This window comes from Heterocephalus glaber, unplaced genomic scaffold (genome assembly GCF_053883595.1).
Source record: "Heterocephalus glaber isolate CG9 unplaced genomic scaffold, H.glaber_assembly_v1.0 deba00001497, whole genome shotgun sequence".
NCBI classification, from domain to species: Eukaryota; Metazoa; Chordata; class Mammalia; order Rodentia; family Bathyergidae; genus Heterocephalus; species Heterocephalus glaber.
Genome location: NW_028258320.1, coordinates 43,267,530 through 43,397,335, shown reverse-complemented (window position 1 = coordinate 43,397,335; position 129,806 = coordinate 43,267,530). Strand labels below are relative to the sequence as shown.

The window sequence follows — 129,806 nt, the reverse complement described above, 5'->3', positions numbered from 1 at the left end:
TTTTCCTGATTTTAGTGTGGAGGATTTCAGCTTTTGACCATTTAGTATGATATTGGCTGTTGGTTTTTCATAGATGGCTTCTATCAGTTTGAGGTAGAGACCATCTATTCCAATTTTTTGTAGGGTTTTTATCATAAATGTATGTTGGATTTTGTCAAATGGTTTTTCTGCATCTATGGAGATAATCATATGGTTTTTGTCCTTCGCTCCATTGATATAGTGTATTACATTGATTGATTTTCATGTATTGAACCATCCCTGCATCCCTGGGATGAATCCCACTTGATCAGGGTGTATGATCTTCTTCATGATCTTCTGCATTCTGCTTGCCATTATCTTATTAAGGATTTTTGCATCTATGTTCATTAGTGAGATTGGCCTCTAGTTCTCTTTTTCAGTTGGGTCTTTCTCTGCTTTGGGGATCAAGGTGATGCTTGCTTCCAGGAATGAATTTGGGAGTGTTGCTTCCCTTTCAATTTCACTGAAGAGTTTAAACAGGAGTGGCAGTAGTTCCTCTCTAAATGTCTTGTAGAATTCAGCAGTGAAGCCATCAGGGCCCGGGATTTTCTTAGTTGATAAGTTTTTAATTACATTTTCAATTTCATTGGTTGATATTGGGTTGTTCAGAATTTTTAGGTCTTCTTCGTTCAACTTTGGTAATTCATCTGTATCTAGGAATCTGTCCATTTCTTCTGTGTTGTCCATCTTATTGGCATATAGGTTCTGGAAGTAGGTATTGATGATCCTCTGGATTTCTGCTGGGTCTGTTGTCATTTCACCCTTTTCATTCCTAATTGCATGGATTTGGGCCTTTTCTTTCCTTTTTCTGACAAGGTTGGCTAAGGGTTTGTCAATTTTGTTGATTCTTTCAAAGAACCAACTCTTGGCTTCATTGATTTTTTGTATCATTCTCTTAGTCTCCATTGCATTGATTTCTCCTCTGATCTTTATAATTTCCTCCCTTGTATGAGCTTTGGGGTTGTCCTGCTCTTCTTTTTCTAGAAGCTTGAGGTTCAGCATCAGGTTGTTTAATTGGGCTCGTTCTGTTTTCCTAATATGCATATTCACTGCTATGAATTTCCCTCGTAAGACTGCTTTCATTGTGTCCCATAGATTCCGATATGTGTCTCATCATTGTCATTTAATTGAAAGAACTGTCTGATTTCTTGCTTAATTTCCTCTGTGACCCATTGGTTATTCAGAAGTGTGTTGTTCAATTTCCACATGTTTATGAAATTTTTTGAGTTTCTTTTGCTATGGATCTCCAATTTCATCGCACTATGGTCTGATAATGTACAGGGGACAACTTCAATTCCTTTGTACTTACTTAAACATGTCCTATGTGTGAGTATGTGGTCCATTTTGGAGAATGACCGATGTGCAGCTGAGAAGAATGTGTATTCTGATTTTGTGGGGTGGAAGACTCTATAAACATCTGTTAAGTTCATTTGTTCAAGAGTTCGATTGAGTTCTAGTATTTCATTACTTATTTTTTGTCTAGTGATCGATCTATTTGTGACAGTGGGGTGTTGAGGTCCCCCACTACAATTGTATTAGTGCATATATGACTTTTCATGTCCATTAGTATTTGTTTTATATAGTTGGGTGCACTAGTGTTTGGTGCATAGATATTTATGATTGTCATCTCTTCCTCTTGGATTCTTCCCTTTACAAGGATGTAGTGTCCTTCTTTGTCTCTCTTAATCAGTGTTGGTTTGAAATCCACTTGATCTCCAAAGAGGATAGCTACTCCTACTTTTTTTCAGTTTCCTGTCGCATGGAGTATTGTTTTCCACCCTTTAACTTTCAGTCTATGATTTTCCTTTTGAATTAAGTGTGTTTCTTGTATGCAGCATATTGTTGGATTTTGCTTCTTGACCCATTCTGCCTGTCTATTTCTTTTCATTGGTGAATTGAGACCATTAACATTGATGGTTATAAGTGAAACGTATTGACTTGTCATTGACATGACTTTTTCTTTTTGTTGGGTTCTCCCCCTTTCCATTTAATTTCTTGTCATGCCAGATGGGTTCATTCTGCTTTGCTTCCTGGGGTTGTGATCCTCAATGTCTGTTCCTAGGATATTGTGTAAAATTCTTTGGAGTGCTGGTTTGGTATTCACGAAGTTCCTAAGGTGCTCTTTGTCATGAAAGTATCTTATTTCTCCATCCATTTTGAAAGATAGTTTTGCAGTGTACATCAATCTGGGTTGGAGGCTGTTTTCTTTCAGGGCTTGGAATATGTCACTCCAAGCTCTTCTTGCCTTGATGGTTTGTGTTGAGAAGTCTGCTGTGTTTCTGATGGGCTTTCCTTTGTATTTGATTTGTTTCTTTTCTCTGACTGCTTGGAGAACTTTGTTCTTCTGTTGTGTTTCTGGAATCTTAACAATTGTATGCCTATGTGCAGATTTTTTTTGATCAAGGCTATTTGGAGTCCTATATGCCTCACTTATCTGTATGTCAAGGTCTTTTCCCCTGCTTGGGAAGTTTTCTGCCATTATTTCTGTGAAGAGATTTTTTATGTCATCTGCACTCTCTCCTGTTTCTTCATTGAGCCCAATCAGTCTTATGTTATTCTTCTTTGCATCATCTAGCAGCTGCTGGATTGATTTCTCATGTTCCCTTATAATTTTGAAGTAATTTTTCTTTTCCTGGTCACTAATTGCAGTCTTATCTTGTATATCTGAAATTCTGTCCTCACACTGGCTCATTCTGCTGTGTAGACTTTCAATGGAGTTTTTAATGTCCTGGAACTCTATTTGCATCTGTTTTATGGATTCCATTTGTTTCTTATGTTGGAATTCCATCATGTTCCTCAGCTCCTCTCTAGATTTATTAATCATGTCTTGCACTAGGGGCACAATTTCTCCTGTTACCTGAGAAATTATTTCTGATTTCATTTTTTCCAGATCCCCTTTTGTTGGCAGTTCAGTGGGTCCAGGTGGTTGAGTATCAGAGAGTTCCATTTCATTTCCCTTTGGGGTTGCTGTAGGTGATCTGGAAGTTTGGTTTTGAGACTTATTTATGTATTTTCTCATTTCGACTGGGCCAGGGGGCTGTTAGTGCCTGCACAGATTACCTCCTCTGAGCTGGGAGAGGTGGGACAGGGGATGCAAGCAGCGGTAGGGATGGAGACCCAAAAGCCCTTTCCTTTGGGCTGGGAGCAGAGGGAGGGATGGTGGCCGGGATGCCCCTTCCTCTGGACCAGGAGCAGTGGGATGGTGGCTCAGAAGCCCCTCCCTCTGGGCCGGGAGAGCTGGGAGGGATGGTGGCCTGGAAGCCCCTTCCTCTGGGCCAGGAGCAGCAGGACAGAAGGTGACCCAAAAGCCCTTTCCTCTGGGTTGGGAGCAGCAGGAGGGATGGTGACTGGGAAGCCCCTTCCTCTGGACCAGGAGCAGTGGGACGACGGCTCAGAAGCCCCTACCTCTGGGCCAGGAACAGTGGTACTCAGTACCTTGGTCTGGTGGTCTGGTGTGCTCTGTGTCTTTGTAGTGTGGAACCAGGTGGCTACCTGTCTGCAGTGGGGTGATTCGATGTCTTTCACCTGACTCAGGACCTTGGTCGGGCGTGCACAGACCTGCCTGTCTGCAGTGGGCTGATTTGGTGTGTTCTGTGCGACTCAGGTCTCAGTAGGGTGTGCACAGATCTGCCTGTCTGCAGAGGGTTGATTTGGCGTGTTCTCTGCAACTCAGGACCTTGGTAGGGCATGGGCAGACCTGCCTGTCTACAGCTGGCTGATTACACTTCTTTTTAGCATTTGTTTGAGACAGGGGTCTCCCTACGTAGTTCAGGCTGACTTTGAACTCACTATGTAGCCCAGGCTGGCCTTGAAGTCATGACAATCCTCCTGCCTCAGCCTCCTGAATACTGGGATTACAGGTGTGTGCCACCACTCCCAGCTCCACAGTGTGATATTTTATAGACATCACATTTTATACCCCTACAGGCTAGAAAACAGAATTCTAGAGCCTAGAAAATAGATTCATAGGGAAGCCCATAGAGATTTAAGGAGTAGAGCTGATGAAAAGCTAGGATCACTGGCACACCATGGGGTAATGAATACTCTGGCTCCTATTATAGAGTATGACCAGGATAGTTTACCTAACACTGTCTCAGGATTACCCCGTCTCCACTTCTCCACTTATTTATTCAGCCAACAAATAGTAATTGATGGAGGCCATAGAAATACACGCTCTTATTCTCCACAGAGTAGGATTTCTGAGGACTTTCTGTTGCACAGTTTTAGTGAAGGTGGACAAGTTGTTCTTGTCACTTTATGGTTTAGATTTTTTCACTTGTTCATATCTTGTAATGCCTCATTTGCTTTTCCTTGAGACAGGCATCACAACCTCTTTCCTTTACATCAATAATTTATTAAAAAGCCACTGGTTCCCATAGCAACTTCAAAGTTTAATGGCTCATCTATGCCAGAGGGATCTTCACAAACTGTTTATCACAGAATCACCAGGTTTCCTAATGAAACAAAAGCTGCTTAAAACATTTAAAAGCTAAACACTGTGGGAGAGTTCACACACACACACACACACACACATGCACACAAACACACATGACCTGCTGATGTAATGTATTCTCTGCATTCTACAGCCTTATTATAGTATAGGAATGAAGCAGAAATCCTGAGAGATGTGGGTAGAACACCACTCTAGGGGATGCAAAACTAGAGAAAAGGAGTGGGCCTTAACCATAATGAGAAATATACGTATAATATATATATATATATATATATATATATATATATATATATATATATATATTGCAGTGAAGGTTGGGGAGGCACTTTGGACACTAGGTTAAGGTTTTTCATTTTTGTCTTTTGCTGGAGCAGGGCTTAAGATTCAATTATTGTATCTCTGACTTAGTGAGAAATAGACTTAGTGAAAAACGATATTCAGGAGAGCAAAGGCTAGAACCGACAGTAAAAGGTGGGATTACCATTAACATCTACCTTCAGATTGCTTACCATGAAGACCAAAACTCTTGCCTGGATCAAGTTTTGGGCCCTCTGAATCCACTGCCATCCTTGTACTGCAGCCCACCTACCATGGGCTGCCCCCTTCAGTGCTTGGGCATCGCAGAATTACCAGGGCAAACCTATTTCATCATGAGGAATGTGGCTTTGGCTTGAGGTCTGCACATCTGGTTGACCTGCATTCCAAGATTCTCCTCAGTCCTTCTTCCCCTTCACTTTCCTTCTCCAGATGCCAGGCCTGCATCTTAGTCTGAAACTTTGCTAGCCTTCTTCTCCCTCTTCTGGTGTTTTTCTTATGTGTCTGTTTCCTTTTACCATCTGCTTCTAATGGGGCCAATTAAAGTAGATGGAGTTTGAAATGGACCCAAAGCAAGGAAGAGTTAAGATACATCTGGAATATGTTTACCAAAATCATCTTGTTGTTCAAAGGAGTGAAGACTGAAGTCAGTCTAATTAATGCTCAGAACCTTGGGCAGGCAATGTTGAAGTACATGTGCTCATGATCAAAATGAAAAACTGCTTCATAAATTCAATGATTGTTTTTGTCAGTCTGACACATATACTATTAGAGAGTTTTATGGAGAAGAAGTAAAGCAGAATGCCAACTTTCTTAAAAATAATTTGAGTCTGTAATTCCTTTCTCTGGTCTCTGAATAATGTTACAGATTATATAATATATAATTATATTATGAAGCTGTGTTTTCTTCCCAGAAATGTCCCAACATATCTTACTCCACCTCTTCGCTTTCATCCTCATTATCACTAATCACCTTAGCTCTTGTCATCTCTCATTGGAGTCACTTCAATAGCCTCCTGCTGGTCTTCTAGTCTCTTTCATACAAAGCTTGTAGGACTGAGGAGTTTATTTTTCTCAAACATAGATTTGACTATGTCAATCTTATTTTTATTTATTTTTTTTGGTACTGGGGATCGAACTTGGGTCCTTGAGCTTGGAGGCAGGCAGCGGAACTAAATCCCCAGCCCTTATCCTATTTTTAAAACTCTGCACAGCATGGTCATATCTTTCAAGATAAAACTAAATTCTTATTTTGGCTTATCAGACTGAGGCTGGAGATCTTTTGGGAATTCTTCCCTTTGCTCCCCAGCTGGATGAAAGGGCTTTTGGGTTCTTGTGCACACTTCCTGTGAGGAGCCTGATGGACCCCGAGTAAGTCTACAGAAAGCATCATGCCTCGGAGAGGGCTATGGGTGCTGCTTTTGGCATACGAAGCACATTAGAGTCACATATATAGAAACAACGGTATTTTCGAATGCACTATACCGATTTGCCAAGTACTCTAGCATCCCTTTCTGTTGGTAAATTCAGACCTTTTTCCTGGAAAATATTTTATATATTTAAAAATCAATTTCCTGAAATGTAATTTACAACTATAGAGTGAATCAATTTTAAAATACAAATTTTAACAAATGTATGCACTCATATTACCATCATCACATACAAGATACAGATTTTGTCATCTAAAAAAATCTGTCTCCATTCCTCCTCTCCAAACAATCCTTATAAACTTCTGGCCACCTTACATTAGATTTACCTTTTGTAGAATTTCATACAAATGAGATCAAACAGTGTATATTTGTGTCTGGCATCTCTGCCTCAGAATAAGATTTGTGAAGTTCATCCTTGCTGTAACTACAGGTCAGTTGTTCATTCAGCGTATACCTCAATTTGTTTATCCATTCACTTTTGACAGATATTGGGTTGTTTCTAGCTGTTTTTTTTACTACCATGAGTAAACTGCTATAAGCAGATACATATAGGTGTTTATGTGGACATGTTTTCATTTTTCTTGGATAAAACATAAGAGTTTAAGTGCTGCCTTGTACAGTAACTATGTGTTCAACTTTCTAAGACAAAATATTCCAAAGTGCAAATTTCCATACAGCAATGTATGAGAGTTTCAATCCTTGTCAATCACTAGTAATATCAGTTTTTCAAATTTTTGCCATTCTAAGTGAGTACATAAAAGTATTCAATTGTGATTTTACTTCACATCTTTTTAATGGCTAATACTGTTAAGCATTTTTCATGTGCCTGTTGGATATTTATTATCTTCTTTTGTAAAATGTTGCAGTATATTACCAATTTTTAACATTGGGTAATCTTATCTTCTTATTTATTGAGTTATAAGAGTTCTCTCTATATTGTGGATACAAATCTTTGGTCCTATCCACATACTGTGACTATATGCTCCTGTTATATGGCTTGACTATTCCTTTTTCAATGGTGTATTTGAAAAAATGGTTTATAATTTTGAAATCCAATTTGCCAATTTTTAATCAATGTTTTTATTTTGTGCTTCTTGTGCCCAATTTAAGAAATCTTTGCCTATCTCAGGGATCATAAATACTTGTTGCTAAGGCTTTCTACAAGTTTTATATCTTTAACAGTTTAGGCTTTTTATTTGTTCTAAATAAAATTTGTATATTATGTAAAGTAAGAGTTGGGGTTTAATTCTTTTCATATGAACATTTAGTTGTTCTGGCACCTTTCATTGTAAAAACTTCAACTGCCTTGGTAACTTTAAAAAAAACTTGACCAAGTATGTGTGGGTCTGTTCTACCTTGTTTCATTCATTGATCCTTATCATTCTTTACACCCATAACAACCTTTCTTGGTTACTGTTGATTTTTTTTGGGGGGGGGGTACCGGGGATCGAACTCGGGACCTTGAGCTTGCGAGGCAGGTGGTAGAACACTGAGCTAAATCCCCAGCCCCTTACTGTTTATTTTATAGTAACTCTTGAATAAGTGGTGCAAGTCTTCCTACAGTATTCTCTTTTATATTCTTTCAGTACTTGAGATTGAACCCAAAGCCTTGCACATGCTAGGCAATTTATTCAGTGCTGGGCTACATCCCCACCCCTTTAAAAAGTTTTAAATTTTGAGGGAAGGTCTCTTTAAATTACCCAGTTTAGATTCAAACTCATCATCCTCCTGCCCCAGCCTCCTCAGGTAACTGGGATAATAAACATGTGCCACCACACCCAGTTTCTAATGTCATACTTTTCTTCAAACTTAAATTGGTTCTTCTAGGTTCTTTGTATTTCTATGTAGTTTTTAGGAACAGCTTATCAATTTCTACATAAAGTTAGTTGTCAGGCTTTTGATTTGAATGAGTCAAATTCACAGTTCTATCTAGACAGAATTGACATCTTAAAAATACTGAATTTTCCAGTACTTAAAGATAGTATATCTCTTCACTTTGGTTAATAAGTTTAAATATGAGTTTTATTCCATTATTTCATATGTCTCCTTTAGGGATTCTGGTGATTGGCATCTTTAATTTTCTTTGGTTGTCTTTCATTTAACCATTTTCTCTCAGAACTTGTTACTTCTTCAGTTCATTTTTATTTTCCTGTTTTTATTTGAGTGTATTCTCCATTGGGTACTTGCCATGCAGCCTTCATTCCTAAAATGATTTTATCTTGTTTCCCCCGCCCCCGCCCGGAGTTCAACTAGCTAATCAATCATCAATCAATCAATCAGGTTATTTATCTGTTTCTTTGTCCATTTCTGTTCTTGGTTTTCAAATTTCTGTCTCAAAGTAGTTTTTCATATTTCTAAATGTTTGTTTAAAAATATTATTCCTTTTGGAATTTTGGGTTTTGTGGTTGCCTTTCTGGGAAGAGTGTTAGCAGCTGAAATGCTTTTAGACCCCCACCCTGCCACCTCTCCCTTCTTCCCTCCCAACTTCCTCTTCCTTAGAGAAGCTTTGTATGGCTTTAGGTTGCTTTACAAATAGCATTTCAATTCATGGATTTAGAATAGTTTACTATTCCCAGTTCAAGATCACCCTCTTCTGTCGGTGTAGTGAAGTACGGTTCCTTAAAGGACGGCTTTCTTCAAAAACAAATTGTAGGTGATAGTTTTTTGATGTCCTTTTTATTATTTACCTGGTCTAGTTTCATAATATTCTATTCTGGTGTTATTAAACTTATCTTCCATTATTTCCTTGAAGATTTTAAACTGATTCATCTTAATGTTTTCAGATTCTTCTGTTCCCTCAGGATATAGATCTCTCATTTGTGACTACCTCTCATTGTGCTGTACTTTTTTAAACTTTTGCTGGAGAGTTTATATTGTGTGGGACCCCTCCCCATTTTTCCCTAGCCTATGAGGAGTTTCTTGGTTGTGGTTTCTTAGCCCTGGTCTCATAGTTAACTGGACTCAACCTAAGCCTATATTCACATTCCAACTCAGAGCTCTCATTTTCAGTGTTGACAGTTCTCCAAAATCCACATGGTACAGGTCAGTGTGAGGACTCCCTTGGGACCCTAGAGTTGATATAAAGATCATCATAAACTTTCTTATTTCCACTTTGTTCTCTAAAAGCCTATTTGTCTTTCCTAAGGAAAGCTGTTTGTTCTCTGAACAGGATCATCCTCTCCCTCTTCCTCTCTCTTACTGTGTTAGGTATATAAGCCCTAAGTTCTAACCACCCCTCTAAGGGAGCACATCCTTGAGCCTTCCTGGGCAAGCACATTGCAAGCTTAAGTAAACTTTTCTCTTGCCAATCTGTCTTCTGTCAGTTTAAATTCACAGGCTCCCAGTCACTGAAACTAAGAGGGTGAAGGAAAAGTTTTTCTTTCCCAGCACCAAGATAGGACCCAGCTCTGGTCACTGGCCAAAGCAGAGTGTATTTCTGCCACAATTTTAGGTGTGTGTGGAGTGTTAAGGTCTATTGTTCTGGGAGAAAAGTTCCCGTTACTAGAAGTGCATTCAGGTTTTCCCCTGGGGATACTGAGCTCCAGCCTGGTCTGCCTGGTTCCAGTTTCACCATTTGTCCCTGTGGATTTTATACTTTGCTTAAATCTTTCTGTCTGTTTTGAGCCACTGAGAATTTATACTTCTCTTTGAGAGAAGTACATAAATGTATTTAATATCTTACCTCCCATTCCTCTGAATTTAGATCACAGGAAAGAGGATTATGAATACATTTACTCTGCGACTTTTATCCTGAGGTCTTCAGTCATTTTAAGAAGCAAGAATGACAATATTTATCTGAACTCAAATCATGTCCTTTGATTCAGTAATTCTACTTCTGGAAATCTTACTTGAGAAAGCAATCCAAAAAGTGGAGAAAAAAGGATTCATGATCAAAGATGTTCATGGCAGTATTACTTTTGATTATAATGATCTGGATATATTATAAATATTTCCCAGCAGTAGAAAAATATTCAAAAATATGTCCACTCAATGTAATATTATACAGCTACTAAAAATAATATTTTACAAAGAATGTATAATATTAAAAAGTCTTGTTATAATGCAAGGGAGAAATTTTTTTTCTTCTTTTGAGACAGGGTCTCACTGTGTAGTTCAGGCTGGCCTTGGACTCACTATGTAGCCTAAAGCTGGCCTCGAACTCACAGCAATCCTCCTGCCTCAGCCTCCCTAGTGCTGAGATTATAAGCATGCACCACCATGGCCCAGCTGCAAGGGAGAAAATTGTTTTAGCCTTTTTGTTTGTTTGTTTTGTTTTTGCAGTGCTGAAATTTGAATCCAGATCCTCCTTGTGCATGCTAAGCAAGTGCTCTGACATTGAGCCACATTCCCAGGATTTGGAGCCTTTTTTTTTGGTACCAGGGATCGAACTCAGGACCTTGTGCTTATGAGGCAGGTGGCCAAACCACTGTCCTTTTTTTTTTTTTTTAAACATCAATGTGCTTTAAAGCAAAAGCATAGAAAGGAGAATAGAAAGCACACCAAAATGCTAAAAATGATTGTCTCTGTGATTTTTCTACTTTTTAAAAAAATTTTTTAATTTTAAAATTTATTTTATTTTATTTTTTTTAATTTTTCTACTTTTTGAAAAGTAAATGTTTTACATTTTCAAGATTTTATTCATGAATCACTTGTAAGAAGAGATCTGAGTAAACATGTTGACTAAAAGCTGAATGGTAAAAAAAAAAAAGAAGCTGAATAGTAGAAAAAATGAATTATAAACTAGGCCTACTCTCAATGATTATAGAGAATGAACTGGCATCCCAAGAAGTGAGTGATTCTAAAGCACGGATATGACAGACCACAAATGCCACAGGAAGCTTTTGTGTTATAAGGCTATTGGCCAGATAGGTTTTCACTCTCAGGGCCTACATGGAATCAGTTTGGAGATATAGAGCAAGGCAGCAGGGCTAAAGGTGATTGCAGAGGGTAATGACCTAGTCTGCAGGCAAAAGGCTGGGAATTCAGATCAGAGGGAGTGGATGGATGGGAGTAGGGGTGAAGGCAAATCAGGAGGCTGCTCCACCGGGTCCTTGGCAGAGGACATCACAGAAGCCAGCATCTAGGGGAGGGGCTGCTGCGTTCATGCGAGCACTTCCTGGAACTTTGAAAATACAGGTGAAAAGTGACACAGGTCTTGCCTTCAAGAAACTTACAAACCAAGGCAGAGGTCTCAAGCTTTTTAAATAGGGGAAGCTTTGTTCTTTTGTTCTGATTTGATTTTTTTGGAAAACATTGTAGGGAACGGAGAAGGAGGGGGGCGGGGAGAGGGAGGGAGGGAGGGAGAAATGGAATGTGGGTGGATAAACGATTTGGAGTTCGGACTGTCCTTCCTCTCTTCCATCCTCTTTGTCCCTCTTTCTTTTTAAAATATTGGGGGGGGGGCTGAGAGTGCAAGAAGAAATATAATCAATGTGGACCACCTTATTAGGGTTAGGATGGAACAAACACATCCCAAAATAGTATTCATTGTTTATCTACCAATCAAATTTAACTGGCCGCCCTGCATTTTTATTTGCTAAATCTGGGGACACCACACCTATGGCTTTGGTTTTGCCACTTCGGTGTCAGCGAGCGAAATCACCTCGTGCTAACTGGAGACAACCGCCACCAGGGGGCAGCCGGGCGCCGTGGTCAACGAGATGAGGGCGGCCTCAGGGATTCTGGGCAGCTCTGGCTACCTGCCTCCTTCAACCCTGGGGACACCACTCCACTTCTAGCCACGACTTCCATTTCTCTGATCTTGTTTTATTAAAGTAGCTAAGCTCTAGAGAAACATTTAAACCTCTTTTTAAATGTGAAAGGCATCCATAATAGAACAAGCAGACTTCCTTCCTAATTAATTGCAGTTATAAATGAATTCTTCTTCCTTTGAAGACCTACGTTTCTTTTCAGCTACTCACAGCTCCTGTCCCTCACCCCTTGACTGGTCCCCCTGTCCTTCCCTGTTTGCTCCCAAATTTCTAATCTGCATTGTTCTTTGCTTCTCTCTCCACCCCCACGTTCTTCAGCTTGTCACTATGGTTACAGGGGGACCTGTTTTTGTGGTGTCCTTTTCCATAGCCTGCTTCTGAGGTAAATTCCCCAGTAAATTCCAACTCTTTTCTCCTCTCAGTTATCTCTGCCCTTATTCTCCTTCAATGGAGAAAAAGCTAGAGAAAAACAGAGAGATGAGGAGAGAGGAGAGAGGAGAGAGGATATTTCCTAGCAACTTAGATATCAATATTCTTACCAGACTTTCTCCAGATAATTTTCTTCTTTTTGTTTTCACACTTATGAGGAAAAGCTGCTTCTCACCCTATGCCTCTTACTCTGGTGTAAACCCAACCCACTTATTAACACCTCTTGTCTTTCTTTCTGTAATAACAAGAAGTAACCCTTTTTCCTCTGTAAATGCTTTAACTTCTGGAAGTTAAAAGTGTGCCTTTAGGACTGAAAAATGAACTACACTGAGAGCAGGTCCTGTTGTTTGGAGGTGACATCAATGTAGAAAATTTTGACCAAGCTAGTCAGGGCACAAAGACATCCCCGAGTAGTGGAATGAAACGTTAAAGCCAAGGCCTCCAGAATAAGAAACTTCTTCAGAGAGATGGAGAGGAAATATCTTCAATAATTTTCAAGGATCAAAGATGGCTCTGAAAAACTTCCGGGGCAACAGTATAGATGTGAAGATCAGAAGTAGCAGTGTTTTGATATATTTGTATTTTGATTGATTTCTGGTAGCTTGAGAGTCTATAAGTTAGGTAATTTTTCTAGTTTCTCTTTAGATACAAGATAACCTGCTCAACTTATGCAAATGTTCATTCAAAGAAAGCAGCAGAATTGTGTTAGATCCTTCTGTAATTCTGTTGAAACTATGAGTCATAAGGTCCATTCTTAAGACTTGCATCAAATGAACACAGTCCAGCAACAGTTTTTAATGTTATAAAGCAAGATGGTCATTAAATATTTTTCTCAGGTTCATACTCTTCCTTTGACCTCTACTGCCTTCCTTATCACCTGGTGGAGAACCAACCTTCTCAAACCTTATTTAGCAAAACTAATTATAATTCTGGTTCTTGAGTCTTGTAGCCCTGGACTCTATTTTGAAATTGCAAGAGCAACACCATAGGCCACTCTCTGGGAAGGACATCTCTTCCCTAAACCTCCTTGCCCATATTAGACAAGTCTTTTCTGGAGCCATTCTTTGTGGTCCCAGTTTTCTAGAACATGGATGTTCAAGCACAATCAGTTGGCCACCTGTAGGGACAGGATGGTTCTGTTGCTCTCCTCTGGACACAGGGAACTTGTTCTACTTGTTAGCCATTGAGTCATGTCCCCATCCCCAAAAAGCTACAGTTCCTGCTCTCTAATTCTCTTTCCTCAGGATTCCTTAATAGGTACCAAACCCTCCTACTATTAAGAAGCATGGCATGAAGCCATATTGCAGCTTCTAGGTAGAGCTTATCTCACATGCTGAGTGAGTGACTCTGGCATTTATCATAATGGACAATGGCTTGTTTCTGGGAAGGGCTCTGAAATATGGTCAGAAAATGTCTCAGCTCATCAACTATGTCCTGATTCCTGTTTGACTTGTTGTCAGACAGGGATATCCCTTGACCTTTTCCTCACATATTGTGGTAATTCCAATTTAGGGGCCTCTAAACACAAAGTCATTTGCTGTAGTGCAATGGTAACTGTTCACCTATCAGAGTGTCTTTGAAGTTATACCTGGGAATTGCAGAATTCTTAACCATCAATGTTAAATTGACACTTTTAGCTGAAATGAAAGGAAAAAGATTTTGAAAGATGGAGGAGGGTTTGTGTAATCAGGTATTCTGGAGATAAAGGAGACAGGTTTTAGATACCTCAATGTGCTGGGTCATTAGGGATCAGTAATACATGCCAGTTTTTACTTTTTAATGAATACCTCTCAGAGTCTAATGCAGGCTGGAAATGTGAGTGATGGAGTGTATTTTTGGGAGGATGCATTTCTTTGCTGTGAAAGAGCCTTTTAGCAGATGGACATAAGTAGTTCTGTACTTATGTAATGGTAGTTGCCTCAAAGAGTGTAAATACTATAAATGTGAACATCTGGCTCATATCACTGATGACTGTTGGGCATATGGGCCTGTGTTTAAGAGAGTGAGACAGCAAAAACTCATCAAACTAACAGTGGTATCTCCAAGAGATAGCTGGAATGGGATTGGGGTGGGGGGAACTGGTCTCTTTTAATCTCTATTGTGGGAGAAATTTCCCTTTAAAAACTTATCCAAATAATATATGAAAATCATTTTAAAAAACCAAACACAGGAATTCCAGTAATAACAGTTGTCTCCCACCCCACCCCTCTCTAGTCTTGTTCTCCAGGAACAAACACTTTCAGCTGCTTTACTATTTCTCATGATACGTACTTCTGTATTCTGAATGGAATAATATTATGGGGTAAAATTTCTCACTTCATCAGTTCTAGATATGCATCTGTTAATTTATTAGTAGAGTAGATGAGGATTTAACTTTCTTTCACCCCCCCCCCCCCATTTCTCCTCTCTTTCCACATGGCTAGAGCTTGAGGTAACATAATACTGTGAACAGCAGGCACTCTAGATCCAGAGTGCTTAGATCCAGATTCTGCTTAGGCTTGAATTTCAGTTATGTGACCTTGAGGAAGGTACTTAAACTCTGTGCTTCAGTTTCTTTATCTTTAAAATAGGACTTGATGATAGCAGCACATAGATTGGTAGGATGTTTGAATGAGTCAAGCCATGAGAGGCAGTTAAATTGGCACATAGTGTCCCATAAATATTGGCTTCAATTAAAAACTTTTGGTTAAATCAAGATTTCATGTTTAGATTACCATAAATATTAGTTTTTACTGATAATTGCTTGCCTTTCCTACTTGTACAAATTTAATTTTCTTTAAATTAACAATTGTATTGTTTTCCTATTTGCTTAGTTTTCTATATACCTTATTTCTCAAATCTTCCAAAAGCCTCTTAATGAAAAAAAAAAATCAAATAGTCTGTCAGCTCCATTTTTTCCCCTGTGGACTCTTTTCCAGAGACTGATTGTCCCTCATGTGCTTTCCCATTCTCTTGCTTTGTCAGGAGCTTAAAAATCATTTTAGAACTATCAGTCACCATTAACCTTATAATTCATCTTCTCATCTGTGTTGAATCCCATTTTATTAATCCTCTGTCTTCCTTTTTCTTGCTGTATTCCCTCATTTTGATAGGGTATGTCCTGTGGAGAAAGGTTCATGGAAGGTAAAATTTAGAAAACCCTGTGGGCCTAAAGATATCTATTTTCTACCCAGCAGTAGGGTCAGAGAAGAGGACTTAGGATTCCACTATTTGGTGTGCAAGATTTTAAATAACTCTCTTGTTTTAAGATTTGTGCTTTGTTCTGGTTTCTTAAACCTGGAATTTTCTTTAGTTCTTTCTCTGGAAATAGGGATAATGTAGCATTGTTGGAAGAATTAAATGACTAAATGCAAGCAAAATATTTGGTACATGTCCTGCATATAGTAAATGCTCAGAAAATTGGAACTATTATACTTTCTTTCATTATTAACATTTTTAGCCTATTGAATATAGGTACCCAGGCCATCTAGAGACAAGAGGAATGTGTGTGAGCCAGTAGTTTATTGCATTAGATGGAATACTGCCTTTTAGGAGATACATAAAAAGGATAAGTTATTCAAGCTTTGTGATGAAAATAAGTACACATATGATTATCTTATGACATGGAAGGAAAAAGGATCTTTATATTCAGTCTTTTAATATATCTCTGCTTGTTCACACTCTATTCAGAATACCAGTCTTTTTTTCCTTAACCTTGGTGAATTATGTGCTAAAAATACTGTCTTCCCATTTGGTGCAGTGAAATGTCATCCCCATTGAACACCAACATACCAAATGCTGCTTGCAGAGTCTCTACCAAGCACACCCAAGTCAACATGAAATTGTGATCTTCCTCAGCTTCACACTGCACATCTCGACAGACTATTCTACAGCATTGTCTAAGTCTTAAGTGTTATATTTGTTTCTTAGAATTATGAGAACAAAAAACTCATCTATTATAAAGAAAGTAGCATTGGGTCAATATCTCCAGCCTTCTAAATTGATGTTTTTCTCCATTACAATAAAGAGTTACAGAATTTTCTTATCCAGGGTAATACTGGGCATTAGTATTCTAGAGCTATTCTAACCACAGGCTTGGTGCTCTTAACAAGCTGCTGGCCAGTCCAGTGTGATTATTCACACTTGAGACAAAATAACAAATCTCAGTTAGTGGACTGATGATAAGCTTCCTGTACTAGGTGAGCACAGGTACCATGGCTTACCTGGCCCTATGTGTCTCATACTCACTCTTCGTGGCCTTATGGCTCTGGGGTGTGGGTAATGAGGCAGGGGTCAGGCTGGGGCTCAGTGAATGGGTAGTAGTTGTCACAGGTGGTACTGATGGAATTAGAAAATCATATGCACACTGGGCTGGGGATTTAGCTCAGTGGTTCCTGCGCCTGCCTCGAAAGCACAAGGTCCCAAGTTCGATCCCCGGCACCAAAAAAAAAAAAAAAAAAAAAAAAAAAAAAAATCATATGCACAGCAGTTAGCAAAGCGTGGAATGAAGATTGTCCTGGTCAGCAGATCACAGGATAAACTGAATCAAGTTTCCAGTGAGATAAGAGAAAAATTCAAAGTTGAGACAAGGACCATTGTTGTTGACTTTACATCAGAAGATATATATGATAAAATTAAAACAGGCCTGGCAGATCTTGAAGTTGATGTTTTAGTGAACAATGTGGGAATGTCCTGTAAGTGTCCCAAATACTTTTTGGAAATTCCTGATTTGGACAATGTCATCAAGAGACTGATAAATATTAATATTCTTTCTGTTTGTAAGGTGATATGATTGGTGCTGCCTGGCATGGTAGAAAGATCTAAAGAGATAATTCTGAGCATCTTTGACAGTGACATGTCCCCAGCTCTGCTTTTGACCATCTATTCTGCAACCAAGGCTTTTGCAGATTTTTCCTCTTGGTGCCTTCATGAGGAGTACAAGAGCAAGGGCATCTTTGTGCAGAGTGTCCTGCCATACTATGTTGCTACAAAAATGGCTAAAATCTGAAAGCCAACTCTGAATAAACCCTCTCCAGACACATTTGTGAAGTTTGCACTTAATATAGTAGGCCTGAAGTCTCACACCTGTGGATACCTGGTCAGTTCTCTTATGACCTCACTCACCTCAGCCCTGCCTTCTTTACATTAAAATAGCCATGGTTATTAACAAGGCTGTGCGGGCCCGGGGATTTAGCTCAGTAGTTCTGCCGCCTGCCTTGAAAGTGCAAGGACCTGAGTTCTAACCCTGGTACCAAAACAAATAAACAAACAAACAAGGCTGTGCAAGCTCACTTTCTGAAGAAAAACAAGAAGAACTAAGCATTGATACCTGCACTGAGTAACTTGGCCAGATGCTTCAGCCCTGCAAGGTGTCCCACCACTAGCCAGAATGTGGTTGTCATTTCAATAGCGAACTGACATGGCTCAGCACTGTCATCATTGGGAAGAAAACAAAAATTGATCTTAGGAATTCCTGACATAGTTTGATACCACCTGGAAAAATTTTGAAGAGTAATATAAATGCTCATATCAAATGGATATAGAACTAGTATTACCAAGAACAACTTCATAGGAAGAAACACAATTATAACAAATCATGGAATGATGAGAGACAGGCATAAAATTCAGCAGTTTTCATCTGATCCAAGATGATAAAGATCATTATATTTACATTTTCTCAGAAATATATTAAAAAATGTAATGGCTAGGCACTCTTTTTTTTAACACTTTGAGGGGATGGGGATTCCTTGATTCACTTATGGGCAGAGAAGCTGCAATTTACGTAGAACTGTGAAGTTTTCTAAATATATGATCAGTTTGTACAGTTAAATGAAATTCTTCTTTCTCAAAAGTAGCTGACATAAAAATATTTCTGAAAGAAAAATTACTTCTCCATGTGAAGCCTACTAAAATATATGCTTTCTTGGTCGGGGTTTTGTAAGTAGCAGAGCAGCTCCCTCGCTGCGATCCACTGAACGTCAGCACTTGACACAATTTTTTTTAAAAAGAAAAAAATATATGCTTTCTTGTAATATGTATTATTTCTCCTCAGTTTAAATATATGGTATGATTGAATTACAAAGGTAAATGGGCCAAAATGTACATTGAAACTAGCAGCTTCCTTTGGTGCCACTGAAACCCTGAACCAGGAGATGAACCCCCATCCTTTTTTGTTTCTGCTGCACCATTGCTGCTCACGTATATAACATAGACTGCTTCTGTAATAGTAAGAGTACCATGGAAATGACATCGTACTTTTTAAGTTGGTGATCTATAACTACTGATAGGTCTGGTTCTAATAAAAATGATATAACAACAACAAAAAAGAGATGTTCTACTCTTTACAGAGACTGGCCTATGATAATTTCCAACTAAAGAATAGATAACTGCAGGAAAGCTAAGTCAGGAGAACTGCAGGAAAGCTAAGTCCTGGGCCACCTAAGAGCTTTTAATCTGCAAACCAACGTCAGCGTGATGAGAGTAAGGAGTGATGGCCACTGATGGCATCCCTCCCAGGTGGAGATTGATTTGAAATGAAAGCACATCCAGCAAGAGAACAGGAAGTGATTTAGGAACACTAGATCTCATCTCCCAAGGATGAGCAGCCACTAAATAAGAATTGGCAATTTCACCTCACTTGAGAAAACATCATTTAAAAATAAAATATATCATTTTAAATATTTAAAAAAGAATATTTAAGAAAACACAATTTTAAAATGTACATAGAAAATGTAACAGAATCATCATAAATAATAGACAAATATGGGAGAGTGCATTTTGTTATGTTTTGCAAAACGAGAGTTGGAAGGGATCATTGAAACATTTTACTGAAGGGATTTTAGACACATCTGGGGATATGACCTTCCCTGAATAACTTCAGTTCTCTGATAAAGGCTCTCTACAGATACAGTAAGCCCCCAACTTATGAATATTCAAGTTGCAAACTTTAATGGATACAAACAGATCTCACATCATAAACATTTGTAGATTTGAGTAAATGATAGAAGTAGCTCATATGTCTTCCAGATGTCACAGTTGTGCTGCTGTGTGGTTACTGTACAGTGGGATATGTACAGTAGTACGGTGCAGTTTGGACTTTATTTTTGTGTGTGTGTTTGGCTTTTTTTATGCTTTACATTGTATATTTGTATAAAAGGTGTATAAGACTTACTTTGTGAGACTCCAATGGAATCTGACTTATGAATGTTCTCCTGGAATGGAACTCATTCATAAGTTGGGGACTTACTGTGCCAGAGCTGTTACTGATTACATCTGTTGTTTTGGCTGTCCAGAATTCTTTCTTTTTAAAAATAACACTCTAATTTTACTTTAGGGAATCACTCTTACCTCACATTCTATCTACATTCATGGGTTCCAGGTGTGGACACATTGTTCATATTTGGTCAGTCAGAGCTTTCTATCCTTAGCCACAATAATTATGTCAGAGATAGGCACCAGGTCAATGAGCATCAGCCCTGAACTTTTGCTAGAACTAGTGGGAAAGAGTAGTTCCCAGTCTTTCTGCTGGGCCTGGGTAAACTGGAAAGATTTACATTGGAGCTGCTGGTAGTTAGTTTTCAAGGATGAAAGGAGGAAGGATTTAGGAAGGAATCAACACAAAAGAAAATAGAGCCACGAGTCAGAGAAAGATGGGTTTATGAAAATGTTGTCTAGGATTTCCCCAAAGATGACAGAGTGGTGAATAGCAGGGAAACAGTCTCTCTGAGATTTGGTGTCTAGATCCTGGAATATAGCAATGTGTGGAAGGGAAGGAGGGAAGTGGGTCACTGGGACCTAGCAAGGATCTGAAACAAGAATTGAAGTCCACTGGGGAGAGTGAAGAGAGATACTTCAATGAAGAACAAAGAGAAGGCAAGTGGCACTTTCTCCCTGAGACCTGACTCACTGTGTGGGAAAGGCAACTCAAACATGCAGATGGACTGTGACTATTGGTGACCCCAGCGGCCTCCACAGAGAAATGCATCAGTGGAACAGAGCAGTGGACATAGTGGACTGCAGTGACTGTCATTTTCTAGCCTGTATTCATTGTCACTGGCTGTATTACCTTAGCCAAGGTAACATAGTTCTTCTAATTGGTTGTTCTTCCTGGTATGCCAAGACTGAGATTGCCTAAGAGTAATAAACAGTACTATAGGCAAGTGCCAAAGAACAAGGGGCTAGACCAAATAGGTAGCAACTTCTCATTCCCACTAAATTGAAGAGGTAGGATATTGCAACAGACTCTAAACCCAAAGCCAGCTACACCTAGAAGACATCTATGAGAAGTTGTAATTTCCTAAGGATTCCAAATACTAACAATAAAGCTACTTAGCGTAAGCAATTTATAAGCATCAACCCGGGAATTCAACTAAAAAAAAAGAAAAGAAAATGGTAACACATTTAAGGAAGATGCAACCCCAACCTTCCAGCTCACCAAAGGCAAGCCCAGGGGGCAATGAAGTGGAACAATTTGAAACCTACCCACCTGGACTCTCTGAAGTAACAGCAGATGTAACAAAGCAGATGAATGAGGTGCTAGAAAAAATCAAAACCAAAATAGTTTCTCAGATAACTACAGAGATGGTGACCACAATGAAAGACATCCATAGTGACTCTAGGGCAGGTACAGATGAAAAAAAAAAAGGGGGAGCTTAGGAAAATGATGGAAACCATGACTGCCCAACATAGGAAATAAATGAAATCCATGAAACAGATTCAAACATATATCCAGGATATTAAAAAATCCATTGGAAGTATATGCAGCAGAATGAGGAAATGTGAGGACAGAATATCATATACAGAATACAGGATTGCAATTAATGCCCATGAAAAGAAAGATTTCTTAAAAATAGCAAGGGACCATGAAAAATCAATCCAATAGCTGCTAGATGATGCAAAAAAGAATAACATAAGATTGACTGGAGTCAATGAAAAACCAGGCAATAACACAAACAACATAAAAAAACCTATTCACAGAAGTAATGGCAGAAAACTTCCCAAGCAGGACAAAAAGAATATGACATACAGATAAGTGAGGTATATAAAACTCCAATTAGCCATGATTTAAAAAACATCTACACAAAATACTGAATAGTTTCTCTAGTGTGAGAAATTCATAGTATAAACAAGGGTTAAAATGATTAAAATGAATAATTGATAATTTGAAATAGGAAAAAATGTTCAAAGATGAAGGAGTGAAGGGAAGGGAAGGGAAGGGGAAAGGAAAAGAGGGAAAGGAAAAACTATGAAAAAAGAAAAAAAAAAGGAAATGAAATCTATGTAAATAGGGAAGGGTGTAGGGGGTGAAGGGCACACAGGTAATGGGGGAAAAAAAATAAGAACCAAGATATATCACATACAGGTACAAATACCCAATGATAAATGTAAATGAATTGTATACCTAAAATGTACCAATAAAAGAACTAAAATAAATAAATAAATAAATAAATAAATAAAATCTACACAAAGGCATATGACAATCAAGATTCCAGAAATTCAGCAGAAGAATAGAATATTAAAAGCTGTTAAAGTGGGCCGGGGATTTAGCTCAGTGGTTTTACCACCTGCCTTGCAAGTGCAAGGACCTGAGTTTGATCCCTGGTACCCCCTCCCCCACAAAAGAAGCTGTTAAAGAAAAGAAACAAATCACCTATAAAGAAAAGCCCATCAGATTCACAGCAGACTTCTCAACACAAACTCTCAAGTCAAGGAAAGCTTGGGTTGGAGTATTTCAAGCCCTAAAAGAAAACAATCTCCAGCCCACATTAATGTACCCCACAAAACTATATTTCAAAGTTGATAGAGAAATAAGATACTTCCATGACAAAGAACACCTGAAGAAATTCATGATCACAAACCCAGCACTCGAAAGTGTTCTGAAGGACATTTTAGAAAGAGATAACAAGGACTACAACTCCATGAACCCCAACAGAAAGAATCCACCAGGTAAGACAAGCAATTAAAAACAGGGGGGAAAAGGGAAACTAACAACAGGAAAATAATGTGACAAGTCAATATATGTCAGTTATAACCATCAGTGTAAATGGTCTCAATTCACCAATCAAAGAAACATACTGGCAGAATGGATCAAGAGGTAAGATCCAACAATATGCTGCATATAAGAAACACATTTAATTAAAAAAGAAATTCATAGACTGAATGTCAGAGGATGGAAAACAATACTCCATGTGACAGGAAAGGTGAAAAAAGCAGAGGTAGCTATTCTATCTTCAGACAAAGTAAATTTCAAGTTAAGACTGATTAAGAGACAAAGAAGGTCACTATATCCTTTTAAAGGCAATAATCCAAGAGGAAGAGGAAACAATCATAAATATATATGCACCTAACTATATAAAACAAATATTAATGGACAAGAAAAATCAAATAACCACTAATGCAATTGTAACGGGGGAATCTCGATACCCCACTGTCACAAATAGCCTGATCAACTAGACAAAAATCAACAAAGAAATATCAGAACCGAACCAAACTTTTCAACAAATGGATTAGTAGATGTCTATAGAGTGTTCCACCCCACAACATCAGAATACACATTCTTCTCTGCTGCACATGGGACATACTCCAAATTAGACCATGTACTATCTCATAGAACATGCTTAAGTAAATGCAAAGGAATTGAAATTATTCCATGCATATTATCAGATTATAGTGCAATGAAATTGGAAATCATTGGCAAAAGAAACCATAACAACTGTATAAACACATGGACATTAAATAATTCCCTCCTGAACTAATGGGTCATAGATGAAATTAAAGAAGAAATTAGACAGTTTCTACAATTAAATGATAATGCCAATACAACATACCAGAACTTATGGGACACAATGAAAGGAGTCCTACAAGGGAAATTTATAGTGGTGAATTCCCATATTGGAAAAACAGAGCAAGCTCAAATAAATAACCTAATGCTGCACCTCCAGCTTCTAGAAAAAAAAGAGCAAGTGAATCCCAAATCTCATAATGAGGTAGGAAATTATAAAGATCAGAGCAGAAATTAATGCAATGGAGAATAAGAAAACAATACAAAGACTCAATTAATCAAAGAGTTGGTTCTTTGAAAGATTAAATAAAATTAACAAACCTTTAGCCAACCTTATCAAAAAAAAGGAAAGACTCAAATCTATGCAATTTGGAATGAAAAGGGTGAAATCACAACAGATTCTGCAGAAGTCCAGAAGATTATCAATACCTACTTTGAGAACTTGCATTCTAATAAGATGGAAAACACAGAAGAAATTGACAGATTCCTAGATACATATGAATTATCAAACTGAATCAAGAAGATATAAAAATTTTAAATAAATCAATATCAGTCAATGAAATTGAAGATGCAATTAAAAGCCTACCAACAAAGAAAAGCCTAGGCCCTGACAGATTCACTGCTGAATTATACAAGAAATTTATGTTTTTTTTCTTAAATTCTTTTATTGGTATATTTTAGGTATGCAATACATTTACATTTCTCATTGGGAACTTGTACCTTTACATGATGTATCTTGGTTCTTATTTTTTCCCCACTCCCAGCCCTCCCTTCACCCCCTCCACCCTTCCCTATTTACAAAGACTTTGCTCCCATTTTATCCATTTCTCATAATTCTTCCTTTCCCTTCTTTCCTTTTCCCTACCCCTCCCACTTCCCCTACCCCTTTGGATCTTTTCCTCCTATTTCACATTATCAATTATTCATTTTAATCATTGGTACATTTTAAGAATGCAATATAATGACATTGATCATTAGAAATTTGCACCTTTACGTAATCACTCTTGGTTCTGATTTTTCCCCCTTCCTCTGCCCTCCCTTCAACCCCTCCATCCCTCCCTATTTATAAAGTCTTTGTTTCCATTTTTCCATTTTCTCATATTAATTCCATTCCCTTCTTTCCTTTCCCCTACCCCTCCCACTTCCCCTTCCCCTTTGCCCCTTTTCTTCCTATTTCACATTACCTATTATACATTTAGTCCTTATATACACTTTCAGTTTCTCACACCAGAGAAACTATCTGGTATTTACACATGTGTGTCCTATTTATTTCACTTAAGAGTATCGCCTCAATGTGCATCCATTTAGCTATAAATGTCTCTAACTTTCTATGGCTGAGTAGTACTCCATTTTATTAAAAAACAAATTTTCTTTATCCAGTCTCCATTTGATGGCATTTGAGCTGCTTCCAAGTTTTAGCTATTACAAATTGTGCTGCTATGAACATGGGTGCATATATATCACTGTGGTATGATTCTTTTAATTCTTTGGGGAAGATCCCCAGCAGGGGAATAGCTGGGTCCAATGGGACTTCCAGTCCTAGTTCCTTGAGGTATCTCCAAACTGATTTCCATAGTGGTTGGACCAGTCTACATTCCCACCAGCAGTGGAAGAGGGTTCCTTTCTCACCACAGCACCACCAGCATTTGTTATTGGTTGATTTCATGATAGCAGCCATTCTTTCTGGGGTGAGCTGGAATCTCAGCATTGTTTTCATTTGCATCTCTCGAATGACCAGTGATGTTGAACATTTTTTCATATGTTTATTTGCTATTTCTACTTCTTTGTGTGAGAAATTTCTGTTCATTTCAGATGCCCATTTTTGGATTGGGTCTTTAAATTTGGGAGGTCTGATCTTTTTAAGTTCTTCATAAATTCTAGATAGTAGACCTTTTTCTGAGGAACACCAGGTGAAGGTTTTTTCCCACATTGTGGGTTGTCTCTTCACACTGCTCGTGGTTTCTTGTGCTGTGGAGAAGCTTTTTAATAAGAAGAGATCCCACTTGTTGATTGTTTATGCTAGTTCATGGGCAACTGAGGTTTTGTTCATAAAATCTTTTCCTACATCAATGTTTTCAAGAGTTCTACCTAACCTGTGTTCCAGCCGGTTCAGTGTTTCTGTTTTAATATTTAGATCTTTAATCCATTTTGATTTTAGTTTAGTGCATGGTGAGAGATAGAGGTCTAGTTTTAATCTTTGGCAAGTTGAAGCCCAATTTTTCCAGCATCATTTATTAAAGAGGCTATCTTAACTCTTAACTCCAGTGAGGCTGTTTGGCTCCTTTATTGAACATGAGATGGCTGAGTGTGTCTGGAATTGTTTCTGCATCTTCTAATCTGTTCCACTGGTCCTCAGGTCTGTTTCTTTGCCAGTACCATGCTGTTTTTATCACAATACCTTTGTAGTACAGTTACAAGGATTGTGATACCTCCTGCCCTGTCTCTATTAACTAGAATTGCTTTTGCTATTCGGGGGCTTGTCTTGTTCCAAATGAATTTTTGGATTGTTTTCTCAAGGTCCATGAAGTATGCTGCTGGGATTTCAATTGGGATTGCATTGAATCTATGTAGCAGTTTTGGAAGTATGGCCATTTTCACTATATTGATCCTTTCTACCCAGGAGCAAGGGATGTCTTTCCATTTTCTGATATCATCTTCAATCTCCCTTTTCAGAGTGCTATAGTTTTCAGAGAAGAGGTCTTTGATTTTTTTCCTTAGGTTGATTCCTAGGTATTTCTTTTTTTTTTTTTGGTACTGGGGATCGAACTCAGGACCTTGCGCTTTCGAGGCAGGCGCCAGAATCACTGAGCTAAATCCCCGGCCCAAATAACTTTTTTTTTTTTTTTGGTACTGGGGATTGAACTCCGGTCCTTGCACTTGCGAGGTAGGTGGCAAAACCACTGAGCTAAATTTCCAGCCCGATTCCTAGGTATTCCATTTTTTTGGATGCTATTGTGAAAGGAATTGTTTACCCTATTTCTCTCTCAGTGAGTCTCTTCTAATTGGAGAGGAAAGCTACCGATTTTTATGTGTTGACTTTGTATCCAGGTACTTTTCTGAATTTGGTTATTAAGTCTAGAAGACTTTTGGTGGTGTTCTTGGGGTCTTCTATATAGAGTATCATGTCATCGGCAAATAATGACAATTTGACTTCTTCATTACGTATCTTTCTTCCTTTTATTTCTTTCTCTTGTCTAATTGCCATGGCTAATGTTTCCAAAACTATATTGAACAAGAGTGATGATAGTGGACATCCTTGTCTTGTTCCTGATTTTAGTGTGAAGGATTTCAGTTTTTGACCATTTAGTATGATATTGGCTGTTAGTTTTTCATAGATGGCTTTTATCAGTTTGAGGTGAAGACCCTCTATTCCAATTTTTTTGTAGGGTTTTTATCATAAATGCATGTTGGATTTTGTCAAATGCTTTTTCTGCATCTATTGAGATGATCATATGGTTTTTGTCCTTGGCTCTATTGATATAGTGTATTACAGTGATTGATTTTCATATATTGAACCATCCCTGGATCCCAGGGATGAATCCCACTTGATCAGGGTGTATGATCTTCTTGATGATCTTCTGCATTCTATTTGCCAGTATCTTAGTAAGGATTTTTGCATCTATGTTCATTAATGAGATTGGCCTATAGGTCTCTTTTTCGGTTGAGTCTTCCTCTGCTTTGGGGATCAAGGTGATGGTTGCCTCCAGGAATGAATTTGGGAGTATTGGTTCCCTTTCAATTTCATTGAAGAGTTTAAATAATAGTGGCAGTAGCTCCTCTCTAAATATCTTGTAGAATTCAGCAGTGAAGCCATCAGGACCCGGGATTTTCTTAGTTGGTAAGTTTTTAATTACGTTTTCAACTTCATTGATTGATATTGGGTCATTTAGAATTTTTAGGTCTTCTTTGTTCAACTTTGTTAGTTCATATGTATCTAGGAATCTGTCCATTTCTTCTGTGTTTTCTATCTTATTGGCATATAGGTTCTTGAAGTCGGTATTGGTGATCCTCTGGATTTCTGCTGGGTCTGTTATAATTTCACCCTTTTCATTCCTAATTGCATGGATTTGGGCCTTTTCTTTCCTTTTTCTGATAAAGTTGGCTAAGATTTTGTCAATTCTGTTTATTCTTTTGAAGAACCAACTCTTGGCTTCATTAATTTTTTGTATTGTTCTCTTAGTCTCTATTGCATTGATTTCTGCCCTGATCTTTATAATTTCCTTCCTTTTATGGGCTTTGGGTTTGTCTTGCTCTTCTTTTTCTAGAAGCTTGAGGTTCAGCACCAGGTTGTTTAATTGGGCTCGCTCTCTTTTTCTAATATGTGTATTCACTGCTATGAATTTCCCTCCTAAGACTGCCTTCATTGTGTCCCATAGATTCTGATATATTGTCTCATCATTGTCATTTAATTGAAGGAATTGTCTGATTTCTTCTTTAATTTCCTCTGTGACCCCTTGGTTATTCAGAAGTGTGTTGTTCAATTTCCACATGTTTATGAAATTTTTGCGGGTTTTTTTGCTGTTGATTTCCACTTTCATCGCACTATGATCTGATAATATACAGGGGATAACTTCAATTCCTTTGCACTTATTTAAACATGTTCTATGAGCACATATGTGGTCCATTTTGGAGAATGACCTGGTGTGCAGCTGAGAAGAATGTGTATTCTGATTTTGTGGGGTGGAACACTCTGTAAACATCTGTTAAGTTCATTTCTTCAAGTTCATTCATTCGATTGAGTTCTAGTATTTCATTACTTATTTTTTGTCTAGTTGATCTATCTATTTGTGACAGTAGGGTATTGAGGTCCCTCACTACTATTGTATTAGTGCATATATGACTTTTCATGTCTGTTAGTATTTGTTTTATATAGTTGGGTGCACTAGTGTTTGGTGCATAGATGTTTATGATTGTCATCTCTTCCTGTTGGATTGTTCCCTTCACAAGGATGTAGTGGTCTTTTTTGTCTCTTTTAATCAGTGTTGGTTTGAAATGTACTTGATCTGCAAAGAGGATAGCTACTCCTGCTTTTTTTTGGGTTCCCATCGCATGGAGTATTGTTTTCCACCCTTTCACTTTCAGTCTATGAGTTTCCTTTTGAATTAAGTGTGTTTCTTTTATGCAGCATATTGTTGGATTTTGCTTCTTGACCCATTCTGCCAGTCTATTTCTTTTGATTGGTGAATTGAGACCATTAACATTGATGGCTATAGGTGGTATGTATTGACTTATCATTGTCCTGACATTTTCTTTTTGTTGGATTCTTCCCCTTTGCTTTTAATTTCTTGTTGTGCCCAATGAGTTCATTCTCCTGTGCTTCCTGAGGTTTTGATCCTCATTGTCTGATCCTAGGATATTGTCTAAAATTTTTCGGAGTGCTAGTTTGGTATTCACGAAGTTCCTAAGGTGCTCTTTGTCATGAAAGTATCTTATTTCTCCATCAATTTTGAAAAATGGTTTTGCAGGGTACACCAATCTGGGTTGGAAGCTGTTTTCCTTTAGGGCTTGGAATACATCTCTCCAAGCTGTTCTTGCCTTGATGGTTTGTGTTGAGAAGTCTGCTGTGATTCTGATGGGCTTTCCTTTGTATGTGATTTGTTTCTTTTCTCTAACTGCTTGTAGAACTTTGTTCTTCTGTTGGGTTTCTGGGATCTTAACAATTATATGCCTATGTGTAGATTTTTTTTGATCAAGACTAGTTGGAGTCCTTTATGCCTCACTTATCTGTATGTCAAGTTCTTTTGCCCTGCTTGGGAAGTTTTCTGCCATCACTTCTGTGAACAGTTTTTTTATGTCATCTGCACTCTCTCCTGTTTCTTCGTTGACTCCAATCAGTCTTATTTTATTCTTCTTTGCATCGTCTAGCAGCTGCTGGATTGATTTCTTGTGGTCTCTTACAATTTTGAAGAAATTGTTCTTTTCCTGGTCACTAATTCCAGTCTTATCTTCTGTATCTGAAATTCTGTCCTCACATTTTCTCATTCTGCTGTGTAGACTTTCAATGGAGTTTTTGATCTCCTTGAAATCTGTTTGCACCTGTTTTATGGATTCCATTTGTTTCCTATGTTGGGATTCCATTATGTTCCTCAGTTTCTCTCTAGATTTATTAATCATATCTTGCACTACTAGCACAATCTCTGCTGTTATCTGAGAAATTATTTCTGATTTCATTTTTTCCAGATCCTCTTTTGTTGCCAGTTCAGGGAGTCCAGGTGATTGAGTATCAGAGTGTTTCATCTCATTTCCCTTTAGGGTTGCTGTAGGTGATCTGGAAGTTTGGTTTTGAGACTTGTAAGCCCCTTACAAGAAATTTATGGGTGATTTAATGCCACTACTTCTCAAATTCTTTAATGAAATTAAAAGGGAAGCAATACTCTCAGACTCATTCCTGGAAGCAAGCATTATCCTGATACCAAAACCATAAAAGGATCCATCTAAAAGAGAGAACTATAGGTCAGTCTCTCTAATGAATACAGATGCAAAAATCCTCAATAAGTTACTGGCAAACAGAATGCAGCAAATCATGAAAAAAGTTGTACACTATGACAACAAGTGGGATTCATCCCAGGATGCAGGAATGGTTCAACATACGCAAATCAATAAATGTAATACACCATATTAACAGATCTAAGGACAAAACCATATGATCATCTCAGTAGATGCAGAAAAAGTGTTTGACAAAGTCCAACACCCATTCATGATAAAAACGCTAAAGAAAATTGGAATAGGTAGTCTTTATCTCAATTTGATAAAATCCATCTATGACAAACCAACAGTCAATATCATACTAAATGGACATAAACTGAAAGGTTCCACTCTAAAATCAGGAACAAGACAAAGATGACACCACTCTTATTCAGTATAGTTCTGGAAACATTATCCAGAGTAATTAGACAAGAGAAATAAATAAATGGAATAAGGTTAGAAAAGGAAGAAGTTAAACTATGATTATTTGCAGATGACATAGTACTCTACATAGAAGACCCCAAAAACTCCACCAAACAACTTCTAGATTTAGTAACTAAATTCAGTAATGCAGCTGGATACAAAGTCAACACTCAGAAATCAATAACATTCCTGTATACAAATAACAAACTCACCGAGAGAGAAATTAGGAAAACAACACCTTTCACAATAGGATCCAAAAAAATGAAATACCTAGTAATTGATTTAATAAAGGAAGTAAAAGACCTTTACATAGAAAACTACAGTACACTAAAAAAAGAAGTCAAAGAGGACATCAGAAAATGGAAACATATTCCTTGTTCTTGGGTAGGAAGAACAAATATAGTGAAAATGAGCATATTTCCAAAATTGTTATACAGATTTAATTCAATCTTGATAAAAATTTCAATAGCATATCTTACAAAATTAGAGAAAACAATCCTAAAATTCATTTGGTACCAGAAGAGACCTGAAATAGCAAAAGTAATCATGGCCAACAAAGCCAAGGCAGGAGGCATCACAATCCCTGACTTGAAATTATGCTATGAAGCTACAGTGATACAAACAGCATGATACTGGCAAACAAACAAATGAACAAATAAAAACAAACAACAACAAAAACCAGATACTAGGATCAATGGAACACATTAGAAGATACAGAAACGACTCCAAACATACTCAGCCACCTTATCTTTGACAAAGGAGCCAAACACCTTCAGTGGAAAACAGATAGCCTCTTTAATAAACAGTGCTGGAAAAACTGGCTTTGCACATTCTGAAGACTAAAACTAGACCCCATATCTTTTGCCATGCACTAAACTCAAATCAAAATGGATCAAAGATCTAAATATTAAAACATAAACACTAAATCTGCTGGAAGACCCAATCCAAAAATGGGAATCTGAAGTGAATCGACATTTCTCAGATGAAGAACTAGAAACAGAAATAAATATATGAAAAAAATGCTCAACATCACTGCTCATTTAAGGGATGTAAATTAAAACAAGGCTGTGATTCCATCTCACTCCAGAAAGAATGGCTATTATTAAGAAATTAGCCAGTAACAAATGCTGACGAGGCTGTGGGGAAAAAGCAACTCTTCTCCACTGTTGGTGGGAGCATAGACTGGTGCAACCACTGTAGAAATCAGTGTGGGGATTCCTCAAAAAGCTAAAGCTAGAGGTTCCATTTGAACCAACTATTCCCTTTCTTGGCATCTTCCCAAAAGAATTAAAAGCATCATACACCAGTGTTATATGTACACCCATGTTTATAGTGGCACATTTTGTAGCAGCTAAATCTTGGAAATAGCCCAAATGCCTATCAACTGAAGAATGGATAAAGAAAATGTGGGTTTTTTATACAGTGGAGTATTACTCTTCCATAAAGAAGGATAGGTTTGAGACATTTATAGCTAAATGGATCCACCTTGAGACCATACTCTTAAGTGAAATAAATCAGAAACATATGTTTAAATTCCACATTTTTTCTCTGGTGTGAGAAACTGGAAGTGGAAATAAGGACAAAAATGTATAATAGATATTGGAAAATGAAAAAATAATGTTCAAATCAGAAGGAGAGCAAGGCAGGGAGGATGAGAAAAACAAAGAAGGGACAAGGAAAAAAGAGAATAGAAGGAAAAGTGGGAACAAAGCTTCTGTAAATAAGGAGAGGAAGAAAGGTTGAATGAGGGGATGGGAAATGCTGAAGATACTAGGCTTCAGCTCTTAGATTTCTTCTAGTTCTGTGGATCCTCTATAAAGTAGGACTGCTCTAGTAGCTTAAGGGTGGGGTGGTATGAAAAAGTCACTGATGCCCAGGATACAGTCCTGATCCTGGGATAATCTGGTGGAAGAGATGGATATGTCAACAACTAACCACAATACAACATAGAAAGAATTATGAGCTGCCATGGCCCAAGTGGCTGAAGGGTTCACAGAGCGAGAAATGATGGTGGGCGATTAAGAAGGACAGACAAAAAGAATGACAAAGAGATAAAGCTGATAAAGCTGGGGCCAGGTGGAAACCCCTTTTCCTGATGGGATAAAAGGGCTGGCTGGCATCCTCAGTGCCTTTATTTATAGTGTAGAGATAAGAGAAGTACAGGGGGAGGTCAAAGGGGATGCCTGTGATAGAAACAGGGAGAGTGGCTAGGATCCGCAGGACACCATGCTTGATAGTTCTCTGGTGAATGGGCGAGAAGGAAGATAGTCGTCTTCTCAGCCAGGCCTTTCTCCACCATGCCCTCTTGTCTCCTGTTCTCCCGCGGGGCCCTACCTCACCAGTGGGAGGAAGCGAACAAGATGCATGTTCCTTGTTTCAAGTGGGCCCTACCTCATCCTTGGAAGGAGGAGAGTTAGGCCTGGCCATAGTGATCTATGGTGCAGCGCTCCTAGCAATGAACTGTGTTCACCGTAAAAGCAATGGGCTAGGAAAGCCAGAGGAAGAAGAAATCACATTTAACTGGTTGGATGAGAACTAAAATTTCTAAAAGCAGAAAAGTTGGGGGAAAGGGGCTTATAGGTAGTGGAACAACCTGGGCATAGAAACATGTAGGTACTTAGATAATCAAGGATTGGCAAATTGTGTGGATATGAGAGGACAAAATAGAGAATGATGGAATAGAAGGAGAAAGGCCACTTTAGGTCTTCAATATGTGACCTCTCTGGAGGTTCTCCTGACCTTGGCACCTTCCAGACTTCCTATCACTGTCCCTCCATGTCCACCTGTTATGGTGTACATCTAGAATGTCCACCAAAAGTCTGTTCAGAGATGGGGCTTTTCGACTGTGATTGGATCATGGAGTGCTAGACTTATCAGGATTAATCCACTCATGTATTTATGTGCTGTTCAGAAGTGGGGGCTGGTTGGAGGGATGAGTCACACATACCTAGAAGGGTATATACTTGTCCCTGGGTCCATCCTTCATTCCCTACGTGGCCCTTCTGTTATGATGCTTTTGTCTTGGAGCCAACCAACCATAGACTGAAATTATGAGCCAAAGTAAACCTCTTCTCCTTTAAGTCGTGGGCATTGTATATATTGTTCTGCAATGGAAAAGTGTCTAATACACCTCCTCTTTTTCTTATCCTTTCTCTTTTTTACTTCTCTCTCTCTTGTTTCCTTCAGACTGTGTAGCTTCTCACTTCTGCTTTTTTCTGAGTTTCTACTTCAGACTCCTCTCACTTTTCTGACCAGCTTTTCACTTTTGTGGTACAGGGGCCACTTGGCTGCTTCAAAATAGTGTCTTAGCTACCCAGTCATCACTGTGGCACCATATGCTCTTGTTACCCTACCCAGACATCCTCTTCTGGGTTGATACACTCACCTTGCACCTGCTGTCGGTATTGGTCAATGATAGCTTGTGTATACTCTTCTCTGGAGGCTCGTCCTTACCCAGCTGGAACTTTCTCTTGTGATGATCAGGTGAAGAGCTAACTGGTCCATCCTTCATGCCTCAAGGCAGGACACATCTGTGCTGTAATTCACTCTATAGGATCAGGTTGTAGCCACTCTTCTCTTGTCTTTGCGCAGCATCCTCTTCTCCCCAGTACTGCTCTTCTCACTTCTTTATAGCTATGTTTCAAGAACACTTCCTCAGCAAATCTCTCTGTTTTTAGTGAGCCTGATTTAAGATCATTCCCTTGCAAATCTGGTGCCTGTGGCTAATTGGGCCAGGAGAGAGAACTTCTTCATTGAACACCTGGACTTGGAATTACTTCAGGTCCAATCATCAGTGGCTGGAGAGGAGATAGTTTATATAAGACAGGGAAGATGTCTCCCTCCTCAATATTTCTTAGATTTATTTTCTCTACCTTCTTCCTCACTTATTTCTCTCCCTATCTACAATCCCAGGTTGGGTTTGCAGAGTAAGTTTTTGAATGGAGAGAGGACTGTCTTGAGTATTAGAAGGCTTGAATGATAGTCCAAAATCAGCCAGCTCATGTTGCAGCTCTGGACCTCAGGCTTTTAGGTAAACTAGAGAGTTAGTTTGTTGACTTCAATAGTTGATTGTTCTCTGAGAACTAACAGGGCAGAATCTAGGCCTTTAATCTCTGCCTCCTTGAATGTAGCACAATGCCTGGTATAGGGAAAGATCATGGATCTCATACTGATAAAAAATGAAACAAAAAGTGAAATGAATGATTAATTTATAGAGTAAGTTATGATTGAAAAGTGTACAGTATTTGGGCTGTGGAGTCAATTAGCAACACCCATTACTTGGTGAGTGTTCACATGCAGAAGTTCCATGATAAGCACTTTGTGTTTTCCAATGACTATTGTTGCATAACAAATCACTCTGAAATGCAGCCATTTAAAACAACCATTTTATTATGTTCTTAGAGTCTATAGGTCAGGAAGTTGGACAAGGGCACCATGGGGATGGCTTTTCTCTGCTCCCTAATGTCTGTGGCCTCAGTCGGGAAGGTCTGATGTCTGGTTGTAACTTGACAGCAGGAGCTGGAACCACTGGAGACATCCTCATTCACAGGAGTGGTGGTCGATGATGGCTGTTGGTGACACATCAGCTGGAGCACTTGGTCAAAGCACCGACATGTAGTTTCTCTATGGAGCCTGGGCTTCAGCACAGAATGGTGGCCCCAGGCTAGCATGACTTCATACATAGCTGATCAGGGGTCCATGAACAGTGTCCCAATTTATAAGGCAGAAGCATCACCATTTTTACAACAGCCTCAGAATTCAAACTGCATGATTTCCATTACATTCTATGGGTTACAAGCAAGTAACAAACCCACCTGGTTAGGACAGGTGAGTTAGGCACCACCTCTTGATGGAGTGGGGCAAGGGTTTCACAGATCACAGGGGATGGGAGAAATAGTGGTGACCACATTTGGAAAATACAAACTGCTGCTCTTGCACTTTCTCATTCAATCCTTCCCTTGTTCTTGAATGTAGGTACTATTGTCCCTCTTTACAAATAAACAGGCTCAAGTCAATTAAGAAACTTGCCTATGGACAAAGCCAGTGTACGGCACAGCTAGATTTAAACCCAGTCTGTATAAAACAGGTGTTCTCTAACAGCATATGATTCTGCTTATAGGAAGAGAACTGAGCAAAGTAAGAGATATTTCAAGGCTAGTTCTCCCTAGCTGTAGGGTCAGGAGTGGGTATGTGTTCTTTTCCTCTATAAGCCTGATGTCAGACTAATATCTTTTCTGTATGGATAAAGAAATCTGGTACTTGTGCATAATTTCTCAGGATGTTGCTGCCAGGAGGCTGTGTAAATATTGTTGGTGCAGATTGTTTGATGATTTGGTCTGCCAGATCTGTGCTGGGCAGAGAGGCTGCTGTCTGCCTGCTTCTACCCAGTGGTATGGCAAAAGAGTCTGGGGGACATTTAGTAGGAGCAAACCCTGATTCCCTCCATAAAAGCAGCACACACAACTAGTTTCTGGCAGGAATATCTTTTGTCATGATCCCCTTTTGAAATAATACTTTCCCTTTAAATTTAAACAAGGATGACAATGTCCCAGAAGTTAGTTATACTTAATACTCCCAGATATTTATAATCTGGAATGTATACATGATTCCTGACACTCATTGCTTACTCTGTAAGGTTTTGTATTATTACCCAATTCATCTTTTAAGACCCCAGAGGGCAAGGATCAGGTCCTGCTCTTCCTTAATACTGCTCCCCAGTCATTCTTTATTCTTAGTAAGTATCCAGTAAATACTGACCGATTAGACCTCATAATGTTTAGTATAAGAGAAGGGCCTATATGTTTCTTCTGAAGCACTTTTTGAGAGCCTGCTATATCACAGTCATTGTGGTAGGTGCCAAGGACTCATATGATCTAGAAGTAAGAATTCAGAAAAATCAAAGATAAGCCTTCTGGTCACTGTGCAGCTGGTCAATAACATAAAATTTGGTTCCTAAAAGTGCAGTATCCTTGATCAGATTAGGGGCCTTCATAGCAGCTACATTTGGGGCAAGTGCTATAAAGTTACAATTTCTATATGCTGTTAGATGATTCTAGAATCAAACATTTAGAAAGTCCCTGATAAAGAATTTTTAAATCCTAAAGTTTGATTTTTAATTTCTTCTATAAATTGTCTGAATGACATTTTTTAGCTGGGGCTATAAAAGAAGTCTTCCTCTTTATTTCAAATTAGTCTTTCTGTAATAGGCAAAATTTCCCTACTCTTGTTTTAATTTGTCAAAATTTCACTTCAGATGTCCCTAAAATCCATTATCTCTGGAAAGACCTTTGTACATTCCAAATCAGCTGATACAGACATAGATATATCTGTTTGTAAATCATGGGGTAATCAATCTCAGTGTTTTATCTTCACTCATTATTCACATCATAAAGCCTTGATCCAAAAGTAATCCTATTATATAAACTATTTCCTCAGTATACCATCAAGAAGAATAATCAATTCCCATAAATAATTACCTTTGGGATATGAAAGAAAATGTAAACATTTTATTTGGCAGTTGTTTCTGAACACATGAATAAATAAATGGAAAAGTACATATTAATATTTCTTTTTGGAGAAACAGATACCATTAAACACTTATTTACACATCTTCACTGCAAAGAGCAGTCACACAATTAAATTTTGCCCTATAAAAGGTAACTTCCCACACCACTGGACTGGACAGTTAAGGATGAAGTACTGGTAGTGCTTGGTTCTAGCAGTCTCAATGTTTAAAAGGCATTCATTTGCAAATGTGATAAGAAGAGTCATCATGCATTGAGTTCATCCAGGTCATGTACTGTAGAAAGTTTCTGATGGCAGCCACAGGATTTGGTGTCTCATGCGCTTAAATCAACTATCACATGTTTGTAAATCTGTGTGTTTCCCTTAAAACTGGAAGCAAAAAGAAAATTACGCTTATTAATGGACACATGTGTGAATGATCTTGGTGCCTGAACATTTAATTCCTGAAATTTCACAAATTTGGCTTTCTCTGCATCCCAGTTATACACTTGAGTAAAGGAGTAATCACTTCCAAGAATTGCATATTGGTAATTATTTATCTGAAGAGGCTGGAACACCATAGATCCTCTCGATGGCATCCTCTGAATATCCTGGAATGAGGAGCCTCCCCATTTCATGACTTTGGAATCACCAATGAATCTTGTCAAGCAAATGTATACGTCACCTTTCACTGAGAAGTGCTTTACTGCATAGACATCTTCCATGTTAGGAATATCAGTTTGGTTAGTGAATAATTGTGTTGCTTTGTTCCACTGATAAATTACAGGACGCTGGGAACTACTGGACAGAATTAAATGAGGTGTTCTAAGTGTCAGAGGTGTTTTGGCTATTTCTAAATATTCCACATCAGTGTCCCTGTACCAGGCATGTAAAGATTGATGGGAGTAGAATCCATTTCCGTTCCATTTATAAATGGTAGTAAAACCAGCTTTTGAACTATCAGCAACAATAAAGTACCAGTTGTTTTCAATCTTGAATGTTTCTATGTCGTTGGGTTTTCGGATTTTGAGAATTTCAATATCCTGAATTTTTATGAATTTGTTTGCAAAACCATCTCGCTTATAGATATGAGAGCCACCAAACAGCTGAGCCACAATAACATAGAGCTGAGTTTCAATGACTATAGGCTTGCACACTACAGTGGACGTGCCTGGGAAGAGACAAATGAGAGATTAGTTGTGTGGGTATCCTCTTTGGAATAAGTAAACATGCTGGCTGAGGCCATATAGCTGCTACCAAAAATCAGCCTGAAACAGTAGAGTTTCTTGGTTGATTAGGCAAGGCCAGTCTCCAAGGCCAATAGCAATAATATCTTGCAGTTTTGTGCCTTTTCACCTCACAAGGCCTTGTTATGAATAATAAATTTGTCACGTCACACACAAACTGCTCTAGGTGCTCAGGACACAGGTACAGCCCGAATTTTCTCCTCTTAAACTTCTTGCAGAAAAAAAAGTATTGCTTTCCTGACACATAAATTAACCATAGTAATTCTAATTAAAAGCCACCATTTATTGAGTTTACTGTGTGTTTTATCAAGTCATTTCATTAAATGTTCCCAACAACTGTAAGAGGTAAATATTACATCTTCTCTTTTCCAGATGAACAAACTGAAGCTCAGAGGGGACTAAGTTCTGCTGCCTGATGCCGATGGGAGAGTTGGCATTCAAACCCAGGCCTACCTACCAGCATCTTTAAGCTTTTAACCCAAGCAGAGGCAAGGTTAACTATGCCAGGGCTTGCAGTCTGGGCCAGGAACCTACAAAGTTCTAGAAGTCTAGAGTGATGGTTTGGGCAGCTCCTAGCTCTACTTACAATTGGGTTGTTCTAAGTTTGAACTATTCCTGGTCCTAGAAAAACTGCTTCTTGCTGTAGGATTCCCTGACAAAGGCAGTAGATACTACTTGTCACATTTCTAGCACTTTAGGTCACTTGTTGCAGGAGAGAAGAGAAGGAAGAGGAATCCTGGAGAAAAGTGAAAAGAGGTACAGCAATGGGTGATGCTCCTGAAACTTATTTTGGGAAATCTCAGATAATGATAAGGGATCTGTCGGTGGCCTCGGTTAGTATCCTTTTTTCTAAGAGTTTGACATTTATCAATAGTCTATGATCTCTTAGAGGGAGGTTAGTTATAGAAAATTCAGACAGGCAGAGCAAGTTTGGGCCCCAAGCTTTACTGACTACAGCACTGGGGATTCTGAGGCAAAAAGTTCTACATTAGCTCTTTCTGCTAATTGGCTCCATCCACAGCCAAAATTATTTTTCTTTGTGACTTTTTTCAGAACCAAACTGATTATTTGCTCTTGGAAAAATCACTTAACTTCTCTGGGGTTCAGTTTTCTTGATCCTGTACAATGAGGGCTTAGAATAGATGAGGGATAGGGCCAGGGATTTAGCTCATTGGTTTTGCTGCCTGCTGCACAAGCGCAAGGACCCGAGTTCGATCCCTGGTACCAAAAAAAAAAAAAAAAAGAATAGTTCAGGGGTAGACAGTTTCACTGTATGTATCAATAATCATTGACTTACTGGTTATGACTACACAGAGAACTTGTGTTGAGAAAGATTCTGTGGCTGTGTCTGCACTATGGAAGAAAGCACCATGACTAAGTAGCAATGTCTGTCTGCAGTGAGAAAACAATCACCTCATATCTTACATAAATTTGTCATCTGATGTGGGCTTGAACGTTTATGTACCTCCAAAATTCATGCAGAAATTTAACCCAATGGAACACTATAAAAATTTGAAGTTTTTAGGGGGTAATTAAGGCATGGGGATAGAGTCCTTATGAATAGGATTAGCGTCCTTATAAAAGAGCTTGAGGAAATCACTTTTGTCCTTCTTTGTCCTCTTTGTCTGCCATGCGAGGACAAAGAGATGATGTTGTCTTTGAAGAAGAGAGTAAGTCCCTGTAAAACACTGACTCTGCTGGAACCTTAATCTTGGACTTCCCAGCCTCCAGAACTGTGAGAAATAAATTTCTGTTTATAGATTACTCAATTTAAGATATTTTTATTATAGCAGTAGGAACAAAGACAGCACCTTAGATGGGATAAACTCTGAGGTGCCCTCTGAAATTTTGCAAATGTGTGCTTCATTTGTCTTTCAAGTGCTCCTCTGAAGAGTCATCTACAGCAACTGATGTGCTGTACACAGGTCAGAAGAACCTGGTTTAGCTTGCATGAAACTCTGCTGCAGTCTATTGGAAAACTTAGGGGAGAAATGGAAGCACATCTTCTTTGAAAAAGAAGGATTCTAAAAGGGTCTCAGTTTGGAGAGGTCCCTTTATCTGGGTAACCTTAGTCTCAAGCAAGCCCCAGACTGTTTTGGTGATGATTGGGGATGGTGGTCACCAGTAAAATCTAATTATAACCTTTTATACCTTATCTGATGAGTGACATTTTATGGGGAGATTAGAGAGCAGGTTTGAAGGTGTTACAAGCTAAAGCTGATGTAAACATTTCAGAATTGTTCTAATATTTATGACATAATTTTTAAAACTGTTGCGATGATAAAGAAACTTATGAGATCACCTAAGTAATTTTCATGGAAGAAACTGGATTCTATAACCAAGTTATATGTAAGAATAATGACAATAGGTTTCTTCACTGCAAGATCCCTCAAAACCTATAATGTATATGACATAAATCTCTAAGTGGGACATATGATTTATAGATTTATTGGAATATAAAACTTATTTACAGGGTATACATTAATATTTTGCAAAAGAAATGTTAGTGTGAAAGAGCTTGAGACATGTTTATCTGCAAAAACCTTATTTCATAGGTAAGAAAAAATTGGAAGTCCAGTGAGAATGAGTAGCTTGCACAGCTAGATTAGAAATCAATACCTTTTGGAAAATAATTTACCTTTTATTATGTATTTAGTATGATGGGTCCTATGCTGAGTTTCTAGTACCCATGATAGCATCTTATTAACAACCTCATGAGTCAGGTATTATTCCCATTTTACAAGTGAAGAGATGAGAGCTCAGAGGACAATCCCAACTTACTTAGTAAAAGGTGGAGCTTTGATTCAGGAGACTGTAAGCTTGCTCACAGCACTCCCTCATACCACTTATCTTCTCCTACTGCCACTGACAAAAATTGTTTAGTTTCCCATTCAGAATTTTACCAGGCTTTTCATACCTGTAATGTTGTCATAATTCCGGAAAGTCTTTTCTACATGGTCCCATTCAAGGAAAATGCATTTTCCAGTAAAAGGCTGAGCAATGACAACATACTCATCATTCATATAAGAAAAAGTGTCTATGGACAGTGATTGATAAGGCAGGTCTTGAGATTTTGCAAATTCTGCAAAAATAGGAAATGATGATGAGTAACTGTGAGCTAATCTCAATACCTTTTTCTTTGGCTAGATCTCAACTACCTGTAAGAAGTATATTTATTTTCAAGAAATAGTAAAATGGCAATTTTATTTTGCTTTTAAACATATGAAGTTTTAGTGGTTCACAATTTTTTAAATTAAAGTGCTCAGTCTGTTTTTAAGATATTAAAAAAATGAGTTCCTATACATACAAAAAAAAAGTAGTCCTTATTTTAATTTTATGCTATAAATTGATTTTGAGTACATTACCTGTAATGATGCAGTCAAAATCCTTGGATGAAAGGCTATTGATTTTGCGCTTCTTGTATTCTGGGGGGCCTTCACAGTAGATGTCTTCAACAGTTGCATTGGTGTGGCTAAGCCATTCCACCAGCCACTTCAATTTACAATCACAATTAAATGAATTCCCTCTAAGGTCCCTGAAAGACAAATTTCTGCTGCTTTTGCAGTACAAGGGCCCTGGTATGTCAGAAGCATGACTTCTTCAGCAATTAACATCAGCAAAATTACCATGCCTGGCTTTACATTGTGTCCTATGATCTGCCTTGGACTTGACTGACCACTTAGTTTGGGCTCAGAGAGTGACCACAGAGCACTTTTAAAGGCTACCCTAGTCCATGGAGCCTCACAACTTCCTCTCTTTTGGATTCAAAGGCAGTTTATCCCAGAGCAGTGCTATCAAATGAATAGTGTGTAAACCACATGTATAATTTAAATTTTTCTAGAGCTGCACTAAAAAAGTTCAAAAAAAGTGGAATTAATAATATGTTTTATTTTTTGGATGTAGTCAATGTAAACATTTTTGAGATATTTTACATCCTTTTTTAACTAAGTCTTTGAAGTCTACTGTGTATTTTATACTGACATTATATCTCAACTCATCCTAAATTCTCATCAGAAATGAGTTTTGATTTAATAAAATCTGTAGCTAAAGAAACATACAACTGGTTGTTTCAGACATATTTAAAAGTTTTTCAATAATTGACTGAAGAGCAATTTTCTTTTTTTTGGTACCGGGGATCGAACTTGGGTCCTTGCGCTTGCCCAGCAGGCAATGAAGCCACTGAGCTAAATCCCCGGCCCTGAAGAGCAATTTTTAAATATAAACTTAAAGTTTGAAAAGTTAAGGGGCAAGGATGTGGCTCAGTGATAGAGCATACATGAGCATATCTGAGTCCTTGGGTTCAACCCTGTGCACCCCCTCCCCCACCAAAGTAAAGTTTACAATTCAGCTCCTCAGTTGCTCTAGTAGCACATTGTAAGGGCTAAGTGACTATAAGTGTCATGCAGCACTATACTGGACAGCACAGGACTAGAGGACAGAATGTAGTGATTATTGTATCATATTTAATTAAATCAAATGAGTTCTTTGCTTTTCTTCTTTCTCACAGATATAATTAATTCTGATCCTATTCCATGGTCTACAAATTCAGTTTTAATAGGAAGTGACTTTGCCATAGTTAATGTATGCGTACAATAGCTCATGCTCGTACCAAATTATATAGCATAGTTCAAATTTTCCACAACTGATCCCAACTCACCAAGTTCTTTGTTTTTTTTTGGTTTTTCTTTGCCATTGTTTCTGTTCAGGAATTCCATTTCCTTTTCTGATCACACAAAATTCTTAAGACAGGTGCTGCCTAGTCTTCATGCATCACATAGCATTTAACAACATTTTTTAGGGGATACTTTCAAGAAAACCAAGAAATTCACTAAAAGGCAAGTTGGCTTGTATCCTTGTACATCTAAGATAATTCTTGATTTGGTCATAGTAGAGTAAGCCAAGAAGCCAAACCCATTATGGGATTCCCTAGACAGACTGAGACAATTTCAAGTGTTGGACTGACACAAGGATGGGATAGAAGGTCCTCCAAGAGCTATATCCCATATAGCTCCAAAATGGACCACCAGCCAAATTCCAAAACATTCCTGAACTGGCTTCATCTCTTAAGAGTCCTCTGATCAAGAATAATGAATGCCAACCCTTCTGGGCTATTGTAAACCACAGCAGATAGCTGATTCATGCAGAACTCTTTTACAAGTGTCTTGATTCTTGCACTCTCTTGGAAATGAACTGTTATTTAGGAATTGGGGTAATAGGCATGAAGGAGGGGCTGGGGTACTACTGAAGAGAACAAAGGAAGTTTTTCATTAGCTTCCTTATTTGAAGTTAAATACTGGGCTTAAAAGAAAATACTTGACTCAGATTTTGTTTGTTATTGGAGAAAAGTTGTTTTCAATATATGCTCTACAGCAATGATGGTGAACCTATGGCCTGTGTGTTGTTTTTCTTTCAAGACAAAAGATATTAATGTATGTGGTGTTTTTTCTAAACTAAAACCTCAGTATTCAGGTTTAATTGCAATGTTGGCACTTTGTGATAAATAAGGGTTGGGTTAAAGTTTTGGCACTCGTCTCTGAAAGGGTCACCATCACTGTTCTATAGCAAAGTACATAGAGTGAAAAAAATCTTTGTTTTCATTTACTCTTTTATTTGTTCCTATGTTCTACTTTAAGACATAAAATACCCTGCTAATGTTTTGGATGGCCATTAAAAGAACCTAAATTGCTTTTGAGAGGGTTAGGCATATAGTACTTGTTCTGCTTACAGCAAAATATATAAATTCCTTGCAAAGATCTTTCATTATGAGGCTTAAAAGTCAAAGTTTGAAAGCTCTTTTGTTTGAAAAAGGGTCAAAAATAATTAAGTTCATTCCCTTCCTGGGGCTTAAGCCAAATTCCTCAGGATTAAGCCTAGAGTTGTTGTTCAGTGTAATGAGAGAAAAGGCAAATTTCTTCCCTTCCCCCACTTCCTGCTCCATTTCTCTGTTGACCAACCGACCCAAGGGTGTAACCTTTCATCTTGTTCTGTCAGTTTCCCAGACTTCTTTATGTTATTTCTTTAGAGCCTGATTTCCTGGACCTCATGAGAAAAAAAGGGATCTTGATATTTCTGCCAGGGTCTCCTCTTCCTAGCCCTCAGAAACCCTATGGTCACCCTGTGCAGGCAGACACACACTTTGTCAAAGTAATGCCTGGTTACTGTATATTCAGAATTCCCAACAGTAAATACTGTGAAAGACTCGTATGCTAGTCTGTGTAAATTTAAAATTTAGGCTGATGTAAAATAAAAATTTAAAAATTTGGGTCTAATTTTAAAGCCAATTAAAAATTCTAGTCATCAACACCAGCTTTTCTTGTTAATTACTACAAATTAATTAGTAATGTCTTAAATCCTCTTACACATTTGTTAAAGAATCCAGGCCTTTGAAAATATCTTTTGGGAGTGTCTGGAGATTGTTGTTTGCGAGGCTCCTGGAAAAGAAAAGAGAGATACAAACTGTAGTGATAAATTAAATAAATGCACTCAATAACAAAGCTTAGCTATGAGTTTCTTTTATTGTTTCTACTTTACTAAATTCCTCATACTATAGCACTTTTAAATCTTCTAAGATGCCACTCAGATTCCTATTGTTATGTTTTCAATTTCTGACCTCTTTGTTTCAATATTCATTTAATGTTTACATAGCACTTTATATTGGTTAAAGGCAACAACAACAACAACAATAGCAACCAAGCAAGATGCTTAGATGCTTCTGTTTTCATTTAGAATAGAATGAGAGATTCACATCCTCAGATGTTTGGTCTATGCTGCCTCCAGTGATAACTCACTAACCTGGTGATAAGAGTCATCTCCAAATGCCCCCAGGCCTATGTCTTCTCCTGCCTTTCTCTCCCTCCCTTGCTTCAGAGCACTGCTAAACTTCCAAACAATAACCAATAGTACAATAGCTTTATGCCTTCTCCAACACACTTTCTTCTCTCTAAAACACATACATGATCCCCTTTTCTGATTTTTAAAAAAGCTTTTAACTCTACTCATTCTACCTCAGAAAAAAGCTTTCTCACAAATACTATCCAATGCATCCCCTTGATCTTTTTTCCCTTCTTCCGATTAGCTCTTGCTCGTCACAGGAATTATTTTTCCTTTCTCTTTCTATTTGTTCTTCCACAAATCTCTAGAATGATACTAATCAAAGTTAACAAATAGGAAACAATCTTATATGCATATTAGAAAAATGCAGAATAATAAAGTGCAGATGCTGTATAATCAAGAAAAAGCACTATGGGGCTGGGGATCTAGCTCAGTGGTGCTGCTGCCTGCTTTGCAAGTGGAAGGACCGGAGTTCAATCCCTGGTACCAAAAAAAAAAAAAAAAAAAAAAAGCAGTATGTACTAGAATTTTCTGGTTTTAGCAGCATATGTTACATATTTTTTCATAGTTTTTTTTTCAACAAAACAAATAAAAACTAAACAGCTTTGTTGGCCTCCAAAGCTCTTGTAAATCCTCTTAAAAGTCCTTTAAAACACTCTCAAAAGTCTATGTCATCATGTCCTCTAATTAAATGTGAGATTTCTCAAGTACAAATATTCAAGACTTGGAACTTATTATTTTTAGCTTATTATTTCATTGGGGGAAGTTAGAAATTACTACTAAGTGGTCATGTAATGTAAGAATGGGCATAGACTCAGAAAGTTCTAATCTCAATGATGGCCAATTTTGTGATGAAAGGCACAGCTTTGGAATCATTCCGTGCTAGGTTTAAATCCTGACTCAACCACTAACTGGTTATGTGACTTTGGTTATACAACTTTTCTGAGAGAATACTGGAGATAGTTTTAGAGATAATAGTGCCTTTAAAAAAATATAGATTATTGGAAAAAGAAAATGAGATAATGAAGAATAGTGCCTGGTACCTGAACTACTCTCAATAAAGACTAACTGGAAGTGGGCTGGGGATGTAGCTCAGTGGCACTGCACCTGCCTGGCAAGAACAAGCTTCTGAGTTCAATCGCTGGTACAAAAAAAAAAGATTAACTGGAAGAAGAGAAAGGAGAAGAGCTCCTGTGTACACTTGTCCAAGAAACAACATTTAGAAAACTGACCATATGAATGAATAGTATTAATAAAACACAGATAAGATTATTCAATAGAGTATCTCCACAATTCATCTGACTACTGTTTTTTAAAAAAACTTTTCTATGATGCTACAGCTCAGATCAAGTGTCTTGTGCATGCTAGGCAGGTGCTCTATCACTGAGCTATACTCCTCATCCATGACTGGTGTTTGAATGAAGAGATTTTTTCATGCTTTGGACCAGTTCAGAGTCACTATATGCGTCTCAATTGAGTTTCTGGCACAATGTCTTAAAATTCTCAAGCTAAGTGCTAAGTGGATCTCTCTCTCTCTCTCTCTCTCTCTCTCTCTCTTTCTCTCTCACCTTTCCTCCCTCCAGAACAAACTGCAACTGGCTGGAGGTTGGATTATAGGACAATGGAGATAAAATGTAGCAGTCAGATTCTGAATTATTATTGCCCATGGTATTACATAGGAAGAGGAACCATGTTTGCTTTCCTATCTGAGGGGAATATTTTATTTTATTTTGAGTGGGGGATATTTTAAATAATGCCAAATTTGGAAGTTTCATTTTCTGCCCAAAGCAGTAGAGCTCTAGGTCTCACATATCTAAAGTTGACTAACCTCAGAAACATCTGTCAAGATAGGGGTAGAGACTTAGAGCTTTGTGGCTTCTGGCAGAGATGGGGTTATTGTATGATAAGATGGAGGACTTTTAATCACAAGAATTAGGAGACGGGAGAGAAGGGCCAGCCAGCCTGGCTGTGGAGTGAGGCATTATGCTTCTTGCTGACTTCTTGTTACAAAGGGCTCTCACCTCTGAACCAGAGGCTTTTGGGGGTGGAGTAAGACAGCACGAGCAGTGCCAGAGAGAGAAATGGCTTGATGGATTTACTGCATTCAATGCCCACACTTTGCTGATCTACTGCACAAAACTCAGTGAAATACTGATTCACAATTTGCTGCTCATAAAGGCGATAAGGTAGAGTTTCATGTCTAGGTTTAGTGGGCAATAGTCCTGTGAAGGATGCTTAGACTTATAAAAGAAGCAAGAAGAAGAGGAAGTAAGACCCAGAAACAAGAGGAAGGCTTTTAGATGACAAAGGCCTAGGAAATGAAGTTCAGATAGGTTCCGTAAGTCTCTGAAGGACCCAGTGAGGAGAGGAGGTCACATATGGATGAACAGAAAGCAAGCAGAGGGGCTTGGGCAGAGAATGATTTAGGGAAGCAATACTGATAGAGCCTGGAAATTATTCTGCAAAAACTGCAACAGGGTCCCAATATAAAGCCACCTTCTAGTCCAGGCTGGTGGTAGGGACTGAATGATGCCTTAGATATGGAAGGGGCTCAGCAGAACCTGCAAGGTAAGGTGAAACATATGAAATGGACCTACAAGGAAGGAGCTGTGTCCTAGCTGTGGCCAAGTAAGAGAATTTGCCAGTTCACAAGTGAAGGAAGAGAAACTGGAAATATTTTCAGCCCAACTAATAAGTTAGGAAAGTTACTTGATTAAGCATTGTCAGTATCAGCAAGGAATTGGAAACAATCTTCATGTCCATTAATAAGGAATTGTGTAAATAAATGATGATTTATACTTAATGTGAAATATTTTGTGAATTAAAAAATAAAGTAGTTCTTTATTATTTAACATGAAGTGATGCTCAAGCGAATTAAAACACAGAGAATAGTATGTAGAGTGTAATAGCATTTAGAGTGTAGGAGAAAAGATACATGTCTGTAAGTGCATAATGAAACCCCTATAAAGTTATATAAAAATGGTTGAGGTTACATCTTGGATTGGGTTTACTGGAATCATTCATTTTGCTATGGAAGTGTCTGGATTGTAAGGTTTTTTTTTTATTAGTAAGCATGTATGATTATTTTATAGTCAGAAGAAATGAAAAATGGCATTAACTTTTCAAAAAGACCCTGTTGCTTAGTAAATATATGGTTCTGTCTATTGAGGATGAGTCATTCTAAATCAATCACTTGGCTGCATTCATCAGACTCCAAAGCCATACAAGTAGTGTGGGAATCATGGTCAGCACTCAGATGTCTGAGTGGTCAGGTCAGGCAAACATTTTTCACAAGACCTTCTGCAGGATGGAACTACCTGTTTCCTCCAAAATTCCCACATGGTTTCAAGCCTTCATTCTCTGGGGAGTTTGGGGACCATAGTCAGCCTGGCATGGAGCCTATGCTATGAGTTCTCTGCTTGGTGAAAGCGAGCAATGAGGAAGAACTGGAACCTCCAGAAAGCTTCATGGTTTTGAGGCTTTCAGGAAGATTCTCCAGAGCAGAATGATGCCAAGGGTACCAGGCCAGGGTCACTAGGAAGGAAAAGGCTGTGTCATAGTGGCTTACCATTTGGTTGTTACACATAAAGGGTGAAGAAAATGAAATTTGGTCTCTGTTACGTTGATCAAACATCTAAAGATACTGAGACAGCACTTTTTGGATTAAGATTAGAGTTATTTGGGGGTTGATTGTTAGGGTCATTTGATACTTTAGATTCTACTTTTCCCTTGGGTTTTGCCATCAGAAAGAAAAATATTTTGGTTAAGTTTTGTCCTTCCTGTACCCCTCTTTCAGCTTCACAGTGCAATGACTTAATATTACTCCTTTTCATAATAGAAGGTCTGTTTGAAATATGTTTTTTTTGTTGTTTTTTGTTTTTGTTTTTTGGTTTTTTTTTTTTGGTACCGGAGATCGAACTTGGGTCCTTACGCTTGCGTAGCAGGTGAAATATGTGATATATCCTTTGTAAAACTGGTTGTAGCTGAACTTCCTGACATCACTTAGTTCATTAGTACCTCTCTGGGTTTCTGTTTTGATATCTTCAAATCTGAGTTTCATTGATTTGATAATTAACACCTGAAGACCAAGAGCAATGAGAGATTTGAGAAAACATTTCATCACTGTTAATTTTTTCAAGGATGATTCAGCTATGAGTATGGCATGAATATTTCTCTTTCCACGGTATCCCCGAGGCCTAGCATTGTGACTGGCCCAGAGTTGGCCCTTGTAGATACTTTTAAATGAATAAATGAATGAGGCAGTCTGGAGTGGATGAGAGGAAGGGAACTGATAAAGGAAAAAGCAGTGGTTGTTTCCCTTAGGCTCCTGTGCCAGGATATTGACTTGGGGAGAGAGTGCAAAGCCCTGTGAATTACCCTTGCCAGCCACCACCATGTAATGTAGGCCTGCTCTCACAGCATACCCTCTCCTCCCTCAGCTCACTGTGGTGATTATTGCAAGGTGACATGGTGGCTCTTGAAAGTGTGACTTCAATTCAGAGTCTACTTGAGAAATATCCTTTAAAACACCTAGGGTATTGCTCAACTGAAACTAGTTGAATAGGAGCAAGCATTCTCAAGGGCAGACTGCCATCCTTTTCTGACAGAAATGATGACCATTTCCTCCACTTTGGTGTTCTGATGGTTTACCCAAGAAAACCTCTGATTATGGCTATGGAACCTACTGGAAAGTCTTATCTCTAAGGCAGACCAGACTGGCTCAACCAACATGTTTGTTTCAGTGCCATGAAGCTGTGCTGCTAAGAAAGCAGCACCCACAGCCATCTGGGGTGCTCCCAGCATCCCTGCAATGCAGATTCTCAGCTTAGGTTTGTGTCTTACTGAACTTCCAGCATTGAAGTGCAGTTATTTTGATTTCATATGAAATGTTTGAAGGGAATGAGTACATGGCAGCATTAGGAGTCCTGACCCAGGTTAGGCAGTGAGTTCTAGTTTCTTCCTCCACAAGGGTGTTTACTGCATACTAGGCTGTGTTCTAATAATTTTTCAGATATTGACTCATTGAACCTCAAATCAACCTTAGGAGACAGGTACTTCTGAGTACCTTGCTATCCCTCACTCTCATTTTCACAGGTTATCACCCCCATTTTACACATGAGCAGTCTGGGTCACAGTAAGGCTAAAGAAACTGACCAAGGTCCCCTAGGCTTTGAACCTAGGTATCTGGTAGCAGACGATCTCCCCTCAGCCTCTACATCATGTTACCTCTTTACATATATGTCAATGTGAAAGCTAAAACAAAGACATCTTGCCTGACTGATTGGGGCCACATAGGCATCCTGAGTTTGAAGACTGTTATATATATTCTTTGTACCGCTACAGGGCTGATCAGCCAGTAGCTCCTTCACAACATGTACAGATTGATGACAATTTCCCCTAAATATCTTTATACACTCATACAAATAACCCTGGCTCTAGCAGGCCACAACTACAGTGACATTTATGTGGCACCCAAGGGAAAAAAGCTCAATGAGTATTAACAGAAATCAATAGTAATGTTTAGAGATTTTGTTATCATTGTCTATAAAGTAATTTAAATTCACTTTATGACTACAAAAATAATATATCATGACAGAAAAACTCAGATCTTGTGAAGTATACAAACCATTCGATGACTTATGTTAAACATGAATGTGATCTGTCCCTTTGAACTCATGCAGAAATTTAACCCCCAGCATCATATATTAGAGACACTAAGAGGGTGAAAACTTAATCTGTCTATGGAGTTTAGAAGTGGAGCCTTTAGAAAATGACAAGGTTTAGATAAGGTCATTAGTGTTGACTGCATCCTGTTGGCTTTATAAGAGGTGAGATAGAGATAAGACACAGAGACAGAAGTGTGTGCTTCCAGCATCTTTCCACATGACGCTAGATGCCATCTCAGGACTGTGCCAGCAAGAGGGCCATTGCCAGAACTAAGCCAGTGCTAGTGCCATGCCCTTGAAATTTCCAAAGCAGCATGGTAAATAAATCTCTTTTTCTCATAAAGTTAGCTTGGTGCAGGTATTTCATTATAGTAAGAAAAATCTAACTAATATGGATGCATAATATTAGAACAGTGATTCAGAAAAAAATAATTGAGATTTAGCCCCAGGAATTGACAGATTTTCTAGGGATTTACCTATAAGGAGCTCACTCACTCTTCCTTTTCTGAGGGCTAATTTGGAAGGAAAAGGATTTTGCCATCTCTATCTCTTCTCTATCTCTATCTCTATCTCTATCTCTATCTCTAACTCCATCTCTATCTCTATCTTTATCTCTTTCTCTAGCTCTAGCTCTAGCTCTAGCTCTATCTAATCTATCTATAATGCTGGGGAACCTATGGTACATGTGCTACAGTGGGCACTCAGAGCCCTCTCTATCCGCAAGAGAGCCGCTTCACCCCAGAATTGCCCCAGCAGCCAAGCATTCAGGTTTAATTACAGTGTTGGCACTTTGGGATAAATAAGTGGATTTTGGGTTGCAGTTTGGACATTCAGTCTCCAAAAGTTTCTCCATCACTGATATATAGTATCTTTCAATTGTCTGTAAAGACAGCTCTTGTCTCTTTAGAAAATAAGTCTACTGAAAAATAAGTTTACTGTATTAGAAAATGAAAAAGTTCATTATTTCTTTAGCAAAGGACTAAGCTTAGGTTGTCTTCTTGGAGTAGCTTTAATATTAGGTCACAGTGGGAACCATTTCAATCTAACAATGTGCATCTAATCACAACTATCTGCATTTGGAGACTGAGAGCAACAATGGTAGGGCTCTTGTCTTCAGGATCTCTTTCTTCTCTAGTCAGGTTTGTTCAAGTCATGCCCCAAGGAAGGATCCAGTCAACTCAATAAGAGCTTCCTGGTCCTGCTCTAACAGACATGGTAGGGACATCACTAGGAAAGTGAAAACCTAGGGAAACTCTGGTGACTGCTGACTAACTGGTGAGCCACTTCAACTCAAGGTAGACCTCAATGTTCTCATTCATCACCAAGGTGATGCTATTGCTCTTTTCTTCCACAGACTTCTAGGAGACTATAATGAGGTCAAGAACATGAAATAGCTTTGTAAACTCCAATCAGCATGTACAGGTTAGAGGGTGAGATGTTTGCCTTTCTATTGGGAAGAACTAGCCAGAGGTGGGGAAAAGTGACTTTCAAGCCAAAAATCTTAAAGAGGAAATCAATGGTTTAAACAAATTCTGGGTTTATTTGTAAGCAGTAAAATAGTAAAAAATGAACTGAATGTACTGAGCAGGCAAAAGGACATTTGGCTTTCAAATACTGCCCACTCTCTCTTTAAAAGGAAGAAAGGAAGGAAGGAAATATACCTTGAAAAATAGCTTAATTAGGAAGGAGAATAAAATGTGGAGACAAAGGCTCTCATTGAGAAAGTATTTGTTTAATTTCTTCTGCTAGAACAATGATGGTGAAGCTTTTAGAAATGAGTGCCCAAACTGCAACCCTAAACCTACTTATCTATTGCAAAGTGCCAACACTGCAATTAAACTTGAATATGAGGTTTTAATTTAGGGGAATAAACAACAACTCATACATTAACATCTTTTGTCTTAAAAACAACATGCATGCCATAGGTTTACCACCCTTAAGCTAGAATGAGATCCCCTTGGGGGGCCTAGAGCTTACCATCTTTATGGATCCTATTCTTTATAAAGTATAAGTCACATTTCTAGAAACTATTTAGAACAAACCATATAGCACTACCATTTTTGTAGATCAAAAGAGTCTAATATGAGTCAAACTAATGAGTGTTAGACCAAAATGCAGAAAATCTAAGGATCATATTTATTCAGTCAACATTTCCCCAACACAATTCCTTTCCACTTCCACCACTGGTTTAGACAGTCAGGACTTCTTTTTCCCTTTAGAATCATGCCTTTCTTCATGCCTCTGTTTTCCCTTGAGCTTGGAAATTTCTAAATAGCACATGCCAAACCATTTTTCTCTACTTATAGATTCTGTACCACTAAAGAAGAGGCTTCATTTTTCACCCAAATTTCAATTCCATTTCATTTGATGGACACAATGGGCTCTTGTCAAGCAAACTGTGTGTTCTTCCCTATGGTGTTATACAGATTTTTTCTTTCTCCCTCTCCTGTCCTCACCATGCCCCATTCTTCCTTCCTTTCTACTGAGATAGGGAGAACATTTTCTCCCATTCTGTGCAGGAGGGTAGAGCGCTTCTGTCCACTTTATTCTTTGATGCATCCTGGTGCCTGGAAATGAGTATGTTGATAGAGCAGATTAAGGTTGATGGGATGACAATGACCCCTTGCATCTTTATTTAGCAATAATGAGACATATATTCAACACTTGAGAAATAGTCATAAGATGGGTAATTAGCCAGGGCAATTCAACTATTGAGTCAGTATTTTTGCAATTCCATAACTCAGCAGTTCACTACTTATATATTCCCTTCAAGATTCTGTTTTTACATCTCTAACATAGGAATTGTTGTGTCTACTTAACAGGATTATCGAGAAGATTAAATGAAAATTGATGTAAAGCCTAACGGCTAACATAATATGTGTTACTGTCATTTCTTCCCATGCTTTTCTAGTTTCCTTAAAAATATATCTGTGTGTGTACGTGTATGTGTATGCCTATGACTATGTCTCTGTCTGTATCTATGTGTGTCCACAGGAGGGAGAAGGATCTAAAAGAAACAGTACAGTCCACACTGTTCAGAGTTTCTCAACCTTCCCCTTATGCCATTTTAGACTAGACAATTCTTGGCTGTGAGAGATTGTCCTGTGCACTGTAGATTACTTAGGAGCAACTCTGCCCTCCACTCACTAGATGCCAGTTACATCCCCAAGTTGTGACAGGCAAGCATGTCCTTAGATACTACCAAATGTTCCCTGGGAGACAAAATTGCCCCCTGTTAAGAATAACTACTGTAGCTCTGCTCATACACTGAATAATTAAATATTTCACTTATAAATAATTTGTTCAGGTACTAGGTAGACATTGCTCATGGCTATTTTAGGTTTAAAAGTATATAAAGTCAAGGTTTATCCAGAAAAAAAGCTAATCTTAAACTAAAGTATATAGCCAACCCATAATCATCCATGAAGTGAGCAATGTTGTAGATAATAAAAAAGTTATTTCAGTCACACAATTTCTATGTGTTGGATTGCTTTTCTAATCATGGATGGTTTGGGCTAAAAATAGTAGTAGTAATCAATTTCCTGAACACATGCTGACAGACGGCAGAGAGAAAAGGCAAGTGTGTGTGAAGAGAAATCACTTGGGTTCTTAAATTCTCATGGGTGCTCATAAAATAGGAACTTTAACCACAGGTGATCAACTTGCATTATCTGTTGGCAAACTTAAAAAGTAATAGCAACCTTCATACTTACAGGTGAATTAAAGACTTTAGTCCCCGGAAAGTATGTCTTGAAATGGACTTGATGTTGTTGTTTTCTATGAATCTGCAATAGGTCATAATACTTTGATCAGACAGCTGCCTGGAACCTGAGAGTACTTGTCCTGATTCATCATGTGAAAAAAAAAATGTCATTTTACTTACAGATACTCTAGATGTGGAAGACCAATAAAGGCATCATCACTGATCACATCAAAGGAGTTTGATGTGAATAACCTGCCCAGAAAAAGTATACAATGAAAATTGTCAAACTGACAGATTGTCAATTTTTGCTACTGTTATCTTTCAGAGAATTGAGTGGGGGTTGTACACAGAAAAATACCTGGAAGTCTGTCTTCTACAGTGCTATTTATTGCAGACACTCTTTGTAGCTTTTCTTAGTCCTAATCACTTTCTCATCAAATACTCATTAAAGGTGCTTGTGCTCCATTCTTTACAACCATGGCTACCATCTGCCCCAGGTAACATTTTGAGATACAAGCAAAGCAGGTATGACAGCAGATGCAGACAAACCAGCTTTTGGATGTTTCCACAACAGAGACACTAACAACCTTTTCCACTTGCCCTGGAAACCTCTGGAACATTCTGGTGGATGAATTAATGGTGCTTTGGGATTTTAATCTTAGGAAACCTACAAATATTCAGCTGCATGCCCAGTTGTGTTTTATCTCAGACAGGTCACTGAGACTAGCTTGATGAATATCGACTGACCTTGAAAGTAAGACAAAATGAGGATAGGAAACAATGAGGTTTAGAATCTTAGACCATTTATTTCTAACTAGTTGAAAGAAACACTTTTACTTGGACAAATTTATTCACAATTTCAAAATCCAAAGGGATCTGGTTTCAAAATTTCTGGTGAAAAAGGACATCAATTAGCTGTCCCCACACCCTGTTAAACTCTTTGGGGAACTTGCCACTTTTCTGAATGAAAGGCTTGAAAGAAGTACTGCTAGATCAAATGATAGAATTGTGTATTCTATAATAATAACATAACAATACTAATTCTGTTACTAAAAGCTTGTAATTTTTACTTTTAGCATTTAAAGATTAAAAATAATTGTCACTAACTTGCTAAGTGACTTCATCTCTGAGCTTGCTAACTAAGAGGATTAAAACTAGGAGATCTCACTTTCTAACATTTAAGAGTAATTTTTTTGACATCTGGGGTTGCTTCGGGATAATCAGAGGAGGAGAACAACAGGGCATTAGAGAAGAATTAGGCATGAATTGATAATTTTTGATACTGAAATATGGGTACATGGCAGTGAATTTTACTATTATCTTAACTTTTATATATACTTGGAATTTTCCAATGAAAATGGAAGTGGGAGGATGAACCAAACAAGCAAAATGAGATGCTCTCTTGGATTACTTTCTAAACTACCATTCCTGGAGTGGTGTGGGATTCTCTTCTTATCCCTTTTCCCTCTAATATCACAGCTTTTTACTCAAGCAATTCACTAGGCTCTGAAAAACCAACACTAATGAATTGGAGGCATATCAAAGCCTATAGTAATTAAAACAAATTTAAAGGTTTATGAATTTTGCTACCACTTTGGTAATGGTTTCTTCTCACTTTATGGTTCTGGAAAACAATAGAATATTCAGCCTTACTCCAAGGTAAGCTGACTCCAAAGGCTTCTATAGGCTCCAGGTTTTCGTTTCATTCTGCATAGCCAGCATCATAGCCAGACTTCAGCAAGGCAGAAATACATATAGAGAAGTACTTCCCATGCTCAAAGATTTGTAAATTGCCCTATAGTTGACTGGAGATTTCATCATTACACTCTAAGTAACCAGAAGAAATAGCTTTCATTGCTAGTTCTCTTTATGGTAAGTTGGATGAAAGATGAAGAGGGAAATGGACGTTAGTGGACATAATCTGCACAGGCATGTCACAGAAGTGAAAAGAAGGATTTCCACTAGAATTCTGTCTGCTTGTTCACTGCTTATCCCTAGCATAGTGCCTGTCCCAGAGGGGATATTGAATAAATATTTGCTGAACAAAGAAGGATTCACTTTACATTAAATTCCCATTGTTACTAGGTTACTAGATTGAATGTTCCTTACAGCAGGGCCTTTTCATTATTTGTTTTTGTAACCCTAGCTCTGATTACAGTTCTTAAATGAAAAAATGTTTATTGAACTAGATTTAAGGACTGAAACATCTGGCTAAAATTATGTGCAAAAATAAGAATGAATATTTGAAGGAATGAAGCTAGAACACAATAAACTACATACCATAAGATTGCACTTATATAAAGAACAAAAACAAGTAAAACTAATCTGTGCTGATAGAACTCAAGATAGTGGTTATTCTTGGAGGCCAGTTCTAACTAGAAGGGGAGACAAGGAATGTCTTCGGGTGGTGATAATGCCTTCTTTCTTTCTTCCTCTCTGCCTCTCATTCTTTTTTTCTCTTCTTCTTTCTTATGTATCTTTCTTTCCGGTACTCGGAATTGAACATAGGCCCTTGCACTGAACTACATTTCCACCCCTTTTTTATTTTGAGACAAAGTCTTGCTAAGTTACTAAATTTCCAAAGCTGGGCTTGAACTTTTGATCTTTCTGCCTCAGCCTCCCAGAGTGCTGGCATTCCAGGTGTGTACCATGCCTGGCTAATGTTTGGCTGGTTGACCTGGGCAGTGATTACAAAGGTATTCAGTTTTTTAAAAGCCATTAAGAAGTTTACCTATCATATGTGTTCTTTTCTTTATGTAGATTATACTTTAATAAAAAATTTCTTATGAAAACTAAAAAACTTTTCTGGCTAAGATAATAATGAATATCATAGTCCTTTAGTTTTCATTTCAGTTGTAGTTTCTATGGACAAGGATGTGTAAAATTATACATGCATTCTAAATCTAGTTAAGTGGGCTTTCCATTTTATTAACATATATATATATATATATTTGAAAAGACTCATACATCATGTTGTATAGAGAGGGTAAAACCTTCGTCTTTAATTTTTTATGGATTCCTGGAAATGTTTAATTTCAATATTATGATTTATGACTGAACCAAGTATGTTCAAGTATCCTACAGTTCTGTAGAGGGAAATGGTGCTCACATACAATAGATTTTGGGCAGGCCAGGGTAGCTGTGTTTTATACTGTAAAATGTGTGTCCCTTCTCATGAATTATTAGGGAACAAAAGACTCAGCTGTTTCCCCAGAGTAGCCAGTCTTTAGGTCAGGCAGCATCCTATGGCCCAAGTAGCCTGATTCAAAACAGTGTGTTGGGCTAAGATGATACTCATTGTTGTGTAGGAAAATGGAGCCAGGCTGCAGAGGAGCTGAGGGCTGAGTGGGGTCCATGGCAAGTAAGAAGTGTGTGCAGGGAATATGTAGGAGAGAGCTGAATGTGGAGGAGCCTCACTAAGGGAAGTGTGTTGAAGGCAGGCATAGAGGGTGATGCCTACATTTGTGTTAGATCCTATCCCAGTACTTCTCAATCTTGGTTGCACATGGGATCACCTGGGGAGCTTAAAAAATACTGACCACCTAAGTCCCACCCTCAAGAATTCTTGTTAAATTCTATACCTGGAGCGTGGTCCAGGCTATTTCAAAGCTCCCCGTAAGATGCATCTGCAGCCACTGTGAATGTAGTAAGCTTTCTAGGTCAGTCAAAATATCCTCCTTTACTTGTGATGGCCTCTGCTCCTTTCCACAATCTGACTGCTGTGGGACATGGAGGAACTGTGGATTTCCTGCCCTCCATAACTACATATAGCAAGAGTCTGCAATAATTACTAGTCGAATGTTACAGCTGTCCTCACAACAATAGTGTTATGGAGAGGTTCATGAGGGCCAATGTGCAGTCTCAATGATCTTGTCACACTGATTGGAGATGTAGGCTTAACAAACTTGCTAAGAGACATCCTATATTTGTAGAGAAGTCATGTAGAATTTGTCCTCTTCCCTGGTCCTATGAGAACATCTGAGGGCACTGCCATTTCCTCTCAAGGATAGAAAAAGCCAGGTAATTTCCCCCTAAAATTTAAAGATAGACAAAGGTACGTTCCCTGACCTATTTGTACCCCCATCCCGGCAAGGGCTGTGCACTTTTGAATTCAGTAAGAAAGGGGCCTGTAAAGAAGTAAGGAGGGCTTTTCTCTTTTGCAACTGAGGGAGTATATATTCCCTTACCAGGAAGGAGATTTAGAAAGACCGTATATATAAACTATCAGGCTGGCACAATTCATTTTCAAATGACAGTTATTGTCTTCATAATAACGTACATTTCAAAACATCCTGCCTGGATTATCTCATTTGGTCTTTGGGAGAACTCTGTGAAAGTAGTAGAGGAAGAGTTGCTATCTGTTTGGTAGGAAAAAACTAAGATCCCAAAGACTACTAAAGGCTTTGTTCTAGGTCATGAGACCAAGACCCTGAGTCCTGCACCCTTTTCACATGCTGGGTGACTCTTATCATAGGCCCCCAGGTCACATAATGTCATAATGTGCACATTCTGGTGAATAGCCATAATAACCTTACTCAGTTCATATGGTCTTAAGAGATAATTAAATAATAATCCTTTTTTGAAAACAATTAACCAGTGTAAGTAGTCTCAAAGCCACGTCAAGATCATATCAATTTTTAAAAGAAAAATGTTTAAAAATTTTGAATATAATTTGGTGTATTCTGTTTATGAATAATACATGATCACTATAGAAATTTTGGAAAATTTAGAAAAGCTTAAAAATAAATAAATAAATAACATCATTATACTACCTACAGACACTGATATGCATATACATAATACATATAAGATACCTACACATGTATATTTGTAAAGTTGAGATAATTTTTATATTGTTTTATATACTTTTCATTTGCTTATTTAATTATGAACAATTTTTCATGATAATTTTTGGTTAATATAGTTTTTGTTTGCTTATTTTTGAGACAAAGGTCTCGCTATGTAGTTCAGACTGGCCTTGAATTCACTATGTATCCCAGGCTGGCCTGGAACTCATGGCAAGTGCTGGGATTACTGCCTCAGCCTCTCACATGGAATTACAGGCATGTGCCACCACATCCAACAATAATACAGTTTTAACAGATATAGCTTTAACAGTTTTGGATAATGGGTATACAATGATTTGAATTTTTTATTATTGATTCCAATGTTTAGTATCATAAACACTATCATAACTATCCTTATATATAAATATTTTCCTATCTATAATCTTTATGATAGACAAGACAGATTTCTAAAGGCATCACATTGGATTAGAGATTTTTTTTTTCAAGTGGTAACTTTGCCAAATACTATAGCCAACTCTGAGTATGGAAATGTCTGTCTGATCACATTTTCACCTACATGCAATATTATAATTTTTTTTCTTTTTCTATGAAATCATGACTTCTTTAGTCCTAAGACTTGGGGCTTGTTTTTATGTATAATGTGAAGTGAGACATTGTTTTGGTTTTTTTTTCCCTGAGGGTCAGATCCTGGATTTATTTGTTATTATTACTGCTTCTTAATCCAGTTTTCTATGTTTCCATTATTGTTGATTTTCTCCTGATTCTCAAGGATATTTATTGAATTTAGTACTTAATCATTTGTTTTTATTCTGATTAAAAATGAAAGCAGGTAGAATGTAACTTTACTTCTGTGTGAAGCATCCAGTTAGTTTGGGTATGTAATAATTTTTAAAAGTGCATATTTGATTTTTGGCAGTTGTTTCAAATAATGTTCTTAAAATCCTCCATTGATAATAGGTCTTTTGTTTTCTGGTACCTGGGATCAAACTCAGGACCTTACACTTGCTAGACAGGCCGGCCACAACTGAGCTACATCCCCAGCCTGATGATAGGTCTTTTTAAAAAAAAGATATTATAACTTTAGCATTAATATTGTTTTGTGAGTACAGGATATGAGCTGTAAAATGTCTGCTAACCCCAAGTTGCTCCTTCCAGCTGCCAACATCTAGCTGCCTATAGAAGGGGTAGGTCACATCTCTGCATCAGTAGCAGCACTTTAGCCCCAAAGCCCAAATAATTAGAAGCTTGTAAGTGACAGAGCTGGAATTCCAGGCTTAGGCATAGTCTTTCCCCTGACTGGTTAATGGCTATGAGTGAAGCCAGCTTCCTCATTTTAGTCCCGTCAGCTCTGCCCAATATCTGCTGCAAACCCAGAACTATGTTGTCCAATATTTCCCAGAATATATTGCCTAGAATATAAGACCTTCAAGGGGTTGAGAGATTCACATGCAGAAAAAAATGGCAGAGTTCTTAACTACACAAATTTTTTCTGTTCTTAAATAAACCAAGACTCTTCAAAAGGGAATTAAATATGCAGGCTCCCAGCCTTATTGGTAGTGGAATGATTTAATTATTGAGTTCTACACAAAATGAATGTTCAATGGCACAAAACCAGGCAAATGCTTGTTTAGACACTTAGAAAATAGCTGTGAGGAAACTTGCTTCAGATAAAAATAGTGAGCGTGTACACTGAAGCTTAGGAGACTTTTGATGAATGAACTGCAAGTAGTCATCTATTTCTTCTAAAAGATGTAGCATCTAGTATCTAGTGAGAGGTCCCTAAAGAAGAGTGAGTGCCAAGCTGACTGATCAGGTCGATAGCCTGGTTGTGAGGCCTGACTCCTACCCAGATACCAACCACATCAATGAATGCACACTAACAAAAACTGTTTCAAGTTGTTCCTTATATGGCAATAGATAGTTAATGCCTCCGCTAGGATAGGGTTCCTTCAGTCTACCTATGCTTTATCCAGCTTCTCTAGAACAAAGTTAAGTGCAAATAATTAAGCTAATAAATAAAACAAATACCACATGCATACATTTCCAAAGTATGTTCCATAGAACCAATATTCTTTAGGAGATTAAAAAAATAAACAACTTTAAATAATTTCAGAGATTTTTTTCATGCCAAAGTACATTGTGAATAGCCAAGCAGGAATAGAACGTGTACTTTCCCTAATGTTTTTGAGCACAGAACTCTATTCTTTTGGGACAACTGTTCTCCTGGACACAAGTTCAGAGAACACTGGTCTAAGGTGTATCTTTTAAGTAAATAAGGCCTTTTTCTCCTTTCTTTTCCTTTCCTGTCTCTTTTTGAAGCAAGGAGACCAGAATTTACACATACAAATGAGTTGAAACCTAGGGAAACTAAATGTCCTTGCCAGCAATGCTACCACTCTCAAAGGGTTTTTGAAACTCCTTTTCAGTCATTGTTTCCAGGAATCAGGACACATTCCCATGAATAGCCTTGTTAACGGCAAAGGTTGACCCCTTAAGAGGGGATTTGATTTTGGTAGCAAAACTATGCAAAGTCAAGCCAGACGATCCACATTCAGGAGGAAGTAAAATAGAAGTGGTGAAAACTGAGGATAAGGGTTTTACTTCCATCTCTGCTCTTATTAGGGATATGATATTGAGGACGTTCCTAACTCCTCCAGAACTCAGTGTTTCATCTGTAAAATGGAAATAATCATAAGTATCTAAAAAGTATCATGATGGTGAAATTTAAAATGTCATATATAAAGTGATTAGCCTCAGGTCACAAAAGTGACCAATGCCCCTAACCAAACCTTGCCTGTTTTTTTTTTTTTTTTTTTTTTTTTTCCCGGTACCAGGGATTGAACTTGGGACCTTGCACTTGTGAGGCAGGCAGCGGAACCACTGAGCTAGATCCCCAGCCCAACCTTGCCTGTTTTTACCACATAGCTCATAAACCAGCAGTGAAGGTAATTCTCAAAGAAGGTCCAGAAATCTAGCCATAGAAGCATATCTAGAAGAATCTATGGCTCTTCACAGAGAATTTTCTGTTAATTCAAGAGTTATTTATATGTATGCAGTTTAGGTTGTATTTCTAAGAGATGCATTGCTTGTTAATCTCATTTTACATAGACAAACACTTGCTGTGTAAACAATTCCTTTCCAATCCTTGCCCCATGGGAGAAATATTGAAACATTCTTTTATCATCAGCCACAATAGGAAGGGCCTGGTAAATTCCTTTTGGACCATTTGGAAAATTGGAAATTACATTATTATTTTAATAACTTATTTATAACAGCTAATTTTGTATTATGAGGCTTTTTAGATTAATATTCTAATTTATTGGTTTGTTAATATTGATATAATTTGTCCATATCTTTAACAAGATAATTTTCTATATGACAATGAAGTAACGCTGTAGAGCAGAATATAATATAATAGAACTGTAAGATAGGGAGAGCCTTTAGATATAATTGAATGTGATGTCCCAAGATGACAATTAACTTTTTTTTGGTCTGTATCTTGTTTAAAAATCTGCTTTCAAATTTCTCCCTCTCATTGAAAACTGGGAAGATAAGGCCCTATGTCCATGGATTACATTCTCATCTGCAGTGATCAGCTAGAGCTGAGGGTATAATTTTTAGGTAAGACATATCTTCTCTGGTTTGCCTCAGTCACAACCACTCTCTCTTGTCTTAAACCCAAATGCTTCCTTTATTTTTTGTTTTATTTTACTTTTTCATGGTAATGTGGATCAAACTCAGGGCCTAATGCATGCTGAGCAACACTGTACTATTAAGCCACATTCCCAGCCCTTTTTATTTTGAGATAGAGTCTAAGTTGCTGAGGCTTTCCTTAAACTTTCAATCCTCCTGTCTCAGCTTGCTAGTGGGATTACAGGTGTATGCTATTGTCCCTGGAATGCTTCCTTTATTATCTTAATACTTCATTATTCTTTATCATTTGGATTTGAAAACCACAGTTTGTTCCATTTCTGGTATTTCATGCACATAAAAATTGAGGCCAGTGATATTTTGTGACCTAACCAAGGTCACACAGCCCATTAATGGACAATTTCCACCCCTGCCTCCTGATTTCTAGTTCAGGCCTCTTTCTATTTTACCATAGGGTCACTCATCTGAAATCTGGCCAGTGTTAGTTATTTTAAACAAAATCTAACATGTTTCACAAAATGTGGTGTCAGTTTACTCATAAAGATGAAGCTAGATTTTATACATATACATATTTTAGATTTTATACATATATATATAAAATGTTATATATATATATACACATATATATACAGTTTTTGTTTTTTTGAGACAGGGTCTTGCTTTGTAGTGCAGACTGGCCTTGAACTCACTGTGTAGCCCAGGCCTTGAACTTGAAGTAATCATCTGCCTCAGTTTCCCAGGTGCTGTGATTACATGTGTGCACCACTAAGTCTGGCTTATTTTTTGTTTTATTTTGTTTTTTAAAGGTAAATAGCCCATGTTTCCTGTGAGAATATTTGAAGGGAATATTTTCTCAGCAGGATCTGATAGAGACTTCTGTGAAGAACCACAAAACTTAAAGCTGGGATTGTTGGCAAACCCATATTTTACAACCAGATACTAATCTGATGTTTTGTTAGTTCAAATTAAAGTGATTTTCAGCTACTATAATAAAAGCTAATGTTTATTGAGTTCAGGAACTGTGCCATTGTTTCCTTTAATCCTTACCATAATTCTTTGAAATAGGGACCATGGTTATTCCTCATTTTATACATTCAGATATCAAAGTTGTATTAATCTTGGCCCCAATCACACAACTAGTAAGCAGGAGAGGAGGCATTGGAACCCATGTTTAACCACAAAGCCTGTGTTCTTTGCCACTTGCCACATGGTTGGCTCACCAGGGCCAGCTGTGCTAATACCACAGCTAATATAGAAAACCCTTACAATCATTGTATATCTCATTTTCACTGCAGCATCAACAACACACAAGCATCACTGTCATCACTGATCAACTTTATATCATTATGAATACAAGTTATGAAGACTGCTTTACAATAGGTTCAAATAAAGACAATATATATTTTATCTTTTTAGGAATTGCCACCATCTTGAGCTGCCATGTCACAGTGGGGAGTGACGGTATGTTGTTCATCTTTGTGTTCTTCACAAAGACCAACCTTATACCTCAGCCCAGGAGAACTTCAAAACTTGTAGGCTAAGGTAGGAGGCTTTGCTTTCCTTTGTTACTGCGGGCAACTATGTGATGAACATTTGTTTAAACTAAGTAGATACAGATAAGTCAACAAGGAAATTATCTTCATGTGAGTGTTTTTCATCTTAGTGAACATTTCTCATTGGATGTCTTATCAAACAGGACAAGGGAAACTCTTATCTTTCATAGGAGAGTCAAGGACCAGTGAGCCTCCACAGTCAAATTAAGAACCTACAAGATTAAAGGTGAAGTCAGGATGCCAGGAAAGAAACTCAAGCAGAGGATCTCAGGAAGGACTTAGATGCTTTACTTTTGAAATTCTGAAAAAGTGTGCTGAAGAAGTTTAGTTACAATTTGGTGAGCAAATATCTCTTTGCATTTTCTGAGTTCAATTCACTTTACAGACAAACCTGCCAGTCCATATGAAATCAGATAGGTATACCAAATTAATAAAGGTTGTAGACATGACAGGACTTTCTATGGATAGTAAAATAGGAATCTTTAGCAGGAAATCTATGCAACTATAGATTGGATTTAACAAATATACAGGAAGCAATGTCTGGGCTTATAACACTTAGACTTTTCCCTTGGATCCTCACATTGACAATCCTCCAGGATAAACATGGAATGGATACAAACACAAGTAGTTCAAATAAAACTAGACATCACTCAAGTCTGTAGAAGCTGAGGAAACAGGTCACAGAATGAGATGTAGCTACAGCTTGTGTGTATGGGAAGAGGTTTCAGGTCAATGTTGTCTAAGTGATACCCTGGACAAAAAGGAAAGGGGCAAATGCTATTAACACCAGCTCCAGTGTTCAGACCTTCTCTGTTCCCAGGAAACCAGGAAGAGTGTCCAAGCACAAGGGTGCTGTGATGAGAGGTAATGCTAACAGAGATGGCTGGGAAGAGAACTGAGAGCAAAGTTGATGGTGTGGAAACTGTGAATGCAGCCTCAGACAGGGGTGGTCCTGGGGGAGAGAGGAGGAGGCAGCTTCTCATACTGATTAAGCGGGGACTTGACCAGTTGTAAATGGACAGTGAGAGAAAGGACGGTGACTGTTAGGTTTCTTGCCTGAAAAACTGGAAGAATCAAACATGCTTACAGAGAAAAACATTTGCTGTACAGAGCCAGTTTGCCCAATTACAAGAATTAATTAAGAAATTAAAAATCAGTCCTATGAATCACTGGGCAAAATGTAGATAAAATAGCCCAGATGACTGAAATATTCATTTTCAATCCATCATTGTGAGGGCATCCACTGGATACAAACCAAAACATACTCATCTATATATAACCTGCTAAAAATTTCTCTAAATACCTTCATAGCCGATAAGTCTGGCTTTAGTGGTCCTTGAAGACTATAAAATTTTTCTTAGATTTTTAAGATGAATAGAAAAAGCAGTCATTTAAAAGGTAAGACAGACTGCGGATATGTTTTCCTGGGACAAGTAATATTTTGAAGGATCAAATAGTTAAAACCTTACTCAGGTCAAGCTTATTTCTTTTGTTCATATTATTTGCTTATCCTTGGTTTTTAATTTCTCATGCACTATCTACTTATGCATCAATTGTGGATTAATTAAAAAATGCTATTTCCTACCCCCAAAATAAATTCAGTGTTCCAAACAAATAAGATCAAATCTCATTGAACTAAATAAAGTTTTCTCTAGCCATACTGAATTTTTTTTTCCCAGTACCGGGGATTGAACTCAGGACCTTGCACTTGCCAGGCAGGTGCAGCACTACTGAACTAAATCCCTGGCACAAATTCTTTTCTTTTTAAAAGAATGATGCTAAGACTACCTCTGGAATTCACTTCCTGCAAATAGAATCCCCTTAGGAGTTTTAGGAACTTAGTTCATTAGTGAATGGCAATGTAGCCACATTTTACCCTCAATTTGAATCTTACTTCTGACCTAAGACTGTATCACTGGGGATTTCAATCTGTAGTTGAGAAGGAACAAGGCTGCAATGTGTGAAGACACATTTCTCTAAATTGCATTCACTAAAAGTATCACTTTCTATCACTAAGAGCAAACTAGAATGCATAATCATTCTTTTGGTTATGTTTTGAACCATCCCTGTGAAAAACATGAATAAAATGCATTTCCTTGGGAAATGTTTAAAAAAAATTTTAAAGACCATAAATGATATTTCAAAAATTGTTTTGTAGAACTAATCTGATATGTTTTTACCAGATCTTTTAAATTTTTTCTCTCCTCTCTAAAAAGTATGAGGGTTTTTTTTTCCTCCAATGCAAACTGCCAGCCATAGCCCACCAGAATCTTCCCAAACACTGCATATAACTTGAAGTACTGTGTCTATCTTCCTTGATATTCCAGGTTGACATTTTACAAAGTACTTCTCATCATGCTGTCTACAAAGATTTGAAAAAACATTTGAGGCCATAACAAAATTATAAGATTGTTAAAGTGAAGGATAGGAATGAGACTTTTTTTTTCCTTTCTGATAACAGAGTAAGGTATCAACTGCCTTCGAACATCAAACAGAATTGATTCTAAAGTTGGTCTCTTCATATTTATGAAGCCAGTTTGGTAATTCATGGTCACAAAAGCCACTGGAAACCATTAAATTCATTGCCATGCCAAGAAATGGCTTGTGGAATCTAGGCTGGTGGCTCCTTGGTCTTCATTTTCCTATGGCAAGTTGTCAGCCCATGTCAGGTTTTCAGGGCACTGGACAGCTCTATCCCACAGAAGGACCTGTTTTGTTTGTGACCCATGCATTCCCATAATTATTATGATCATAGTATGACTTATAATAGCAACTTTATTGTTTATTTCCTACTCAATGAAAATGAACTTATTTAACCTTTTCTTGAAGACATGATGCAGCAGGGAACATTGGACAGGAAGGATGGAGGACAAAGTCCCGAGGAACAGGGTCCTAGCAATAGAAACAAACTTTGACCCCTGAGAATTCTGTGTAAGATCAGTATAGCACAAATTTACCATGTGGAGGACAGCCAATGTGAATCAACTGAGGACATACAAGGCAAGACTGCTAGCCCTTTTGTTATTTCTGAAACCTGAACTGCTTTTAGAAAGAAAGGCTGGAATGTTCCATAAGAACTTGGAGCATGGGACAGAGGGGCATGGCACACACTCAGTATAGGCTATTTAAAACCAGTCCCTTGGCTTCCCTCTGTAATTCTAAATGCATGTAATCACATTACCCTGCAGCAGCCGGTAACTATTTCTATAACACTGTCCAGCATCTGTGCTTGTTGTCGTTGGGTCCACCCAAAAAAAACAAAGTGGAGATGTGGTAACTGATTAGGTTGATCAATCCAGGCTTTCTGTGTCATAGCTAATGTTTATCTAAGGTCAGATTATGAATAGTTGTGTGACTGAGATTTTTGAATTTTATGGACTGGTCTATTTAGCTATACTATGGGAGGGAGTTAGGTGCCTTAGAACATCAAAAAGATGCTTTTCAGCTGTTTATTTATTTAACAAATGAGCAATATAAACACAGTTTATCATTTCTCCAGGCACAGAAAATTCTCATCCTATGGAAAGTTTCCAGATTTAGAGACTTTGCCCCTTTCTGTACTAAAAAGGGTCTATCTTTTTTGAATTTGTTTGATGTGCTTACACTTCCCCTAAGCACACTATTGGTTATCAATCAAACAGATAAAACCCTTAGGAATAATCCACTCAATTGTTAGTCACTCAGACATTAGCCAGGGGAAGGACATTAGCCAACGTTGTTACATAATGTCAAAACACCTTATCGAGTTTGTAAATTTAAATAGTCAAACCAGTTTTGGGATTTCACTCAGACAAAATAATCAATTGAAAATGTTTTTGCTTTATGTAAAAATTTTAAACCATATCATTTATAAAACATGTAATCATTTTCCATATAGTACGCCAAGAGTTTTAATTTTATTTATCTCTGACAAAAATCTTTCAAAGTATATGCTCTCACCTCCATTTTACAGATAAGGAGACTGAGGCTGAGTAACATTCAGTAATTTGCACAAGACTACATGTCTTAAGTTCTAGTAAGCAGTGGGTGTTTGCTTGTGTATGTGTAATCTTGTATGGCCAAAATGGCCAAGTAAGACAACGCTGCCCCCAAAAAACCTGAAGACTGAGGGCCTAAATCATGTAGTTAAGATATCCCAAACTCAGTGTATCAACAATCAATTTTCTCTCCTTTGATATCTGAACACCTTAAGACTTTTCGACCCCTATGTGATACTTTTCTAAGAACTAGAACTCCAATGGCCAAACATTACACATCAAAATAATTTATACATATTACATTATGCCTATGCAGATATCTGATTTCTTAGTTAAATATTAATTTGGGGGCATTGACTAAATATGTGGTTCCCTTGTGGCTAACTCAAAACATACAGCAAAGAATAATCCTCTGTGATATCCTGTATTAATATTTTCTTTCCCTCCTTGTAAGGAGACTAGTTATAAATTAGATGAGATTAGAAAGCAGACTCTTGAGAATTGATATTTTAAGGAATTACCTAGAAAGAACCATTTTTTTTTCTTCCCCACATGGTAAATCATACAGAGTAGCAGCCTGCCCCAGATCCCTGGGAGACAACATCTTGAGCGCATATGTTATGCTGGGCTCTGTATTGACAAATGCAAAACTCCAGAGCAAAATAATCAAAGTTTCCAAGTTAAAAATGAAAGTAAAATAGTGGAATAGAATTGGGATCCTTGTTGCAACATTCCAACAACTTCATAAATAGCCATTAAAGTAGACAGCATTAGAGGTTAGCAAATTTATCATTGCAAGAATCAACCTGCACTGTTGGCATAAAGTTGCAAACAAGCCCCATCTACCTCTCACTTTACTGATATCCTCTTTCTTTTCAGAAATATCACATTCATCAAAATTAAAATTGAGTTCATTTTACTAGAAGGCTCATCCAAATATATGCCATGTTAAAATAGTCATGATATAAATATTTCTCACAAGAGCTGCAGCGATGGTGTGAATAAAAAACTCCCTTCTGAGATTTCAGTAAAACCAGATCTCACAAAGGATCTGAAAGAAAATAAAATACAAAAAACAAACAGACACACACAAAGAGACAAACAGAACAAACCTTATGTTAATCCAGTTTAGCATAATAGTCACTATTTTGACACTATTTGATGAAGTACAATTACTGCTCTTTCCCAGATGAAGTGAGAGAGATGAGTCTGCTACAGGTTTCTCATAATAATGTTTGGGGTGGAGGGTATCTAAACATCAGTAGCCGCTAATAAAAAATCCAAAATTCTAAATGCAGCAAAATGTTAGCACTGTCAAATGGCCAAGCATGCAAGAGGAATCTGTCTTTTTCTCTCTCTCTCTCCATGCCTTTCTACCAATACATACAAAGCCCCAAATACACTCACTGGAATTTTAAAACCATAAATTAGATATCAAAATGCTTACGGGCCTTACAATGAGATAACATCAGGAGGAACGGTGCGTGGAATGGATCTGGCATTCTCACATAAAGCATTATCTTTGGTACAAGTACACACGGCAGGGCATTTTGGCTTCGTTGGTTTCTTCCCCTCAGTCAGCAAAAGCGCAGATAAGAGACATAGGCAATAAGCAATTCTTTTCAGGGGGATGCAGGCATTTCCCATCCTTTTGCTTCTTTCTGATTCCATGTAGACGAAAAAATATCCCCACACATGAACAGGGCTTCTGGAATTCGGATGGTGATTGTCTTCTCTAAGAACAGGTCACATAGAAGTCCACCCTTTTCCTCTGCCTCTGTATCTCTGCTTTTCAAAACAGGGACCTGCAGCTGATTCGTGAGCAGCTCCTCGCTCCAGCAGTGCACTGCTCCGGGGAAGAGACCTGTGAGGTGCTGTGAGATGGGAGCGATCCAACTGCTGGAGGAAGAGAGCTGACTTGCATCACCAGAAAACACTGAGCACAGACCAGCCTTCGAAGGCAAAGTGAAGTGATGTAACAGAAAATAAACAGCTTTCTGCTTTCACCGGGAGGCCCTTTAATTGTTCCAAAAATAGGACAGCATTATGTCTTATTAGTGAGTGGGTGGGCAGGTGGGAGGGAGCAGTCATCTTGCACAGGATCTCGGCAATCTCAGGAACCTCTGGGAATTTGCTTTTCATTGTACAAACAACCTAGTAAGAAAAACTAGCTTCTGAGCCAGCCCTGCCTGGAAAAATGAAGTTAAATGAAACTCTCTACAGCATTCTGCTAAAGGCTTGATATTTCTTACTGAGTCCACCTGGTTGGTGCCACTGGTGAAAGACAAACGTGAACACATGGAGAATGTGACTTTCAGGGGACTAATGTGGGTGAATACTTTTCTGACACTGATCAACTGTCATGAATTATTGATTTTCATAATCCGCCCACCCCCTGCACATGATCCGTTCCCTCCTTTCAGGTCCAGGAGGGCAATAGAAGCACAGACCACCTCTGAGTAGGATCCACCCTGCTCACTTCTCACACCCTCCCTTCTTTGGCAGTAGCACCAGAAGCCTGGAAGGAACTCTTGGCCAGTAGGAGGCAACCAACTTTAGCTTCCTGGGGCTTTGAAAAAGGCCTGGCTCAGCCCAGGAGCTTTGTTATGGGGGAAAATGCTAGACTGGGAATCTGAAATTCCCAGGGAATCTGGTTTTGAGATCCCAATTCCGCTGGAAACTAGCTGATTGTATAAGTGACTATTCTCTTGTCTGTAAAATGGGAATGCTAGGAAACACAGTGTGTAATTATTGTGAAAACTAAATGAAAGTGGTAGGCTATATTACTGGTATACATAATGGGAAAGAGGATGCACTCTTAGAAAAGGAAAGTTTATTTAGAGAAGCAAAAATCAAGACATGTTGGCTTTCAAGTAGGTAGACTACTCCAAGAGGGTGGGAAGACTCTTAGGATGGAGGGAGAGGAAGAAGACAGACCCTTTTCTCCTCTTCCCATGCTGAAGGTAGCTATCCTTCAAGCTGGCACAGCCAGCCTGGCATGTCTGCCCATGGCCCTTTCTCCTCCTGCTTCTTAGACTGGAAAAGTGTTAAAAGAATTGTTTGAGCAAAAGTGTGATTACACCTTATTGGAACTTGAGCCATTGCCACTTGCCCTTCCCCTCTCAAGGCTGACCCCTACACTAACTCTAATCATTTATTTAACTTTCTATGCTCTGTGAGAGGAGGGCAAGTGTGCTTATTCTCATATTTGATAATGATCTATTTATCCCAGGGGACTGAAAGATGTATGAAGGTGGAAGCCCTGTGTTATGCACACAGTGGGGAGCCAGCATGGCCGAGAGAGTGACAATAGAATGCATAGGCTATTTGTGGTGACCACAGTCCCAGACCAATAAACTTTACCTTGCACCTCGGAGTTTTAATAAAGGACTTAGTCAAGGAAGTCAGGGGCCACTTCCCTGAAGAGGCAATGATTGAACTGAGTTCCAGGTAAGGAAGAATAAAGGAGGGTGTTGTTGAGAGCTTTCCATATGGCGGGAACAGCATGTACAAAGGCCCACCCATGATCTAAAGAGTGACAGGAGAGTTTTAGGCAGAGAAGTGATGTTATCTTGTGTGTGTTTCAAAAAGGCCAGTAAGTTATTATCACTAAGCCTGTTTTGGAGGATTTGTAAATATATTGCTTTTTGTAGGAGGGAAAAACCCTCAGTCCAAGAGAAAACACCTTTTAAAAATAGATTTACTAATGCTTCCCTCAGGAGGAGGGAGTATATGATAGTGTTATTAGAAACTGTGACCTGTGGGGGAAGCCTCACTTTATTTTTTTTTAAATTTTTATTTTTTTATTAGATTCTTTTATTGGTACATTGTAGTTATACAACACAATTACATTTCTCATTGGGAATTGTACCTTTACCTAATGCATCTTGGTTCTTATTTTTTCCCCATTCCTAGCCCTTCCTTCACGCCCTCCACCCTTCCCTATTTACAAAGACTTTATTTCCATTTTTTCCATTTCTCAGCATTTTTCCTTTCCCTTCTTTCCTTTCCCCTGCCCCTCCCACTACCCCTACCCCTTTGGACCTTTTCTTCCTATTTTACATTATTGATTATTCATTCTAATCATTGGTGCATTTTAGGTATACAATATAATGACATTCATCATTGGAAATTGGCACCTTTACATAGTCTCTCTTGGTTCTTATTTTTCACCCTTGCCCAGCCCTCCCTTCAACCCCTCCAGTCCTCCCTATCGACAAAGATTTTGTTCCTGTTTTTCCATTTTCTCATATTAATCCCATTCCCTTCTATCCTTTCCCCTAGCCCTCCCACTTCCTTCCTCTTTGCCCCTTTTCTTCCTATTTCACATTACCTATTATACATTTAGTCCTTATTTACACTTTCAGTTTCTCACACCAGAGAAACTATTCGGTATTTATACATGTGTGTCCTATTTATTTCACTTAAGAGTATTGCCTCAATGTGCATCCACTTAGCTATAAATTTCTCTAATTTCTCATTTTTTATGGCTGAGTAGTACTCCATTTTATAAAAAAACCACATTTTCTTGATCCAGTCTCCAGTTGATGGGCATTTGGGCTGTTTCCAAGTTTTAGCTATCACATACTGTGCTGCTGTGAACATGGGCGCACATATATCACTGTGGTATGATTCTTTTAATTCTTTGGGGAAGATCCCCAGCAGTGGAATAGTGGGGTCAAATGGGACTTCCAGTCCTAGTTCTTTGAGGTATCTCCATACTGATTTCCACAGTGCTTGCACCAGTCTTCACTCCCACCAGCAGTGGAGAAGGGTTCCTCTTTCCCCACAGCTCCGCCAGCATTTGTTATTGGTTGATTTCATGATAGCAGCCATCCTTTCTGGAGTGAAGTGGAATCTCAGCCTTGTTTTCATTTGCATCTCTCGAAGGACCAGTGATGTTGAACATTTTTTCATGTATTTATTTGCTATTTCTACTTCTTTATCTGAGAAATGTCTGTTCATTTCAGCTGCCCATTTTTCGATTGGGTCTTTAAATTTGGGAGGTCTGATCTTTTTAAGTTCTTTATAGATTCGAGATAGTAGGCCTTTGAGGAAGAGCAGGTGAAGATTTTTTCCCACATTGTGGGTTGTCTCTTCACACTGCTGATGGTTTCTCTTGCTGTGCAGAAGCCTTTTAATAAGAAGACATCCCATTTGTTGATTGTTTGTGCTAGTTCACGGGCAACTGAGGTTTTGTTCATAAAATCTTTTCCTACACCGATGTCTTCAAGGGTTCTACCTAACCTCTGTTCCAACTGGTTCAGAGTTTCTATTTTAATATTTAGATCTTTAATCCATTTTGATTTTAGTTTAGTGCATGGTGAGAGATACAGGTCTAGTTTGAATCTTTGGCAAGTTGAAGCCCAATTTTTCCAGCACCATTTATTAAAGAGGCTATCTTTCCTCCAGTGAGGGCGTTTGGCTCCTTTGTCGAAGATGAGATGGCTGAGTGTGTCTGGCGTTGTTTCTGCATCTTCTAATCTGTTCCACTGGTCCTCAAGTCTGTTTCTTTGCCAGTACCATGCTGTTTTTTATCACAGTAGCTTTGTAGTATAGTTGCAGGTTGGGGATTGTGATACCCCCTGGCATGTCTCTGTTACCTAGAATTGCTTTTGCTATTCTGGGTCTCTTCTTGTTCCAAATGAATTTTTGGATTGTTTTCTCGAGGTCTATGAAGTATGAGGCTGGGATCTCAGTTGGAATTGCATTAAATCTATATAGCAGTTTTGGAAGTATGGCCATTTTCACTATATTAATCCTTCCTACCCAGGAGCAGGGGATGTCTGTCCATTTTCTGATATCATCTTCAATCTCTCTTTTCAGAGTGCCATACTTTTCAGAGAAGAGGTCTTTGATTTCTTTCGTTAGGATGATTCCTAGGTATTTCAGGTTTTTGGATACTATTGTGAAAGGAATTATTTGCTCTATTTCTCTCTCAGTGAGTCTGTCATTTGTGTAGAGGAAAGCTATTGATTTTTGTGTGTTGACCTTGTAACCAGCTACTTGACTGAATTTGGTTATTAAGTCTAGAAGACTTTTGGTGGAGTTCTTAGGGTCTACTATATAGAGTATCATGTCATCTGCAACTAAAGACAATTTGACTTCTTCATTCTCTATCTTTATTCCTTTTATTTCTTTCTCTTGTCTAATTGCTGTGGCTAATGTTTCCAGAACTATATTGAACAAGAGTGGTGATAGTGGACATCCTTGTCTTTTTCCTGATTTTAGTGTGGAGGATTTCAGCTTTTGACCATTTAGTATGATATTGGCTGTTGGTTTTTCATAGATGGCTTCTATCAGTTTGAGGTAGAGACCATCTATTCCAATTTTTTGTAGGGTTTTTATCATAAATGTATGTTGGATTTTGTCAAATGGTTTTTCTGCATCTATGGAGATAATCATATGGTTTTTGTCCTTCGCTCCATTGATATAGTGTATTACATTGATTGATTTTCATGTATTGAACCATCCCTGCATCCCTGGGATGAATCCCACTTGATCAGGGTGTATGATCTTCTTCATGATCTTCTGCATTCTGCTTGCCATTATCTTATTAAGGATTTTTGCATCTATGTTCATTAGTGAGATTGGCCTCTAGTTCTCTTTTTCAGTTGGGTCTTTCTCTGCTTTGGGGATCAAGGTGATGCTTGCTTCCAGGAATGAATTTGGGAGTGTTGCTTCCCTTTCAATTTCACTGAAGAGTTTAAACAGGAGTGGCAGTAGTTCCTCTCTAAATGTCTTGTAGAATTCAGCAGTGAAGCCATCAGGGCCCGGGATTTTCTTAGTTGATAAGTTTTTAATTACATTTTCAATTTCATTGGTTGATATTGGGTTGTTCAGAATTTTTAGGTCTTCTTCGTTCAACTTTGGTAATTCATCTGTATCTAGGAATCTGTCCATTTCTTCTGTGTTGTCCATCTTATTGGCATATAGGTTCTGGAAGTAGGTATTGATGATCCTCTGGATTTCTGCTGGGTCTGTTGTCATTTCACCCTTTTCACTCCTAATTGCATGGATTTGGGCCTTTTCTTTCCTTTTTCTGACAAGGTTGGCTAAGGGTTTGTCAATTTTGTTGATTCTTTCAAAGAACCAACTCTTGGCTTCATTGATTTTTTGTATCATTCTCTTAGTCTCCATTGCATTGATTTCTCCTCTGATCTTTATAATTTCCTCCCTTGTATGAGCTTTGGGGTTGTCCTGCTCTTCTTTTTCTAGAAGCTTGAGGTTCAGCATCAGGTTGTTTAATTGGGCTCGTTCTGTTTTCCTAATATGCATATTCACTGCTATGAATTTCCCTCATAAGACTGCTTTCATTGTGTCCCATAGATTCCGATATGTGTCTCATCATTGTCATTTAATTGAAAGAACTGTCTGATTTCTTGCTTAATTTCCTCTGTGACCCATAGGTTATTCAGAAGTGTGTTGTTCAATTTCCACATGTTTATGAAATTTTTTGAGTTTCTTTTGCTATGGATCTCCAATTTCATCGCACTATGGTCTGATAATGTACAGGGGACAACTTCAATTCCTTTGTACTTACTTAAACATGTCCTATGTGTGAGTATGTGGTCCATTTTGGAGAATGACCCATGTGCAGCTGAGAAGAATGTGTATTCTGATTTTGTGGGGTGGAAGACTCTGTAAACATCTGTTAAGTTCATTTGTTCAAGAGTTTGATTGAGTTCTAGTATTGCATTACTTATTTTTTGTCTAGTTGATCTATGTATTTGTGACAGTGGGGTGTTGAGGTCCCCCACTACAATTGTATTAGTGCATATATGACTTTTCATATCTGTTAGTATTTGTTTTATATAGTTGGGTGCACTAGTATTTGGTGCATAGATATTTATGATTGTCATCTCTTCCTCTTGGATTTTTCCCTTTACAAGGATGTAGTGTCCTTCTTTGTCTCTCTTAATCCGTGTTGGTTTGAAATCTACTTAATCTGCAAAGAGGATAGTTACTCCTGCTTTTTTTCGGGTTCCTGTCACATGCAATATTGTTTTCCACCCTTTAACTTTCAGTCTATGAGTTTCCTTTTGAATTAAATGTGTTTCTTGTATGCAGCACATTGTTGGATTTTGCTTCTTGACCCATTCTGCCAGTCTATTTCTTTTCATTGGTGAATTGAGACCATTAACATTGATGGTTATAAGTGAAACGTATTGACTTGTCATTGCCATGACTTTTTCTTTTTGTTGGGTTCTCCCCCTTTACATTTAATTTCTTGTTATGCCAGATGGGCTCATTCTGCTTTGCTTCCTGGGGTTGTGATCCTCAGTGTCTGTTCCTAGCATATTGTGTAAAATGCTTTGGAGTGCTGGTTTGGTATTCACGAAGTTCCTAAGGTGCTCTTTGTCATGAAAGTATCTTATTTCTCCATCCATTTTGAAAGATAGTTTTGCAGGGTACATCAATCTGGGTTGGAGGCTGTTTTCTTTTAGGGCTTGGAATATGTCACTCCAATCTCTTCTTGCCTTGATGGTTTGTGTTGAGAAGTCTGCTGTGATTCTGATGGGCTTTCCTTTGTATGTGATTTGTTTCTTTTCTCTGACTGCTTGGAGAACTTTGTTCTTCTGTTGTGTTTCTGGAATCTTAACAATTATATGCCTATGTGTAGATTTTTTTTGATCAAGGCTATTTGGAGTCCTATATGCCTCACTTATCTGTATGTCAAGGTCTTTTCCCCTGCTTGGGAAGTTTTCTGCCATTATTTCTGTGAAGAGATTTTTTTTTTATGTCATCTGCACTCTCTCCTGTTTCTTCATTGAGCCCAATCAGTCTTATGTTATTCTTCTTTGCATCATCTAGCAGCTGCTGGATTGATTTCTCATGTTCCCTTATAATTTTGAAGTAATTTTTCTTTTCCTGATCACTAATTGCAATCTTATCTTCTATATCTGAAATTCTGTCCTCACTTTGGCTCATTCTGCTGTGTAGACTTTCAATGGAGTTTTTAATGTTCTGGAAATCTATTTGCATCTGTTTTATGGATTCCATTTGTTTCCTATGTTGGTATTCCATCATGTTCCTGAGCACCTCTCTAGATTTATTAATCATGTCTTGCACTAGGGGCACAATTTCTCCTATTATCTGAGAAATTATTTCTGATTTCATTTTTTCCAGATCCCCTTTTGTTGCCAGTTCAGTGGGTCCAGGTGGCTGAGTATCAGAGTGTTCCATTTCATTTCCCTTTGGGGTTGCTGTAGGTGATCTGGAAGTTTGGTTTTGAGACTTATTTATGTGTTTTCTCATTTCAACTGGGGCGGGGGCCTGTTAGCACCTGCAGGATTACCTCCTCTGAGCTGGGAGAGGTGGGACAGGGGCCGGGAGCAGCAGTAGGGATGGTGACCCAAAAGCCCTTTCCTTTGGGCTGGGAGCTGCGGGAGGGATGGTGGCCGGGAAGCCCCTTCCTCTGGACCAGGAGCAGTGGGATGGTGGCTCAGAAGTCCCTACCTCTGGGCCAGGAGCAGCGGGACTTAGTACCTTGGTCTGGTGGTCTGGTGTCCTCTGCATCTTTGTAGTGTGGAACCAGGTGGCTGCCTGTCTGCAGTGGGGTGTTTCGGTGTCTTCCACGCGACTGGGGACCTCGGTAGGGCATGGGCAGACCTGCCTGTCTGCAGCGGGGTGATTCGGCATATTCCCTGGGACTCGGGACTTCGGTAGGGCATCCTCACTTTAAACAATAGTAGTATCACTTAAAAGTTGGCCACAGGTCAGATTTTTTTTGTAAATTGATTCCTGCTTCAAGAGCACAGTGGAAACTTGCTCCATAAAATAATTATATGGAGAAAATGTATGGAGGATTTTTTTATTCTCATAGTCACCCCTAAATTACCTGTTTTATAAATGATATGTTTTGTTACAAAACACAGATACAGAGAACTTTCAGGCAACTCAGAGATCTTGAATATAATCCCTGTGTATACAAATGGGGAAACTGAGGTATTGAGATCACACAGATGCCTAGGGGCAGAACCACCACTCATGTAGAGTGAAACAATGGCAAATATTTGGTTAAAACAAAGAGGTGTAGTCAAATAGGATCATTCATGCCCTATGTTTCACTTTCAAATATGTCAGATTATCAAACTTGATCAGCCCTTGGCTTTATGCTAGTACAGACACCGTTGAACAGCCTTTCTTTTTTTTCTTGGTAAAGCTGGGAGGGCAATGAATGAGGGAAAGAAATCATACACATACACTTTGCAGCTGTATTTATCTGGCTGTTCAGTTTGTCAGTTCAAGTGGAAAAAGGACCATGGAGGGGGAACTCTAAGAACAAATTACAATGGGCATTCTGAAAAGACAGTAACTTTTTCTTTTTCTATGGAATTTAAAGACCAGACTTGAATTCTTTATTCATTTAAAACACCCACCAAGATCAGGCACAGTTTTAACCATGTAATGCAGGATGCTGACAGCTTTTCTGGGAACAGGCTCCGGAATTGACTCTGAGGAGGGAGCCAGGGAGACAAGGGTAGGTTGCTCCATGGAAATCTTTAGCAGCACATGCTTGGGACAGAGGACAGAGGCTGTACTGCTGTCCAGCCCCTCCCCCAATCCTTTACCTCTGGGAAGTCAAGGAGAGCACAGAAAGGTTGGAAGAAGCCAGCTGGTGTGAGACTAGAGGTTTCTACCAACTCGGAGGCCTTTAGATAAGGTGGTAACCCACCTGTGGATTGTGCTGGCAGCCCTGGCAAAAGGGATCTAGAAAGGATGAAGGCAGCCCTGGAAAGAGCCCGAGGAAGCTAGAAGGCCCAATTGAGGGTGGCTCAATGACCAGGCTGAGATGGAGAAGAGCAGCTGAGCAGGGGCCAGGACAAGCTGTGAACTTTGCCAACCATGTGATCATGGACCTATTTAAACCTTTCTAAGCTATTGTTTTCTCCTCTGTAAAATGAGGACAATAATAATATGTCTCACATAAGAGTTGAGAAAATTAAGTAAGATAATATATTTACAGTGCTTAGTGTGAGTCTGATTCATGGGAAAAATTTATCATTGTCATCACCATTATTATTTAGGTTGCAACAGGACTTGAGTCCTGAATGTGTGACTCTTGGTACTTGGGAAGCAAACCTCTCAAAAAAAAAAAAAAAAAAGAGAGAGAGAGAGAGAGATTGGCTAATTCGCTATAGGAAGTAGGCACTTCTGGCACTTCTGGGCAGGTGGCTCTGAAAATAGGATGCAGATTCTTTTCAGCGCAGTGGCGTTGAACATGTGTAAGTTATAGGGGAGTTAAAAGGAATCTACTTTGAGGTTCCTGCAAAAGGGAGGCTGTCTCTAGTCAGGGGCACCATTGTGTTGCATGTGGAAACTGTGAGGAACTATGCATCTTGGAATCTCCAGCAGCTGCTGTAGAGATGTGAGACAAATAGCATTCTACTCCAGGCCTAAGGCTCAGATACCACCTGTATTTTTTCTCCCTGACAGCAGCACAGCCTTCGTGGCCCAAGCAGCCTTGACAGCCTTGCAGGCACCAGAGGAACTGCCAAATGATCACAACAGGAACCAGAGCAGAAGAGTAAGAAAATGAGGGACATGGAATAATATTTGGGAACACATGAGCAAAGTTCTTGGCCGTTCTCAGAAGACTGGAAAGGGTCCTGGGGGGTGGTGCTGCTGGCGGTTCTGGAAAAGAGGAACAGCCTGTGCTGTGGGTATGATCCCAGTTTTCCCTTCAGGCTGGTGTGACCTAGGAAACACACTCTGTGCTAGTAAACACATCATTATTAGAAGCCTTAAAAGATCAAGCCTGGCCCTGCCTCCTTTTACAAACCTTACAACAAGTAAACTGGTGTCATTTTAAGCAGCTTTCTCAATAGAATGGGGTTTTTGAAGCTGCGAATCAGACACAGTAGTTGGTTGGGAAATTAATCAAGTGAGTATAAACAGAATTTTTAAAAAAACAAAGCAGTTCTGAATATAAATTTAAACTGTAATGCTTCTATAAGGTTAACTATAGCCTTAAAAATCTTTCCGTGTGTGTGTGTGTGTGTGTGTGTTTGTGTGTGTGTGTACATGGTAGTGAAATAAATTGTTTCTTACAGTTGATTTACAATCTGAAAGAGAAAGAGAAAACATTAGAAGATGCTAAATACCTTCACCCACCCCAGGAGCTTTTGAAATGGCAAGGAATACATCTTTACTGCAATACATTTCACTTACTGATTGCGGGGAGCAACTAGATCTGTTGGAATATTGACTGTTATTTATTAGTTTAACTTTTCTGTGCCTTATTTTCCACATTGATAAAGTAGAAATAAAATATTATTTTTGCATTATTGAAGTGGAATTAATGATAATGTGTGTGGAGGGTAAATCCCAAAGACATTCAACTACTGACGGTTCTACTAGAATTACATGTGAAAGGGAGAAGGTGAGGGCAGTGAGGAGAGGGCCAGATCTTTATGGAGTAGTATCATTTAGGACTTTTTGGTAGCAAGAAAATTTCACCGACTCTGCCAACCTAATTGTAAAAGGACCCATTGCCATGGAGATAGAGTGACTCCAGAATCCAAGGAAGGGCTGACCAAGCAGGCTTAAAAATGGAAGAACTTGTGAGAGTTTGGGGGTTTCCATGACAGGAGCTAATGGACAATGTTCTCAGGTGAATCCAGTCCAACCAGTCACATTCTCTCATTCCTCCCCCAAAAGGGAATCTGATGTTTGAGCTTAGGTCAGGTGCCCATCCATTTACCAGGGGAAAGCAGGGTGCCTTGACTGGCATGCCTATCGTGGGTGCACGTGATGGGAAAAGGGTGTTTCCTGAAGGAAAGTCTACTGCTGCTCCCAAAAGCAAAGAGGTTGCACATGGGGTAGGTAAAACAAAGGAATGCTCACTGCCATAATTCTACTAGGATGTGTTAATTAATATCATCTGCTTCTTCTCAAGCCCATTACCCCAAATCCAACTTCGTGATTTTAAAAAGAAGTGGCTAGAAGACAGTTTAGATAAGTATCTATGGATAAATTCTCAAAGGATAGCTAAATTGGTGTCCTAATTTTGGAATTGAGATTTTTATGTATTCTGGCCCAAGAGAATAGAATTTTGCCCCTGAGTGGGGTTGAGAAGGCAGTAATAAGGAAAGTTGACACTTACATAATGCCCATTATTGTCAGGTAAAAGGGCCGAAGACCAAGACCAGACCAGGCCACAACAAGCCTTTATTAGGGGAATAGATCTGCCGGGCTGTCTCTGAACAAAGGAGAGACAAAAGCAATATGGCTGGGGCAGGGAGAGTCTTTTATAGAGACTGGAGTGGGGTTTGTAGGGGCTGAGGCGGGGTTGACTGAGGTAGTGACTAGGGAATGGAGGAGCCGGTGATGTCACTAGGTGGTAGGAGGTGAGCGAGTATTAGGTTACTCTCTAGGTGGAAACAGGGGCATGCTGGGAAGAAGGGTTTGTTCTTTGGTGGGAGCAATCATCTTGGCATGATGTCACACAGGGGAAGGGGCAAGGCACCATAGGAAGAGGGCAGCTACTATACATAATAGCTGCTGGGGTAGTGGGAGACCTGTTATTCCAGGCTTTTGTTTTATGATAGTTGGGCGAAGGTCTCTTCTTCTGGAGCTGCTTCCTGCTGACAAGGGGCGAAGATCGGGGCTAGACCTGGATCTGATGAGGCCCGTGGCAAGTGGGGACCTCTTCCTTTTGCCGTACTGGCTGATACCCTGCCATGATGAAGTCTGTGACTGTCTGGCTGGTGAATGCCCTCAATCGTTCCTGCAAGAAATTTTGAAAACAGCGAACCAGGCACGGTCCAAAACAGAGAATTAAACAGATAGTACTGAGGGGTCCCAAGAGTAGTAATAGCCACGGGAGCCATGAGCTCCAGGAACCAAACGTGCCCCACCATTGATTAGTACCTTGGGGGGCATATCTGGCCCATTGAGTTTTAATTTTTTTCATTTGACATGTAATCTTTTATTTATTATTTACATAGGTTTTACAGAGACAGCTGGATGTTTAGGGGCTCATTTGTTATAGAAGTAAGAGACTGTTATGGAAGAGATCATAGCTCCTGATCTAAGGGCCCCTGTGTCATGTCCTTGCTCTTAGAGAATGAGTGGAAAAGTGATAAACACAATTTATATAATCTTTATAATCCTTTTTTTGGGGGGGGATATAAAAGGTGTATGTAACTGAGCAAATGTCTTTTGGATGCCAACCTACCGATGAGTGTAGTGTTACTATGAACCTGACTTCTTCTTTAAATTCAAGGCCAGGACAGTTTTATTCCTGTATCTCTCAGTTTTTGGAAGCCTCCTAGATATATTTAAAAATAAAGAGAACTGATAACCTCAACAAGGACACTGGACAACTTAAGGTGATCAAGTGTAACATAAAAGGCTTGATCTTTTTAGACACAGGTAGGTATCCAGGAAATATGAGCACAATGAGAAGAGGCATCATAAACAGAGAACAAGGATGTACATTATTTTAAAAGGAATAAATCTTGTAGCTGCTTGGTGTAGAACTTATCCTGACTGTGGCTGACAAGCAGGTGATTTTTTTTCAATATTCTTACTTTATGGTTTTTTTGTTTTTTTTAATCACTACACGATAGTTAATTAATTATCACAGAATCAGAAAAACACTTATCTAAAAGGAGAGATCTGGAGACCAGTGGTTTCTAGGATTGGTTACCTGTAAATAACTTCTTTTAATTTTTTTGAAAAGAATCTGTACACACTTGCAGCTAATTAATGATTTTTGCTTCTATTTAGTACCCAAAGTTTTGTCTTTTTGAAATGGCTGTGTCATGAGTGAACCAAAAGATTTTAATGGGTGAGCTATGTCTTAATTTTTCTGAAGTCTAGCTTTATTATTATGTCATTGTTTTGTGCCTCTTTTGGTTATTTTTTCTGCTGGGTGTTTAAGATCAAGTTAAAGTGAGACCTGTGTCAATCAATATGAACCTCTTGTTATCTATTAAGGTCAGTTAAGTCTCTCCAGGCCATTACTTTGGAACCATGCATAGTGCCTCTCTGCTTCTCTGTCAGTGTCAGCCGTCTGGATGGGTCATGGCCTTGTTTGACCAAGTTGTTTTCAGTGAAAGCACTGGAGATTTTTTTCTTGGTGACCCTCCTTTGGCACACAGTATATTGTCCTCTGGTGTCCAGCAATCTCCCAGTTTAGAAGGTTGAGTGACTTACCAAAGATGTAGGACCCTGTGGAGAAGGTTCCCTCATGTCCTGCAACTTTGTTGACCTTGGGCGGCCAGGGCCAAAATATTGGCTGTCCTCATAGCCCAGTTACCTTTTAGTTTTGGTCTCCAAACTTTAGTTGTTGAACACCCAGAAGAGAAGGTCAATAGTGTTAGCCTTGTAACAAGAATAATGAACTTAACTATTATAGTTTTACCTGAATAACAAACATTTTGGAATTTAAAATATAGAGAACTGTTACTGTTATCAGTCATGGTTGTTTTTTAGTAGTTGAATTCCTGTAGAATATTAACAGAAAAAGAGCCACAAATAATATTCTAACATGACAATTATGATGACTTTACCTTTGTAACACATTTAAATGTCCATCTTGATATAAAATAGCCATTGTTAAATGTACTCATTTTTTAAAAACACCAAAAGTTTTTACCTAAATTATCTTTAAAAAAATAAATAAATAATCTTTTGATAGGATACCATCTAAAGAAAATAGCCCATATATGTATCTGTTATCATAAATAGCTAGAGTGTATGAAAAGGCAAATACCTGAATCAAAAAGAGGTTATTATCATAAACAAATATTAGAAAACCTGTACAGTCAGAAAGTACAAATACATTTAGTACACTAGAAAAAATAAAACCTTGTTATTGTTGTTTTTTATAGGATATTTAGTCCTTTGAAAATGACCAGTGTAAGCACACCATAATAACATATTTAGAATTTATCCCTTTGATGACAATTGATATAAACAGTATAATAATATATTTAAATAATATTTATTCCTGTAAGTCTTTTATAAGGCTATGAAAACTATCGGGTCAGCCTGTTGTAAGATGAAAACTGTTGAGGTCCCCCTAGTGAACAAAGACTGGAAAATATTTCCATGCGGCCGCTCCTTTGTTCACCAAGGGGAGCATGCCTTGAACTTAATAACCTTTATCTATAAACAAGACAGCTGTAGGATTGGACAAAAAACAAAGATATAAGACAATTTCTAAAACTAGAGTGCACTCAAATATATTTAGCCCAATGGAATTATAATCTCTTTATAATTTTAGGTTTATAATTATAAATAAGACTATTTAAAACTTTTTGTAAGTCAATTAACAGAGATCTCTTGTAGAATTAAAATCAGAAGCAATGAAATCTCTATTTCTGTAAACCTTTTATAACAAACTTGAAACCAACAAGTAAACATATATATTTCCTTTATAAAACACTTTTGCACACCTTCTTGATGTACTTAGGCCTTTTGGTCTTGTCCTGCTAATAAGACAAACATATAAAATCCTTTTATATCAAAAATATATCTTTTACTTACAGCTTTTTAAATATTTTGTCTCCAACTCACTATAAACATTTTATACTTTTGTCCGTCATTATCTCATCCCTAGTGGTCTTTGTTAAGTAAATAAAGTTCTAATTCCTGTTTAATGGTTAGACACAGGTGGTTTCTGTCACTGATTACAGCCCTGAACACATGACAGTTAAGGCACATATATCACAAGTTTGTTCAAGGATTTTCACTTCATTCTTTAGTTAGGATGTTATCTATAGTGGAGCTACAAATCAAAGAAGCTATATAACCTTCACTTTGAACAGCCGAAGCAATGGGCTAAGGCAAGTTTTTAAAGGGATACACTATCTAGTTTGTTTCCACAACTACTTTAATAGCTAATCTATTAAACTTTAAAACTTTTTCTTATCAACAGAGTTATAAAGTGGGGGAGGTATGAGCGGTGAGTGATAGGCTCAGGCTAGGAGTACTTCAGAAGGAGAACAGGTTTGACAGAGGGAGGGTTAAGAGCATAGGTAGAAAAGGCTTGTATGTAGGGGATTTCTAACCATTTGCCATTGCGTTGACCGAAGTTGTGTAAATCACACAGTATGTTAAAATTGAAAGTGCCATTTTTGGGGCATGGAAACCCATTATCGAATTTATACTGAGGCCAAACCTGATTACAATAGAAAACAAGTCTTTTTGGCTTAAAGTCTGGTCCCAACAATCCGAGGGGTTTGAATTGTGCCAGAAGGCAGCCTGGAGGCGTTGAGGGGCGGGATTTGGATTGTTGGGCCCCCTGATTAGAGCGGGTGAGGAGGAGGCAGCCCCTGGGGGGAAAGACAAAGGAGAGAAGCGTCCTTGTCTCCTTTGACAATCTCCGAGTGAGTCTCCCAGAGGGAGAGAACGAGAGGAGGCGGGCCGAAGGGACGTCTCCCAGGGGCACGGTCCTGGGCCCAGAGGCCGTGGGGGTTTCTCTGACCAAGCGCTTGGATTTCTGAGAAGTCCCTGGAGGGAGAGAGAACGAGACAGAGAACCCGACGAGAGGGAGGCTGAACTCCCTACTCACCCAGACATTGGTGACCGGTGTGGATGTGTAGCATCAGCAATGGCAAAGGTAGAAAGCCCCGGAGGGTCCTGGCAATGGCAGATAGGTCCTGCCCGTTGGAGATGGCCAAAAGGTCAATCAACCCCGTCCTGCGGGGGATCGTCCATTAATGGACCATCTACCATCCGAGTCACGGCACCAGAAATGTCAGGTAAAAGGGCTGAAGACCAAGACCAGACCAGGCCACAACAAGCCTTTATTAGGGGAATAGATCTGCCGGGCTGTCTCTGAACAAAGGAGAGACAAAAGCAATATGGCTGGGGCAGGGAGAGTCTTTTATAGAGACTGGAGTGGGGTTTGTAGGGGCTGAGGCGGGGTTGACTGAGGTAGTGACTAGGGAATGGAGGAGCCGGTGATGTCACTAGGTGGTAGGAGGTGAGCGAGTGTTAGGTTACTCTCTAGGTGGGAACAGGGGCATGCTGGGAAGAAGGGTTTGTTCTTTGGTGGGAGCAACCATCTTGGCATGATGTCACACAGGGGAAGGGGCAAGGCACCATAGGAAGAGGGCAGCTACTATACATAATAGCTGCTGAGGTGGTGGGAGACCTATCAATTATGTGTCAGTTGCTATTCTAAAGCACTTTATATATATTAACTCAGTTAATCCTCATAACAATTCCATGGGCTAAATATTACTGTATTATTATTTCCTCTATTGTTACAGAAAAAGACACAGAAGCCCAAGAGGTTAAGTAGCTTACCCAAGGTCCTGCAGGTAGTGAGAGGTAGTGTCCTTGGTATTAGCCCTGCTGAACACTACCTTTGATGGGCTCTGTGGAATGTGAGACAGTGGGTGCTGCTTTGGAAGCCACTAGCACCTTCCTAGTGATGTACAGCTATTATACTACAATTCCCAGCATGCACTGGGTTAGCTATCATCTTAACCCCTTCTTCACCAAAAGCTCCTCACTGTCTTGGGTGAAATCTTTTTTGATGGCAAAAATTTGATCTGCCTAAAGGATAACTATGCAACTGAGGCATGAATGCAGATCTAAATGGCAGTAAATGAAGTTCTAAATTAAAATATCCTCCTCATTTTTCAGTGTCCAAAGGCAGACATTGGAGATTACCACAGGAAAGATTTTTTTAAATCTAGAAATATGTAAGGATGTTTCAAAGCACTCATTCTCAAACTTGGCTGCACTTTGGAATCAGCTGAGGACCTTTTTTTTTTTTGAAAAATTGATGTCTACCAAGGTCACATGCCTAGAGGCTCTCATTCAGTTGGTCTGGGACACGACTTTTAAAAGCTCTCCATGCAATTCTAGAGGGTTTCACAGGAGGCACAGCATACCGTATAGGAGATCCACCTGAGGACCACGAGGGAGGGGCAGACAGAGAAAAGAGGAAATGTGGGGAAAAGCCTCGGTGGGGAAGGAACATGGAGGCAGCATAAATAAATTTAGGATTGGGTGGAATAGATAATTTCACTGAGCTCTGGGGCATACTAGTTGTCTGGTCCCTGCCCCTGGGGTAACTAGGGCAAGTGGGTAGTGGCTCTGGAGGGTGTGAGCCTGATTGGAAGATTTTAGGGGGATGGGCTGTGCATTGATCAGTTTGCATGGGAAAGGTATGCTTACTCACAGAGAGGGTCAGCATAGCCCCAGATGTCAGAGCATCAGAATACAGAAAAGAAACAGACATGCTTAATACTCTCTTCCACTCACACTTCAACAGGCAGTGGATGACCAGGCTCTGAGAGAACTGCGAAAAACATGGAAGCCTGGAGACCACCCAGTGAGGAGTGTAGGCTGTAAGGGAATAGGAAGATAGTAAATCCAAGAGAACTTCAGCCTTAATTTAAGTCTTCATCCTTTAGTTTACCAAGATTCCAAACCCATTACAGAGTGAAATCCAGGCAAATGAGAAGAAAAGCAGCTAGCTCTCCACTTAAAAAAGCCTGAAGGTTGGACCCACAAATTATTTTTCTGTTCCCTTGACTAGGAGAAATAGTTAAAATGGTTTTATAGAAGAAAAAAAAGTAGTGAGAAGTGTGGACTTTTTTTATTCTTAAAAGAGTAAACTTTGTTTTGTTTAATTTTTATTACCAAAGTTAAATATGCTGAATTTATATATTTTCATATCTCTCTTCAAAGTTGAGTAGAAAGTGAGTTAGCCATGGATTGGAGATTATTGCTTATGTGTCTAAAGGAAGAGCTCTTCTGGATCATGCTAGTGGGAGAAATTGAGCCAGCGCTGCTTTCTTTTTCTGGTTCAAAGGAAAGGAAATACAAAGTAACTGATTATGGGGATGATGATAATAATGGTGATGACAACAATAATTAACCTTTAATTCATGCTTATAGTGTATCAGGCACAATTTCAGGTGCTTTAGAGTTTATTACCTCATTTAATCATCATAATATAGATAGTTTGGTTATTTTGGGCCTCCAACTTCTAAATGAGAAAACTGAGGCTCAGAGGGGCTGGGCAGTGTTATTGTTTATATGTGGATGCTTTCCCCTCAAAGCCTCATGCATTCATAAGTGGGGATTCTGGGAGATGATTAGATCATGGGGACATGATACTTCTCAGTGGATTGATTAGTCCATCGATGGGTTTATAGCTAAATGTGATGTTGGGGGTGAAGCCTTGTGAAAGGAGGTGGGTCACTAGGGACTTGGCCTGGAAGGGGATATCTCCCTCCTTCCCTCCTCAATCTCTCTTTGCTTCCTGCCTGCCATGTCATGAGCAAGTCTCCTCTGCCATGCCCTGCTGCCATGCTACCTGCTTTGGAGATAGCCAACTATGGACTGAAACCTCCTTAAACTGTGAGCCAAAATAAACTTTTCCTTCTTAGAGTTGTGGGTGTTGGGCATTGTCTCAGCAATGAGAAAAATAACCAAGATAGGCTGCTTGCCCAAAATAAGAGGTGAAGCTGACTTGAGATTGAGGCACTCAGATATTAGAATTCATATTCTTAACCTCTCACAGCATAATCTCCTTGCATTAGAGTGGTTTCCTGGAACAAGAGTGATCTCACCTTATTCACACAAGAGCAGGAAATAGTTTCCTGAGTGGAGAACACATATGGGTGGAAAGACCCTTGTACTAGTCTGATAGCATAACCAGGGTTGACCTGTGGAAAATCTGTGGCATATGGAAAAATTGTCTTTGAGATGTGGAAGAAAGATAATGGCCCAAGGTTTGCTTCTATCATGGGTGAGCTGGGTGATTTTGGGCATAACTCCTAGCTTTGGCTTTCCAAGGAAATTCTTGGACTGGGTCATCGCCAAAGATGTTCTCCATGTAAATTGCCCCTACTAGCAATCTTATGGGAGAGTGATTATTGAAAAGGCAAGGAAAATGTTTATCAGGTTCTTGCACATCTGAAAGGAAGCACCAAACAGCTGTTGGGTGTGCTAAAGAGCTCTAAAAAGTAGTGGCTCTAGTTGCCTCCTGCTTCATCTTCATCTGGTGAATGGAAAATATCACTTCTGACTATTCTGCTCAAGGAACTTTCAAAAAAATGAAGGAATGATTATTTACTGAGGAGAGTATTATAGAAGACTGTAGGGAAGACAAGGTATGAAAGGGAGTGAAGAATTCTCATTGTTTTGATCCTAGAATTCCCATTTGGTGCTAAGGATATAATTCAGAGCAGTAACGTCTTCTTAGAAGGTGTTTGTAAAGGTATTATGGCATTTTGGTTGCACATTGGCTAGTAAGTGCTAGATTTATTGACCTGGAAACATTGACATCCTGTAACTCTTGTGATCACCACACACAATGAAGAATTGACCTGTCCCAAATGCTCTTAGAGCATCCACTGAGAAGGAGCAAAAGAAGTTCTCATCATGGACAACAGAGCAAACCTCTTTGTGCGATTTTCTGAATATTAATCAATAATCCATTAACTCAGGGAAGCTGAATACTCCCTGTACAGAACCCAAAACGAATTGACAGATATCCTCTGGTGAGAACTATGTAGAGACTGTGCAGCCTCAGACAAGACATTTCCTTTCCTTGGGCCTCAGTTTGTCTATATTAATAGAACTAACACTATATAACTTCCTAATTATTAGAGAAGCAACTTGTAAAATTAGAAGGTTGGAAATACTTTGTTTTTCTCATATTGTATATGGTACGTGCATGTACTACTATTATCCAAAATGCATACGGTAAAGTTTAAACCAAAAGTATGCAGACTCAAATGATTCCAGAGTATTTTCAGTAAAGTATGATTTTAACTATTTAGTATCTACTCTTGAAATATATTTGACTTTTATCAGATCTAAGCATCAAAAAATTCAAGGAAAGTCATAGTAGACCACTCTTCTTATGGGCTAGAAGTCTTTGTTAGAGAATAAAACAGTGGTGATTCTAAGTCATAGGCAAGATGAAAATAATTCAGCTAAAATATAATTTTGGGGGTAGTCCTAAAGAAAAGCAGAGATTCTGAGATGTGTTGCCCTACAGTAAGACTTGGTTATTGAAATACAAAATAAAAAATAGGATTACTTTTTTTTCTTCTGCTTCTTTAACATGAGTCACTCCCAAGATAGTTTTTAGCAGTCATTTTTAAATAAAAAGATATACTCCTTTATTCTTAAAGGAGAACATTAACTACTTTTTAAAAAGTGTTGTATTTGTTTTTGTTTTAAGTTTCTGAAATTAAAAGAAAATCATGCAACTAGACTATTCATGCTTTGGAACTTGAAATTTATAATGTTGGATTTCAGGCTTTTGGCTTTTGGCTTATCCTTTAATAAGGGTTCTGTTTTGTTTATTTGGCTTTATATTCTCATTCTGGAAGAATTAAGAGCTTTCCACTGGTGGGTATGACTTGTGGCCTATATTATGCCCATAGTCTTAGTAGGAATGATGACTCAAGAAGCTAGGAATTTGACCCCAGAAAATAGCAAGGGAATGACAGAATTTGTAATGACTTTAGGATTAGTACCCTGTGGGTCCAGGGCAAGGATGTGTGTTAACAAAGGAGACATCTGCACCAGCTCTATGGCTGGCCCCACATACAGCACTGCCCTTCAGCTCCCAGAGAAAGTCAGACTTGCTTGGCCTCCCACAGGACAGGCACTTTGCATGCTTTATCTCAATAGGTCATTTCCCCTGCTTGGTAAGGAAGGCATTATGGTTGCCACTGTACAGATGAGGAAAAAGAAACTTAGGAGAGTTAAGTGACATGCCCAAGACTGTATATTTTCTCTTCATATTGACTTTTGTTTCCAAAATGTTTATCATATGATGGCTTATTTATGAAGTTTATACAATTATGAATAGTTCTTGAGTTCTTGTCTATGTGAATTATGTGTCCTGTACGTTTTTATTTGCTTATATGATGTTTATGGCAAGAAAATGATGAGGCAGGCCCTACCCTGGCTCCAGAGGGTTTCTAGGGATATTTGGGGAGCTCCTTGGGTCATTTCAATTCAGTAGGTTGCAGTCTAGTGTGGGGCTTATGACTCAAGTCCAGGTTTTGCCTTTTAACAGCTAAGTGACCTTGGGCAAATTTTTTTCTTTTCTCATCTTCAGTTTTCTCAATTATGGAGATAATATTAGTGCTGTTTCAGGGTTCTATGACAAAGAAAGAGATAATATAAGAAAGTGCTCAGCACCTACTAGACCATCATTATTCTAGTCTACCTCCCACTGTCCATGGTCTCCTCCTGATATAAGAGCCCCTTCCTGAAGCTGTCAGAATGGCAAAAATGTGAGAACAAACTAGGCCTAGGAAGAAGGGAGAACAGACTAGAATGGCTGTTTTCCTAAACCTTCTGAGTCACAGGCTTGTGTAATAGATCCTTTCATTCTAGATTAAGGGTAAATTCCAGAATCCTGGAGGAACACAGGCCAGGGACAGCATTTTCTTTGCTTCCTTTTCTGTAGTAGAGCCAGAGTTCGGAAGGGTTTCTTCAAGTGAGAACGTCAGCATTCTGAGTTGTTGGTCAGTTTTACCAGGGAAACATCTTCTTTTGTTAATCTCTAGGCCATTGTTAAAGTGAGGTATTATGGACATTGGCCTTGTGTGAGTGATGTCTTTTTTGGGATTTCTAGAGTGAAAGCCCTGGCTCGGCTACCTATTCCACAACATCAGTCAAGGAGGCATATGGTGGTAAAGGCAGAAAAAGGAACTTTAATCCATGTGGCCAATTCTGGGAAGGACAGATATAGAAGCTCAAGATCTGTCTTCGAGAAGCTGATAGAAACTTTGAAGTTTTATAGAAAAGAAGAACATAGGCAAGGTATGGGGGGGTGTTGTACACCTGGCAGGGTAGGTAATCCAAGTCTAGCCATGATCTGGTTGATCTTTATCTCTGGTTCTGCAAGGTGGCTCCAAAGAAGTCCTTATGGCTTAAGGTGGCAATAAATCCAGTTCCCTTGAAATGATTATCCCTACTTAGGACACAGCCTCAGTTCTGTCATGGATTATTTGTTCTCACTTAGTGGAGGCAATGTCATAATGGAGTAATCTGTTCTATGAGGCTCTGCTTTTCCTGGAATCCAAATTGACTGCAGGTTTAGGACAATGACTAGAGACTTCTAGATGTTGCTCCAGGGGGTCTGCAACAGAACATTGTAAAAACTGGCAACTGAGTGTTCCTGCAAATTTTGAAAAATACCTTAGTTACTCTTACCTTTGTGTCCTCAGTCTTAAAGTGGGGAGGAGGGTAAGACAAGTTAGGTAAGTTTAAGGCTAATGAATTTTCTTAGTTACTTTTCTCATTGCTGAGACAAAATATCCAACACCCAAAGTTAAAAGGGGGAAAGGTTTATTTGGCTTATAGTTCATAGAGGTTTCAGTCCATAATCAGCTGGCTCCACAGCAGGGTAGGTAGCAGAAGGGCAACAGTTCATGGTGGGCAGACAGCCGCAAAGCAACAAGAGACCTTAACAGTGTTTTTCTGCCGCTCTTATGTTATTCAGACTACTTAGGGTAGGTAGTACTCACACCCTTAATTCTAGTGCCCTTGGGCCTAGCCCCACCATGAATCAATCACACGCTCTAGATTCAGCCACTTCTGAAAAAGCCTGGGGCCTTGGGGGGATCTCTAAACACAATCCATAACATAAATCACGTATTATCAGTTATTAGATACTCCAGTGATTAACATGCCTATGTGATAGAGATGAACAAAGATCTAACCTCAAGTTTTAAGGTAGTAAAGGAGACAGATGCAAAATAAAGGTAGAAATACCAAACTTTATCCTGCTTCTAGTTATCCATCTGCAGGCCCAGCCTGCACTGTTATATGTCAACTGTCCAATATTTGGCTGTCATTGTGTTGCTCATATTAGAATTTTTTTTGTCTTTTTGTTTTACTATGAACAAATGAATCTTCTTGCTCAGCATAGTTGCCTCAGTTCATTTATTCAACAAATGCACATGCATCCTCCATTTGAGGCACAGTGTGGCATTGGACATTTAGGAGAGTTCTTGACTTAAGCACCAAGTGCTTGAGTGGAAGATACGAGCAGTTAAGAAGACACACAAACTGTGGGGAGGGGACTTGCAGGCTGGGAGAGTGACAGCAGTAGTACAGAATTCCAACTAAGCTGTTGGGAAAGTTAACATTAAACCCAGAGTGCTCTGACTCCGCCTCATCCATCCAGGTGGCCTCCTCGAGAGCCCTGGCTTCCCTGCACATCAGGCAGTGTGCATGTCAGATGACTGCCTGAGTCCGGTGACTGTGACAGTGGACTGCATTCCACCTCAGCTTTTTTTGCCCCCAAAGATACCTGGGAACTTCCTCCCCTCTCCCTTCACCTTTGAATCATCACAAAGATGGCCAAGGATTTTGAGACACCATTTCTAGAGAAGACTATAGAACAAGGAGAAGAATGAGAAATAAGAAAAAGCGCAAGAAGAAAAGGTGTCATGTTTCACTGAGTCGCACTTAGGTATTGAGTATTGTGCTAAGAATCTTTATATGTATATTTCTCTGGGTCACTTATTTCTTGTAACAATTCTATGAGGCTGGGATTAATGATATTCTCATTTTCCTGATAGGGAAAGAAGTAAATAAATAGTCCATAAACCTAGCGAATGGCAGAACTAGGATTCATACCCCTAAAATTGTAATTGACTATTTCTTATCAAGGGCAATTTTTTTTTTTTGCAGTCACAAGAGTGGAGCACTCAATTACTCCCAGAAAGGGGCCTTTGATAGTATAAAGGAAAAGAGATGCTTGGCCGGAGTTGTAAATTCTCCAGCACCTGTTAGTGCACGATGGCTGCAAGAGGAGCTCAGTTAATACAAGGAAGTGAGGGAGAATACGGGGAAGGGCATGACGCCCTTCAGTCTCTCCCACCTTATCTGAACCTGTCCTGGCTTTTGTCCCACCAACCCCAGATACCTGCACCCTCTTCTTTTCCATCTTGCAGCTCCCATGAGTTTGGAGCAGCATGGTGATTGGTTTCTTCTGCTCTCTCTGATCTCTGAAATCCTCATTCTTGCAATTCTGGGTGTGCCTGGATTCAGGCTCCAAAGCTTCTGCAGATGAAGCTGCCAAGAAAGACAACCCCCCAGGACTTTTTCATTTTAAGGGTGAGAGGATTACAACAAACAGCAAATAAGAGGAAATTATAGAGGCTGTGGATCCTTCCCAATCGCCTCCACAAATAGTCTTGTGTTACCTCCTTACTCCATATGTCACGTTCTCCCCAGAATCAGACACCAATCTTGCCACATGGGTGGTGACCTTGGGCAGCTATCTAACCTCCCTGACCACATCTGTAAAATGCACAGTCTCCTTAGGTTGATGTGAGCACTCAAGACAGTTGTAAATTTGAAAGCTCTTAGCACAATAAAAGTGATAAATAACTGTTGTCTCCCCCAAATTCATACATTGAGGGCCTTACCTCCAATGTGACTGTCTTTGGAGAGAGGATCTTTAAAGAGGTAATTAATGTTAAATGAGGGCATAAGGGCAGGGCCCTAATGCAATAGGATCGCTGTTCTTAAAAAAAACAGAAGAGTCACCAGGTGCATGCTCACAGAGGAAAGGCTGTGTGAAGACACAGGGAGAAAGCAACTGCCTGCAGGCCAAGGAAAGGCCTCAGGATTTGCTGACACCTTGATCCTGAATTTCCAAGTTTCTAGAACTATGGGAAAATAAATTCTGTTTAAGCTATCCAGTCTGTGGTATTTTGTTATGGCAGCCCTAGAAACTAATATAGGCGTTCATTCCTCTTCCTTTTCTATCCTTGTTTGAGCACACTCACATATCCAAAGGCAGCTGAAAATTCTAACCTGAGCCCAATTTAAGCCACCGAGACTCAAAACTTGGGAAGAAGACAAAGGAATAGCAGCATGCTTTCTTAGTGTCAGAGAGGAGCATAGTTTATAGCCCTGCCTAAGGATTATTTAATTATTGAGGCAATGGAGTGGACCTTTGATGGATGAGCTGGATGTATCTCTGAAAATGTTCACTCTGTTTGTATGAGAGTCATGTTGACTTTTTACAAAGTATCTTTTAACAAGTACAAGGAAGACTAATATTTTAAGAATATAAATATCATTCTTTAAGGAGAGAGAAGGCTTTCTTGGACTGGGATTTGCTTTTTCAAAGACAACTCTAGATTTTCTCCTTTTCTATATTAACAATTTTAGAGCAACAATGTTCAAGAAGCACAAAACCACAAGGCACAGTGGCACATACCCCAGCTACACCGAAGGCTGGGGTAGGAGTGTTATGAGTTCAAGGCGACGGGCAACTTAATGAGACTCTGTCTCAAAATAAAATTTAAGAAAGGACTGGGGTATAGCTCAGTGTTAGGGTGTTTGCCTAGCACATGTAAGGCCCTAGGTTCAAAACCCAGGAATCCCTGCCTTCTGACCACCTCCACACAAGAAGGAGCCAGGGCATGATGGCACATACCTATAATTCCAATACTCTAAGTGGCTAAGGCAAGGGGATTGCAGAACAAATCTGAAGTAAAATGTAAAGCTGGTTTTTATTCTTCATTCTTTTCCTCCTTCCTATTTGGCCATGCAGTGGGCCATTTCATCTGGGCCTATTATTCTAGCTCCTTGTCTCAGATGGTGGGAAATGATCTGATAGGACACAAAGTATTCATGACTACAATGGCTCCTCCCAGGTTACTTACATTTAAATAGGGAACTTATCTTCTAACCTAATGGCTTTTACATTGTGTTTCATGGGTTTTGCCTCTACTTCCCCAAATTTCCCTTCTCTCTGCCCCATCTCTATAATATACTTTAGCCAGAGCAACTTGTTATATTTTAAGAATTAGGTAAAATTCCATTTGAGATTAATTTCTTAGAAAACATTTAATCCAAGAGATGAACATTTAGTCATGGCAGAGGAAGTGTTGTGTACTGGAAAGAAACTTGAAGTCTGGACATAGGGACAAATTCTTGCTCTGTGCTTTCTTTTCTTTAAAATTAATTTTATTGGCACATTTTAGGTGTACAATATAATGACATTCATCATTGGAAATTTGCACCTTTACACAATCTCTCTTGGTTCTGATTTTTTTCCCCATTTCCCTACCCTCCCTTCAACCCCTCCAACCCTCCCTATTTACAAAGACTTTCTCATTTTTTCATTATCTCATATTAATTCCATTCCCTTCTTTCTGTTCCCCTATCCTTCCCACTTCCCCTTCTCCTTTGCCCCTTTTCTTCCTATTTCACATTATCTATTATACCTTTTAGTCCTTATTTACACTTTCAGTTTCTCACACTAGAGAAACTATTCAGTATTTACACGTGTGTCATATTTATTTCACTTAAGAGTATCACCTCAATGTGCATCCATTTAGCTATAAATGTCTCTAATTTCTCATTTGTTATGGCCAGGTAGTACTCCATTTTATAAAAAACCCACATTTTCTAAGTCATCATGACAGTATATTTCATCGGTGTTCTTTTTAACTGGCTACATTTGAGGAACAATAAATTCATCAAAACCCTTGGCTGAATTAAAATGGTTTTGGGTTTTTTTTTTTTTCTCTTTTATACCCAGATAACTAGAAATGCAGACCAAACTAATTCATCTTCTCAAAGGGCATGTGCACTGTGCACTGTGGGCATAAGCCTGTGCACTGTGGGCATAAGCCTGTGCACTGTGGCTTATGGTTAGCCATATTAATTGCCTGTTAAATAGACATTATGTTGAAGTTAGATGTTAAATGTTAGTTATTATTACCAGCATTTGTCTTTTTGTGAAGTCAGTATCAGAATACTTGCACTCTTTAACACATTCTTTATAAAAATGTATAAATTCTTCAAAACTATTTAAAGAGTGTTGCTGCATGCAGATAATCATAACATTTGAGTTTGCCACAGTAGATTACTAAAGCAAATTATTTCATTTTTTAAAAATGCCCTTTGATGTTTCAAAAAAGGAACTCTGTAATTTGACTGACTGACTTTAAGATTAGCCATAAATAATCAGCAACCCTGAAAAGCACTTTCAACAAATAGTCATCTGGGCTCTACAGAGAAGAGTCTATTAATGATGTTTTCCAGTGTGGCACTAAAACCTTCCCAACATCTTTATGACTCTATAGTTTTGGTTTTTTTGGGTATTGGGGATCGAATTCAGGTCCTTGTGCTTGCACAGCAGGTGGCAGAACCACTGAGCTAAATCTCCAGCCCCATGACTCTATTTAGAATAATCATATTGATAAAATCGTAATTCATGGTTGCATTTCAGAAAAAGATGCATTGTACACTAACCATTTAAAGGTCATTTAAATAACAAAATATTGTATTGTAAAAGACCTGTACAATTTTAAAATAATAAAGATTTGAACCTGTAAAACAAACAAACAAACAAATAAACAAAAAAACCACATTTTCTTTATCCAGTCTCCAGTTGATGGGCAATAGGGCTGCTTCCAAGTTTTAGCTATTACAAACTGTGCTGCTATGAACATGGGTACACATATATCACTGTGGCATGATGCTTTTAATTCTTTGGGGAAGATACCCAGCAGGGGAATAGTGGGGTCAAATGAGATCTCTAGCCCTAGTTTTTTGAGGTATCTCCATAGTGATTTCCACAGTGGTTGCACCAGTCTACACAACCAAAAGCAGTGGAGAATGGTTCCTTTTTGTTCACAGCCCCACCAGCATTTGTTATAGGTTGATTTCTTTCTTTTTTTTCCATTAAGTTTATTGGTGCATTTTAGGTATAAAATACAGTTACATTCATCACTAGGATCTTGTAACTTTACATGATTTATCTTGGTTCTTATTTTTCCCCTTACCTTGCCCTCCCTTCACCCCCTCCACCCTTCCCTATTTGCAAAGACTTTGTTTCCATTTTTATTCCATTTCTCATATTTTTTCTTTTCCCTTCTTTCATTTCCCCTACCCCTCCCACTTCCTCTACTCCTTTAGACCTTTTCTTACTATTACACAATATCAATTATACATTTTAAAATTGCAATATCAAGATCTAGAAGACATTACCACAGAGTTTACAGAATTTAAAAGGATATAGAAAGCATATTACAAAAATCGTTTTTGAAATAAATTTGACAAGGAAGACAAATTAATGAAAGTAACTCTGGAGGAGATATAAAATTTGAATAGCACCTATTAAAGAAAGCATATTCCACATGGAAAGAGGCTCCCCCAACACCATTCCACGCTCCTAGGGCAGAGCAGGTGAGCCATGGGCACCAGAAACAACCCCCCCCCCCATCAAAATGAGAAGATGCGTAAACAAGTCTCAAAACCAGACTTCTGGATCACCTACAGCAACCCCAAAGGGAAAGAAGATGGAACAATCTGATACCCAACCACATGGACTCCCTGAACTGGCAACAAAAGAGGATCTGGGAAAAATGAAATCAGAAATAATTTCTCAGATAACAGCAAAGATTGTACCCATAGTACAAGATATGATTCATAAATCTAGAGAGGACACAGATAAAAAAATAGAGGATCTGAGGAACATGATGGAATCCCAACATAGGAAACAAATGGAATCCATAAAACAGATGCAAACAGATTTCCAGGAGATTAAAAACTCCATTGAAAGTCTATGCACCAGAATGAACAAATGTGAGGACAGAATTTCAGATATAGAAGATAAGATTGCAATTAGTAACCAGGAAAAGAAAAATTGCTTTAAGATTGTAAGGGACCACGAGAAATCAATCCAGCAGCTGCTAGATGATGCAAAGAAGAATAACATAAGACTGATTGGAGTCAACGAAGAAATAGGACAGAGTGCAGATGACATAAAAAAGCTGTTCACAGAAGTGATGGCAGAAAACTTCCCAAGCAGGGAAAAAGAACTTGACATACAGATAAGTGAGGTATATGGGACTCGAACTAGCCTTGATAAAAAAAATCTCTACACATAGGCATATAACAGTTCGGATTCCAGAAACTCAACAGAAGAACAAAGTTCTACAAGCAGTTAAAGAAAAGAAACAAATCACATACAAAGGAAAGCCCATTAGAATCACAGCAGACTTCTCAGTGCAAACCTTCAAGGCAAGAAGAGCTTGGAGTGATGTATTTCAAGCCCTAAAGGAAAATGGCCTCCAAGCCAGATTGATGTACCCTGCAAAACTATCTTTCAAAATTGATGGAAAAATAAGATACTTTCATGATAAAGAACACTTTAGGAACTTCATGAATACCAAACCAGCACTCCAAAATTTTTTTGACAATATCCTAGGAAAAGACAATGAGGATCACAACCCCAGGAAGCCCAGAAGAATGAATCTGTTGGGCATGACAAATTGAACGCAAAGAGGGAGAATCCAACAAAAAGAAAATGTCATGACAAGGCTTTTAAAACTTTCAACTTCATCTCCCTAAGGAGTGTATAATTCAATCTTATTATTGTTCATGATTAGTATTTTTCTGATTCTAGAGTTGCACACCTTTCCTTGTGCTGTACTGGCTATTTATCATCTTCTTATGTCTACTTTTTAATTGGGTTGTCTATTAATGAAGTGTAAGAGTTCTTTATATACTCTGGTTATAGGTTATATGCATTGTAAATATGGTCTGTTTTAGGAATACTTTTCATTTTAACGATGTCATTTAAAGATCTAAATTTTGATGGAATCTCATTTATCAATTTTTTTCTTTTATACATCATGTTTTTTGTACCCTAGGAAGTTCTTGTGTATCCTAGTTTCATAAACATTTTCCCTTATAATTTCTTCTTAAAGTTTTATAGTTTTAATCTTTCATATTTAGGTTCATAGACCCTTTCAAGTTATCTTTATGTATGGAAGTAAAGGGTTGAGGTTAATTTTTTATATATGGATACCAGGTGTTCTAGTGCCATTTGCTGAAAACACTATGTTTTCCTTGGCTCTTGAATTGAGTTTATATTCTATAAAATATTAATGTTAAATAATCTTTCAAAACTCAGGGGACCATATATGTGTGGTTCTATTTGTAGATTCTCTGTTTTATTCCAATGATCTATATGTCTTTCCTTACACCAACACTGCCTTGATTACTATAGCTTTAGAGGAAGTCTTAAAAGTAGGTATTAACATCTTCCAACACTGTTGTTTTTTTTTTAAAAAACTTTTCTAGGTCCTTTGTAGTCCTACATAACTTTTAAATTTCAATATCCAATTCTTCATTTATAGCAAGTATACACAGACCTGAATTTTTATATATACCTTGTGTTTTCTAATCCTGCTAAATTCAAATACAAGTTCTAGGGGCTCCTAGAGATTTCTTAGTATTTTCTCTGTAGATGATCATTTCATCTACATATAAAGATTTTGCTTCTACCCTGCCTATCCTATCCTACTTGTGTCACTTTATTGCCAGATTATTTTGGTTTGGGCCTATCTTTCAATGTTTGATGGACAGATGAAGAGTAAGCATATCTGCCCTTGTTCCCCACCTTAAGGAGAAAGTATTGTATCTTCTCCATTCATATAAGGCATTTATGCTGGAAGTATGGAGTCCATGTCTTTGATCTGTTGAGAAGGTTCTGTTCTACTTCTAGTCTCCTGATAGCTTTTACCATGAACAGCTCTAGAATTTAGTCCAATACTTTTTCTCCAACTAGTGACAGGATCATATGGCTTTTACCTTTTCTCTGTTAAAATGATGGCTTTTGGGGGTGGATCTTTCAATGCTGAACCAACACTGCCATCCCTATAATAAAACCACTTTCTACATACTGCCAGATCTGACTTGTAATGGTTTGTTTTGTTAAACAAATTTCTATCTATATTCATACTTTTTTTTTCTATTATCTTTATCCAGTTTTGGGATTAGCACAATGTTGATTTCCTAAAATGAGGGGAGAAGTGTTCCTTTGTTTTTTCTGCTTTAAATGTTTGCTATAATTTATCAGTTAAAATGTTTATGAGCCTGCTGTTGTCGTATAGGTAGGTTTTCAAGCTAGGAATATACTTTCTTTTTTTTTTGGTATCGGGGATCGAACTTGGGTCCTTGTGCTTGTGAGGCAGGCAGCTGAACCACTGAGCTAAATCCCCAGCCCAGAGGAATATACTTTCTTTAATAAATGCTATTCAAATTTTATATTTCCTCCAGAGTTACTTTCATTAATTTGTCTTCCAAGGTACTTCTTAGAAGTTGTCAAAATTTATTTCAAAACAGATTTTTGAAATATGCTTTTTAAATCCTTTTAAATTCTGTAAAATCTGTGGCAATGTCTCCTAGATCTTGATATTGTAATTTTAAAAATGTATAATCAATATTGTGTAATAGGATGTAAAGGTCTAAAGGAGCAGGGGAAGTGGGAGGGGTGGGGAAATGAAAGAAGGGAAAAGAAAAAATATGAGAGAAGCAAAAGAATGGAAACAAAATCTTTGCAAATAGGGAAGGGTGGAGGGGGTGAAGGGAGGGCAGGGGAAGGGGACAAAAAAATAAGAACCAAGATACTCATGTAATGGTACAAGATCCCAATGATGTATGTAACTGTATTTTATACCTAAAATGTACCAATAAACTTAATGGGGGGGGAAGAAAGTATATTCCTAGCTTGAAAACCTACCTATATGACACAGCAGGCTCATATACATTTTAACTGATAAATTATATCAAACATATAAAGCAGAAAAAAGAAGGAACACTTCTCCCCTCATTTTAGGAAATCAACATTGTGCTAATCCTAAAACTGGATAAAGATAATAGAAGAAAAAAGAAATTTGTTTAACAAAACAAACTATCAGAAGTCAGATCTGGCAGTATGTAGAAAGTGGTTTTATTATAGGGATGGCAGTGTTGGTTCAGCTTTGGAAGATCCACCCCTAAAAGTCATCATTTTAACAGAGGGAAGGAAAAAGCCATATGATCCTGTCACTAGTTGGAGAAAAAGTATTGGACTAAATTCTAGAGCTGTTCATGGTAAAAGCTATCAGGAGACTAGAAGTAGAACAGAACCTTCTCAACAGATCAAAGACATGGACTCCATACTTCCAGCATAAATGCCTTATATGAATGGAGAAGATATAATGCTTTCTCCCTAAGGTGGGGAACAAGGGCAGATATTCCTACTCTTCATCTGTTCATTAAACTTTATTTTATTTTTTTATTTTTTATTTTTTATTTTTATTTTTTTGTATTAAATTCTTTTATTGGTACATTGTAGGTATACAACACAATTACATTTCTCATTGGGAATTGTACCTTTACATAATGCATCTTGGTTCTCATTTTTTCCCCATTCCTAGCCCTCCCTTCACCCCCTCCACCCTTCCCTACTTACAAAAACTTTATTTCCATTTTTTCCACTTCTCATCATTTCTTCCTTTCCCCTGCCCCTCCCACTACCCCTACCCCTTTGGACCTTTTCTTCTTATTTTACATTATTGATTATTCATTCTAATCATTGGTACATTTTAGGTATACAATATAATGACATTCATCGTTGGAAATTGGCACCTTTACATAGTCTCTCTTGGTTCTTATTTTTCACCCTTGCCCAGCCCTCCCTTCAACCCCTCCAGTCCTCCCTATTGACAAAGATTTTGTTCCTATTTTTCCATTTTCTCATATTAATCCCATTCCCTTCTATCCTTTCCCCTAGCCCTCCCACTTCCTTCCCCTTTGCCCCTTTTCTTCCTATTTCACATTACCTATTATACATTTAGTCCTTATTTACACTTTCAGTTTTTCACACCAGAGAAACTATTCGGTATTTACACGTGTGTCCTGTTTATTTCACTTAAGAGTATTGCCTCAATGTGCATCCACTTAGCTATAAATGTCTCTAATTTCTCATTTTTTATGGCTGAGTAGTACTCCATTTTATTAAAAAAACCACATTTTCTTGATCCAGTCTCCAGTTGATGGGCATTTGGGCTGTTTCCAAGTTTTAGCTATTACAAACTGTGCTGCTATGAACATGGGCACACATATATCACTGTGGTATGATTCTTTTAATTCTTTGGGGAAGATCCCCAGCAGTGGAATAGTGGGGTCAAATGGGACTTCCAGTCCTAGTCCTTTGAGGTATCTCCATACTGATTTCCACAGTGCTTGCACCAGTCTACACTCCCACCAGCAGTGGAGCAGGGTTCCTCTTTCCCCTCAGCCCCGCCAGCATTTGTTATTGGTTGATTTCATGACAGCAGCCATTCTTTCTGGAGTGAAGTGGAATCTCAGCGTTGTTTTCATTTGCATCTCTCGAAGGACCAGTGATGTTGAACATTTTTTCATTTATTTATTTGCTATTTCTACTTCTTTGTCTGAGAAATGTCTGTTCATTTCAGATGCCCATTTTTCGATTGGGTCTTTAAATTTGGGAGGTCTGATCTTTGTTCATTAAACTTTGAAAGATAGGCCCAAATCAAAATAGTCTGACAATAAAAATAAACAAATAGCGTAGGATTGGCGAGGTAGATGTGAAATCTTGACATGTAGATGAAATGATCATCTACAGAAAAAGTACTAAGAAATCTCTAGGAGCCCCTAGAACTTGTATTTGAATTTAGCAGGATTATAAAGCACAAGGTATATATAAAAATTTAGGTCTATGTATACTTGCTATAAATGAAGAATTGGATATTGAAATTTAAAAGTTATGTAGGAGTGCAAAAGATCTAGAAAAGCGAAAAACAAAAAACAAAACAACCCCCCCCCGCAGAAAACAAAAAAAACAGTGTTGCAAGACATTTAGTACCTTATTTTAAGATTTCCTCTAAAGCTACAGTTATCAAGGCAGTGTTAGTGTAAGGAAATACATATAGATCATTGGAATAAAACAGAGAATCTAGAAATAGAACTGCACATATATGGTCCACTGAGTTTTGAAAGATTATTTAACATTAATATTTTATAGAATATAAACTCAATTCAAGAGCCGAGGTAAACATAGTGTTTTCAGCAAATGGCACTAGAACATGTGGTATCCATATATAAAAAAATTAACCTCAACCTTTTATTTCCATACATAAAAATAAGTTGAAAGGATCTATGAATCTAAATATGGAAGCCTAAAAGTATAAAACTTTTAGAAGAAATTATAAGGGAAAATGTTTGTGAATTCAGGATAGGCAAGAATTTCCTAGGATATAAACATGATGTATAAAAGAAAAAAATTGATAAATGAGATTTCATCAAAATTTAGAACTTTAAATGACATTGTCAAGGAAATGAAAAGTAGTCCTTAGACAGACCATATTTATAGTGCATATAACCTATGACCACAATATATAAAGAACCCTTACAGCTCATTAATAGACAACCCAATTAAAAAGTAGACAAAAGAAGATGATAAATAGCCAGTACAGCACAAGGAAAGGCATGCAACACTAGAATCAGAAAAATACTAATCATGAACAATAACAAGATTGAATTATACACTCATCAGGGAGATTAAGTTAAAGCTTTTAAAAGATCAAATGTCAGCTTACGTGTGAACCAGTTAGAACTTTCTGATACTCGTAATGTGAATGTAAAATGACCAAACCATTTTGGAAAACAATATAGAAATTCCTTGTATTACTGTTAAGAACCAATAGTCCTGTTCTTAAGTTTTTACTTGAGAGGAAGAAAAACACATGTTCACAATAGATTTGTACATACAAGTTGAATATCCCTTATCTGAAATTCTTGGGACCAGACTGTTTCAGATTTTCATTTGAAATCTACTTGATCTGCAAAGAGGATAGCCACTCCTGCTTTTTGTGTGTGTGTGCGTGTTCATGTCACATGGAGTATTGTTTTCCACCCTTTAACTTTCAGACCATTAGTTTCTTTTTGAATTAAGTGTGTTTCTTATATACAGCATATTGTTGGATCTTGCTTCTTGACCCATTCTGCCAGTCTATTTCTTTTGATTGGTGAATTGAGACCATTAACATTGATGGTTATAACTGATACATATTGGCTTATCATTGTCATGACTTTTTCTGTTTGTTGGATTCTCCCCCTTTGCTTTTAATTTTTTGTTGTGCCCCATGGATTCATTCTGCTGGGCTTACTGGGGTTGTGATCCTCATTATGTTTTCCTAGGATATTGTATAAAATTTTTTGGTGAGCTGGTTTGGTATTCATGAAGTTCCTAAGGTGCTTTTCATCATGAAAGTATCTTATTTGTCCATCAATTTTGAAAGATAGTTTTGCAGGGTACATCAATCTGGCTTGGAGGCCATTTTCCTTTAGGGCTTGAAATACATCACTCCAAGCTCTTCTTGCCTTGAAGGTTTGCACTGAGAAGTCTGCTGTGATTCTAATGGGCTTTCCTTTGTATGTGATTTGTTTCTTTTCTCTAACTGCTTGTAGAATTTTGTTCTTCTGTTGGGTTTCTGGAATCTTAACTATTATATGCCTATGTGTAGATTGTTTTTTTTTTATGGCAGCTGCTTAGAGTCCTATTTGCCTCACTTATCTGCATGTCAAGTTCTTTTTCCCTGCTTGGGAAGTTTTCTGTCATCATTTGTCCAAAGTTTTTTTTATGTCATCTGCACTTTCTCCTGTTTCTTCATTGACTTCAGTCAGTCTTGTGTTATTCTTCTTTGCATCATCTAGCAGCTGCTGGATTGATGTCTCATGGTCCATTACAATTTTAAAGCAATTTTTCTTTTCCTGGTCACTAATTGCAATCTTATCTTCTATATCTGAAATTCTGTCCTCACATTTGTTCATTCTGGTGCATAGACTTTCAATGGAATTTTTAATCTCCTGGAAATCTGTTTGCATCTGTTTTATGGATTCCATTTGTTTCCTATGTTGGGATTCCATCATGTTCCTCAGATCCTCTATTTTTTTATCTGTGTCCTCTCTAGATTTATGAATCATATCTTGTACTATGGGTACAATCTTTGCTGTTATCTGAGAAATTATTTCTGATTTCATTTTTCCCAGATCCTCTTTTGTTGCCAGTTCAGGGAGTCCATGTGGTTGAGTATCACAATGTTCCATCTTGTATCCCTTTGGGGTTGTTTTAGGTGATCTGGAAGTCTGATTTTGAAACTTGTTTACATGTCTTCTCATTTCAATGGGGGTTGGGGGTGGGAGGTTGCTGCTGGCTCCTGTGTGGCTCACCTCCTCTGTGCTGGGGGGGTGGTAGGGCAGCCGGGAAGCCTCCTCTGGTGTGCTGGGAGCAGCTCACCTCCTCTGTGCTCCTGGGGATCTGGTTGATTTCTTGATAGCAGCCATTCTTTCTGGGTTAGTGAAATCTCAGGGTTGTTTTCATTTGCATCTCTCAAATGACCATGAATGTTGAACATTTTTTTCCTATGTTTATTTGCTATTTTGACTTCTTTGTCCAAGAAATGTCGGTTCATTTCAGATGCCCATTTTTGGATTGGATCTTTAAATTTGGGAGGTTTGATTTTTTTACATTCTTTATAGATTCTAGATAGTAGACCTTTGTCTGAGGAACAGCTGGTAAAAATTTTTTCCCACAGTGTGGGTTGTTTTTTCATGTTGTTGGTGGTTTTTCTTGCTGTGCAGAAGCTTTTAAGTAGAAGATATCCCACTTGTTGATTATTTGTGCTAGTTCATGGGCAACTGAGGTTTTGTTCATAAAATATTTTCCTACACCAATGTCTTCAAGAGTTCTAACTACCCTCTCTTCCAGCCCGCTTAGTATTTCTGTTTTAATATTTATATCTTTGATCCATTTCGATTTTAGTTTAGTGCATGGTTAGAGATATAGGTCTACTTTTAATCTTTGGCAAGGTGAAATCCAATTTTTCAGCACCATTTGTTAAAGAGGCTCTTTCCTCCAGTGAGGGTGTGTGGCTCCTTTGTCAAAGATGAGGTGGCTCCTTATGTCTGGAGTTGTTTTGGCATCTTCTAATCTATTCCACTGATCCTCAGGTCTGTTTCTTTGCCAGTACCATGCTGTTTTTATCACAGTGTCTTTGTAGTATAGTTTCAAGTTTGGGATTGTGATACCCCTTACCTTGTCTTTGTTGCCTAGAATTTCTGTTGCTAATCTAGCTCTCTTCTGGTTCCAAATGAATTTTTGGATTGTTTTCTCAAGGTCCGTGAATTATGCTGTTGGAATTTAAATTGGGTTTGAATTGAATCTATATAGCAGTTTTGGAATTATGGCCATTTCACTATGTTGATTCTTCCTACCCAGGAGCAAGGTATGTCTTTCCATTTTCTGATATCATCTTCAATCTTTCATTTCAGAGTGCTATAGTTTTCAGAGAAGAGTTCTTTGATTTCTTTCATTAGTTTGATTCCTAGGTATTTCAGTTTTTTGGATGCTATTTTGAAAAGAATTATTTGCCCTATTTCTGTCTCAGTGAGTCTGTTGTTTGTGTAGAGGAAAGCTATTGATTTTTCTGTGTTGAGCTTGTATCCAGCTCCTTTACTGAATTTGGTTATTAAGTCTAGAAGACTTTTGGTGGAGTTCTTGGGGTCTTTATAAAGAGTATCGGTTCATCTACAAATAATGACAATTTGACTTCTTCATTTCCTATCTTTTTTAAAAATTTCTTTTTCTTGTCTAATTGCTGTGGCAAATGTTTCCAAAACTATATTGAACAGGAGTGGTGATAGTGGACATCCTTTTCTTGTTCCTAATTTTAATGTGAAGGATTTCAGTTTTTGAACTTTCAGTATGATACTGGCTGTTGGTTTTTCATAGATGGCTTTTATTAGATTGAGGTAGAGACTGTCCATTCCAATTTTTTGTAGGGTTTTTTTTATCATAAATGGATGTTGGATTTTTGTCAAATGTTTTTTGTGCATCTATTGAGATGATCATATGGTTTTTGTCCTTGGGTCTATTGATATAGTGTATTACATTGATTGATTTGTGTATGTTGAACCATCCCTGCATTCCTGAGATGAATCCCACTTGATCAGGGTGTATGATCTTCTTGATGATCTTCTGCATTCTATTTGCCAGTATCTAATTAAGGATTTTTGCATCTATGTTCATTAGTGAGATTCGCTTATAGTTCTCTTTTTCAGTTCAATCTTTCTCTGCTTTCGGGATCAAGGTGATGTTTGCTTCCAGGAATGAATTTGGGAGCATTGGTTCCCTTTCAATTTCATTGAAGAGTTTAATCAGTAGTGGCAGTAGTTCATCTCTAAATGTCTTGTAGAATTCAGCAGTGAAGCCATCAGGGCCTGGGCTTTTCTTAGTTGTTAAGTTTTAAATTATGTTTTCAATTTCATTGGTTGATATTGGGTTGTTTAGAATTTTTAGGTCTTCTTCATTAAACTTTGGTAATTCATATGTATCTAGGAATCTGTTCATTTCTTCTGTGTTTTCCATCTTATTGGCATATAGGTTCTGGAAGTAGGTATTGATGATCCTCTGGATTTCTGCTGGGTCTGTTGTAATTTCATCTTTTTCATTCCTAATTGCACGGATTTGGGCCTTTTCTTTCCTTTTTCTGATATGGTTGGCTAAGGGTTTGTCAATTTTGTTTATTCTTTCGAAGAACCAACTCTTGGCTTCATTAATTTTTTGTATGGTTCTCTTAGTCTCCATTGCATTGATTTCTGCCCTGATCTTTATAATATCCTCCCTTGTATGGGCTTTGGGTTTGTTCTGCTCTTCTTTTTCTAGAAGCTTGAGGTTCAACATCAGGTTGTTTAATTGGACTCACTCTCTTTTCCTAATATGCATATTCACTACTATGAATTTCCGTCGTAAGACTGCTTTCATTGTGTCCCATAGATTCTGATATGTTTTATTGTCATTGTCGTTTAATTGAAGGACCTGTCTGATTTCTTGTTTAGTTTCCTCTGTGACCCATTGCTTATTCAGAAGTATGTTGTTCAATTTCCATGAGTTTATGAAATTCTTGTGGTTTCTTTTGGTATGGATCTCCAATTTCATCTAGCTATGGTCTGATAATATACAGGGGATAACTTCATTTCCTTTGCACTTACTTAAACATGTTCTATGAGTGAGTATGTGGTCTATTTTGGAGAATGACCTGATGTGCAGCTGAGAAGAATGTGTATTCTGATTTTGTGGGGTGAAAAACTCTGTAAACATCTGTTAAATTCATTTGTTCAAGAGTTTGATTGAGTTCTAGTATTTCAATGCTTATTTTTTGTCTAGTTGATCTAGCTATTTGTGACAGTGGGGTATTGAGGTCTTCCATTACTATTGTATTAGTGGTTATTTGATTTTCCATGTCAGTATTTTAAAAAATAAAATAGTTATTTATTCAGCTTCTTGTCATGCCAAAATGTTCTCTGCATATACCACTATAATTAGCACACCCTCTGTAACAGGCAAAATTGTACATGAAATTATATTTCATATTATCTAATTATACAAAAATGTAAAATGAAAAATCAATTCCTTTTAACATTCCTAATAATTCAGTAAGAGATATGAGGCACAAAATCTTAGTAAAATATGACACAAGAAGAGCAGTAATACAATTCTTACTTAAATTTAACTTGTCATAATTTATTATTAATATACAAATACAACAAACTTTTAAAACATTGCATTTACTAAGATTCTGGCAATAGCTTTATGTAACAAGGTACAGCATACCAGGCCTCCCACTCAACTTGTTTGTAAGTCTCAGCTTCAATATTAAGCTGTTTAAAAACAAAAAAATCCAATCCTCCTTTTTACATTTTAAATATCTTGGCAAGGGTTCCATTAAACATAATAATGAACTTGAGACAGCAAGAGTAACAAAAGACAGAGACAAAAGACTTGAGACAGCAAGAGTTAACAAAAGCTAAACATGGCAGCCTAAACAACATTCATACAAAAAAATAAACTATCATTGGTTATATAAAATTTTCCTGACTGGTTAAAACTCAACAGTATAAAACATGCACTTTAGAATATTTATTAATTAAGTTCAAAGGGTACCAGTGTCTATATGAAACAATTCCTCTCCAAAGCCAAAGTATAGTAAAAAATTAATTCAAATGATATTGACATATTCTAAAGCCAAAAAACATTCAGTTATTATTGTGGAGGTAAACCTGGAGCTTTGGGGCTTTCTCAGGCTGCAAAGGGCTCTTTCTCTCAAAGCTGCATATGACAAAGTCCACTCAAAGCTGCTTCACTAAAAGTTCACTCAAAAGTTCACTCAAAGCTGTATATGACAAAGTCCATGGATGTCATTAAGCTCAATAAAGGGCAAGACTGCTGGTACCCAGCTCCGACCTCCCCAGTAAGCATGGCTACTGTGTCCATGAACGTAGGATGTGTTAGGATCAAAGGCACACTATTCTGCTAGCTAAATAGATAGCAAACCACCCCTCCCTCCACCTGAAAAGCTCCTTCCCGATGTAAATAAATGTATACCGCTGGGAAAATTACACCTATCTACAGAGTAAGGAATTCAAAATATTAATGTAATCCCTACTTAAAAAAAAAAAGAACCAAGATGCATTATGTAAAGATACAATTTCCAATGAGAAATGTAATTGTGTTGTATACCTACAATGTACCAATAAAAGAATTTAATAAAGTGAAAAAAAAATTTAACTAGAGTCATCTGGCCATTTCTGATTACATCTTAAAGATGCATTCAGACTCAATTTCTGTTGATTTACCACTAGATACTTCTAGTCAAAAATATTAGCTTTATCCCCAAATATCTTAACCACTAGTATGACTGCAGTGTATTATCTCCCGAGGTTATCACCCACTGGAAGAGAAAAAGTAGATATTCAAGCAGCAAGCAACAATTACGACCCTTTCACATAGTGACATCTGAGTGACTATTGAATAGTCCAAGAACAATTCTAAAAACAAGAAAATTTGTGCATTTTAGTAAATATATCTTAATTTTCACAGTTGAAATTTCCTTAGACATTGCACTTTCTTCATAAGGAAATCCTGGTTTTTGTTAATGTTATGGCGAGTCAGGACTTGAACTAGCAGCCTTCTTTTTCTTCTTACTGTGTTTCTTATGCTTCTTTTTCTTTTTTGTTTTTTCTGTTGCTTTTTCTCATTCTTCATTGCTTTTCTTCTTTTTGGCTCATACCTCTTTTATATAATCTGATTCAGATAAGGACTCAGATGATAAAGGTTTGTCTTCAGGATACTTCTTTCTTTTTTTTGCTAAGTCCTTTAATGTCCTTTTCTTTCTCAGTTGCATCCTTTGACTTCCTTTTCTTTTTTAAACTACCCTTACTGCCTGATTCAGTTTCTGACATGGAGCTTTCAGAAGATTTATGTGAATGGTTCTTCTTTTACTTTCTCGTTTTTGCTTGCTTCTTTTCCTCATCTTCAGAATCTGAGGAACTGCTGGAAGAATCAGAGCTTGATGAAGAAGATGAATACCTTCCAGATTTCTTCTTTTCTTTCTTCTTTCTCTGTTTCTTTTTTTTTCCTGGATGAGCTCTCATTTCCACTTAATAATTTCTCCCTGTGCTTTTCTAGTTCTTTCTTCCAATTCTCATTCATTTTTTCCTTCAAATTCAGCCAAAGCCTTAGAGCCTTTCTTTTTCTTTTCTAGTTGCTCTTTCACTTCTTCCCAGGTAGGCCTGAGTTGCTTCAGATAATCCTGGATTGTTGGCCCTGAAGACTGGACTGGATCCCTTGATCTGGCCATTGCTTTTGGGTTCATGTAGGCCACCCCATTGTCCTGCTTCCCCATCATGGTGGACAGAGCGCACAGTAAGACTGTGAGCAAGAGAACAGGCCAGAGAAACAGCCAAGCGGGGCCCACCACCAGTCCTTCTGTCCAGTATTTGTTTTATGTAGTTGGGTGCACTAGTGTTTGGTGCATAGATATTTATGACTGTCATCTTTCCCTGTTGGATTGTTCCCTTTACAAGGATGTAGTGTCCTTCTTTGTCTCTCTTAATCAGTGTTGGTTTGAAATCCACTTGATCTCCAAAGAGGATAGCTACTCCTACTTTTTTTCAGGTTCCTGTTGCATGGAGTATTGTTTTCCACCCTTCAACTTTCAGTCTATGAATTTCTTTTTGAATTAAGTGTGTTTCTTGTATGCAGCATATTGTTGGATCTTGCTTCTTCACCCATTCTGCCAGTCTATTTCTTTTTTTGTTGTTGTTGTTAAATTCTTTTATTGGTACATTTTAGGTATACAACACAATTACATTTCTCATTGGGAATTGTACCTTTACGTGATGCATCTTGGTTCTTATTTTTTCCCCATTCCTAGCCCTCCCTTCACCCCCTCCATCCTTCTCTATTTACAAAGACTTTATTTCCATTTTTTCCATTTCTCAGCATTTTTTCTTTCCCTTCTTTCCTTTCCCCTGCCCCTCCCACTACCCCTACCCCTTTGGACCTTTTCTTCCTATTTTGCATTATTGATTATTCATTCTAATCATTGGTGCATTTTAGGTATACAATATAATGACATTCATCATTGGAAATTTGCACCTTTAAATAATCTCTCTTGGTTCTTATTTTTCACCCTTGCCCAGCCCTCCCTTGAACCCCTCCATTCCTCCCTATTTACAAAGATTTTGTTCCTATTTTTCCATTTTCTCATATTAATCCCATTCCCTTCTATCCTTTCCCTTATCCTTCCCACTTCCTTCAAGTCTATTTCTTTTGATTGGTGATTTGAGACCATTAACATTGATGGTTATAACTGATACATATTGGCTTATCATTGTCATGACTTTTTCTGTTTGTTGGATTCTCCCCCTTTGCTTTTAATTTCTTATTGTGCCCTATGGATTCATTCTGCTGTGCTTCCTGGGATTGTGATCCTCGTCTTTTCCTAGGATATTATCTAAAATTTTTTTGGAATGCTGGTTTGGTATTCATGAAGTTCCTAAGGTGCTCTTTGTCATGAAAGTATCTTATTTCTCCACCAATTTTGTTTTGTTTTGTTTTTTTGGTACCAGGGATCGAACTCAGGACCTTGAGCTTGGGAGGCAGGTGGCAGAACCACCGAGCTAAATCCCAGGCCCCTCTCCATCAATTACGAAAGATAGTTTTGCAGGGTACATCAGTCTGGCTTGGAGGCTATTTTCCTTTTGGGCTTGGAATATGTAACTCCAAGGTCTTCTTGCCTTGAGGGTTTGGATTGAGAAGTCTGCTGTGATTCTGATGGGCTTTCCTTTGCATGTGATTTGTTTCTTTTCTCTAACTGCTTGTAGAATTTTGTTCTTCTGTTGGGTTTCTGGAATCTTAACTATTATATGCCTATGTATAGATTTTTTTGATCAAGGCTAGTTGGAGTCCTATGTACCTCACTTATCTGTACGTCAAGTTCTTCTCTCCTGCTTGGGAAGTTTTCTGACATAACTTCTGTGAACAGCTTTTTTATGTCATCTGCACTCTGTCCTATTTCTTCATTGACTCCAATCAGCCTTATGTTATTCTTTGCACCGTCTAGCAGCTGCTGGATTGATTTCTTGAGGTCCCTTACTATTTTAAAGAAATTTTTCTTTACCTGTTCACTAATTGCAATCTTATCTTCTATATCTGAAATTCTGTCCTCACATTTGTTCATTCTGGTGCATAGACTTTCAATGGAGTTTTTAATCTCCTGGAAATCTGTTTGCATCTGTTTTATGGATTCCATTTGTTTCCTATGTTGGGATTCCATCATGTTCCTCAGCTCCTCTATTTTTTTTATCTGTGTCCTCTCTAGATCTATTAATCATGTCTTGCACTATGGGCACAATCTTTGCTGTTATCTGAGAAATTATTTCTGATTTCATTTTTTCCAGATCTTCTTTTGTTACCAGTTCAAGGAGTCCATGTGGTTGAGTGTCAGATTGTTCCATCTCATTACCCTTTGGGGTTGCTTTAGGTGATCTGGAAGTCTGGTTTTCAGACTTGTTGATATGTCTTCTCATTTCAACAGGGGTGGGGGGTGGGGAAGTGCTGCCGACACCCACATGGCTCACCTCCATAGTGTTGGGGGTGGCTCTGCTTCTTGGCCACTCTGTGTTTTCTTTACTACATGTGTGATATTATGAAGACCTCTTAATTTTGTGGGGCCTCATCACTTCTTGGTCTTTTGGCTAGGATCAAGTGTAATTTCCTGGAGCCCCACTGAAATAACTGCCTTGTGGGAGAATTGTGAGTATTAAGAAAGATCATGTAAGGTGACATATGATTGGGAAGGGTTGATATTAACAACTTCAGGCATTGCTGACCTGCAATGGAAGAGATGTTTGAGGATCACCAGGGGAGCCCCTCAGAACTCCTCCCATCATGCTGATTAAGTGGTTACTTTGACACAGAATTATGGATTTTAACCTTAGTGTATTAGCAGTTGTTCTCTTGTTACTTTAAATCCCTTTTCCCATCCATCTGGTCCTCCAGTTTCTAATTAAAATTTGAAAGTTGCATGAAAATTCAGCAGGAACAGTTTTCATGAAATGTTTTCTCCAGTGGAGCAGATTGTGCTGCTCATCAAGTCAGCTTTCAAACTAATTTAACTCTCAGCCCTATAGCCTTCATACAGAAAGGCAGGGAAAGCAAAAAAGGAGCTGTGATGAATGGTGCCCGTTGGACAGCTTCATGGCTCTGACTCACTGAAGAAGCATTACAATGTTAATAGAAGCATCCTCTCTATCCCTTTCATCTTGTTTTTGCAAGAAGACACTATTAGAAAGGCAAAGCCCAAAGAGAAGCAGTACACTAACATTGTGATCAGGCTTAAAGGCAAGGCAGCATTATACAAACAGAGATCCCTTGGTCACTAGATCAAAGGAAAGCAATAGCATTGGGAAAATAGGAAGGGAAAGGGTCATGTACCTAAAGCAGTGTAGATATATAATAATAAATAGCCATTGTCTTCTAAGCATTTAATATATGTCTGATATTGAGCTTATCAATGAATTATTTTATCTGATCCTCACAATTGTTACATTAGTGAGAATAGGTTAATTGCTATTACAAATAACCCCAAATCTCAGTGGCTTTAATATTCTAATAGCTGTTTCTTACTCATGTTATAGTATGAGTAGGAGGAAAGGGAGGGACTCAGGTTCCTTCTTGAGAAAATTCACCTCTAGAAACTTGGAGTTTTACTTTGGATCTTCTGCTTTCTGTCTGTTGCCAGATGAGGGGATAGGGAGAGAGTCACATGGTGATGATCCTACAGAAGGTGTCTGAGGTGTGGGCCTAGATGTAGCATGTATCGCTTCTGCCCACATTCCATGGACCAGAACACAGTGACATGGCCTACCTACCTGCAAGAAAGTCTGGAAATATCCATTAGGGTCATGACCATTAGGAACAGGAAACAGTTTGGTGAACACAGTCTTTGCCCTAACTTCTTATCATTACTCCCTATTACAGGAAAAACTGGATTTTAGACAGGCAAAACACCTTGCTCAATAGCACATCACAAGTAAGTGGCAGAACCAGGATAGGTTCTTGGTGTGATAAGTTCTTAGCAAAGGCCAAGAACTTGCCTATAAGGTTACTGGGCTTTGCAACTATAAAAGAAATGGTTACTCCTCAGCACATTCTTCAAAGCTGGGTATTTCCTGAAATGTGCAAGGTAACATGGGGATGTTACAATTTTGAAGATTACAATGGAAACACAATAGTTAGAAGAGGGTGCAGACAAGGTATGCCTCTTCAGGTTTCCCTAAAAGTGAGGCTCTGGCCCCCTTGCTTTCTTCCCAGGTGTTAGATGATAGAATTGAATTCATCTTGTACTGCTGCAAAGACTTCACCCTTAATCACTGCACACTTTCAAATATTTCCTTAGGATTGCCTCCTCTAACCTTTAGACATTAAGGAAATGCACATCAAAACTACTTTGAGATTCCAACTCAGCCCATTCAGAATGGTTCTCATTAATAATACTAAAAACCATAAATGCTGACAAAGATGCAGGGAAAACAAAACCCTTCTACACTGCTATTAGGAGTGTAAATTAGTATAGCCCCTATGGAAATCATTATGTAGGTTCCTAAAAAATAGAAATGCCATTTGATTGAGCTATATTACTTTTTGGTATATACCTGAAGGAATGAAAGTCAAAATACTATAGAGATACCTGCATGCCCATGTTTATTGTGGCAAAATACACAATAGTCAAGATAGGAAATCAGCTTAAATGCACATCAACAGATAAATGGATAAAGAAAATGTGGCATATATACACAATGGAGTATTATTCAGCTGTAAAGGAGAACTAAATTATGTCATTTGTAGGAAAAATGCTGTAACTGGAGATTATCATGTTAAACTAAATAACCCAGACTGAGAAAGATGCATATTTTCCCTAATATTGTACCATCTTTTTAAAATAGTTCCATGACAGTAGAAGAGAAACTATTATAAAACAAGAGGAAGGGAATAATGGAGAGGGAGGAGAGGAATATAAAATATATTATATGCATATATGAAAACAACACATGAAAACTCAATATTTTGTAACATTAATATGCAAAATAAAAAATGAAAAAGATGTCCTCATTTAACAGCATCTACTATAATAGGGCTGCAGGGGCACTACCATATTTTAGAGTTGGGGGAACCAACCCCATTGTGTCCCAAAGAGCAGTATTGGCTAAGGTGAGGCCTAAGGTGGTGAATTCAATTTCCAATTCTGGGTTCCAGCCACATAGAACTGTGAATATTCACCTAAGCTTACTCTGTTCTCTTGCTTTCTGACTTTTGTACCAACTGGTTCCTCAGCCCAGATGGGACTACAATTACTGGTGTGGACCTGGATATTGATAAATTAGTTTTGGCTGCCCACATGGTTCTATTTTATGGGCAGAGGTGAGGTCCAAGGGAGGGTCAGTCTAAGGCAAAAATGGGCAAATACATTCTTCTTGATAGGTGATAGAATTGAAGATCAGCAAATAAATATATTCCTTACTCTTTAAGGTAGATGAGATTTGGAGGACTCCATTTTTATTTCCATTATTTTCTTGATTGTTCCAGACTGACATTAGTATGTTTTCAAGGGCACCCTTAACACCATTAACATGTTCCTACCATAGAATTAGTCCATGTTATAAAATAGACCACGCTTGGGCCAGGGATTTAGTTCAGTGGTGCTGCCACCTACCTCGCAAGCACAAGGTCCTAAATTTGATCCCCCGTACCAAAAAACAAAAACAAAAACACAACCAGCCTTAGAAATGCTGCCCTAACAATTTGTAAGACTGTCTACTCCTATGTGATCGGTAGGGCCACTGCGGTCCCACCACTGATCTGCAGACTCTGAAGTGGAAGCTTCTAGTTCTCTGCCTCATCTAAAATGTGGTATAAATGGCATCTTTCTACATCATTTTGGTCATATTCTGAAGCAATAATGACTGCTGCATTAAATCTGTACCTTCTGTACTCTTCTGAACTTCCCACCATTTGAACCCTTAGTGGCACTGCCTTTCTATGTCTCCCACTTCCCCACCCCTGCCTGAATTCTATGTCTAGCCAAATGAAGGTTGCTTGTGGCCCTGGGTCTCCTGCTATTCAGTATTTGGTTATGCCTTTTGTCTTCCTATAAGGCTCATCTTCTTTATTCCTTCCAATTTTTAAATGTTTTGCTTAAATGCTATCCACCTGACCTTAAGCTCAGAGTTCTCAAACTACCAGGGGATAAGAGAGTCAAGAAAAGGTCTGGATTCTGCGTAGAGTGGATGATGTACCGACTGATCCAGCCCCTAGGTACCCTAGACATACCTTAGGGACAAAGCAGTTTCTCTCTCTCTCTCTCTCTCTCTCTCTCTCTCTGTGTGTGTGTGTGTGTGTGTGTGTGTGTGTGTGTAGTGAAAGTTCTGTATCCCACAGGAGATGTAACACCAAAGCTCAAATCTGCTTGAGAGCATTTCCTACAAGTTTGACTGTCAGTGGGATCTATTATGTACTGTAGTAATGGTTTTATTCTGGATAACTGAACTTTAAATTTTTTGCACTGATGCAAAGCACTTCAAACTGCAGAGAGCAAAGTTCTGTGACCTGATCAGACTTTCTGGTTTCTTCTTCTGTGAGGCAGTATTAACTAAATAACATTTAGTAAACTAACCACTTTGGGCTCTACTGGTCTTATTCACAGGACAAGTACCCATAAGAGTAGGATGGACTGTCTTGAGCAACAAAATGTAATTTTAGAATCACTATGGGTTGAGTACTAAAACAAATGTGACCTTATTTTGCACTAAAGGCAGATGAAGCCTCAAATAAATTGATGAAATAAAGCACCTTAATTGGATATCTCAGCTTATTCCTTGTAGTACTAATGTGCTGAAATCATTCAATAAATGTATGCTGATTGCTTGTTGTGTGCAGGGCACTCTTGTAATTATTGGGACATGGCATGGAGCCAGGCAAGGTGGTCCTTGCCCTCAAGGGGCTTTGAGGCCGTAACGGGAAGCTCTGGCTCCTTTCTCAGAATCACTCTTTGCAGGTGCCTGGCTGTGTTTGAGGGAATTAAAAGCAGCTCTAAAATGCTCTCCCCAGGAACAGAGCAGTAGACATCAGAATGGAAAGGGAGGAACTGCCAATCTGACACCTAGGATTGAAGGATGCATGTATTTATTTTATGTTTGTTTTGTCCATGTGAGAAGCCAGCTTCACTGATTGTGTGTTGTTGATGGTGAACTTTCCATTTTTTCTTTTTAGGTATAGGTATCATTTTATTAATTTTATTTTATTTTATTTTTTGCTTAAATTCTTTTATTGGTACATTTTAGATATATAATACATTTACATTTATCATTGGGTGTCTGTACCTGTACATGATGTATCTTGGTTCTTATTTTTTCCCCATTACCTGTGCACCCTTCACCCCTCAACCCTTCCCTATTTACATACTTCATTTCCATTTTTTTTTCTATTCTCATAATTTTTCCTTTCCATTCTTTCCTTTCCCCATCTCTTCCCACCACCCCTACCCCTTTGGACCTTTTCCTATTTTAAAGCATCAATTATTAGTTATTAATCCTTTTAAACCTTATTTACACTCTCAGTTTCTCACACTAGAGAAACTATTCAGTATTTACACATGTGTGTCTAATTTATTTCACTTAAGAGTACGGCCTCAATATGCATCCATTTAGCTATAAATGACTCTAGTTTCTTGTTCTTTATGGCTGAATAGTACTCCATTTTATTAAAAAAAACCACATCTTCTTTATCCAGTTTCCAGCTGATGGGCACTTGGGCTGTTTCCAAGTTTTAGCTATTACAAACTGTGCCACAATAAACATGGGTACACATACATCTCTGTGGTATGATTCTTTTAATTCTTTTGGGAAAATACCCAGCAGGAGAATAGCTGGGTCAAATGGGACCTCCAGCCCTAGTTCTTTGAGGTATCTCCACACTGATTTCCACAGTGGTTGCACCAGTCTGCACTCCCACCAACAATGGAGATGGATTCCTTTCTCTCCACACCCCCACCAGCATTTGTTATTGGTTGATTTCTTGATAGCAGCCATTCTTTCTGGGGTGAGGTGGAATCTCAGTGTTGTTTTCATCTGCATCTCTTGAATGACCAGTGATGTTGAACATTTTTTCATATGTTGATTTGCTGCTTTTGCTTCTTTGTCAGAGAAATGTCTGTTCATTTCAGATGCCCATTTTTGAATTGGGTCTTTGAATTTGGGGGGGGGGTCTGATTTTTTTTAGTTCTTTATGTATTCTAGATAGTAGACCTTTGTCTGAGTTACAGCTGCTAAAAATTTTTTCCCACATTGTAGGTTGTCTGTTAGCTCTGTTGGTGGTTTCTCTTGCAGTGCAGAAGCTTTTTAATAAGATGAAATCCCAGTTTTTGATTCTTTCTGCTAGCTCCCGTGCTACTGAGGTTTTGTTCATAAAGTATTTTCCTATGCCAATATCTTCAAGAGTTCTGCCTAACTTATCTTCCAGCAAGTTTAGTGTTTCTGGCTTAATATTTAGATCTTTAATCCACTTTGGTCTTAGTTTGGTGCATGGTGATAGATATGGGTCTAGTTTTAATCTTTGGCAGGTTGAAATCCAGTTTTTCCAACACCATTTATTAAATAGGCTATCTTTCCTCCAATGAGGGTGGTTGGCTCCTTTGTCAAAGATGAGGTGGCTGAGTATGTCTGGAGTTGTTTCTGCATCTTCTAATCTATTCCACTGATCTTTGGGTCTATTTCTTTGCCAGTACCATGCTGTTTTTATCACAGTAGCTTTGTAGTATAGTTCAAGTTGGGGATTGTGATACCCCCAGCCATGTCTCTGTTGCCCAGAATTGCTTTTGCTATTCTAGGTCTCTTCTAATTACAAATGAATTTTTGGATTGTTTTCTCTAGTTCTGTGAAGTATATTGTGGGAATTTCAATCAGCATTGCATTAAATCTATATAGCAATTTTGGAAGTATGGCCATTTTTACTATATTGATTCTTCCTACCCAGGAACAAGGGATGTCTTTCCATTTTCTTATATCCTCCTCGATCTCCTTTTTCAAAGTGCTGTAGTTTTCAGTGTAGAGGTCTTTTGCTTCCTTTGTTAGATTGATTCCTAGATATTTCATTTTTTTGGATGCACTGTAAAAGAAATTGTTTCCCTAATTTCTCTCTCAGTGAGTCTGCTATTTTTGTATAAGAAGGCTATTGTTTTTTGAGTTTTGACCTTATATCCAGCTACTCTACTGAATCTGTCAATTAAGTCTAGAAGTCTTTTGGTAGAGTTTTTTGGGCCTTCTATGTAAAATATCGTATCATCAGCAAATAATGACAGTTTCACTTCTTCCTTTCCTATATTTATTCCTTTTATTTCTTTCTCTTTTCTAATTGCTGTGGCTAATGTTTCCAGGACTATATTGAACAGGAGTGGTGATAGTGGGCATCCTTGTCTTGTTCCTGATTTTAGTGTGAAAGTTTTCAGTTTTTGACCATTTAGTATGATGTTGGCTGTTGGTTTTTCATAGATAGCCTTAATCAGGTTGAGACAAAGACCCTCTATTCCAATTTACTGTATCATTTTTATCATGAATGGGTGTTGGAATTTGTCAAATGCCTTTTCTGCATCTATTGAGATGATCATATGGTTTTTGTCCTTGGCTCTGTTAATATAGTGTATTACATATATTGATTTACGAATGTTGAACCATCCTTGCATCCGTGGGATAAATCTGACTTGGTCAGGGTGTATGATCTTCTTGCTCACCTTCTTTATTCTGTTTGCCAGTATCATGTTGAGGATTTTTGCATCTGTGTTCATTAGGGAGATTGGTCTGTAGTTCTCTTTTTACATTGGGCCTTTCCCTGGTTTTGGAATCAAAGTCACACTTGCTTCCAGGAATGAGTTTGGAAGACTTGCTTCCCTTTCAATTTCTTTGATGAGTTTTAAGAGTAATGGCATTAGTTCTTCCTTAAATGTCTTGTAGAATTCAGGAGTGAAGCCATCAGGACCTGGGCTTTTCTTTGTTGGTAAATATTTTATTACATTTTCACTTTCACTCATTGTTATTGGGGTGTTTAGAATTTCTATATCTTCTTAATTTAACTTTGGCAATTCATACATATCTAGGAATCTGTCCATTTCTTCTGTGTTTTCCATTATATTAGAGTACAGGTTCTCAAAGTAGAAATTTGTGATCCTCTGGATTTCTGCTGGGTCTGCTGTGACTTCTCTTTTTTCGTTCTTAATTGCATGGATTTGAGCCTTTTCTTTCCTTTTTTTGATAAGGTTGGCTAAAGGTTTATTGATTTTATTTATTCTCTCAGAAAAACAACTCTTTGATTCATTATTTTTTGTATTGTTCTCTTAGTCTCCATTGTATTGATTTCTGCTCAGATCTTTATAATTTCCTCTCTTGTGCAAGCTTTGGGTTTGTTATTCTCTTCTTTTTCTAAGAGTTTGAGGTTCTGCATTAGGTTATTTATCTGAGTTCTCTGTTTTCCTAATATGGGCATTCACTGCTATGAATTTCCCACATAGAACTGCTTTCATTGTGTCCCATAGATTCCTGTATGTTGTACTGGCATTATCATTTACTTGTAGAAACTGTTTAATTTCTTCTTTAATTTCCTCTGTGACCCATTGGTTGTTCAGGAGGATGTTATTCAATTTCCAGGTGTTTGTGGGAGTTTTGCAGTTTCTCATGTTATTGTCCTCCAATTTTATTGCACTATGGTCTGATAATATACAAGGAGTAATTTCAAATCTTTTACATTGACTTAGATATGTCCTGTGAGCTAGCATGTGGTCTGTTTTGGAGAATGACCCATGTGCAGGTGAAAAGAATGTGTATTCTGATTTTGTGGGGTGGAACACTCTGTAAATATTTATTAAGTCCATTTGTTCAATAGCTTGGTTCAGTTCTTGAATTTTGTTGTTAATTTTTTGTCTAGATGATCTGTCTATTTGTGATAGTGGGCTATTGAGGTCCTCCACCACAATTGTATTAGTGCTTATTTGGTTTTTCATGTCCATAAATATTTGTTTTGTATAGTTGGGGGCATTCGTATTTGGTGCATATATATTTAGGATTGTCATCTCTTCCTCTTGGATTGTTCCCTTCACAAGGATGTAGTGACCATCTTTGTCTCTCTTAATTAGTTTTGGTTTGAAATCTACTTTGTCTGCAAATAAGATTGCTACCTCTGCTTTTTTCTGGGTTCCTGTCACATGGAGAGCCATTTTCCATCCTTTCACTTTTAGCCTATGAATTTCTTTTTGAGTTAGGTGTGTTTCTTGTATACAGCATATTGCTGGATTTTGCTTCTTAATCCATTCTGTCAGCCTACTTCTTTTGATTGGTGAATTGAGGCCATTAACATTGATAGTTATAATTGATAAATATTGACTCATCCTTGTCATGATGTTTTACTGTTGTTGGCTCTTAAATCTTTTTCCCCCTTTCCCTTTAGTTTCTTACCTTGTCTGGTGGCTTCCCTCCTTTGAGCCTCATGGAGTTGTGACCTTCATTGACTTTTTAAAGGATATTGCTTAGAATTGTTTGGAGTGCTGGTTTGGTGTTCATGAAATTTCTCAGGTGTTCTTTGTCATGGAAGTATCTAATTTCCCCATCAATTTTGAAAGATAATTTTGCAGGATACAACAGTCTAGATTGGAAATTATTTTCTTTTAGGGCTTGAAATACTTCACTCCAGGCTCTCCTTGATTTGAGGGTTTGTGTTGAGAAATCTGCCGTGATTCTGATGGGCTTTCCTTTGTAGGTGATTTGTTTCTTTTCTCTAACTGCCTGTAGGATTTTGTTCTTCTGTTGGGTTTTGGGGATCTTGACTATTATATGTCTAGGTGTAGATTTTTTTTGATTATGGCTAGTTGGAGTTCTATATGCCTCACTTATCTGTATGTCCAATTCTCCACCTCTGTCTGGGAAGTTTTCTACTATTACTTCTGTGAACAGTTTTTTTATGTCAATTGTACTTTCTCCTGTTTTTTCATGGACTCCTATCAGTCTTATGTTATTCTTCTTTGCATCATCTAGCAGCTGTTGGATTGATTTCTCATGATCCCTTACTATTTTTAAGAAATCTCTGTTTTCATGGTCCTTAACCATGATCCTGTCTTCTTTATCTGATATTCTTCTTCAGATTCTCTTAATCTGCTCTGCATGCTTTCAATGGAGCTTTTAATCTCCTGAATATCTGTTTGAATCTGTTTCATGGATTCCATTTCTTTCTTATGTTGGGCGATCATGGTTTCCATTTTTTTCTTATGCTGGGCATTCATGGCTTCCATCATGTTTCTGATCTCATCTATTTTCTTATCTGCTTCTGTTAGAGCCTTTAATCATGTCTTTCACTCTCCTCACCATCTCTGTAGTTATCTGGGAGATTATTTCTGCTTTGAATTTTTCTGGAGCCTTATGCATCTGTTTTGTTACTTCCTGTGCTATCAGTTCAGGGTGTCCAGGTGGTTGATTATCAGACTTTTGCACCTCATTTCCCCCAGAATTTGCCTTTTGTGGGGTGGAAGTCTTGCTTCCATGGGTTTGTGACTTGCTTAAATGTCTTCTCATTTTTGTTTTTAGTACTTTCCTTGGTTTAGTTCTTGGGTTGATATTTTGAAGTTGTTTATTGTAAGTATCTTTGTTGATGTATTTAAAACCCTTATGGAATGATTGCTTCTCAGAGGTGTCTTCCAGATATAGCTGGTCTTTAGGTTTTGAGTCTCTAATGACTCTGAGGCTATTTCATTTTCATTATACCAGGAAGGACAACTCTTTAGACCAATCACAACACCTTAGCCCAAGTGATACAATCAGCAACACCATAGCATCAAATACATCTTAGATAATGACAATTTGTGGTAGTTATTAATCTCTCACCTTTAAAAATGAAGGGCCTCCTTCGGGGTATGTCTCTGCTGTCACAATAGACAACCCGGGCAGCAGTGTGCAGTTATAAGTCAATGAGTCTCAGTAAGCTAGTCCAAGACCCGTGTGATTCACGCAGATTTCTGGTTGCAAGTCCCAAGTTGAGCTCCCTGTCCTCCTGCAGGGTTGCGCTCTGCAAGGTTCTACTGCAGGTTTCAGCTGCTTTTCCCCGGAAGAAATTCCAAGTTCTGATGGGAGCTGATGATCTCTCCAACTTACCAACCATGGTGATCTGGTGTGCCTTTATTGCAGAGATTCCCTTCACTTTTCCAGTCAGCTTGTTTTCATCAGGGAGCCTGAGACAGGCCCCCTCTCTGTTGTTCACTTCTGCCACTCAGGACAATGGCTTTTATGTCTCCCTGTGCCTCTGCAGTGTGTAACCAAGTAGCTGTGCAGCAGCCAAAAGGCCAGAGGCTGGGGGGCGGGGCTGTTGTTGGAAGCTGTAGGCTGGTGGGCATGCCCGGGGGGTCCTCCTCACCCTGTCCTGGTGGTAAGCCTGTCCTTGTGGTAAGCCTGTCCTGGTGGTAAGCCTGTCCTGGTGGTAAGCTGGCGGAGCAAGCCGCAGGAAGAAGGTCCCTGTCACCCTGCAACTGCTCCGCCCCACTTGGCCCCGCCCCAAACTTTCCATTTTTGAAAGCCTGTAATCTAATATGAAGCATCTATTGGTGGACTGCAAATATGAAGAATTCTCAGGATAATGATCTCAATTTTCTTCTTTAAAATGCAACTCATTTATTAAGTGTTTATTCCCCCCCCCCATTAACTTTATTGGTACATTTTAGGTATAAAATACAGTTACATTCATCATTGGGATCTTGTACCATTACATGAGTTTCTTGGTTCTTATTTTTTTTCCCCTTCCTTTGTCCTCCCTTCACCCCCTCCACCCTTCCCTATTTGCAACGTCCTTGTTTCCATTTTTTTCCTCTTCTCATATTTTTTCCTTTCTCTTTTTTCCCTTCCCCTACCGCTCCCAATTTCCCTGCTCTTTTAGACCTTTTCTTCCTGTTACACAATATCAGTAATACATTTTTTAAATTACAATATTAAGATCTAGGAGACATTACCACAGATTTTACAGAATTTAAAAGGATATAGAAAGCATATTACAAAAAACTTTTTTGAAATAAATTTGACAACTTCTAAGAAGTACCTTGGAAGACAAATTAATGAAACTAACTCTGGAGGAAATATAAAATTTGAATAGCACCTATTAAAGAAAGTATATTCATAGCTTGAAAACCTACCTATATGACAACAGCCGGCTCATAAACATTTTAACTGATAAATTATATCAAACATTTACAGCAGAAAAAAGAAGGAACACTTCTCCCGTCATTGTAGGAACTGAACATTGTACTAATCCTAAAACTGGATAAAGATAATAGAAGAAAAAAGTATGAATATAGATAGAAATTTGTTTAACAAAACAAACTATTAGAAGTCAGATCTGGCAGGATGTAGAAAGTGGTTTTGTTATAGGGATGGCAGTGTTGGTTCAGCATTGGAAGATCCACCCCTAAAAGTCATCATTTAAACAGAGGAAGGGAAAAAGCCATATGATCCTGTCACTAGTTGGAGAAAAAGTATTGGACTAAATTCTAGAGCTGTTCATGGTAAAAGCTATCAGGAGACTAGAAGTAGAACAGAAACTTCTCAACAAATTAAAGGCATATTTCCAGCGAGAATGCCTTATATAAATGGAGAAGATACAATACTTTCTCCTTAAGGTGGGGAACAAGGGCAGATATGCTTACTCTTTATCTGTCCATTAAACTTTGAAACCTAGTCCCCACCAAAATAGTCTGGCAATAAAATGACACAATTAGGATAGGATTGGCATGGCAGAAGCAAAATCTTTATATGTAGATGAAGTGATCATCTACAGAGAAAATACTAAGAAATCTCTAGGAGCCCCTAGAACTTGTATTTGAATTTAGCAGGATTAGAAAACACAAGGTATATATAAAAATTCAGGTCTGTGTATACTTGTTATAAATGAAGAACTGGATATTGAAATTTAAAAGTTATGTAGGACTACAAAGGACCTAGAAAAGCCAAAAACAAAAACAAAAACAGTGTTGGAAGATGTTTAGTACCTAATTTTAAGACTTCTTCTAAAGCTACAGTAATCAAGGCAGTGTTGGTGTAAGGAAAGACGTATAGATCATTGGAATAAAACAGAGAATCTAGAAATAGAGCCACACATATATGGTCCCCTGAGTTTTGAAAGATTATTTAACATTAGCATTTTATAGAATATAAACTCAATTCAAGAGCCAAGGAAGAGATAGTGTTTTCAGCAAATGGCACTAGAACACCTGGTATCCGTATATAAAAAATTAACCTCAACCCTATTTTTCCATACGTGAAAATGACTTGAAGAGATCTATGAACCTAAATAAGAAAGCCTACAAGTATAAAACTTTAAGAAGAAATTATAAGGGAAAATATTTATGAATTCAGGGTAGGCAAGAACTACCTAAGATACAAAAAAATGTTGTATAAAAGAAAATATTGATAAATGCGATTCCATCAAAATTTAGAACTTGAAATGACATCATTAAAATGAAAAGTAGTCCTTAAACAGACCATATTTACAATGCATATAACCTATGACCACAATATATAAAGAACCCTTACAGCTCATTAATAGACAACCCAATTAAAAGGTAGACGTAAGAAGATGATAAATAGCCAGTATAGCACAAGGAATGGTGTGCAACTCTAGAATCAGAAAAATACTAATCAGTACAATAATAAGATTGAATTATACACTCATTAAGGAGATGAAGTCAAGTTTTAAAAGCCTTGTCATGACTTTTTCTTTTCGTTGGATTCTCCCGCTTTGCATTTAATTTGTCACGCCCAATGAATTCATTCTGCTGGGTTTCCTGGGGTTGTGATCCTCATTGTCTTTTCCTGGGGTATTGCCTAAAATTTTTTAGAGTGATGGTTTGGTATTCATGAAGTTCCTGAGGTGCTCTTTGTCATGAAAGTATCTTATTTGTCCATCCATTTTGAAAGATAGTTTTGCAGGGTACATCAATCTGGGTTGGAGGCTGTTTTCCTTTAGGGCTTGAAATACATCACTCCAAGCTCTTCTTGCCTTGAGGGTTTGCATTGAGAAGTCTGCTGTGACTCTGATGGGCTTTCCTTTGTATGTGATTTGTTTCTTTTCTCTCACTGCTTGTAGAATTTTATTCTTCCGTTGGATTTCTGGAATCCTAACTATTATATGCCTATGTGTAGATTCTTTTTTATTAAGGCTAGCTGGAGTCCTATATGCCTCACTTATCTGTATGTCAAGTTCTTTTCCCCTCCTTGGGAAGTTTTCTGCCATCACTTCTGTGAAGAGTTTTTTTATGTCATCTGCACTCTCCCCTCTTTCTTCATTGACTCCAATCAGTCTTATGTTATTCTTCTTTGCATCGTCTAGCAGCTGCTGGATTGATTTCTCGTGTTCCTTTACAGTTTTAAAGCAATTTTTCTTTTCCTCCTCACTAATTGCAGTCTTATCTTCTATATGTGAAATTCTATCCTCACATTGGTTCATTCTGCTGCACAGACTTTTGATGGAGTTTTTAATCTCTTGGAAATCTGTTTGTATCTGTTTTATGGATTCCATTTGTTTCCTATGTTGGGATTCCATCATGTTCCTCAGATCCTCTATTTTTTTTATCTGTGTCCTCTCTAGATTTATTAATCATGTCTTGCACCACGAGCAACATCTTTGCTGTTATCTGAGTAATTATTTCTGATTTCATTTTTCTTTCCCAGACCCTCTTTTGTTGCCAGTTCAGAGAGTCCAGGTGGTTGAGTATCAGAGTGTTCCATCTTGTTTCCCTTTGGGGTTGCTGTAGGTGATCTGGAAGTCTGTTTTTAAGGCTTGTTTATGTGTCTTCTCATTTCCACTGCGGGGTTGGTGGTGGTGGTGTGTGCTTCTGGCACCCATGTGGCTCAGCTTCTCTGGCCTAGGAGCTTGGGATGACGTGGGGGGAGCTTCCTTCTGGGTGCTGGGACTGGCTGACCTTGACTGCCCTAGGAGCCTGGGATGGCAGTGGGGGAATTTCCTTCCAGGTGCTGGGACCAGATGAGCTTCATTCTTAAGTGTCTATTCTACAGGAGCCATGGAGCAAAGTGCTTCCCATACTTTATTACATTTGAGCCTCACAGGTGCCTCTGATGCAGGCATCATAAGTCAGCTTTTATAGACAGAATAAAAGGGGAAATAGGAAATGGCAGCTTAGAGTTCTGAAAAGTGCTAATTCACTTCCAGTGGATGAATAGGCTTACTCTCTTGTTTCTGTTAGATAGATTTTGATAAACATTTTAATATTAATATCTGCCTTACATGTGGATAATTCAAAATTTCAAAGCGTGATTATCTTGTTCATATCCCAACAGATGCTCATGTTAGCCTTGAACTTAATAATAGTCTAGACCTATTTGATGGTGTTTCTTTGTAAGCGTAAATATTTGCAGTAACACTTGCTTTTGTTGCAGAGCTAAGGTTCAGGACTAAGCCAATAGCCATCTTACTTCCTGAAATCTAATGTACATCTTCATTTGTAGAGTGTCTCTGGGATGGTGTAAACTGCTGCTCAGGAAGGGCAGGGCAATTCATTACTCTCATATCAGAGCTAATTACTATGGTTACATAGGCCTCAATGTTCTCTAAAACTCTAGATTTTAGAAATGTGGTTGTCTTTCCATTCTCTCTTGTGTGAATCTTTTCTCCACTCACTTTCATAGCCAAGTGGAAAAAAAGAAAAAGAATAAAAGAAGGAAAAAGACAGTTCCGTGTGTTTGTGCACTGAATTTCATTTATTCTCAAAAAGCCCAGAAACCAGCCTAAATGAAGCAGGGAGGCAGTGAAAGCAGACAAAGCATAAAGCAGGTGTTGACTTAATTGGTTCAGCTGGTGCCAAGTGTTTGGCATAATTTTTCTTCTCATTTTCAATTATTGGCATGGGTGTTTGTTTCACTTTTTAGCTGAAGCATCTAAGAGTCTAGGACCTTTTTTGCTCTCATTTTTACAGGAAAGCAAGCAGGCAGTTTTTCTTACAAAGATTCTAAATAAACACAAACCTAATGTTTCTTTCTTTCTCTCTCTTTCTGTCTTTTGTCCTCAAAAATTCATTGATTATAGAAAAGAAAATTGTCTTAAATGAAACTTGATTTTTTGATTTTCATAAAATTGTGGTGGGTTTTTAATAGTTTCAGAAGATTTTATTCAACTGTTTAGATACATCATTGTATTTTTAATTTCAGAGCTGTATATCCAAGCTGATAACATCCTAAGCTGTTTTCCTTAAAAAGCAAGTTGTTAGATTCTTCCATTGATGAAGCATCTTCATCTTGTTATTTAACTTTTCTCATTTATGTGGTAAAGATAAAATTTGCAGAAGTACTGGTTCCAAGTTATTTTATGCCTTGTTATTCTGCAAATGTTTAGGAACAGTACATGCTGTGCCAAAACTTCGTGAAGATCAATGTGCCAAAAAGTCCAAGGGACTACAGAGAATGCAAAGATATAAGATATGGCCTTTCCCTTTGAGCAGAGTTGTTCCCTAAAGGAAAGTAAACTAAGTACAAAGGATAGCATGATGCAGTTCTGAGGCAGGGAAAAGTAATATGTTAAAGAAGAGTGCATGCGTATCAATTATTTCTGATGGCAGTCTTAACACCAAGAAAATAAAAATTCTTTTTTTCCCT

General features: G+C 38.2%; 1 protein-coding gene and 2 pseudogenes across 4 annotated transcripts; 1 reads left to right on the top strand and 2 right to left on the bottom strand.

The window, feature by feature from the left end:
* Positions 1 to 16,549: 16,549 nt before the first annotated feature.
* LOC101709430 (very-long-chain 3-oxoacyl-CoA reductase-like) lies at positions 16,550 to 17,654 on the top strand (annotated as a pseudogene).
* A 16,720-nt stretch (positions 17,655 to 34,374) lies between these two features.
* Lgi1 (leucine rich glioma inactivated 1) lies at positions 34,375 to 70,094 on the bottom strand. 4 transcript variants are annotated; one of them, XM_004838530.4, is made up of 8 exons: positions 69,400 to 70,094; positions 68,923 to 68,994; positions 54,135 to 54,206; positions 53,965 to 54,036; positions 44,114 to 44,185; positions 41,120 to 41,289; positions 40,672 to 40,836; positions 34,375 to 37,678 (listed from the first exon to the last, which is right to left on the bottom strand). In XM_004838530.4, exons 1-8 carry the CDS (start codon positions 69,612 to 69,614, stop codon positions 36,843 to 36,845), a joined length of 1,674 nt encoding a protein of 557 aa, XP_004838587.1. In that variant the 5' UTR covers positions 69,615 to 70,094; the 3' UTR covers positions 34,375 to 36,842. The 4 variants fall into 4 exon arrangements, with proteins under 4 accessions (XP_004838587.1, XP_087041066.1, XP_021108730.1 ...); XM_087184940.1 differs by lacking the exon at positions 54,135 to 54,206; XM_021253071.2 differs by lacking the exon at positions 68,923 to 68,994 and having other exon boundaries at positions 69,400 to 69,801.
* Positions 70,095 to 110,716: 40,622 nt separating this feature from the next.
* LOC101709079 (protein FAM133B pseudogene) lies at positions 110,717 to 111,463 on the bottom strand (annotated as a pseudogene).
* Between the last annotated feature and the right edge of the window lie 18,343 nt (positions 111,464 to 129,806).

Excerpts from the sequence above, each read along its gene's own strand:
- Lgi1 (XM_004838530.4), bottom strand. The coding sequence starts at position 69,614 with ATGGAATCAGAAAGAAGCAAAAGGATGGGAAATGCCTGCATCCCCCTG. Across the intron at positions 44,186-53,964 it reads CTAAAGTCTTTAATTCACCT|GAGCCTCGCAAACAACAATC; the intron begins GTAAGTATGAAG and ends TTTCTTTTCCAG. Across the intron at positions 40,837-41,119 it reads TTTTGACTGCATCATTACAG|AATTTGCAAAATCTCAAGAC; the intron begins GTAATGTACTCA and ends CTATTTTTGCAG.